The sequence below is a fragment of the Eutrigla gurnardus genome (assembly GCF_963514095.1).
Source record: "Eutrigla gurnardus genome assembly, chromosome: 1".
NCBI lineage: Eukaryota > Metazoa > Chordata > Actinopteri > Perciformes > Triglidae > Eutrigla > Eutrigla gurnardus.
This window is the reverse complement of record NC_139915.1, coordinates 7,609,365-7,753,543: the sequence shown is the minus strand read 5'-3', so window position 1 is coordinate 7,753,543 and position 144,179 is coordinate 7,609,365. Positions and strand designations below refer to the sequence as shown.

General features: G+C 42.5%; 5 protein-coding genes across 7 annotated transcripts; 3 read left to right on the top strand and 2 right to left on the bottom strand.

Moving 5' to 3' along the window:
• Nucleotides 1–1,184: 1,184 nt before the first annotated feature.
• On the bottom strand, nt 1,185–15,052 carry ipo7 (importin 7). Its single transcript, XM_084014399.1, has 25 exons — nt 14,860–15,052; nt 12,806–12,887; nt 9,743–9,896; nt 9,440–9,598; nt 9,182–9,338; nt 8,925–9,014; nt 8,707–8,801; nt 8,529–8,613; nt 8,286–8,420; nt 8,030–8,129; nt 7,860–7,936; nt 7,622–7,738; nt 6,609–6,698; nt 6,304–6,469; nt 6,010–6,170; nt 5,660–5,788; nt 4,728–4,794; nt 4,463–4,588; nt 4,235–4,332; nt 3,940–4,035; nt 3,549–3,769; nt 3,033–3,241; nt 2,711–2,917; nt 2,491–2,607; nt 1,185–1,502 (listed from the first exon to the last, which is right to left on the bottom strand). Exons 1-25 carry the CDS (start codon nt 14,941–14,943, stop codon nt 1,405–1,407), a joined length of 3,120 nt encoding a protein of 1,039 aa, XP_083870525.1. The 5' UTR covers nt 14,944–15,052; the 3' UTR covers nt 1,185–1,404.
• Nucleotides 15,053–22,388: 7,336 nt separating this feature from the next.
• Nucleotides 22,389–31,096, top strand: LOC311016504 (switch-associated protein 70-like). The gene is made up of 12 exons (XM_084014228.1): nt 22,389–22,574; nt 23,939–24,079; nt 25,218–25,391; nt 25,483–25,710; nt 25,826–25,972; nt 26,185–26,293; nt 26,421–26,599; nt 27,247–27,354; nt 27,872–28,038; nt 28,836–29,034; nt 29,232–29,328; nt 29,482–31,096. The coding sequence occupies exons 1-12, from the start codon at nt 22,470–22,472 to the stop codon at nt 29,598–29,600; spliced, it is 1,773 nt and encodes a 590-aa protein (XP_083870354.1). The 5' UTR covers nt 22,389–22,469; the 3' UTR covers nt 29,601–31,096.
• A 3,900-nt stretch (nt 31,097–34,996) lies between these two features.
• sbf2 (SET binding factor 2) lies at nt 34,997–115,348 on the bottom strand. 2 transcript variants are annotated; one of them, XM_084015702.1, is made up of 42 exons: nt 115,202–115,348; nt 100,318–100,403; nt 84,162–84,299; nt 80,379–80,513; nt 79,895–80,005; nt 78,662–78,767; nt 75,283–75,415; nt 73,298–73,406; nt 72,761–72,874; nt 72,406–72,483; nt 72,070–72,183; nt 71,092–71,220; nt 70,742–70,840; nt 70,372–70,576; nt 70,051–70,160; nt 69,176–69,325; nt 63,469–63,537; nt 56,358–56,528; nt 55,991–56,262; nt 54,827–54,999; nt 54,477–54,550; nt 51,978–52,173; nt 51,477–51,604; nt 50,918–51,093; nt 50,591–50,724; nt 50,306–50,507; nt 49,794–49,990; nt 49,459–49,599; nt 47,938–48,021; nt 46,382–46,456; nt 45,158–45,336; nt 44,309–44,485; nt 43,103–43,204; nt 40,867–41,052; nt 39,715–39,841; nt 39,068–39,195; nt 38,207–38,431; nt 37,994–38,101; nt 37,689–37,882; nt 36,554–36,641; nt 36,333–36,464; nt 34,997–35,510 (listed from the first exon to the last, which is right to left on the bottom strand). In XM_084015702.1, the coding sequence occupies exons 1-42, from the start codon at nt 115,254–115,256 to the stop codon at nt 35,412–35,414; spliced, it is 5,709 nt and encodes a 1,902-aa protein (XP_083871828.1). In that variant the 5' UTR covers nt 115,257–115,348; the 3' UTR covers nt 34,997–35,411. The 2 variants fall into 2 exon arrangements, with proteins under 2 accessions (XP_083871828.1, XP_083871829.1); XM_084015703.1 differs by lacking the exon at nt 46,382–46,456.
• A 3,156-nt stretch (nt 115,349–118,504) lies between these two features.
• Nucleotides 118,505–120,903, top strand: adma (adrenomedullin a). Its single transcript, XM_084012096.1, has 4 exons — nt 118,505–118,608; nt 119,181–119,283; nt 119,405–119,530; nt 119,648–120,903. Exons 2-4 carry the CDS (start codon nt 119,189–119,191, stop codon nt 119,949–119,951), a joined length of 525 nt encoding a protein of 174 aa, XP_083868222.1. The 5' UTR covers nt 118,505–118,608; nt 119,181–119,188; the 3' UTR covers nt 119,952–120,903.
• Nucleotides 120,904–127,422: 6,519 nt separating this feature from the next.
• Nucleotides 127,423–130,759, top strand: LOC311014175 (uncharacterized protein). Of its 2 annotated transcripts, XR_014597233.1 has the most exons (3): nt 127,423–127,633; nt 128,913–128,963; nt 130,568–130,759. XR_014597233.1 is itself a non-coding variant. In XM_084010598.1 (2 exons), the coding sequence occupies exons 1-2, from the start codon at nt 127,567–127,569 to the stop codon at nt 129,620–129,622; spliced, it is 777 nt and encodes a 258-aa protein (XP_083866724.1). In that variant the 5' UTR covers nt 127,423–127,566; the 3' UTR covers nt 129,623–129,984. The 2 variants fall into 2 exon arrangements, 1 of the variants encoding a protein (XP_083866724.1); XM_084010598.1 differs by lacking the exon at nt 130,568–130,759 and having other exon boundaries at nt 128,913–129,984.
• The last annotated feature ends 13,420 nt before the right edge of the window (nt 130,760–144,179 follow it).

Sequence of the window (144,179 nt, the reverse complement as noted above, 5' to 3'; positions counted from 1 at the left end):
ATTATATTATACATTTCCTTTTCCTACTTAAACATGTTAAAAATCCTTCTCTGAAACCTGTCTATTGAGCATGGATTATGGGTTTTTCCAAACGCCTTTCATTTGCAGTGCGTTTGCATCATCCGTGTCCAGTACCCATCATATCCTTCTACATGTTACTGGATAATTGCTCATCTCTGACACAAGGTAAGTTATGATCAAGTTGTCCAAGAGATTCTTTGATGTATTTGCTTCAGCGCTGCTCTGTGGTGGTCCAAAACCTCTAACCAGGCATGTTTGTGTACAAATGCATTGTATGACGCTGTCAAAAATCATAAATGACTGCAATTCTGACAGTCCTGAAGCCTACATTCAAGAACCAATTACTTATAATAGGAAATCATAAAGTAGGAAAATGCATAAGCCGCAGGAATCACTCAGGGTCATGGAATCCCTTAGCTTTTTTGTTTTTTTTAATATGTTGTTGTATATATAGATGGTTCATCCATACACCAACCAAAAGCTTGAGACCTTCACGATAAGTCCAATTGTACATGCTTCAATGATGTATTCAATTGTACTTTCAGTGCTCACAAATACGTCCTGTAGCCATACTGAACACCAAGAGCATTCTCTTTTTTTCCTGAAATCAATAGTTTCCGAGTTGCTCACTGATCCCCTCTGTAACCAGATGCGTGACAACCAGCCATTTCAGAAGTCGCTTGCAAAGTAACAAAGTTACAGCTGATTTCATTTTAAATAGTCTTCAATTTAAAAAATTTGCAGTCTGATACAGAAGGCTAGGAGACCTGAACAATATGAAAGTGCTAGTTATTAATTTACAGAGATCAGGCATCACATAGTGCTATGAAGTATCCAATATGCTACATATGAATACAACTGTTAACACCTTACAAATGCCTCTGGTTGTTTTTCAAGGCTACTTGAAAAATCAATAACCTTGGCTTGTATGTACATAAACATGAGTGTTTGTTTATGCAGAAAATAACGCAGATATCACCACTACCAGAGGTATAATCTTATTACAGCCATTTGGCCACAACAGTGATAATGAAATATTAAGTCCCATCATCAATTTCTAACTGTTAATCCCCCAAATTTATTTAAGTGGGGAAAAAAAACAAAAGAGTTGCCATCATGGTATCCTCTCCACACTGGGCTCCAGAAGACAACGTTGTTCAGAGCTTCTTCTCTTGCATCGTGCTCAAGTTCTTGGTTTGTTTTCCCCAGCCATTGGTTGCATTTTAGGCGCTTTCCCACATCTTCTGGTGCTATTTCCCATTTGATAGATTGAAGAATGACTGAGAAGAACCAGTTCTGGAACCACTACTTAAGGGAACAACACAAGCTTTTTTTCACTTCACTACAATCAGTCACAGAGTAATAAAAAGTAGAACAGATGACTCAATTCATTCCTGGAGCAGTGCCTCCAAAGTTGAAAGTAGATGGGACCACTGGCGCTGTGAACTTGTACCCGCCGTGTTTCTCGATCATCTTGGATTCTGTAATAAGATAATAAGCAACAATACTTAAAAACCACAAATTCCTGAAGGAAGTGTTGTACACTTGATATAATAGATTGCCCCCTAAAAGTTGTCTCATCAGGAAGTCCAAGACAAATATGTTGTCATTTGAAGAATAAGGAAGAACACAGGAACATTCTGCACGTTTCAATACCCATATCATCATAATATCTAGTATGCTTGAAGGTTTGTAGGTCCCTATACAAAGTATGCCAAAAATTCCAGGATGTCCTACATTTAGCTGTTCTGACCTACAATCCTTTGCACAGCAGATATGTGAGCAAGAGGGACACAGATTAAGGTGCCATGTCATGAGGAAGTAGTACGTCACAATTGAATGCATACTTCATGCAACAGTACGTACTTTGTAAGGGCAGCTGCAGTATGTACTAAAAGTAAAATGAAAAAGTATGCGATTGGGAACACAGTCAGCGTTTGAAGACAAGACTAGATGCCACACAGTGTGATCCAACTTGTTTTGGGGCATTTTATGATTTTATTATTAGTAAAACAGACATTAACAGGATTGAGAAGACAGATGGACACTGCAGTTCATTGTCAGCAACTAAACTCCTAGGCCACACCCATTGATAAAAGCCATGCAGGCAGGACTCTCCACAGTGCACTGGCATTTTACAACTGGACTTCGATTACAACACACATTGATAACTTTCCGTTATGGAGGTGAAAAATGTTAAATCATCCAAGACATCCCAGTGTTTTAGTGCCCATAAAAAGGCACAGGTGGCTTGTTGCAACATGCTTAACTTGAGTGTAATTTGATAGAGGCTATGAATACTATACTTTTTATTCCAGGTAAATGTAAAGATGAAATGACATTTACAAAATCAATAACAAAAAAGCAGGAAATGGTAGCATGTAAAACAAAAGTTGCTTTATTGTCAGACTGAAGTGCCGTATCAGAGTTTAATTGGAAAATTGGATTGCAGTCTCAGCAGGCGCTCACCATGTGCTGCCCGTCTCTGGTCTGCAAGTGTGCCAATGTCCTGAAGGTGTTTGCCCTGATCCTCGTCAAGGGTCTGTGTTAGTGCCTGGTACCATGCTGGGTCACGGCTCTGGATATCTGCAACAGTAAAGTGAGATTAGTGATTTTTGTTTTACTCAACAGTTTCGTTCTCATTTGCAAGAGATTGTTTTACATAAGTTTTAACAGGTTTTCAACTTACTCTGTAGTATGGCTTTGAAGATCTGATACTCGTCCACTAAGTTGTCTTCATCGTCTACAGCTGTAGTGTAGCCCTCAAGTGCCGTCTCCTCAGCATCGTCCTCCTCCCAGTCTTCATCATCTCCGTCCTCTCCAGCCTGTTTCGCCAGCATCTCCAGGTACTCCTGGCCTTCCTCATCAATGTCATCCTCGTCACTGCCCAGCTCCGCTGCATTCAGTTAAAGGAACACCTTAATACACGTAACTCGCCTTGCAGAGTGATACTGGATTTGGTTCACACGTGGCAACATTGAATCAACACTAAAGCCACACCATATCCTTACCGTTGTCTTCGTCGTCTTCCCCATCTTCGTCGTCATCGTCCTCGTCATTCTCATGCTCTGCTCGACAGGCGTACGCCCTCTTGAGGCCGTTGAACAGTAGGATGGCTGCAGGGAGAAGCTGGACGGCCACTTGGTTGACAGCCTGAGGCCTATGCTCGAGGTCGATGAGAGCACAAATGCCAAGAATGCACATCTTCCTGTCGTGGAGGCTGTGAAGGGAGCGAGAGGAACAAACACCTTCATTTTTTATTCTTGATTACAGTTCTGAAATTACTGTTACGACCATGTAAAACTAGCAATGAAATATTGTTAAATGTTTAATTAAGTGAATAACTTAGACATAATTTGGGGCTCTAGAGATCAGCATGTGTCATCAAAATGCATTGCATTAATAGTAGCAGCCATAGCTCATACATTTGACAGGTATGACATTTAATATGCCTTGTGTTTAGTTAACAGTCAGGACCAGGTCTACCGAAGCTCTTTGCACAGTTGAGATACTGGTGAACTTCTTACCCAAGGAAGCAGTCGACATCTTTGAGCCACTGGGTTATGAAGTGGTTAGTGATAGGCTCAGTGTTGTTTGGAAAGCGTAGGTTCTCCAGAGTGTTGAGAAGAAGAGGAGGGCTGTAGTAAAGTGCGGCGATAGCCACCTGCAGGCACATGGTCCTCAGCTCACTTGTCTTCACCTCCCGCGTCAAACGCTCCAACGCAGCAGCCACAAACAACGGCACAACCTGCAACACCACACCGGTTTTCTCAATTGAAGATGAACTCCCCATTACAAATATTATCGCAAATATCAGAATGAACCGATTTAATGTCAGGAGTGGCTGCATCCTGTGCCGTTTGAAGTCTATGGTAGCATCTCTTCAACAGTTTCAGTTGTACATGTGTTGATACTGACCTGGTCAATGCCACGACCTTTGCACTGTAGAATGATGACCTCCAGCAGCTTGGCTGCATGGCACTCTGGGTCCTCGCCTGGATCACCTGTCAGAACCTGTGTGAAGTGACAGTCTCAGGTTGGCTGTCATTGTGTTCTGTTGCTATTGTGCTGTTGTATGTATTGTGGTCTGACATGTACAGTGCGCCGTGGAGATCCATTTCCCCTTGGGGACGAAAAAGTCTAGTGTCTTAGATCAATCACCTCAAGCATGAAAGAACCGTTACATCATGCATTATCAACTGCACCTTCGTACCTTCTTGCACATGCTATAGATGATTTCCAGGTATTTGGTGTCGGATAGGAGAGTATCTGTGTCAACTGTGACATAGTTGTGAAGAAGAGGCATCATATCTGGAACAGAAACACACTATTTACACCACTGAGTTTACAGCAGAACAATATGATGGATATGTGTTAAGAGTATAGATCAATTGGTGGTGCTCTTTTTCTATTTATCATATTATCTTAGCCAACACCATACCTGTGAAGTAGTCAAATCCATCTTGCTGGAAGACTTCATACACCAGTGGAAGGAGCTGCCACATCTGTGGCGACACCTGCTGGCAGGTCAGGCTGTGAGCCAGGGACAGGATCTCCTCGTAAAACTCTGGGAAAAGAAAAAGACACAAGTGAGTTATTGGAGGTAAATATAGTCCATTTATGAAAAGATCCTCTCTTTGGCAGGCAGACATAGTTTAAATGCAACACGCAGGTGGAATGTGGAAGAACAGGAAAGACGCGCTTACCCAATACATGTTGTTGCAGCACAGTGCCGATCACCTGCAGACAGATGCCCTCCAGCTGCTGTACGATCTGAAACGGCACAAGGGTTGAAAGCAATGAGGATTTAATCAATACAGAGACGAAAGCCCTCATACTGCACACATTGGGATGCATCATGAACACACATGGCATCCCGCTGCAGCCATCGGGCTGGAGCTGCAGTAAGACTACACGGTAAAATGGCGGTGGGAGGGGAGACGACAACGACACAAAAGATTTCCTCAAACTTGCTGTCATTCTTTACTTGTGGTTTACTTTGCTATTATCGTCTGCTGAGAGATGACGACAATTAAGCGGACTTCAGGGATTTTCCTTTTTTTATTTTTAAATATAAAACAGCTAGACTGCAAAATGTACAACAATCAAATTAAAAAAATTACTGATAGCTCATAAAAAAACTAATGTTGCCAAAAAACGTATATATATTGAAGCCTATTCAAACAAAATCAAAATACCTGGCTTTGTTGATACTGCCTGTACAGCAATCACCTTCACTGAGTTTCAGCACTCCCACCAAACACTGCTATACGTCTGAGAATAACTTATATAAATGTGCTATTTGGGATGTTTTGGTAATGTAATGCGTGTGTATATGGTCAGCCAATGCTAGGTCAAATCTAATGGCTTCTTGGCTCGGAGCTCTATGCTTCAGCAGACATGGTGGCAGCGGGCCCGGGCACTATTTCTAGCGTCTGCCTCAGCCTCTGAGTCATTTTGAACACGGTGAGAACAGAGCGTGTTCCCGGGAGTTGGTGGGTGGCTGAAGTGTGTTGGCAAGAATGCTGCAGTAGACCAGAGCTGCTTCTGAAGAGGAAGTGGCACCGAGATGAGTGATCAGCCTGCAGCGTTTGTGTCCATGCGGGTAGGTAGCACGCTTAGTCGATATGCTGCGTACCTCTTTGTGGTCCTCCACCACACTTAGCAATGTGTCAATGGTGTTGAGGATGCCCATGGCTGTCACGGCCTTGTCATCGCCTCCCTCCTCATCCGGGCCCGTCTGAATCACCTGGTTGAACGTCATAGCCTGACAAAAAGCAAACAGACTATTATCAGTGTGTCCGTGAAATATAAGCATCCATACAGTTCACCTGTTTTTGTCCGTTTCTCTTGCAAGTTGTATAGAGAATTTTCAATATTTGTTTTTCTTCAAGGATCGCAGCAACACTCATGCATAGACAGAGTTTAGTAAACCACTCACGTGAAATGACAACATCAACATGTCGCCTCTTTACTGATTGCTCTTACCAAGTGCTGCGTCATCTCCACTGCAATTGGAGTCACCTCCTCACTGTATTCACAGATCATCTTCTGTATGACATTGGTGAGGTCATCGTTCTCCGTCTCCCTGACAATGTGCAGGAGTGCCTGCATCACTGGCCGGATGAAGGGGGTGATGTATTCTTTGGCTAAAGAATACAATACACAAGTTAATTTAGACAATCAAAAGAAAACTTCAAATTCCATATTCTTCAAAAGAAAATCCTTGTAGCAAGTGCAGCCAGTCGGTAAAGCAACATCTGCATGACTTTACTTATTCACCTTTCTCTTGGTTGCTGATGAGAACCTGCAGGGCAATGGCAGCCTCCACCTTAACTGGCATCTCGTTGTCATTGATTAGACAAAGGCGGGTCAGCTCAAGAGCCGTCTGCAGGTTCTGGTCACTTTTGAACTTCACCTCACAGAAGTAATGAAGTACCCAGCAGGCCTGTGTGAAAACAGAGGTGGAGGGAAAAACAAAAGTTAAGCACCGAGACAATAAAACAAGTGTGTGTTCATTCAAAGGAACCTCATTCGGTTACGTTAAAATGAGTCTCAGGGCTGCTTGTTGAGACGTGATCACTTACTCTGGCTCTCATGTAGCCAAGTTCACTGCGGAACAGGGGGAAGACGTGATTCTGCAGCATGAACTCCATCTGGTCCTTATAAATCTTTTTCTGTGGAGACGGAGAAATAAAAAGATGTCACGTTTCACAAAGCAGACAACCAACACTTATCCTGCACTTTCAACAATTTCAACTTGGAAAAAAAAAAAGGAAACAATTGATTGAAATAGGGTGTTGAGACTAGGGATGGGAAATCAAGACTCTGCTTCCCAGGTGTCAGAGCTACTGGAATCACATGCTTCCATGACCATTCTTCTCATCAATGCATTCAGACAGTTGCACACGAACAATGATGTAACACCAAACAAATGCTGTACATATTTCAGTTTTTTTGGAACTGGAGCATGGATGTGTGGACCCGTGTCATGGTGTAGAAAAAAACCCAAACAAACTTAAAAAAAAAAAAAAGAATGAACCTGAGACAATTCATCATATTTTCTCCCTGATAACACTACTTTGTGAACACATTTGTGTTGAAACTGTGGAGAGCCAGGTATCATTATATAGATAGCAACCACAATCCTGCTTGGCTAAATAACAGGCTGCAAACGTTAACCCGGGACACTGACTTGTTGTAATCATTTTTTAGTAAGGCTGTGAAATAGTAGTGTTGAATCTTTTCCCGTCCAACAATTTATATAGCAATCAATAGATGCAATTGTATTAATTCTCATCCTTAGTTCGGACTGGATTTGGACAAATTGGTTGATACAACTCCATGGTTATGAAATATTCTTTTTTTTTTCAGATTTCAATAGCTTTCGCCATCTGTACAAGCCACTAGCTAATCTTACTTCCTCAAAATCATCTCTTGCCCCAGTTAAGAGACCATAACATCCACCGGAATGTACAGGTGTGGTAGGAAACCGGTTTGCTGAACCATGTTGCAAATGTTCAACACCCGTTTTGCTCATGGACTCAAAAGTGGAATTATCAAAGAGGAAGTGCTAACAAGGCAGTTGAGAGGTGTTTACCTTCAGCAGGATTTCAGCCAAAGAGCCAATCATGTGCAGGGCACCATCCTTTTTCCTGGGGTCAGAGGCGAGATCAGTGAGAATCTGGTAGCAGAAGCCCATGGTCTTTTGCAGCACCTTAAGAAAGCAAGAGCATATCGGATTAGGCCTAATTAAATATTAATATGTTGAATTCTTCCATTCTGGGAACGAAAACCAAAGCTTACGCGGACTTAACCACAAAATAAATTCAACCCACCTCTTTCCTCTTGTTGCAGGCAGTGAAAAGAAGTGTCTGGGCCGCTGTTGTTGGAGAGATGAAGTCCTCAAATACGTCTAAGGGGGACAGCGGAGAGCGGATAAATGGTTAGTCATCACCGGCGCACAGGGATGCTTCCGATACTGCAGGCACAGACTTTCTCTGCTTACCAAACTTCATGCGGATGTACTCGTATGGATCCTCCTGCCACAGTTCCTCATCACTGTCTGTGTAACACATCAGAGGGAAGACCACATCCTGAATGATGCCCTGCAAAACAAAAATAAAGAGTCACAATCAGGGAATGGTCTTGAAGCCAGACTAGCTTTACTTCCTTCATCAGTAACTGGTAGGGCTTTAGCCTAATATTTCTGCCAGTCACAACCAGTACATCAAAAAAAATGTTCAGACATGTTTAATTTGTACCTGGATGTGTGGTTTGAGGTTTCTCCACGTCAGAGCATGTGCTATGCCCTGGTTGATGTAGTTGAGTGTCTGTTGGAGTACTCTGGGAGCCACATATTGCTTTTCCTTGTACTGATATAAGACTTTCAGCAGTACCTAGTAGGCAAAGAAATGTAAACGTATACATTTACTTCACTTCAAAAGGACACACTGTTCAGTGTGACCGACTAGCTGCTGCTCTATTGGCTCTTCTGAAGCTCTCACCTGTTGAGCAGGAACTGCGTATTCCTTGAGGAAAAGATCAGCAAACTCTGCATACTCTTTTGTCGTGTTGCCAGGGCTTCCATATCTGCAAATGTGGTTTAACACAGTGAGTGTTTTTGCTAAACATGTTTGCACAATTTACTTACGGCCGGCAAGTAAACAATACTAGTTTCTTTACCTCTCAAACAACCGAGCCAAGATGTGAAGGGCCCACTTCTTACACTTCCACCACGGCAGCTCAGGCCGCTCATCCTCATCTATCTGCATCGTCTCCTGCACACACCAAAGACAACATTTGCACAGGCAGCTTGTGGAAACATTGGCATCTCAGAAACAACAATTTGTAAGGAGTGACTGGTGATATTAGTGCGGTATGAATTAATTTAGTCTCCTTACCGGAGGCACATCTCTATCCACTACGGTCTTCAGGATCTCCATCCACTCTGTCAAGTTCTGTCTGTTGATGAGTTCCAGTGGGAGGTTGTACTGTGGAGATGCACAACAATCTTTCTTAAAATTCCAATGATTCCAGTTGTCCTTTTTAAAAACACTGGTTGACCTGTTTTTAAGACAATTTTTCTTGAGAAAAACAGAAAACAAGTTATTCTTCATTAACCTAGCTAAAGAGAAGATGCCACGGGCTGTGACGTTACCTGAAAGAGGGCATAGAGGATTTTGAAGATCTGTTTTTGTATGAGGACAGAGTCGCTGGAGTGGTCCGGGAGCAGCTGGATAAAGCGTTCTTTGAGCATGGGCATGAAGATATGCATGGCGGCCACCAGAGGTTGACGCTCTTCTGGTTTCTTGTATCTGTTTCACGCACAGGTTACACCAGCCACACAAGCATATCGTTAACCCCATGTCATGTCTTGGAATACAATATAAAATTGAGATTCACAACACCGACTTACTCATAGTTTTTGACAAGCTGGTAAAGGCAGAGCAAGATGCCCAGCCACCCCGCACTGTTGTCTGACTGCAGGTAGAAACCAATCTTGTCCACGATAGTCGTCCACTTGCCGGGGTAGTCATGCTTGATCATGTGGTGGATACATGTCGTCAACTGGACCCTGACAAGTTCATAAGTAAAGGTTTCGATTGGGTTATTCAGAAAAGCAAGAATGCTGTATGCAAAATGGAAAAGAGGGACTGGTAGGGGAAATGTATGGATGACAATCCTCTCACTGCTCTCCCAGCAGGCTGTGTGTAGTTACCTGATGCGCTCGGGGGAGTGGATGATGGCCTCCACTATGTTGTCTCGAATGAACTGCCTGTCCTCATCGGGGATGTTATTGACAGGAGTCTCTGTGCCTGAACCGTCACCATCACTCCAGTGCTGGGTTATCATGTTCTTAAGGTAAATCACACCTAGGCAGAGAGAAGACCAGGGTGAGGCCTTTAACAGCAAGACAGAAACATTCATCTTTCCATTTGATGTACTAAGGTAAACCACACATACACCAGCGGTCGAGTTAGCTTTTACTGTTGTCCATCATTTTGACACACTGGGTTGTAAATATTCCATTATGAGCCATTTTTCCTAGTCAAATTAATGTACATGTTTAAACTAAATATAAACGGGTGTATTTAAAAGGAGATCCTGTTAACCTTATGCAATACACGTTTGGTCAAATCCTGCGATCATCGTGTCGGGTTTTTTTTTTAACACTCAATGCTTCGATCGAGGTTTTTGAATGAAGCATCTAATGCCTGTTAATACAGTTGCAAGCCTCCCTTTGTGTGTATGTGTGCGTGTGTGGCAGCGAGTGGAAGAACCACCAACCAGTTTGTGACTGCAATGAATATAGCGTTTAACATTTAAAAAAACAACCAATACGGATTGAATAAGAATATTTTGTTAGATTAAAACATGTGAATTTTGGAATTTACTATATCTGTTTTTTTTCCTAAATATTTTGAGTTTTGGACTGAGAACCGAGACAAGGCACACAATGCTTGCTATACTGTATGTTTGTAGATTTTTAATAGTTAGTATACAGAACAAGCTTATAGATTCTGCATTTACAAGGACATGGAGATAAAGGTGGATAGAGATGCTGACCGTGCGGTCACTTTTCTTGTCAGCACACAAAGGATTTTTTTTTCTTCCCGCATTTGCTTCCGACAGACTTCTCATGGCCGTTTTAATTTTGTTCTGAAGGCTGAATCTGCACTCTGCTGCCACACAGGAGACTGGACTTAACAGACCATCTGAACGTGGGATTTTCCAATCCTTCAAGTACTCGCTTCACCGAGAGGAAATCCCACAGCAAGAGCTCCTTCAGCACCAGTGGTGGAGCTGCACTGGCACCGATGTGACCCGCAGCGGTTGCAGATTTTTCCAATATTGTTAAAAACGTTTTTTTCGTCAATGACCGAAAAATCCAGTTAAGAGGACCTCTGACAAGCAGACACACTAAGGGATTGAAGCTCCTCTCACTACAAAGTAAATTACCCAGCATGTACAGTTTTAAAATTCAGTTTTGTGTACAACCTCATGCAACTCCCAAATGTGCACCCATCATAACGACTGCATTTACATCATCGTGACTGTGTCCAACACAGTAGTGTAAATAATTCAGAACCACCATAAGCCTCAAATGCAGAGAAATAAATTCTTCCAGCTGTAGTTCAGTAGTTTTGAATGTGGCACAAGGGTGTGAGCTGGTTTCACATCGACAATGTGGGGCCCCACTCTGAGTTCTGTGGCTCGCAGGGGAGAGGCATATGAGGGAGTGGGAGAGTGAGGGCTGGGAGGCAGACGTCAGACTGCTGACACAAATGTCTACACCACCAGCCAGGCAATCATAATCCAAACTATCAATGCTGACAGAGCATAAACCCCCTTCCCCCTTTAAACTACATTATCGCCCAACACTGCAAAGTCACTAAGAATTGGTCATATAAGTTAGATTCATGGAGAAAAGTAAATATATATATATATCTTAATTAAAGAAAACCAGTAACAGGCACTTCAGTTATAACGGCGGTGTCTTATCAAAAACGCAATTATTGACGGCAGGTTGACTTTTCAGTGCTTTAGGCACTGTATAATTTTTAATTTACCTTCTTTGTATTCAGTTAGCAGCAGAAATCTCACAAGCAGAGATCTAAAAAGACTCAGTGTTCACGCTGCCAATGCCGATTCAAAAAATCAACTCAAACCCACATTCAGTTGTGCGGTTATGAAACTATGATTAATGCATTTGACCAATCTATTTGCAGATAATTATGTAATATGTGTCAATCAACTAAATGATCCCCAAAAAAAAGAGTGAGTGGTGTTGGCTACAAATCACAGCATTTTCTCATGTCAGCCTGCCTACCAACATTAACCCAGACAGGAGATTAAATGAAGAAACACAATTAAAACAATGTATGTATTCAGCTTCGCTTGTGTTATTCAAAACAGCTCCTGTGCAGTTTGGAGGAGCTGCTCCTCCTCTATTCTGCTTTTAAACACTCAGACATTTTTACTACAGCTGGAAAAGTAATTCATCGCACCGAGCAGAGCTCCATAACAGTTCACTTTGCTTGTACAGCTATGAATACTTAGGAGCTGGACACACAATAATTCAGATACTTTGTACCGTCGCCACAATTTTGGTCAAGATTTCAAACTTTGGACATTTAATCTTCCCTGTATTGACACCTTTCCTACAGAGCAGAATTTGACTGAAGTAAAATAAGCTATATTTAACCACCTCCACGTGTCCACTGCTCTTCAGCATGGCACGTTAGCCTAAAAACACAAGTGTCTGAATCATGTAACATTACTAAATGATCTCTTTATATAAGTGATCTGCTTAACTTGGAATCTGGGAGAATATCTAGTCTCTCATATAAAATGAAAGTGGATTTTCAACGTAAATAACACTACCTATCTCAGGACACGTTAATGCCCAAAGGAAGTCTTATATTGGATGTTATCTTGGTATGCCTGATAGTTTAGAACCAAATAAATAGTAAATAAGACACGGTTAAGTATTCATCCAGCAATTATTTACAAATGTTTACATCTAAAAATCCATCTGAATCAAAATCCAGGTCTAGATTTTATATTCAGGGATCTAATCTCAGCTTCCTAGCATGTGAAAATTCAGACAGGGATTGTAAAAAGGCAGAAAATACCTTTAATTATTTAACATCCAACCTGATAAACAATAAATGTGATAGAATGTAATTAACATACGCAGACACAGGTTCCATCTAGTTTTAAATGAGATCATCTTCTGCCAACTGCAGAACTATTTTTACATGCCAAAGTTTAGACTCACCTGCTTGCCTGACAGGCAAATCCAGCTGATCAGACATGGTGACACGCAGCAGAGTGGACACAAAGTTTACCTGGCTGTGACCCTGAAAATCAGAATTGAGAACAGCTGAATGTAAACACCCAAACAACATTTACAATTTCCTTTTTCAAGCTACTTTGTACTCGTGGATTTTACTACGTCATTCCGTCAAATTACCCATTCTGATGAGAATTGATGCTCTCATTTACCAGCTGTGACTCACGGAGCAGTGTGGGTATCTATGTCACAAACCTAACTAAATTTTCTAATCTAAAAACATGACTAGCTAGTAAGGTAACTTAAGGTCAGATTTACAGCCAATATACCTCCAGAACTAAAACTGGAATTGACCGGTCCCTGTGAAGTAAAGGTGATACATTATGCTGATTTAAACCAAAATGCACATTTTAAAAATCATGCAGTGTAAATCAGCATTTTGTCAATGCTTACTTAATATTTATCTGGCCAAAGTCAGAGTTTATGACTAAGCAAAGCACTATATTTAGAAACTACAAGCTCCAACAGGTTTACTCCCTCCTCCTCCAGAAGACATGACTTTTTGTTCTGTACACAACTCGAATACCTCCAGCCAGCTGTTCAACAACAATTTCCAAGCTATGCCATTCAAGAGAGCCATCAATGTATATGTGGGTGTAAGAAAACAATCCAAACCATTGGGCTGCCAAAAATAAACACAGGGAGAGGGCAAAACACATTGAACACATGTGGTATGATTGGATTATTATCACTTGAGTATAAAAAAAATTAAATAGGCCTTCTGAACCGTCATCCATTTTAATTTAACAGAAGTAGAAGAATGTGGAGCCTGATCTCTGTATTGGGATTCGACTGTCCAGCTACAGACTCACAAAATAGGGACAATGTAAGGCCTCTGCATTCATTTCATCTCCACAACCAAGACAGGTGATCAAAAAATATAATATAAATGGGCTCCAAACATTAAATCATGATGTGGAGGCTTGAGAGGTGCTTGTGTAGGACTCTGGCAACACTAACTCTCACACATTATTTCGGGAAATCAGGCAAACTATTAATTTCACCCAAACTACATTGACCGTTATGTCAAATAATACGTTACCCGTTTCAGTTAGAATCTTAGCTACTAAAACGTAACAACAGTGTCTTTCGACGGCTTATATAATTTTGCTCACGATAACAAAATGTAAATAGTTGGCAATTTAAAGGGGGAAAAGGAAGACAACTTTTAAAAAGTCCCGACTGCTGCTTGAACCAAGACGGGAGCCGTTAACTCGGTTAACGTTAGCTCACGTGGAACTCGGCTAACAAACTCTTGGTAGGTTTTCCCAAGGTAGTCATCAAGTCACCGATGGCAGATTAAGTGTGGCTAACCCAGACTACAACGACGCGTGGCTACATTAACATCTCACTGCGTTGTTGAATAATGTCATCACTTCAGGGCTTGTCACAGTGACACGTGAGCAGCAGCTATGTAGCGGAGCGATGGCAGCTCCTCCAACAAGTCGGCTAAGTTAGCTAGCCGATGTTAGCCACACGGCTAGGATTCAGTATGTTGCTGTTAAATACGCCAACTAGCATATGCCCAACGTTTCGCCACGCTCCACTTGTTGTTTATCTCGCCGGCAGTCTTATTCGTGTGTCCTGTCAGCTCTGAAAATAGTCGAAACCACATCGAAACTGTGTGTGACGAGCTAATAATTACCTCCTCGGCGGAGCAAGAGGGGCTAGCTTGTTTAGCATTAGCGACACAGCTGGCTTGTGATGAAGCTAACCGTTGGTAACTGGCACACGCCTGTGTCATCGAAATCAAATAAACTACTCAATTCTTGCCATTGGCTCTACGGTGCTGATAGGGAAGGGGCATGGGAAGGGGTATACTTGTCGAGTAGCGGGAATTAGCTCTTGATTTGCCCCGGTAAAGGTAGCAGAGCTCAGTCTGCGTGATCGCACCATCTTGATGTTGTGAAGGGTCGAGGCCCAATCCGAGACCGCGCCACAACCTCCATCACCATTAACGGCTAACCTCAAATTTTTACCTCGTTCAGCTGTCTTTCCGCGGCTTCCCGCAGATTGGGGTCCATCGTGCCCCGAAGGGCCTCGACCAAAGACTCAGGATCCATCACGAAAACTCTGTTTGCGGCTCGGATTTTAGTATTTCAGACGTCTATCGATTCCCAGTCACTGCGCACATGGACGCACGGCTCTCCGGTTACCCGGCGCGAAAGGAAGCAGTGAATAAAGTACCCGGATAGATCAGCGCCAGATTTGTGCAACACGAACATCCGGTGGCGGCCGAACAGCCGTGGGAGTTGTAGTTTTCAGCACTTTAGTACAATCTGCCCAATGTGACGAACAGTACTTCACAGATTTAGGGAAATTGACCCCCCTACTGGCGGCCCTCTTCACGGAACAAACGCGTATTAGTTGTATGTAGACAAACCTTAACTGGTTTCACTTTAGGCTGATACACACACACATCAATGGAAACGTGTGTGTGTGTGTGTGTGTGTGTGTGTGTGTGTGTGTGTGTGTGTGTGTGTGTGTGTGTGTGTGTGTGTGTGTGTGTGTGTGTGTGTGCGTTATCTGATCATAATCCAAAATACAGAACTTGAAAGAAACATAACTGATGTCAGTTGACCTAACTACATAAGAAAATATAATAAGGTGAGAGGTCTAACGCTCTTTATCACCAGCAAGAATACATCCATTCCAGACACAGAAGACGCTCTGAATTTATGTGCTGTTAATTTGAATTAACAGCATATTATTTTAACAACCAAATATGTTATTACATGACCAGCATTTTCGCGTCTCGTCTAGTTTTCCTCATATAAAGGATAACGGTTCATTGACGACGATATTTAGTCATAATTTTCATTAACGAAAGCAACACTACCCAGATACACATTTAATACAGTATAACTGTCAAAAAAATGGCAATAAATATTACTAATATTTATTTTTATACTTATTTGACTCTTTTTCATTCTCTTATAAATGCAACTGTATAACTTCCCGAGGGATTATTTAAAGGTACAATATGTAAGAAATCTAAAGCAACTGGCTGTAAAATAATCCTAATATGTCATAGAGACTCAGGAATAATTATCATATAACATACTGAACTCACCAACAACAAAAGTACAGCCAAAATATTCGCATTTAAAAAAATCTTTTGCGGACCGCAAATCATGTTTATGTTTTGAAAACATGTTTTGGCACGTGGCGTCTACAAATCATTGCAGTCAGTAGAGTCTCAGCTGCCGAGCAACCACGGGTTGCCAGTTTCGTCTGAGCTACAATGGCGGAAGCAACGAAACCCAAAAGAGCTCGTTACGATTCACAAAAACGCCAAGATAAAAACCGAGGCAAAGCAAGGGTCTATATAGGGGATGCATTTGACTAATAATAACGCGACTAAACGAGACGAAACAACGTTATAACATTTCGTCTCGTCTCGATTAGGTCAACGAAAATGAAGACACATTTTAGTATACCGGTAGTTTTTATTTTGTAAACCACATTTAGTCTCGTTTTTATTCGTCTACAATATTGCATTATACATTTAATTATCGTTATCGTCACATGACCAGCATTTTCGTTGCATCTCGTCTCGTTTTTCTCACGTGATAAAGGTTAATTGACGACGATATTTTGTCATAATTTTCGTTACGTTTACGAAAGCAACACTACCCTGCAGGTTCCTCCCCCGGTGGTGAGCCCACAGGATGGCTGAGAAGCCGTTGCCATGTCCCTTCTTCGGGCTGTGCCCGAGCGGGCTCCATGGCAAGCCCGGCCACCAGGCGCTCGCTGACAGGCCCTCCCTCCCCAGACAGGGGCCCCGGGGTTCCTCCGGGCTGGGTCACTCCTCTTCCTCCTCGTTTAGACATGGGGTCTTTTGAACCATTCTTAGTCTGGCCCCCTCACCTGAGACCAATTTGCCATGGGAAACCCTAGCAGGAGCACAAAGCTCCAGACAACACAGCCCTCAGGGTCATAAGGACACACAAACCTCTCCACCACGGTAAGGTGATGGTTCCCGGAGAGGGTTTTTTTTTTTTATACACTCAACAAAAATATAAACGCAACACTTTTGTTTTTGCTCCCATTTTTCATGAGATGGACTTAAAGATCTAAAATTCATTCCAGATACACAATATTACCATTTCTCTCAAACATTGTTCACAAATCAGTCTAAATGTGTGATAGTGAGCACTTCTGCTTTGCTGAGATAATCCATCCCACCTCACAGGTGTGCCACATCAAGATGCTGATCTGACATCATGATTAGTGCACAGGTGTGCCTTAGACTGTCCACAATAAAAGGCCACCCTGAAATGTGCATTTTTTTTGCTTTATTGGGGGTCTGGGGACTCAGAACCAGTCAGTATCTGGTGTGACCACCATTTGCCTCATGCAGTGCAACACATCTTCTTCGCATAGAGTTTATCAGATTGTCAATTGTGGCCTGTGGAATGTTGGTCCACCTCTCTTCAATGGCTGTGCGAAGTTGCTGGATATTAGTGGGAACTGGTACACGCTGTCGTATACGCCGGTCAAGCACATCCCAAACATGCTCAATGGGTGACATGTCCGGTGAGTATGCTGGCCATGCAAGAACTGGGACATTTTCAGCTTCCAAGAATTGTGTACAGATCCTTGCAACATGGGGCCGTGCATTATCTTGCTGAAACATGAGGTGATGTTCATGGATGTATGGCACAACAATGGGCCTCAGGATCTCATCACGGTATCTCTGTGCATTCAAAATGCCATCAATAAAATGCACCTGTGTTCTTCGTCCATAACAGATGCCTGCCCATACCATAACCCCACCACCACCATGGGCCACTCGATCCACAACATTGACATCAGCAAAGCGCTCACCCACACGACGCCACACACGCTGTCTGCCATCTGCCCTGAACAATGTAAACCGAGATTCATCCGTGAAGAGAACACCTCTCCAACGTGCCAGACGCCATCAAATGTGAGCATTTGCCCACTCAAGTCTGTTACGGTGACGAGCTGGAGTCAGGTCAAGACCCCGATGAGGACGACGAGCATGCAGTTGAGCTTCCCTGAGACGGTTTCTGACAGTTTGTGCAGAAATTGTTTGGTTATGCAAACCAATTGTTTCAGCAGCTGTCTGAGTGGCTGGTCTCAGACGATCTTGGAGGTGAACCTGCTGGATGTGGAGGTCCTGGGCTGGTGTGGTTACACGTGGTCTGCGGTTGTGAGGCCGGTTGGATGTACTGCCATATTCTCTGAAACGCCTTTGGAGACGGCTTATGGTGGAGAAATGAACATTCAATGCAACAGATCTGGTTGACATTCCTGCTGTCAGCATGCCAATTGCACGCTCCCTCAATGCTTGTGGCATCTGTGGCATTTTGCTGTGAGACAAAACTGCACATTTCAGAGTGGCCTTTTATTGTGGGCAGTATAAGGTACACCTGTGCACTAATCATGATGTCAGATCAGCATCTTGATGTGGCACTCCTGTGAGGTGGGATGGATTATCTCAGCAAAGCAGAAGTGCTCACTATCACACATTTAGACAGATTTGTGAACAATGTTTGAGAGAAATGGTAATATTGTGTATCTGGAATGAATTTTAGATCTTTAAGTCCATCTCATGAAAAATGGGAGCAAAAACAAAAGTGTTGCGTTTATATTTTTGTTGAGTGTACATTTGGGGCCAAATTGGTTTGTTTGAATAGTTGTGGGAAACCGGAGCACCCGGTGGAAAACCCACATGGACAAGGGAAGAATATATCATATATACATTTGGGGCCAAATTGGTTTGTTTGAGTAGTGGGGGGAAACCGGAGCACCCGGTGAAAACCCACACGACACAGTGCAATTCACTGTGCCACCCTTTTTTTTAAAAATATTAATATATATCTGTATTATAATTCCTAAAAAATAGGAATTATAAAACAGCATACATTATTTTCCAAATTATAAATTTTGGGCCAATTTGGTGTGTGTGTGTGTGTGTGTGCTTTCATCAGTGTCTATGTCCCGTGAAGAGCCTTTTAAACCATGGCTTCTTCTTCTTCTGGATCTGGCTCTGAGCGTCGTCCAGCTGGGACCTCAAGGAGCTTTCTGTGTTCTTCAACTCCTCTTCTTTTTCTTGGAGAGCCTGTCTGAGGCTCTCAGTGGCCTGAAGGAGAGATAACTTCTCCTCCTGGTCACTCTTGAGCTGAGCCTCATAGGAAGCTTTGTCTTTCAGGCCCTCCTTTACCAGGGAGTCTCTCTCCTGCCACCATACCAGGTGGTCACTCGCCAACTGTTCTTCAAACTTTTTCTGAAGAGCAGCCACGAGGTTGTTGTGATCTTCGTCCTGCATCTTAAGCTGGGCCAGATGGTTGTTCTGGGATTGTTCCAGCTGTTGGAGGAGCAATGACTTCTCCTGAAAGCGGAGACTCTGAGTTTCAAGCAGATCTTTGGATTCTTTCAGATCTGCTGCGATCCTGCTGGTCTCCACTTTCTGCTGCTCCAGCTGGGCTTGATGGATCTTTGTAGCCTCCTTATGTTGTGTTTGAAGAGAGGCTACGCACGTCAGCTGGGCAAGGTACTTGACCCGGACTTCTTTCAGCGTTGCAGTGAGGCATGATCTCTCCTCCTCCACCTGGAAGCGTTCGGTCTCAAGATCCTGCTGAGATTTCTTTTTCTCCATCTCAGAGTGGAGACGTTCAGTCTCCAGCAGCTCTTCTGACTTTTTCACGGCTGCTGCAATCCTGCTGGTCTCCACTTTCTGCTGCTCCATCTGGGCTTGATGGATCTTTGTAGCCTCCTCCTGTTGTGTTTGGAGAGAGGCTCCGATCTTCAGCTGGGCATGGTATTTGTCCTGTGCTTCTTTCAGCATTGCAGTGAGGGATGACTTTTCTTCCTGATCACTCTTGTGCTGCTGCTCGGCCTTTGCTATAGAAGCCACAAGGAGTTTCTTCCTCTGCTCCTGCTTGTGGAGCTGAGCCTGATAGGAAGTTTTGTCTTTCAGGTTCTGCTTCACCAGGGAGTCTCTCTCCTGCCACCACACCAGGCGGTCACTCGCCAACTTCTTAGTCTCCTCAACCTGATGTTGGAGAGCTCCCTCCACCTTGCTCAACTCTTGTTGTAACTTCTCCACGTTGGTTTTAGCAACTGTAAGGAGCTGCCGTTCAGCACTGAGCTGCAGACTGCTGGCCTCCCTTTCACATAGAAGGGCCTCTTTCTCTGCCTTCATATTCTGCATCTCAGCATGCTGGTCCTTGTTGATGGAGATCTGCTTCTGCAGATCACTCTCAGCTTTTTCCAACCATGCAGATGGAGGGGGGCCCTTTTGAGCCAAAGGGAGACTGCTAGCCTCCCTTTCACAGATGAGGGCCTCTTTCTCTGCCTTCATCTTCTGCATCTCAGCATGCTGGTCCTTGTTGATCGAGATCTGCTTCTGCAGCTCTCTCTGAGCTTTTGCCAAACAAGCCTTGGGTTTCTCCAGGGCCTTCTTATTCTCCTCAACCTGAAAGGAGAGAGCTCCCTTTACCTCCCTCAACTCTTTTTGTACCTTGCCCATGTTGGTTTTAGCAACTGCAAGGAGCTGCCTTTCAGCACTGAGCTGCAGACTGCTGGCCTCCCTTTCACGTAGAAGGTCCCTTTTCTCTGCCTTCATCTTCTGCATCTCAGCATGCTGGTCCTTGTTGATGAAGATCTCCTTCTGCAGATCTCTCTGAGCTTTTTCCAACCATGCAGATGGAGTGGGGCACTTTTGAGCCAAAGAGAGACTGCTAGCCTCCCTTTCAGGGATTAGGGCCTCTTTCTCTGCCTTCATCTTCTGCATCTCAGCATGCTGGTCCTTGTTGATGGAGATCTGCTTCTGCACCTACAATGTTAGCCTAGCCTAGCACCCAGCTACAATGTTAGCCTAGCCTAGCACCCAGCTACAATGTTAGCCTAGCCTTACACCCAGCTACAATGTTAGCCTAGCCTAGCACCCAGCTACAATGTTAGCCTAGCCTTACACCCAGCTGCAATTTTGGCCTAGCCTAGCACCCAGCTACAATGTTAGCCTAGCCTTACACCCAGCTACAATGTTGGCCAAGCTAGGCCAGCTTGTTTGGATTCACAGTTGAGTTGATTTCAAGCTGAAGTCAACCAACATCACTGGTACTTTACAACCAGTGAAGTCAACCAACATTCAGTCTCCGTTGTGTCAAAGCGCAGACGACAGTGAAAGTTATGTCTACAAATAACCAAATATTTTCATGAATGACTCTTGAAGGTGCAAGTCCAGTCAGTGCTGAAGGCAAATAGGTTCCACTGATCAATTAGTGTATTATACAGTCTGAGGAAGCTGACTCCTCTGAAAGCTGTGCTGGCTGTGCCTACATGTACCAGGATGCATTGCACACAAATGGTGAGTTCTTCACCTTACACACAATATCTTTTAGTCTGATAAAACAAACAAAATAAGATCACAAAATGAAAATAAAAGAATATTTCTTACACTAAATCATTAAAATACAACCGTAAATTTAACTCTTGTGAATGTTTTCTCTTACACTGAATAAAGACAGGCTTGAGGCCTTGTTACCTCAAAACACACTTTATTCAAACTGGACAACAAGAAAGTAAACTCACCCCGTCTTGGTTAGTCTTCTCATTGTTCAAACAATCAGCAACTCTTGCTTGGTCGATATCAATCCTTAATTTACCTAGTAAAGTAGTAGAGGTAGTAAGTAAAGTTAAGGTGAAAATATGCTGCATTTCTCTCGGCCACGTCGCCCCAAAATTGCCTTGTATGGTCATGACTGTCTCTTCCAGTTCACATCCTGAAGGTCTCCAGAAGGTTATCTTATTATTATATTATTGTTACCTTATACACTCAACAGCAACAAAATGTTAAATACCCATTGTTAAATGTTATACTTTTTGTTGGACCAATTCTTGATATATTACATAATAATATATACATGAAATAAAAGAAAGTGTACATCTATATTCGTTTTTCATGTGTTAAACAGGAACATTCGCACACAAATTATCATCACACTGGAAACTTGGGTCATTGGGAGTTTTTATTTGGCTTGAATTTAACAATCTGCAAGGACTGGATTTGAATTTCAGGATTATTTAAGAGGTTCTTTACTGATCTTTACTGAATAACATGTTATATATATTGATTTACTCCCTCCCTCTAGATGTATGATAATGAACACAATGGGATTAAGACAAACAAGTGCCTAAAGCAATAACCTCTAAAATGGTGTTAACAATAATGATCACTCTCCATTTGTTATTGTATTTCTCTGGTTATATGAAAGTAATAAACAGCTTGTGATTGAAATGTCCAATTTCCAGTCACATTTTCTTGAAACAATAAACACAAGCTTCACTTTAGGAAAGTCCCCTACCTAAAAAAATACAATGTGTCAATGTATTGCTCAACATGTCAGAGGTCAGGCTCAGTGGACGGGGAGGAGCAGACTGTGATGAGAAACCGCTCAGTATGACTGGATGAGAGGAAATGGAAGTAAACGTCACGTGGCGCTGTCATCGCACTTCTCCACCACCGCGCTGTTTGAGAGGCGACAGGGAGACACATCAGACAGGCAGACAGGCAGGCAGGCAGACAGGCAGAGCTCCTCTGGTGCTGCGGCGGACGATGGACAAAATGTGGCCCCGAGACGAGCTCCTGAAGTCCATATGGCACGCCTTCACAGCCCTGGACGTGGACCAGCGTGGGAAAGTGTCCAAATCTCAGTTAAAGGTGCGTTTCAGTTCTAGTTTCCTCTATTTGTTTGTTTGTTTGTTTGTTTGTTCCCCGGATGATGAACACATACTCACACTAGCCGTGTAGCTTCTTCATCAACCCATGTCACGTTACGTTTGATCCCCTACCGTTATTGTTGTTGATGTAACGGTCGGCGCGTTACGTTACGTAACGTTACTTTTGCAGCTCGACGTTCCCCGCGGGATAAATAAATAAATATTGGTACTTATATTGGGATGTACACCATCATAATATACACACAGTATACTTTATATAAAGGCGACTGCAGAGATGCTGTATTGGCCTTGTCAGATTCTCTTATTCATCCACTATTTATTCACTTATGTTGCTGCTGTCCGGACCAGATTTGTTTGTTTGTCGGATGGGTCTGAGGTAGAGGTGTAAGGATTCATTCGATTAATCCATGAATTGATTGTCAGTCCTATAGATTCAACTAAATCAATCTGCTAAAATAAGTAAATAGAATGAATCGTTTTGGCTTCACCAATAATCAATATAAATGCATTTAATCGAATGAATCGTGATTCTTACTTATGATTAATGTTTTAATACGTTTAAGACACATTCTCCCCTGCCAGCATGTAGTCTATTGAATAATGTTCAAAATAACTGAGCAATGTTTAATTACATTTTTGTATTCAGCATAAAATATTATGCAGGACTACTTTTTTCGAGAATAAATATGTTATTTTTTCACCTTTCAGAAGAATACAGATAGTCTCACTCGCATTATTGCATGTTTATTTCATGGATATAGAATTTTGGTTACGAGTTACTGAATCGAATCATGGTTTACAGAATCGAATCGAATCGTTACAACAACAAAAAAAATCGTCCTTGAATCGAATCGCCATCTACTGTATCGTTAATCGAATCGAATCGCTGTGAAGCCAAAGATTCACACCCCTAGACTGAGGTCAGTGTGCCCAGCCTGACAAAGAAACAGCCTGACTTAGAGACGGGTTTTCCAACTCTCAACACTGCAGAGTGGCCAGGACAACTCTTAAAGTCCTTGTTCTTCATGGTCTTTACATCATATTCAGTTCAAAGCTAATTATCCACCACAATTCAGAATCTTATCTTGGTCCTGGTTGATATGAAGCTACAGTGCATCACAGTTAAAATAACACTTCTGGGTGTAACCCTTCATTATCGCAGCTGAACTAACAAGTAAAAATAAAACATTTGGTCTAAAGAGCAGGATGTCACCTTCAAATAGTAACGCTTGGCTAGTGATGCATGTAAATGTCAGAGAAAGGTATTTGCATGTCGAATCTGGTAAATAAGAGAGCTTCACCGACATATTCATTTCCAAGAATGTGTCTTTTCTTTTTCTTTAGGTGCTGTCTCACAGCCTGTGCACAGTGATGAACATCCCTCACGACCCTGTGGCCCTCGAACAGCATTTCAAAGACGACGATGAAGGCCCTCTGTCCAACCAGGGCTACATGCCTTACCTCAACAGGTTTATTCTCGACAAGGTAGAGACAAAGATGCTGAAATAGATGTCGGACAATGGGAGAGTCGGGTGTTTCTAACACTTCATTTGCAAAAATTGAAAAATTCAAGTTGGCCTTCGAGAGCTTCACTGGAAGCAATTGTGAAACTTTTGAAAACCGATTTGGACAACAAATTCAATGATAGTGATTATAAATCAGAAAAAAAGACGAGATTCCCTAAGAAAGAATCCAACTCCAGAAATTGTTGTTCCAGCTCATGCCATGCTGTAACAGAGTGAAAAGAGTAAAACCCATAACAGTGAATTAAGTAGCTGGGAATGTTGTGTGAGCAAGTCGTAGCTTGATTAGCAGTAAAACGACTGTAGGAAAAAAACAAATCGACAGTCATAATCAAACAAAAGTAGCCAAATATCTCTAACAAGGACATTTGAGGACTAGAATTAAAAAAATAAGCAAACATAAGTACACATCTTGACAGTACTAGACATTTTCTACATATATATTGCTACTGACACATTTAAATCAGTAATAAGGCATAATGTAGTCGTGATAGCACTTATTTATAGTGAATGTTGCACAGCTCTCAAAGGGTTTCAACTTAAACTTAAAACACTAAAATATAAAATATAATCTATAGAAATGAAATAAATACATAGAAAAAAACAACACCAACACATTTGCTGTCTGTTGAAGAGTGTATGATGTCAATCAGAACCGGTTCAGCTCTGTGGGAGAGGAAATGGTTACAACCACATCTCTGCTCCAGGGAAACATATTTATTGTTATAGTATAATAAACATGTAGGTAAAATGGGCTACATCCTCATACACTCGTTGCTAACAAGAAGCATTGTTGTGCCTAATTTTGCCCTGTAGTGTAATAAACCACAAACACATCTGTTGAAGTCTCATGTCAGTGAGCAAACTGCTTAAGTTTCCCTCTTTGTACTTGGAGGCTGTTTTCTTGCCTTTCTCTCGTCGTCTCTGACTTGAATAAAAATGAGGCTTTTAATAACATTGGGTTTGTACCTCACATCCTGCAGACTGGAGGTTTTGAAAGAGGACAAGCTCCTGCTCTCCTGCTTAGCATTTGTAAACACGCTGCCCCCACTGGTGCTGACCACTTTGACTGTGACTGAATGGTGCACTTCTATCCCCAGATACAGGAGGAATTTGACGTGCTGAAGTTTAACAAGATGTGCTGGACACTGTGCTGCAAGAAGAATATCTGCAGTAACCCTATGCTCATCTCAGACAAGGATGCTTTCAAAGTCTGGTGCATTTTCAACTTTCTGTCGGAAGACAAATACCCACTCGTCATTGTTGCTGAAGAGGTGAGGAAGATCCTCACGGGTGTCTTCTGTGCGAGTTTTAACTGCAAGTAAACAGTATGTTTAAAGCTCTTTTGTCCGTCCACCTCTTTAGATTGAGTACTTCCTGCAGAAGCTGATGGAGGCTATGGGGAGCGGATGGAGCGAGGAGAAGTTTGCAGAGAACAAGCTGCAGCTGAGCACACAGAAGAACTGCCTGACTGCCTGGGAGTTGATTGAACTTGTGGGGATGAGCTACTTCAGGAAGGACAAGAACCGCCAGACCCTGTCTATGGGCATCGACGAGGTCTTCAAGGAACTCATCCTGGATGAGCTCAAGGAGGTTAGACAGGACATTGATCTCACGTGTGCACAGGCATCTCATCACAAGTAGCACTGTTTTAGTTCTAATTGGGCAGCTCAGGTGTCCTCGTTTACGTCCACATTGTGCTTTGAAGGGATACATGATGAAAAAGGGCCACAAAAGGAAGAACTGGACCGAGCGCTGGTTCATCCTTCGGCCCAACTCTCTGTCATACTACAGCTGTGAGGACCTTGTTGAGAAGAAGGGCGTCATCCTTCTGGACCGAACCTGCTGTGTGGAGGTGTGTTGTTATCCATCTACAAGATATAATATGCAAGTAATTCTGTTAGGGTGACTAAATCACTCAAAGTGAAATTAGAAACGACTTTTCTGAAGGATTTAATTTGGTTCAGAAATAGCATTAGCATTGTCTAAAGAGCAGCGACTGTTAAAATTGCTATAAACTCACATTTAGTGTGCGACTGAAGTGCTGTAACTTCTTCTCTCCTGCAGTCTCTGCCGGATAAAGAAGGGAGGAAATGCCTATTCATTATCAAGTGCACTGATAAAAGCTTTGAGATTAGTGCATCTGATAAAAAGAAGAAGCAGGAATGGTTTCAAGGTACGTCGTCATATTCCACTTCTCTGTAACTGCCTTGTCTAAGAATCGCCGTTATCATCATCTCTTTGAATTTTTTGAATGTCTCAGCAGTAGCTCGTTAATCAATCAGTGCTTCCCTCTTGCTCAGCTATTCAAACGTGCATCCAGATGCTGAGGTTGGGGCTGCTGTCTCCTCACCGCGAGGCCCGGCTGAGGCGCAGGGAGCTCCGGCAGAGGCAGGCGGAGGAAGGCACGCTGGCAGAGAGGATGAAGCAGCTCCAGGTGGAAAATGAGACCAAACAGAGACAGCTGGAGGGCATGAAGAAGGTACCGGTTCATGCTCAACTCTTCAAACTTAACTTTGAGAAGGAGGCTATCGCATCTGGTTGGCGCCTGTAACCATGTGCACAACTCAAATGTTACATACAGGAGTCTATTTCTGTTCATTTCAGCGTTGAGTGAAGCCCAAAGACTCTAATCTAAAGCAAATTACGGGCATATGTAAAAAAACAAGAGTTTTTGTCCACTTCCCTATATATTCAGATAAACTGTCTTAAAATAACCTAAAACCTGCAACACACACACACACACACACACGCACACTGAAGCAGAGCATTCACTGTGAAAAGGGAAGTGAAATCTGCTATGCAAACAAAGTATGAGTCAGGGACATCTGCATCTACTGAAGGGTCAGTTTGGTTCAGAGCTGCAGCAGATTATTGATGGATTCTCACTTATTTGTGTACTCCACCAGATGTTTGATTGTCAAACACTCATTTATAATTATAAGCTCAAATACTGATTAAATGGAAAGTCACATTAAGTTTCCGGATCTTTTGGCGAATGGAGCCTGGTGTTACCGAGTAAAATGTTATAAAAAACAAGGATTTATTAATACGATTTCTCCTTGTAGCCCGGTGCGGCTTCCAGGAAAGCAGATAAGTAACGTCTCTTTCCTCTTTTGTGCTTCACAGAAAATAGAAGAGGCTGCAGCTAAAGCAGCGATAGAGGAGCACAGGAGGAAGCAGACTCAGTTAGACCTGCAGGATCGCTACAGACTGGACCTGGAAAGAGAGAAAATGGTAACCACCGTGCCAAAGTCTGCGTCCCACAACTCTGCCCTTTTGTCCCAATGATGCAGGCTATTGGCACTGCATATGGGGTGACATGCAGCCTTTAGAAAAGTCTCTAAAGTCAGACTGTCTTGTCTATTTTCGGATTCAGCCACCTGTCTGTACCTCCGCCCTTCCAGGAAACACAAGCTAGAAGAGTTCAAATGTTATATCCCATGATGTTGAGTCATCTCTTGGAGTGTCACATGCACAGACGTATTAATCATCGTCTAGTGAACGAACAGACAGCCTTTATTGTTTACTTAGATGAGATTGCATCGTTGCAGCAACACATAAGCAGATGCAGACGAAGCTAAAATACAGCAATTTACAGTATATTTATAGATTGATGCTTGGTTCAAGAGTGTAGTATGTAAGAACGAGCAGCTCTGTGTCTGTGTGTGTGTGTGTGTGTGTGTGTGTGTGTGTGTGTGTGTGTGTGTGTGTGTGTGGGTGGGTGTGTGTGTGCGTGTGTTGACTCATACAGGTGCGTCAGCAGATGGAGAAGCAAGTGGCTCAGAAAACCTGTGAACTGGAGCAGCACCTGCAGCGAGTCCGGGAGCTGGAGGACATGTACCACCGTCTGGAGGAGGCCTTAGAGGACGAGAGGCAGGCCAAGCAGGATGAGGAGGCCATGCACAAGCTGCAGGCCAGGTCTCAGATAAACACACACACACACACACACACACACACTGGACAGTGGATAAACACAGTAATACAAACTCCTGTATGAAATACGTTTAAGCTATTCATATTTACTGAAGATAAGCTAATTACCAGAGCAGTTACATTGTCCTTCATGCATGTAAGAAACTAATAATGAATAAGTAAATGAAAAGTTACCTAGAATTTTGTGTTAGCAGCACATTAGCCACAGACAGATAGTATAATTAGCTTGGTTAGCAGTATACCAATACATAAATAAAACAAACTAAGTGAACAAATCAATAATCAGACAGCGCTGATTAAAAGTTAGACGACAGAGTTTTTCCTGACATTTTTTTAAAGGACTAGATCATTATGAACAAAAAAGTTTGCAAAAACAAAGAAAGTCTCTTGTGGCAGCTCAGATAATGTATGCAGGAATATGAAGTGACAGAAAAACAAGTAATAAAACCGTAAATAGTCAAACTACTGTGTTTGTTAATTTTAATATTATTATTTTTTTTTATTATCGGATCTTCACAATCTTAATTAAAATATTTAAGATATTTTGGGTAAAAAACAAAAAAAGAGAACCCTAAACAATAGAAAATCACAAATAAACAACCTAAAAAATAATAATCTCTTCATACATATAAACAGGGTTTCCCAGAGCTGTTTAACTCAGCTGCAGGTGTACTAATGAGTAAAATATCCCCATAGTCTAATCTGTTCTGAACTGACCAGACTGACGTGGATAAAAGAGATGACGGATTTAAGCAGCATTGCTGTTTTTCCCCCCATCCCAGGCTGCTGGAGGAGGAGGCAGCGAAGAGGGCGGAGCTGGAGCAGCTGCACCTGCAGCAGCAGAGGATGCTGTCTCAGTCCCAGGCTGAGAAGCTGGAGCTGGTGGCCGAGCAGCATGGGAAGGAGAGAGAGCTGCAGGCAGCCATGCTGCAGCTGGAGAAGCTGGAGAGGGAGCGGCACGGAGCACTGGAGCAGTACGAGGTCAGCTCACACATGTGGAGGGAATGCAGCTTCTGATATCCAGATACTGGGGCTCAATACTTTACACATCATGACTCAGCAGCACTCCCTGCTTGCTGGACTGTTTCAACTGTCTCAAGATGTCCTTCATCCCACTTAAGTGACTCAACGTTTATATGATCTCATTCCATGCATCGTGTTTCCTTTATCCCATACAGAAGGTGTCAAGGAAGCTTGAACGAGCAGCAAACAAGACCAAGAACTGGAAGGACAAGGTGGCCAAGCATGAGGGGCTGCTGCGTCTCGTCCAACCAGGTAGGGACAATCATTATTTTCATAAATCAACATTACACAGATATATATATACCAGCATGTAAGAGCTATCGTTGTGATTCTGTAAGATTTCAACATTCTAGTGTTCCACATTTGGAATTCAGGCCAAAACCACCTTTATTCTATTTTTTTTAGGTCATAAAGGACCTCAGAAGATCAGTAACTGGGGTCCGGCCTCATTCACCGACGCTGAGCTGGAGATAAGGAAGAAGTCGTGGCAGGAGAGTAAGAACCAGGGGGCTCCGGCTCAGTGAACACGGGTCACACACCGGCGAGGAAGACTCCCAGCTGTCACATCGGAGGTCTGAAGAGGTTTGATGACGTGAGCCGACATGACAGCGGCCAAGAAAACAGTTTTACTAATTTGGGTTAGTTTTAAAACAAGAGCTGGGATTAACTGCATCACGTTCTTCTGTAACAATTATTCACATTCAAGCAACTAAAAGTCGTTTGACACAATAATATTTAAAAATGCTCAGCTGTCATAGAGCAGGTGATGATCGGTCGTTAGTGAGATTCCGTTTTTAGTTTAGCTCAGTTGAGTTTTTGATTATGTAATTATGTTAAGCCCGTTCTTTCTGACTTCCTGTGTTAATATAACTGCTTTGTAGCGTTGTTCCTGTTTTGATGTAAACTTGATTCCAGTAGAGTGTAACAGTAGGTTCATTTCCACTCTAGCTCAGATTATTAGCTAAAGTTGAGTGTGTTACAGTCACGACTAAGATGATAAGAAATTAAATAAAAACAACACCTATTTTATTTTTTTATGAAAGTGGATAGCTATTTGAATTCCTGACACCTAACCGTGTCAGATTGCAGTATTCTTGCCTCGCTCTCATCATTCCTGGTCTCCGTTTTGGTCATGATGATGAGTGTCCACCAGGTGTCACTGTAGGAACGGGATCTCCAGCAAGTTAAACCCCCCAAAACCCAGGCATTTTTAAGATGCACTGGGTCACGATGATGGCTTCAGCCATGTTGTCCAGATGTTGCGAGGATAAGTCTGGTGTTATTCTGAGCAACCGACGGGAACAGTGTGTTGGTTCACCTCAAAGCACCTTCTGACCTCCGTACCATGGATGTTTACTGACATCCAGTAGACTATAAGACACACATCTTAGAAAACAGCTCACCATAGACATAATTTAACTTTATAAAAAAGGCGACATGACAATATGACTTCATTGTTCTCACAAGACGAGTCAGGTTCGACTCACATGACTGGCAGCAGCCACGGCTCCGTTTTGCACCTTCTGTGTCAAAACACATCAGGTTGTGAAACAAAGGAGCACTGTTTTCACAGGTACACCTCACCTTTGTCTTCGTCTCCGCCCGTACGCTTCAGCGAACTTTACAGGAACATTGTAACCGGGGGAAACTATCAGCTGGAGGTCCTCGTTTGACTCGTGTCTGGCAGCCTGCACAATGAGCGTCTTTGCTTTTTGTGTGTAAAAAACCTCTGGATCTTAATTTGTTGGAAGGACAGAGACAGTTCATGTTGAGTTCAGAGTTGTCAGAGCAGGAGACGAGATAAGAACCTGCAGCACTAAGCACATCTTAATACCGATGAGTCACCGATAAGATGGAGATTGATTGCACGAATCTCTAAACAAATACTGTAACTAAGAATGTTTTTTTTAATTATATATCTGCACCTTTTATTGTCGTCTATGTTTGCATGATTGTCAGTTCTTTGCCATTTAACACATTAAAAAAAGATTTCAATAAAAAAACCTGGACTCTCAGTTCAGTGTCTGTCTTAAATTGTAAATCTGATAAGATGAATAGATCTGCTGTTCACATTTCTTCTATAAGAGATATTTATATCCCGGAATCTGAGAAAAATGTGGCACCCGTTTTTTTTTGCAGGACATTCTCAGAATTGAGAGTTTTCTAATCTCCGTCCCTAAACTGCACAAGCCCCTCGACATTCCAAAAATAAGGATGTCTCACCCTCGCCCCATGTGTTCGAAAAGCACCCTAATGCCCAGAACCAATTCATCCGATTCCCGTCCAGAATATCCTCATCGAAACTGATTTGAAACAGGAACATTTTTTTTGGGGGGGGGGGGGGATTGTCTGGGGGTGAAAAAATGCCTGACAGATTCCTGTATTCTGTGTTAGATGACTTCCGTCAGTGACCTCACAGCCCCGAGCATTTCACATGGTCGGATGGAATCTGGGTTTTGCTGCACAGAGAAACTGTGGGTGACTTACTCCGGCAAGTGAAAAACATCAGGGCTTCAGAAAAACCCCCTCTAAACGGGCCAGGAGAACAGAACGCAAACTTTAGAAACCAAAAGTTGGATGTGTCAAATGTGCAATTGTGCTTTTCTGCTCACGGATGAGCGGGCGGCGTCCGGATAAGATCATCTGGAGCTCAGTTCATTCCTGCATGCTATCATCTCCCAACTAGACCCCCATGTGCTGCAGGCGGTTGACATCATCCTGATTTCTAGGGTGGGACCCAATGATGTGTGTCGAGCCAGTGAGATCAGCGTTTGGAGTCGGAGCGATGGATTTTGGAGCAGGTATTCGCTGAGGGGCCACGGGGCTGTGAGGCGGACGGGGGGGGGCTCCCAGCAGCAGTGAATCGGCTCACACATTGCAAAGGCACCCAGGAAATGGACACAGGGCTGTGTGGATTTGGAGGACCAATAGAATAAATCAGTTTCATCTGTCACTTGAGTATTTTTGGGGACCGTGGAACTGCCAGTCAGCTTATTTGTCAAGCTGTTTTCTTGGACGAAAGGCATTTACTGCAGCTGTGGTCGTACATGAAGTGTACAGGATCCAAAAAAACCCCAACAGAGAGCAGCGTGCCTCTTACCACACATAACTCAGAAAGCATTTAGCCAAGATACACAAGATCACAATTAACACTGCATTTTAAAACTGCTGTTCTTAGGGATAATAGAAGGTTTCATCAGTAATTTGTCTTAAACTTCAGAGAACACCAGGATCTTTCATCTCCTGGTGTTTCACGTTTGCATGAATCTAGTCTGATCCGGTCAGAGGAATGTCGCTATGTGGAATCAATGATTGAGTAAAATGTCTGACGAGTGTTTCAGGCATTCGGAGAAAACGATTCCTATCGTGCCACTGCACACAATCCTGCTGAATAACTTCCGCTGCTCCCTCTGTTCGTAGACAGAGGTCCTAATCTCCGTGCCCAAAGCAGTAGGCTAAATATGGAGAGGACTGCCAGAGGCTCTGCCCAGATGTTGGCCCCGCCGCAGCTGTGCACCTGCTGCCAGTACAAGCCAGCTGAGAGATCGTACAGAGGGACAAACACCCACGAAGTCCCTCCCACCCAAAAAGCCTTCTTCTGCTTCTTCTGGCCTTCAGCTTCCGCTCAGAGACAAACCCTCTTTGGACCACAGGAGTCCCGTTCAGAGCCGCCAACCAGGCGCCACAGTGCCTGAGCCAGGTCTCTCGCCCAGTCCCATATTAATTACTGGCAAGTGAGTCAGCCATCATCATTGTCTCCAGGCCCTGTTGTTGGCTCTGAGCAAAATAACATGAGTCGCTGTGGTGTGTGATTACCTTTCATTGAAAGGAGATCTTAAATAAAGACGAGGTGTTCACAAGCGGCCGGAAAAACACAGCAATAATAAAAGTTGTCTTCCTGTATCATATGACCCATTGTGATGCTACACATTGGACATCAATAAAGTTTTCACCCTGAACGAACAGGGAAGTCTGAACCAAACCATAGAGAATGAATCCATCATCCATCTTATAGACACGTCACTGTCCAGCAAACATGAGGGCAGTGTGGGCCAACCCATAATCCCATGTGGTTTAGCCCAGATCAGGACCACACCAGTTTCGCCCTTTGGGACCCTCATGTGGGTTTCTGGGGTTGCCCACAGCAGCAGTTTAAACATTATATATGCTCTTTTTCCCCCCAAGTCCCCTCAAGAAGTGGAATATATTAAAATATATAAAGTGAAAACATTCATGAAAAACGTCCGGTGGCAAGTGAAGGTCCAGAAACAGCTGCTTGTTAATAAACCTTTTTCCTTCAGGAGATAATCAGGAACACCTGAATGCAACGTTAGTTATTGGATATCTGAAGGCTCGGCTGTGTCTCGTAGGGAGGCTCAGGTTCAGGCCCCTCATTGTGAAGATGTCATATAAATCAGTGTTAAAATAATGATGCAGCATTTTAGATCAAACTAGCCAACAGTAAATCAAGTTGTTTACACCACCAAGTATCCTTGGCGCGTTTAAAGGCATTCTAGGCATGTTTAGATGTATTTGTCCCACAATTCAAGATTCAGTGAGGTTATTTAAGTCAATAAGATCATTTAAAGTCAATAAGCAGACTCTTGAATCGTACTCTTTTTTAAGGTTGGTTGCTTAATAATGCACTTGATGCACATGTCTGATGTCTGCTACTATTTCCTGCTATTGTGTGACTAAATTGTAACTTTGTAACTTTTGCTGCCTCTTGGCCAGGACTCCCTCGATAAAGAGGTTTTTAATCTCAATGGGACTTTCCTGGTAAAATTAAGGTTAAATTAATTAATTAATTAATGGTCGAAACATGCGAACCCACTAGTCCTTAAAAAAATACATAAAACCCTATTAAAGGAGCCACTGTTTTATTGAGTAGTTACTTTTTGCACAACAAATTTCAATAAAACTTTAAACGTAGGACACACGTCTGCTTATTGACTTTATATAATGCTACCGACTTAAGCACCATTTTGTATTGACGCACTTAAACAAGAACACACCAATGGATAGTTTCAAGTACGTTTGGTTTATTTAAAAAAAAAATTAGTGTCACCACAAAACATGGGTCGAAGATACAGTATCAAACAAAAAAGCCTCTGACGTATTTGAGTAGTTTCATTTGCGTTTTGTGTTCTTTTTTTCTTTTTTTTTAAATGAAACTATATCGGTCGCACAAACAGAACAGACAAGCTGAGGATCGCTGAAAACCACAATGATATATTCATTTACGTCTTTAAAAGCCCTTAAAAGACACAGAGCCTGCCTGGACAATCTCAACAACACCAGGGAAAAAAAAAAGGAGTCTCCATTTCATTTTCAGACGTTTCATCACAAACGGGGAAACAGGCCACTCAGGTTTTTGCACCAGTAAGGACACATTAAAAAGGACTTGTTGGTCACATTAGAATTAAGGTTAGAAAAGTATATGTTCAGTACATCATACAGTATATAAAATGAAATGTCACACATGTATTTACAGAAAAACATGAAGCCACCGCACTTGCACAGTTACACTTTTAATAAAAAATAATAACTTACATTACATGAGACGCATGTTATCCGGAAGTCAATAAAACATTCGACAAAATAGAACAAACAACACGTATTTAAATAGAAAAATGTCAGGTAACTCTTTTTGAACTCACTGTGCAAATTCTTATCATTTGATCCGTCTGGAGGAAACGTATGTACATTGTAAAGTAATGCCTTTAGCCTCGCTGTCTGCATCTGTTAGAAAATGTATATTTGATAAGGAGTGCATACTTAAGAGCTAAGTGCAAACAAATTGCTTTTTTTTATGTTGTGCATTAAAATCTCTGAGTTTTTGGCGGTTCATATGGTTCTTTAAGCAGCAATAACCTTTTCCTCATAGTAAAATATCCGATAGAAATTATTTTATAGGCTATTTCTTTTAACTTTTTTTTCTGAAATTGAACCCACAGTTTGATTGGCCAGTGATATTGCTTTCTATATATCTATTTACAGATTAAGTAGGATAAAATGTATCCTGGTAGTGCAGAACCCTTAACCATCAGCTCGTCTTCATCCCTGTCTGAGACGAGGAGTAGGCAGCGGATGGCAGAGACGAAGGCTTTTGATCTGAAGCGGAGAGACGACAGCCCAACCAGCTGCCAAGCAACAACGGGCAGAGAGACGGACGATCCGGATTTATTCTCCACTGCCAGGCACTTTGTTCACTGTGGTCCCCGAATGAAATCATCGGAAGCTGAGCGGAGTGGTCGTCACGTCTCTGCTCTCAGCCGCCTGGTGGCGCCTCTACTCTTCGTGATGTTGGCGTTCGGGTTCTGAGGTTTCGCTGCTCAGGCATCAGAGATGCAGTTCTGGATCTTGTCCATCCACAGCTGAGCGCTGGGCGCGTCGGAGGCGCAGAAGTTGTAGACTCGCTTGCTGGTTTTCAGCTACGGAGGTGTCAGACAACGAGGGTTAAACGCGGACCGGGAGGACAGAATGTGAAACTAAATATAAAACAAGACACCAAGTCAACACTACACATGGCATTCTATTGGTTGAGGACTTTCCACAGATTAACTGCACAGAAAAGATCCAAGAGCAGAGGAGGAGATGATGAAGAAGCAGCTTCGGGCTATTCTAGTGTGAAGACGGGGGTTTGATATTGAAGAACCATGCTCTTAAATAAAAGGTATAAAAAAAAGCTCCATAACGACATCAAAAACACTAATTGCGTGTAAGGTCTCGTAAAAAAACACTATTTAATCTCAAAAACAAGCGACAACGTACAGTTAATCGGCTTAAAGTTGCCTTATAAACCGCGTCATAAACCCACCAAGCTCTCTGCCCTGCGTAGCAGCAGCCTGAGTTATAGAAATGTGGGAACTGGTAGTAGCATTAGCTGTTAACGGTTAGCCAAGCACGCCATCCCAAACCATAAAAAGTGATGGCCGAGAGGTACGCAGCAGCGTGAGCTACCGCAAACGGTTGCCCCCCCCCCTGTGTCTCTGGACGCAGAGTCGTGTTTGGGGGTTTGAGATGAACTTAGCCGTGTTATCACGAGTGGAGTAAGTAAAAATAATCAGTACAAGGTGTTTCGAGAGGTCCTGGAGCGGGCTGCCATAACTGACCACCCAAAATATTATAGCATGTCCTGCAGCAGAATGCAAGATTAAAGGCCTTAACTGTAGACCGAGCATGAATACAAGCATCACAATACTGTGAATGTGGCGCCTGAGGAATAGATGCTCAAATGGGACACATGTACTCACGTCAAAGAAAGCTTTTTCACTGATGTGTTTGGGGGCTCCTAAAGTGGGCGTGGCGATCATTACGGACTCCACCTCCGCCAGATCGATGTGGCCTCTGCAGTTGGTGTCCTCCCCGGTGTCGTAGTACCTCATCTGTGGAGAGCTGAACGTTAGGCTTCGGCCCATCGCTGCGGCGAGGCTTCGGCGTTTCTCAAACATGAATGTGGTGCAGCTCGGCTCACCTGGTGTTTCGTTATGTCCAATACAAACCAGCGAGGTTTCCAGCCTTTCAGCAGCGCTCCGCGTTTATACAGGATCCCCTCGTAAGACCTGAAGAAGAGCACACAGTGAGGTTTAAGTGCATTCAGACTGGATGTTATGTCGCCGTACCTTTTGCGACAAATGCAAATTATGAGATCGTTAAAGGGTTAATTCAGATATGTAATAATGTAGTGTTGATGAGGGCAGCGAAATGTATTTAAACCACCTTTAAAACATCAATATGAGTTTAAGTGTAGAAAAAATTCAAACTGCATCTTTAAGTACAGTCAGCTTAAAAACAATATTCCAAATTATTTTTATTCATGATCAAAGTTCGATGAATAGAAAGCAGAGGGAAACACTGAAAAACACAAAACCTGGTGTTGACCTGTCATGTCTCTCCATACGTACAAGAACAACTCCAGCATTATTTGTACATCATGTTCCCGTTGTGTAAAGAGGCCAGAAGTGGGTAGTTATGCTACACAGTAGGACCAGAATCTACTCTACTCTTTCAAGCGTCTCTTTTAGAGATTTAGTTCAACTTTCTCAAAGCTGTGGAATCCATTAATATCTAAAATATCATATTTAAATGATCAACAACCTGATCCGAAGCTTCAACACAGAAGTGACACGTTTTTTTTTTTACTTATCTCCACAAAGATAAAAATACAAGTTATCACTAATATAGATGTATTGCAGGAGAGTAAACAAGTGTAAGTATTTTTAGGGAAACTATACAAATTTAGATGATTATTATGGTCGTTCTAAGCTTCAAAATACAGACTGTGAACTATTTGTGAAACTTTGGTCTTTCAAAGAATTATTTGAAACATAAAAAACACAAAAATGAATTTTTTTTTTGTCCAACTTGGACAAGAAACTGTACTTTAATCTCATTGTAATTGTAAAATTACACACCCGAGTTTCACAGAGTACAGAATATCCTCACAAACATGACACACACGCACACACACACACACACACACACACACACACACACACACACACACATACCAGAGCACTGACTCATCTCAAGAACTGGACTGGCCCCTCGGCAGCAGTTTTACGGAAATCAAATTGTTTGTTCTGGGACTGGGGAAGTTCAGGACCCACCTGTTCTCCTCGCTCTTGGGGGTAAACTGGTTATAAAGTGTTGCGGCGCGGCGGTTGATCCCATTGGCCGTGGCGGTGGTGTGGTCTTCGCCCAGCCCGCTGTCTGGCAGGTGCAGCATGGAGCGCCGCTGGAAGGCCTGCAGGCTGGACGTGGGAATGAGGCCGGAGATGGACACCACGGATTGTTTACGGAGCTGCAAACACATGAGAGAAGGATTAAGCAAGAGCGGGAAAAGGACGGTCTTACTCCATTTTACAACCGTGCCTTGTGGTTCCTGTAATGAGCAATAGAACAGAACACGCACGTTTCCTTCCTGCGCAAAGTCTTCCTGAATGCTGATCCGGACTCTCTCCAGAGTCGTCTGCCATTTTTCGGAGGTCTGGTTCAGCTCAGCCTCCAGGTTCCCGATGTCCTGATGCACCAAAAACAGCCGAGAAGAAGGATGACAAACGTTGACGTATGATACGAGAACAGACGGGATAAAACCTGAGAACAAAAGTTTGGTCAAATCCCTTACAGTGAGGAGTTTAGTGATGGCATCGGGCTGTGCTCGGCCCACACTGCTGTAACACGGCCACACGATCCTCCTCTTGCTGTTGGAGAGGGTGTGCACCTCCTCTGAGCTGTCCGACCTCACTGCCATCATTCTCCAGTCGTAACATGGCCCCGTGGACAGAGTCTCATCCGTGAAGTAGTCCCATTTATGCAGGCTGGGGACGCTGATGGAGGGCTTCAGGATCACCTACGCAGCAGAACAGTCAGATGGAATCATATGTTGTTTTTTTTTACCCCGGTATCATTTCAGTATTGGTATTGACATATTTCGGCAGGTATAGAATTGAAGTCATCATTTTGGTGTCGTGACAACACTAGTCTGTAGTGTGGCCGACTGCCCATAATGAACCAAAGCACCGAAACAGGCTTTTCTATTGATTTACACGTCACAGTGATTGAAATCAGGAACAGAGGAAGGCACAGAGGCATTACCGAAACATCAGAAAACAAAATGACTCCATATATATATCATATATCATATCATATATATCATATATATCATATATGATAAAGAAACAACTCCAGAGACTGAACTTGATCTCATACGTTTTTTTTTTTTACTCTAAAAGAGCCAATTTCCGTTCTTTACTTATCAATTAAAATAAAGCTAGCAGCTACCTAATGACTGTTTTAGAATCACAATATACTTAAACCTCTCAAAGCTAAAAGTAATGATGCAGAACGGTCTATTTCACAATAATTTATACTCTATTATTGGATTATAAATGATAATAAATGAAATAATAAGAGACCGGCCCCTCCGTGTCGGAGCTGCATGAATCAGCTGTAGCTGTCAGACGCGCGTGGAGACACAAAGACTCACGTCGCTCTCTGAAGGGCTGTACAGATAGTTGAAGAAGATAGGACTCCTCCTGTGCATCCTATTCATGCACTCCCAGATACAGATGCCTCTCCGGGCCTGTTTGTCACCTTTATCCTCAAACAACGTGCCTGTAAAACACACAAGAGGAGAAGCTGCTCAGCACACGGGGAACAATTCATCTCACAGATTGCTTGTGTGATACGACACTCTGGTCATAAAAGTTGTAATCTAACAAATGGGTTTATGTGTTACGGGAATATGTTACCGGATATGAGAGGAGGTTTTCTTTCTGGCTTCAAGCACACACATAACTCACAACATCTCAGCTCAAAATTAAGTTAACTTAAATATCAGTAAGACAATAAATGGTGAGTATTTTCATATCAAGTTCAATGTAAATTAGTCATTGGTCATGGTGGAACTAGCAGGAACATTGCTGCTTTATATGTTGCATTTAGTTGTGGGGACTCTGCTTATGTTGTTCCTTACATTTAAATGTTATGATAAGTATTAGTTGCAGTACAGAAATCCTTGTAAAAACATGCTGTATGGAAGTATCTTAGGGCCAGTTGTAATGCAGCATTTCCTCCGTATAAAGACAGACTAAAAGGGTTAAAAGGTTGGTTTCCCTTGTAAAGGACACTGACCATGTTCCAAGCGCTCATAGTCTGAATCCAACAGGAAGTTCTTGAAGCGGTTAGAGATGTGATGATAGGCCAGGAACTTCAGATAGTACTGATTAAACTCAAACTCCAGAGGATGCTGCTCCAAAATCTGCAAAGACATGAAAAAGATGGACAAAGATTAGACTCCAGACACGGGAAAGGGAAGGTCAGCGTGTTTGATTGCTGGACTGTGTCCTCGTGTCGTGGCTTCATATCCTTCCAATCCATAAAAGACCAATTAGAAACCGGGGAGAGCGTCTCCTGTCCTCGTGGGGGGCAAAGGTCAGTGATATCACTACCGCCAGACACAATCCAGACTGAGCTCCATTGTTCCCATCCAGCGGCGTGAGGTGGCCAATGAGCGAGAAGTGTTGAATATTTGAGGCCACCTGGGTCTATTGGCAAAAACAACAGCTGTTTTGGAGATGAGGCACGTCTATTTTCAGCCCTTGTCCGAATCCCCTCTCCACCCCTTGTTTACGGCCCTCCAGACCCCAGGACCCGAGCCAGACTGTCTTAGCGGTCAGGCTTACAGTTTCAAAAGACAAATGCAGAAACTATGTGTTGATGTAAGTGTATGGGAGTGAGTCTGCATGAAAAAAAATGATGACATTCTCTAAAGTTAGCATTTCAGAGTGGACACAGCTCCCTGGACCTCAGCCGGATGAGCCTCATTCTTACCCCCCCCCCCCCCCCCCCCCCCCCGCCAGCCCTCGAAATCCAACAACACACCCAAACCTTCTCAGAGACTCTCAATCCCCAAAACTGCAATTCTCCACGTGCAGCTCTAAACACGCACTGAAACGTGAAGAGATGCTGAAACACGCGAGTGCAGGCTGATCACCGGGTTCACGGACCATCTGGGCAGCAGCCTCGCCGCTCACTCGCTGGTGCAACGCCATGTTGAAATCACACATCCAGTGTTGGGAAAGCGAGGTGCAAAACCAAACCAAATGTATAGATAATGACATCTGAATCTGGAGGCCTTTCTTTGCCCTCTCGCCTGCGTGCTTTTGAGGAATGCGATGAGCTCAGGAAGACTATAAATGGGCGGTGTGAGGGTGGGGGGTGACACAGCAGGGGGGGCGGGAGATGCTTGACCGTGCTGGTGGCGGAGGGAGGGGGAAACGTCACCTGGTGCACGCAGTCCAGGAACTGCAGGAAGATGGGCGTGAAGCCGCCGCCCTGGCTGCTGGGACTCAGGTTGCTCCGCTGGCTGAACTTGTGGCCGAAGGACAGCCACTCTTTCTCCAGCAGCACCTGAAAGCCCTCCAGGGTCCGGTAGAAAGGGTCGCTCAGCAGCTGCACCAAAGACACCACCTGCAGTGAGGAAGAGCAACAGTGAGAGTGGTATACGAGGAAGTTTAATTCTGTTCGGCATGAGTCTCCTGGATCGTGGCGTGTTTGGTCCTCTTGGCCGACTTTAAAAAAACAAAACGGTCCTTTTCAAGGTAGACTAACGACGTTTGGTTGATATTGAAATACAACATACTGTTCCTGCAGCAAAAAAGCATCGGCTTCATCCAAATCTGGCAGTAAAGATGACCTATTGTATGTTCTGAGATCATTTTGACAGATATTTTCAAAAACAATTATCATAGAACACAACTTTGAACAACTAACCTGTTAAAATCTGGAATAACTGGAATGTGTGACGGCTTGGAAGTTCTCTGATGATGATGCAAGCAATACATTTATAATATGAATCCTCAATACTGGATCCAAAACATCAATATATGGATATTAGAGGTGATTTTACAGTTAAAAATAAAACTGATCACAAACTAATAGTGACACCTTTCTAAATGCGTTACTTCCGTATTCCACAACCTGCCGTCTCTGAGACATATGAAGCTCCTCATTATGTTTAATACACAGGGTTGGAAATCCCTGATACTTGGGCAAGTGAGCGGTTTAAACGTTTACCACTTAAGAAGCGCGGCAGCTGTTTCACCACCAGCACGGTGCGCATTTTATCTTAGCGTCATGTTTGATTAAGACTCGGCACACTTTCTTTTTTTTCCCCCTGGGTGGTACGACTTTGCTTTGCATTCCTTCAAGGCACTCAGAACAAAATCTCCTGACAATCCAATGTGAAACTGATCATCTGCTATCAATTACATTTATATAACGTTGCAGCGAAGTCTTCCGGCGCACTTGAGCTCCACAAAACACCAGTGGAGAAGCTCTCTCCTACACATGCAGCATGCTTGGCCTGCTTCCCTGCCCGTGTCTTCTCCGACACAACTAATGAGCCCTGACACATGGAATGAACGAGAAAAACAGTTAATGGCTTCCCCGTGAGGTTTTAAAGAACTCTACCCCGAGTGGTAGAAAAAAAACAAAACGAAACGCCCCCCATGAACCCCGGCACAGAAATAAATCCCCGGGATTATCTGCGGGACTACAGCGGACTGATGCGTCGCTTTATGTAAGGAGGAAGGCATTAGAAAAGAGAATGGCTACGAGAGAGGCAGAGGGTTCAACGGGAAACGCAGCTTCAGAAAGAAAGCAAAGACGGTTCTGCATCCTGTCTGCTGGGTGTCTATGGTCTGTGGACGGACGCATGAGAGCCAGAGCATATGGACTCCATTTGCCTGTGCGGGCTGATCAGGACCCGGAGTGATGGAGCCGGTGGCCCGTGGAGAGAGGGGTGCTCCGGGGCGAACACGTGCCTGGCATAAGGGCTCCACCAAAGTGTGCTTTTTAAACGGCAGCCCAGGGCTTTGCAGAGCCAATAAACACATTTCGAAGGACACACGCTTGCATCACAAACATGTGCACTTTTACAGGTCAACATGGAAAATATGAGCTCAGCAAGCAAACATGCGATGGAATGGTGACTCGGGCAGGAAATGGACACAGGAAATCGATAGAAATGAAAAAAGACTTTCTGTCTTTACGCCTTGAAATCAGAACCAAGCTTTTTTTGCTTTATTGGCACAATCAAGACCTTTTCATGATCTACTGTATCTGTGCAGACCCGGGTCTTCAGTGACAGCTGATCATAAGAGGAGCAGGGAAAGCTGGTTTTTGATTCATGTGTATGTCTTTGTTTTACATTAGAACCAACAGGAAACTGGATTAAAAGCTACTCATAATGTAAACAATAATAATGCAAGGAGAGTCACATAAACTATTCCGTTTTTAATTTATAATTTAATGACTGCTAAAAAAACTCTAAACTCATTATCCCCCCTTCTATTAAACACTACCAATATTTGAGTTTTGTAATATTTCTTCTTCTCAAAATTCGTAGAACAGGTTGTTGACAACGTGCCGCATGACAAACTGCATCACGTTAATTAAATAATTAAATATTGTTTTACTTTTGCGACTATTCAAACAGGTATTGGTGCGTTCTGCTCACTTGTGTAGTAATGTCCCAGCCGTCCTCCAGACTGAGGAGAACAGATGAGCCGCTGTCCAGAAGCTCCACCAGAATCAGTGCCAGCTGCAGGATCTTGTGAATCTGTGGGAAATCAACACACGTGCACGTGAACACGCACGTAAGGCACACACAGTTAATCCCCCTTGTGCATAGGTTGCTGCTGGTGAACTGCTCGCTGAGCGGTGCTCGTTGCCTATGAAGGTATTACACAGATATTATTATGTTGTGTTCAACGTAAGGACGAAGGCTGCAGGGGTCCATCAGATAAACCAGCACGCTAAGAACTCTGTTCTTGTGAATCCGTTTCCCTTGGGAAAAGGACTTCAGAGTGGATTTATGAATTATGGGAATCTGATCCACGGGATGAGCAGTAAGTGGGTTGATGGGTCGTTCTCACATCATTTTTACAGTCGAACTTGAAGTCAATGTATTACTGTACATGTGAACATGAGGTCGCGTTAACCGAATATTTTCAGTCATTGACCCTTTAAAATAAAAAAGCACAAAAGGAAGACTGACGAACTGGAGAACTCGGATCGCATCTGTGACAATCAGGGATCATAAAGCGGTGCAGGTGCAGCTTTGCCTCTGGTCCAAATGGAGCGCTTGCTGTGGGATTTCCTCCCCAGTGAAGTGAGTGCTCGCAGGAGCAGGAAATCCCACATTCAGGGTCTAGTAAATCCAATCTCTTCAGCCTCCATCACAAAATCAAAACAGCCACGAGAATTCATGTGTTGACATGAAAAGTGACCACACGGTCGCTGTTATGTCGCTGTCCATCTTTTCTCTCCATGCCTTTATAGATGCATAATCTATAAGCTGATTCTGGAGGCTTCATCAATTGTTTAAATAACAGATAATCCATACTTTTTTGGCATATAACCTTTTCAAAACATTTTTTTTTATTGCTCTCCGAGCTCACCTTTAAAAACAAAGGAAAAAGTGACATTTGCCCGAGTGGCTTTACAGAGTTATGGTTACATGGGCTGTGTATGAACACAGGATTGTTTTCAGTGAGCACAAAGAATGGACAGCGAAATCTTTGAACTCTTCTGGTAAAAAATGCAAAATGAAAGGTAGTAATAGATTCTGACCAGCCTGCTCTAACGGGAAAGTCTAACACAACCGCTGCATGGGAATCCTTATAAAGAAACAAAATATAGCTTTTGTGTGTTGTGTGTCTACCTGCAGGATCCATTCGGAGTCCTCCAAGGCTTTGAGGAAGGAGTCCTCGGAGTCGGACGAGGTGGCGCTGGGAGCGCAGGCTCTCAGCAGCTTTTTAAAGGAGGCTTTCACCTGCCGCGTGTCTGCAAAGTCCACCGGCACCAGTTCACAGTTCAGAGCAGAGTCCACTCTGAGGCCCTGTCGAGAGACACAAGAACATGCAACTTTATTTCACTACAATAACAATAAACTAAGAATGAAACTACGCACACAAATACATGTAGAAAGGAAGGCGATACACATTCCTGCAATGAATACTGCAGTACTCAAAATGTTCACTTGTTTCTTGCGTGTTGACTAATTTATTTGGGGACATCTTTATGTGTAAGTGACAGCGGACATGTCTTAACACCTACAGCATGCCGTGGGGTGCCCCAAATCCATAGGCTGTTTGGAGGCTGCACTTGGTGGTGGTTTTGTGTTTCACTGTAAAATCTTATGCTTTTCACATAAGCAGGATATCATGTAAAATACATCACAATCTCCAGCATCATTAGTTATTTTCCTCTGGTGTTGTCTCTGTTTTGATCACTGATCCTGTGCAGAACATATTTCCATACTTTGGTGACATTGTCTGAAATGATGGGGTCAGAATATGACAAAGCACCTCTGAATATTATGCATCCAGAACACCACCATGAAGGTTGACCTTGATGCAAAAACATATATTTTAATTTGACAGCATATGATGGTATACACCCTCCCTGTAGACTTAATGTTGGACTGGACTGCATTAAACTGTACAGATGAACCTAGATTTACAAAAATGCACCCTCAGCCTCCAGAGAGCAGCTCTCTTTTCAATCTCACCCTTAAATGGGACTTTTCTCCAAAGACGTAGAGGGCAGCTTGCTGTTTCAGGAGCTGCGCCTGCAGGCTGCTGCTACCTGCAGGGGGCGCCAGATCCTTCCCTGCTAGTCTGGAGCCCACGTCTGGAGTCAGTGGGTGATTTCCGAGTCTGCTGCTGGAGCGCAGGCTCGCCCACATGCCTGCAAACACACAGGTGTCCAACAGAAGTCACACAAACACACAGCAGGAGCTGGCCGGAGTGAATTAATCCACAAAGTAAAAGACTGCGTGATGAACAACAACAACATGCGGGCCACATTCACATGCACAGCACTACAACGGGGATCGTAACCTGCATTCGTTCAGTCCACCAACAAAGCAGTTGCTCTGCGCGTCGGGGGTGTTTAGATATAAGAAGCAGAAGTTGTTGGAATTTCAAGTCAACAAGCCTAGAAGCACATTTCTCTGAAATCTAGCATGCAAAAACCTTCCAAACATCATGAATCACTATCAGGAAGGACACGATCTTTCACAGCAATCACTTTCTGTCCTGATGAGTTTGCGTTTGCACGGCTAACTGTCGCTAAAGTCGGCTGCTGTAATCAGGGCGGTATCAAAGAGCCTTCCAACGAATCATTCTCATTCGATTCAGAAAGATAGTCTAAAATCTCCTCGTTTTTGATTGCAAGATTAACGTGATTGCTGTTTAGAACCGACGTGACTCAGAGATAAACATGCAATAAAAACACAGAACATCAGAGCTATTTAATGATGGTTTCCCCCTTTATAATATGAACTGAATCCTGTTGTGTCACATGGACAGAATAGTCAAGTCTTCATTACACTTCAGGATCAGAGTTGCCTCATTTCCGTGTGATTCATGACTTTTCTGCTGTGACAAGCAGCTTTCCTTCCTCCCCACTCTGGACCCGGGTCCTACGTGACCACAGTTAGATGATGCAACACAGGAAGAACAACGGAAAAGGGCCACATAAGATCAGCTACTCTCTGGTGTGTGAAAAACCACAGCTCCCAGAAGAGCGCCCACAGAGTCAGCCATGATTAGTGCTACGCCTCACAGGGTCTTTGTGAGGGGGTTTGAAAGCGGTTAAAAAGCAGGATGAAGCGACCTACGTTAGTGAGCTCTTGTGAAGGTTAGAGAGAGGAAAGAGGATGATGCTCGGAGGACACATTAGAGAGATAGGGAGCGCTTTGGCAGGGGGGAAAGACACAGTTTGACTCTACCTTGTTGTTGGATTCTCTCCTTACTGGCAGGTTTTTGGTGTGAATGAGTGAATAGTTTATCTCTGTACTCAAGCACTGGGTGATTGTTTGTACAGGAGGCCGAGGGAGAAGATGAGGGACAGGGAGAGGGGCGTGGAAAAAATAAATCACGTCAACATCATACGGACATCACCAGCCTGCTCCACTTAACCATATTAGACCACAGAAACATGCAGAGGAAGAGTGGAGACTGGCACACTTATTATTTTTTAAATGATCCAAGAGAGGGCTCGTCAAAGCATGCATGAATGTGTTTGTCCGTGTGTTATGATTGATGGGGTGAAAACAAGTATTTTGTGCCAGTTTACAAGGAACAGATGTGGAAGATGCTGCACCAGGATCTGGAACAGGTGCACGAGACTGGAGTCATTGTTTTTTTCTTAGGCAGAGAGGTGTAAACAGAGGTTGAGTATGTATCCCACAGGATTTACTAACGCTTCCAATATCTGCAGGTGAAAATGTTCTGCAACTTAACATAAAAATATCAGTATCGATGTAAATGATGTTTCACTTTCGTCAACATTGCGAGGTCTGTGCTTTTCTTCTGACTGGTTATCTTACATGAATCACTTTCATTCTTAGGAAATCTGTCCGTAAATGTAATTCCTGCTTGTAAGGAGGGACAGAATAAATCGGTGATAATCCTGCATGTTTTCAGTAATCAGAAGGGGCGCGTCATCCTTTTTAGTGCAGAGTCGGTTAAAGAAATCCATTCCCCCTCGGACATTTGTCTGACTAACCCCTCACCAAGCACCGCTACCAAGCACAACACTCCCACCGCAAAACACACAATGTGCTCCATGTCTCCTCTGAAGGGTTCACAGCCGGGTCAACGCAGCCATGATGGTGTCAATTCGACGGCACACTGAGTTTTAAACTGTAATCTTACATTAACAGTTATGCCTACTTGCCAGAAACACTACAGGTCACACAAACAGTGTGTTCCTGTTATGAGATAGGAATCCTGTAACCGATTTCCAGATATCTAACTGAATGTAAACTTTACACATGGACAGCAATAAGCCCCAGATCCTCTCACAGTCAAACAGATGCAAATACAACATTAATTTCAGCATCTGATTAAAGTTTTTGACTTGTCATTTGTCCCGTGGTTGTATTTAGTTTATCTAGAGAACATTATTTCGCCTCCCTTTTACTCTCCAAAACTTAAACAAGCCTTATACTGCATGATTCTAGTATTTTCTCAAATATTCAGTTGAGTTACATTTCTCAAATCTAAGATGAAATTGTTTTCATCAAGAGAAAAAGAGAGAAAGACAGAACATCTGCGGAAAACCAGGAGCGCTGGCAAAACAACCTCCATAAACTATTCCGATTATCCAACTCCTGAGCAACATGAAAGAAAAAAAACCCTTCTCCTAACATTTCCCTAACGAGACTAGACGATAATAAAACATGCATAACTACAGATGACTTATTCTGGTGTTTCACATTTCACCTGGCAGCAGGCGGAGACACGTGGACGCGCCGAGCAGGAAACAGAACACGACACTCACCTCCTCGGGTAAAGCTGCTTGAGAATGGGAGCTCTAAATGGACCGGAGCCATCTTTGGCATCCTGGATGTCCTCCTGTCACTGCCTGGAGACAAAAACATTCGTACAATACGTTACACCGAGTGTCAGCATTCAGGAAGGTTTTTTTTGTTACAGCGTTAGCACCAAATCATAAACGACGGGATGACAAATGTCCACTTCCACTCCCTTCATCTACAAGAGAAAACAAAAATGCTTGCTATGATTAGTTGTGCATTTTTAACTCATTGTGAAACTGCTACATTTAGTTTCGGAGCACTTTAAACACAAGATGTGTGTGTGTGTGTGCGTGTGAGCATCCAGCTTCAGCCCGCTGCCGGCTGCTGTACCGTCTCCGTTATGTTCAGGATACAGACAGGAGGGGGTCAGAGGAGATGGATGGACGGGGCACTGACCCCAGGCTGTCCTGTAATTCTTACATAACCTTTTATTGTACAGATTTCCTTCCAAATGTTAGCGAATATGAGTATTTCTCCCACACAGTCTCGCTCTCTCTCTCTCTCTCTCTCTGCCTGATAAACACACACACATAATGATAAGTAGGTGAAAAAACAACTGCAGACCAGAGCAAACACAAAAGAAGGGAAGAGGGCGATTAGAGAGAGAAAACAGAGCAGGAGTGAACAAAAATAGAGTGCAACGCTGCAGTTTTTTTCCTTTTTATCAGAAGAAGTGAACTCGTGGCCTCTTGTCCCTCGCAAACAAACTATTCATTTTCCCACGGCAGAGCTGAGGTCATCGCACAGCAAATTCAGGTCAGGTAGGAGCCAGGTGACATGGCTTTGTTTTCGAGGGGAACTAAGGATCTAATAATGATCTGTTCCCTTAAAATGATATAGTAGTATAATTACAGTTATGTTTGTGCCAACATCCAAATCATAGATATTAAGGAAGTGATTGCCAGGAACACTGACACTCTTCTTCTTAATGGTAAGAACACTGGCAGTCTGTAAACTTTACAATACATCCTTTGTCCCACATACTGTGAAGGAAACGTATGCTAGGTAATCCAATTAGCATTAAATAATATGTAGTTATCCGACATGAGCTGATGTGACGTATCCACTTTGTTTTTAACAAGCAAGTTGTATTTATCAGATGTCTGAACACAGCACGAGGTCATGGTGAAATACTACTTTAAACAATAGGAGTAATTGATAGTATTGATGGCTGCATTCCATCTCGGTTCCAGTCTCAGAGTCCTGCTGCTGTGCTTTCAGACTCAATGTTACAGCTTATTGGGACACTTCAAGTTAAAGGAGGCATCATTCATTTTCTTTTATGTTTCCAGGAGTAAATCTTAGCTGCTACCTGCATTATCAGAGATCTAAAAACTCAAAAATCATAACATTGTTTTAGATTTGAGTGGCCCAAAAGTCCAGAAACATCCAAAGTGTCCCTGAAGCAGATCAAAGCAGAGAGAATTGTCGTATTCAGCAACCAAATACATCAACATGTGATCTGGACATTCTCATCAATGTACCTGGCGAGAGGCCTACGAGGGAGCGGTTGGACAGCGTGTTGTTTCCGTTCATTCTGAAGTGAATCGGGATAGAGTTGAGGATGGCTTGCAGGTACTTCTCTTGCTCAAGACTACTGGAGGAGTCCGAGGATGAGGCAGGAGCTAAAGAAGAAAACAACACTTTTGATTTAGACAGAAAATAATGATCATAATGAGTGTTTTACAGAAAAAAAAAAGAAGAAAAAAAAAGAGCAAGCTAGTTCGGTTTCATTAGCTCTTCCTCCTGGCGGTCAGTTTGTTATAATAGCGTGTTAAAAGTACAGAAAGATAAAACGGCTGAATGTGTAAATACACACCTGTCGAGGAGGGGTTCTGCGACTTAAACAGCCCCACCACACTCTTGCCGTGGAAACCTCCTGAGCGGAGCAGCACGGCTTTGGTGCGAGGATGTTTCCAGCACACAACAGGCAGACGGTTGTGTCTGTAGCAGCGGGCCACCTTGTGTAAACTGCTGTCCTGGACTGCCTGAGGAACCACCAACAGCCCCGGGTAGCTGGCAGAGGCAGAGAGAGAGAGGTTGACGTCTCGCACAAGTATTTGGAAAACCGCAAAATAATTCACCGCAAAGCAAATTCGTTCACAGACAGAGATGAATAAATGTTCTCTCACTGAAGTTACAGCCAAGATCTGGGTGGATTGTGAGTGTATTAGTCACAGCATGTGTGCTTTTTGTAGAACTGGCTGGATTTGAATCCATAAAGGAGGACTCCCCGCCGGCTTCTGAGATATGGAGGCTTACAAAGCTTCCGGCAGGTCTACAAATCCTGGAAAATAAACGTGTTCACCCCCCGTTTCCTGAAGCTCGTACCTGCGGCAGAGGGAGTAGAGTCTGTTCACGGCTGTGATCCTGAACTGCTCGCCCGACTTGGAGCGGGACGAGCTGGCGGTGATGGTGCCGAGGCCCAGGCGCTGGTAGTCACGGAAACAGGACTGCTCCACCAGCTGCTCCATGGTGGACTTCTCCAACGCTCGCAATGTGCTGCTGGGCGGCGGCTCGCCGTCATCCGATACTGAAACGCAAACATGCACAGGCGAGTTACGTTTTTCCAACTCCCTTTTGCACCGTCGCATGCAAAAGTGTCGTCGCTCTCACTTGAAACATCGTCGTCTTCGTGCCAGGTCATCCTGCTGCCTCTCTCGTTCTTCTTCAGCGTCGTCTGGCTGCCGCGGCCCATCGTGATCTTTCCGGCCCTCTTGGCTCCCTTGACAATCGTTTTGGAGAGCGTCCTGTGAGGAATGCAGAGCACGCAGCAACATCATTCACTGTGTGCACATTCAAAGCATTTCTCCACATTTCCAGAGGAGAAACAGACGGCTGAGGAATTTATTCATGTGCAGATGATACCTGGAATCATAATTCCGTGACGTTTACAATAAGCAGTCCGTATCTTTGCCGTTGCTGTAAAGCTGCACCACAAACCTGAAGCCAGTGTTCCTCTCTTTTTGTTTGGGCAGGATCAGCTGAGGTGCCGTTTGTCCCGCCGCGAAAGCAAAGGCGCTGAAGATGGACTGTGGGTAGCGGATCCTCTGGAGGTGCTTTCGGAAGATCTCCACCATCTCTGAGCTGACCTCCTCATCGAAAGCCACCTTTATCAGCTGGAAGAGACGCGACGGATTAAGTACAGACACGAGCAACATTTCATATTCATGCTGGATTCTGATTAGATTCTTAAGAGATGTCCAAACGGGCCAAGTGACCTACAATCCAGGAACATGGCCACTTTCAGCATCCATGTTAGTAAAAATTTAGGAATGGACAGTTGAAAAGCAGCAACAGTGGCTGTTATTTTTTATTCTAAGAATCAAGTTTGTGCAACACAAGGGATTTCTAAAAGATGTGCATTAAATCATAATAGTAATGTGAATATATCATCTAAGAAACAGAAACCCCGATGACGCACTGCACCGCGTCCATCACTTTAAGATCTTAGATAACGCTGTTCACGCCGGACTAACACGGGTGGAGTGTGTCTGTTTACCTGGAACGATGCCGAGCGGAGCTGCAGGCCTTCCTGCATGTTCTGCTGCAGCTGGTTCTGGATGCTGATCTTCTTCTCTTTGGTCAGCGTGGACACTGGGAAGGCTCTGATGACCGCCTGCTCCCCGACTGGACACACACAGGATTCAAGAGCAGCATCATGTTACTGAGATCATCAGTGCAGCATCTGACTGACACAACACGCTGGACCACCTGCTAATACCTGAGCTTTTATTAGATTTTTTCTGTTTGAAACAGGGACGCAACCTGCTAATAACTAATGGTTAAGAAAGATCATGACAGTGATATTAATTATGGTGTACCAGGGTAAGGTCTGCTGCTATTTGAGCAGAGAAAAACTGTATCAATTCACTATATGGGACCCATATATTGAAAATAATTATATTATACAATAGCGTAACAAAAAAATATTAGATATAGAACAGAAACATTTCATTTAATTGCGATTGAGAAGCTGGTGTTGCTATGCTTGAGTATTTACCCAGTGTATCATGGGGGGTGCCTTTGAAAATGATGCGGTATGTGGTGAGAAAAAGGGCTCCCTCTGCTGGCAGGATGTGAGGGCCCCCCAGGAGGCCCCCAGTGGCCTCCTCCCTGCCGTCGGGGTCCAAAAGCACCCGCACACCCTCCGACACAAACTCCTCTCCAGGCAGCAGCGCTGGACGCAGAATCTTAGGCTGAGGAATAAAACATAATGCATTCCAAGTCAGGACAGAAGAAAAGCCACAAATCACACCGTCGTTGAAGTACGTCTCAGATTAAATTAGTCAGGATTGTAAAGTGCTCCAAATTCAGGGCTCAGCAAGAGTATTTGCGTCAGAGATTGTGATTCCAAAAGGTTAAGATATCAATACATGATTATGATGCCAAATCAGAGCACCACATGACAGCCGTGAGCGTATTTAAGCATCGCGTGTACGTCAGCATCAAAAACACACACACAATGAGCATAAGAGAGCAATCTGAAAAACAAAAACCAATTCATACTCTCTGTAGAGACCCTGTTACCGTTTCAACCCTCAAAGCAAAACTAAGGATCTATTAACCAAAAAAACTGTTCTCTTCATCCAATTCACTGATTTAAAAAAATAATGATTTGTTTTTACTTGCAGAATAAGGCTTATTAATCTGAACAGCTCAGGTTTTTTTTCCTCCAGTGGGGCGTACGTGACAGTTACACACAATGTGACAGAAACCACAACAGAACACTGTCAGCTGACTATAATGCATCACATGTTCGGTTCAAAAGCACCTAAAACACATACTACCATTATTCTACTTAGTGGGTTTAATCATTTCTTCAGAAAGAAGAATAGGAAACGTGTAATGTGACACATGTGCCTCATATGATATGCACTACTAGATTATGACTGCATTAACAATTGTGATTATTAGTCAGACGAATCCATCGGTACAACTTTTTCTACTGTATAAAGTGTAACAAGTGTTCACCCCGTATTGCCTCCGCTCCTTCTGGCCTTCAAATGCAGCCGAGCAACACTCAGTTGTTCCACTGTCACAAATATGAACGAGGAGGGACATTAGATCATTCACAGCATTTCCCATTAAGGCCACAGTCGGCCCGGGGGGAGTTGAGCTCTAGCCAGGAGATAAAAAGAGCTTCTTGAATCCGTCCTTGAATGGACAGCCGAGTCCCTCTGCACCCTGTTACTGCTGCAACTTCTTATTATAGCGGCACCTAAAATACATTCATTGTTTGGTTTTTTTTCCTCCGTGTTAAGCCGACCACTACTACCACTATGCCGACTTGTCATGAATCCAGAGTCAGTGTTGTTTACACACTTTTTCAGTATTTTTGGCATGCTGCTAGCAGCTAGCAGGCCAGCATGGAAGCTGTGCCCAACACATAAACGTGTGATGGGTTAGCCACAAAGTACCACAGACGATCTGCCCAGACTGCTCGCTACGGTCTCCAGCTCGCTCCCAAAGCAGCACTGACACGGTGTTTGTCTGTGTGTATTAGTGTGTGTGTGTGTGTATTAGTGTGTGTGTGTGTGAGATGAATTACCAAGAGCTGGCAGAAACAGAGCACAGCAAGGTCCAAAAAAACTAACTGGTGAAATCTGAAAGTATTATGATGACTGGAAAACATTGGATGTGAACGGCACTCTTAAGCAGATGACATTTAACTTTAACCAATACCAGAATACGAAACGCCTCTGCCTAAAATGCTGTATGGAGTACACCGGCGAGTACAGGATTGGTACTGCAAGTGTGCACACAAGTAATCTCTTATATTTGCTACATTGTGAACAACAACTCATGCTGCATGGTGGTGTAGTGGGTAGCACTGTCGCCTCACAGCGAGAGGGTCCCGGGTTCGATTCCTTCTGTGTGGAGTTTGCATGTTCTCCCCGTTTAAGCGTGGGTTCTCTCCGAGTTCTCCGGCTTCCTCCCACAGTCCAAAGACATGCAGGATGGGGATAGGTTCATTGGTGACTCTAAATGTCCCGTAGGTGTGAATGTGAGCGTGAATGGTTGTCTGTCTCCACCCTGCGATGGACTGGCGTCCTGTCCAGGGTGAACCCTGCCTTCACCCAATGACAGCTGGGATCGACTCCAGCCCCCCACGACCCAGACTACAGGATAAGAGGAAGACAATGGATGGATGGACAACTCTGTGTTGAAATTGGCGGGAGGAGAACTGCGTAATGTAAGCTGTTGGCAGTCGGTGTGCCGCACAATTCTGCTTGATAACAGCGCTAACGTACGGATGTTGCATTGAGTTACATTATAATGTGTTCAGTAATAACGAGTATTGCGCAAATTATTACATTAGAGTGATGCGGTCAAATGTAAAATAAATTTTTTTGCAGAGAAACTTGAATAAATAACGTTGTTTTTAACACACTAGTATCTGCTCAGTACTCGGTACCGGGCCGATTCACATGTTCAGGTATCAGACTTGACTCTCACACACAGAGGAAATCCCAGCAGTCAAGAATAGAGCGACGCTCACCTTCTGAATGGGAGGTAACCTCCTGCTCTCTCTGTGAACTGCCTCCAGAGCCTCCATCTGCATAGCAACAATGCCTGCGGGTCACAAGCTGGGGTCAGCTACCATATGTACGTACACAAGGGAACACACAGAGCTGGTACAGGGAACCACATGCATGTCCACGCGGTCTTACAACCACGGTGTGTATTTACAGATTTTAAGGCCATTTAACATGTCAGGAGTTAATCAGCTCAGAGGTCTCCCAGGGTGCTGGTCTTGGCTGAGAATACACACACGCAAGGGTTGCCCTGCTTAACGCTGAGGGAATTAGGACAGTGGCGGCATGTGAATGAACATTGTGTGCGCTCTACCTGGGATCATGCTGTGCAGGCTCTTGATGTGGTCTTGGGTGACTCCGCTCTCCGTGCACACCTTGTCAATGAAGCGGGCGACGAACCTGACCACAGAGTTGGCCACGTCGCTGTTCTCCGAGTCCTCGAAGCCACTCTCCGTGTCGAAGCTCTCCGCGACGCTGCCGGCGATGCTGTAAAACACACGCGCGATGACTCGGTGAAAATGAAGACATGTCATGCTACCGCATCCCGGGAGGAAATCCGATCCGAGAACTGCGCGTTGACATGAATGGATGCGAGGATGCACTGCGATAAAGAGCTGTGGAAGCGAGAGTGATTTGCAGCCTGGCATGAGCCGCGTGTTGACGCCCGGATCAATCGCTCTATTAGCCAAGAAAGACTGTTTCACACGAGGCCATGATGCAACCTTCCCTCTAGACTCATAGTCGACGAGATGAGATCCAAATGTCCTCGGTGAAGACAAACAAGTCTGGGGCAAAAAATAGAGAAAAGTTCCACACAAACAAATCCTTGGCTGCAGCACACGCAACAAATAAAATAGTGACAGTTCTTGCAGGAATTTTATGTGAAATTTAGAACAAATGTTGAATAAAGCTCAAATGCTGTACATACGAAAACATTTAAAAAAATAACACTGTTCTTGACTATTTGGTAAAAAAAAAAAGCCATAAATGTTGTTGGCTGCATGCCTTTTGATTCTAAGAAAAGACATTCATGGGGGATCTTCTCAGGTTTTCTCCACTCTCTGGGTTACTGCGCAGCACGAGAAATCACTTCCACTGTTATTTTGTTTGGTTGGGGCGAGTACAGTGGAGTCGCATTTAAGACGCCCTGAGGGCTTTGAGCTTCCCAACAGAAGTAAATGAGCCTTGCTCTGTTTTGTGCAGTAGCGATGGAAGCCCACAGGACGGATGTGGGCCGGAAACAGGAGAGGCACCGCGTTCCATCTGGCTCGATGGGAAGGTATCATGTAGACCAAGAGTCAGGCCACATTCGCCCACATGCTTATCATCACCTTATTAAGAGAGGTACACATACTCCCAAATCATGAAACCTTACCTCCAGGTTTCCTGCAGACGACTCTGAGCATTCTGCCTGACAAACATGTTGTAATCTAGTCTTGGTTCGAGCTTAGTGGACAGTAAACCGCGCCGCGCTGACCTGTTCGTGACGATGCTGTTGCTGCCGCTCTCCCAGTCGGCGACGGGGACGTTGCGGAGCAGCTTCATCTTGCTGGTGTCCAAAGGGACCAGCAGGTAAACCATGAGGCTGGCGTAGTGGATGGCCTGGCTGAACACCGTGCTCTCCTCATTCTTCACCAGCTCATGCTGCTTCTCCTTGCTGAGGCCCGGCCACATACGCAGCTGCTCTGCTGCCAGGTCCATGGCGGTGTGCTCCTCCTCTCTGCCCGCTGCAGGCTTGGGCCCCGCTTCCTGGAGGGGTCAGGGTTTGTTGTTCAACGAGGGTTAGAAATAGTAAATAATTATCAGAAAATATATATCTCACACTGGGTCATTTTCCGTCTCACCTTTAGCCTCGCTGCGATGCTTTCTTTCCCCTCTGGGGTGTTAAGATAAAGGGCTCGGATCTGACTCTGGACCTCGCTGTAGAAAGTGGTTTCCCAGAACTGCTGGTTGGTCCAGATGGGATGATCCTGAATGCAGGTGTACGCAAACTGGTTCACTCCAGCAGCCAATTTCTGCAACACACAACATAGTTGGTCGAGTCAAAGCGAGATTAAACAGCTGACTGTGGCTTCGAGTGGACGTTTGTGTGTTGAAGGTTACCAAACCACTGCATGCTTGTTCCAATATGCAAGCCCACCCACGTCCGCACCAGTGATACATGGTAAAACATGTTATTGAGGGAAACTAATTGTTTTATGAGCTAACTTTAAAGAATGTGATGAGGCTAATTAAATGCCCAAAAAAGTTACAAAAACAAAAAGCAGGGATCAAAAGAAAAAGAAAAAAAGAGTGATTCGCATCCCTGTTTCTATGACACTTTGTGTTGTCTTTAATAGCAACTGATGCACACCAGATGTCGCATTGCCAGGCAGGTTTGTTATTGTTGACCATTTAAACGGATGTTAGGGACATAAAAGTGACTTTATGTATTGACTACACAAGCAGATGAACTGAATTACAACCTAACATGCATGACATTCCTCAAACTCGGCACAAAATTAGAACAAAATTCCAGTTTCTTGGAAAATCCAAAATGTCGAGGAAAATGTGTGTAAATCACACATAAAAACATCGATATTTCCATTTGATACAAGTGTACTATGTTGATAGCCTCTCTTATATTCAAATATTTAATTTAACAGCTGCTCCTGTCTAAAGTAAATACATCCTCTGCCTGTATTATGTGTGTTCAGTCCTGTCTTACCCGCTGGATTGTAATGGTTGTAGCCCTCACTCTATTTGTGGGTTAGCGCAACTTTATCCCTCATTGGCTATTTGCATGCAATGGGTTTTCAGTAAGTGTCTCTTGAAAAGGAGTTGATTTGAAAACAGAGAGAGAAGTGGAAAAACAAAACAAAAAAAAGTCAGCTGTGGGCTTTAAAGCGAAATCAATCATTCCTTGAAAGCCGTACATTTTTAACAGACAACAACCCTATTGGAGCAACAGACCACCACTCTTTCCTTCTGTGTCTCGATGTATTTGGAAGCTGTGCTGTTTTTTTGTTGTTTTTTTTTTTCCATCAGTGCTGGCTGAAAAGCAAAGCACTTGCTGCTCGCAAAAACTTGCGCTGCTAAAGGCATTAACGCTGGCCCATACCGTCCTGTATAAAACATATGGGCAAACAACGCAGAGCACAAACAGCTCAAAAGAAGCACGCTGCGCCCCCCAACGTTCACTAACTATCCATCCCAATTCCAAGCGGAAGCTCAAACCTCTTATTTGATTCGCTTCTGATTTCCCTCCCCTGAGCCTGACACAATACAGTGGTTTCCATTATCACTTCACAGTTTGCCGTTGAAGGATGACAATTAGAGGGGTCACTGTAAGTACAAGACACAAAGAAAACAGACAGATCTCCCAGTGTAACGGGCCAGAAACCAAGAGAGGAGAGCTGGGAGGACGTGTGGGGTGCCGGAGCTTGTGCCCATACAGCGGTCATCATGCAGGAGTAACGCTTTCTTCATCATGATTTAGACATATTTTTAATTGATTCATAAAAATGTACAATATGTGGAAACACACTCTAACTTGTTAATACACGCTGTTCTTCTACTAATATTAGATAACAAAATGTACCCTTTTACTGGTTTTTGACCTGCAGATTTGCCCTCTACAACATCCGCAGGATTCGGACCCTCCTCACAAAGGATGCAACGCAACTCTTGGTCCAAGCACTGGTCATCTCCCGCCTTGACTACTGCAACTCTCTCCTGGCCGGACTCCCGGCCTCTGCGATTAAACCATTGCAGCGTATCCAGAACGCTGCAGCACGCCTTATCTTCAATCTACCCAAATTCTCCCATGTGACCCCCCTCCTCCGTGACCTCCCTGTTGCCGCACGCATCCAATTCAAGACGATGACACTGGCCTTCAGGGCCATCAATGGAACGGCACCCATCTACCTTCAAACACTGGTCAAACCTCATGCCCCGAAGCGAGCACTTCGCTCCTCTACTTCAGCTGGCCGGCTGGTACCACCATCGCTGAAATCAAACAAATGTCGCTCAGCAAAGTCCAGACTCTTCTCTGTTCTGGCGCCTCAGTGGTGGAACGAACTCCCGACCAATGTCAGGACAGCTGAGTCATTTGCCATCTTCCGAAAAAGGCTCAAGACTCACCTGTTCAGACTTCACCTCGACTAGCATGACCCCCCCCCCCCCCCCCCCCAAAAAAAAAAAATACCCTTACCTATAGCACTCTGATCGTAGCACTGTTGCTCTTGAACTACTAGTTTACTCAGATGAGGATCTAACACTTGTTCTATTTTTAGCTCTTACTTTATCGGCAATGATTCGTTGTGGTTTCCTTGTTTCCTTCTTTTGACAAATGTACTTATTGTAAGTCGCTTTGGACAAAAGCGTCTGCTAAATGACCTAAATGTAAATGTAAATGTACTGGAAACTGAGTTTTTAGGGTGTAAAAAAAGAGACTCGGATACTCAGTTGGCTAATAAGAAACAGATACAAAAAGGATCTCAATTAAGGAAAAGAACGGGAGTACTAGTCTGAGGGATTTGTAAACACAGAACACAAAAAATGGTTACTTTTTTTTTTTTGCAAAATTCATCAGGCTAATTAAAAGCCTATGACACTTAAATATCGACGGCTTAAACCTGATCAATACTTTATTTTCAGGTCATTACTGACCGTTTGAGAATTACTTGCAAGTTGCAAACCTGTGGTCCAGTTCCGAGACCCTGGTGTTGTGCAGCCTTGCACCAGATCGTGCAACATAAGGATGGGAGTTTGTTGAGATGAACCGTTTTCTCTCCAGAAATAGAGATGATTACTCTTACTTTGCTATCGTCAGACGAACGAAAGCACGCTGCCATAAATTGAGCGTGGGAATAAGGCCAGAGCAACGCTGGATGAAATGACATATGTGCTGTGGCTAGAAAGGCTTTGAAGAGAGGCTATGATGTGACCAACCATGACACGGGACTACGGAGAACGTGGTCACTGGACTGGCTGCGACGAGGCCAGACGGACACTGGCTAGTAAATGCATGGTGACAAATACAATGCAATGAAGTGAAGCCCTTCTGGCAGTATCATAATACCTTTCCATCACAGGAATGTGTTACGTGTCTCGCTGCAGATGTTGTGTGGGCGTGGGTGTTTGTTTGTGTAGGGGGGGGGTCTGTGTGGATTGGCCTATGCTGTCTATTCTCAACCCGGCTGTTCTCTTTTGACTTGTCAGATATGTGCAGGTCATTTTGACCGAGGTCATCTCTTCCCAATATGATAATACGCAGGGCTGGAAGAAGACATTCACAAGACGGATGGGCAAGGAGGAGGACGGGGAAGCAAAGGATAAAGGAGAGGAAAAGGAGGAGGAAAGGAAAGTAAGAAGTGAAGAGGAAGGGGAAGGAGGGAGTACAGCACTATCGGACCCATCTGGTCGTGTGACTAGTCAAGAGGAGGAATGCAGGGCTGAGGGAGAAAGGGTGAAAAACAAGTTGGAAACACGAAGGCAGATAGAAAGAAGAAAAGGCTGTGTACAGGTCAGAGGAATGAGGCTATCAGGATTTGGGATCTTGTTTTGAACTCTGGGACATCATCCCAAGGTTCACAGCATGATTTACTGCAGCCAAACACTAGTTGGACGGCCACACAGCATCGCGCGTGTCCCCGGTGTCTTCCCAGAGACCGAGGGACAGCGCATGTCACCGAAGGGAGTGCTGGTTTGTTTGTAGACGCCGAGTGCTGACTGCTGTGTCTGATATGTCACCAGCCTTGGGGGCAACAACATTATTTACAAGTGCTTTGGAAGAATGCATAGCATCCCCGAATTGTAGATACAAAAACAGTCATTATTTGTCTTCGAGTCCTCTGTGGCGACGCATGCCTGACCTGTACACAATCCATCTCAGTTCAAACAATGTATTGAGTCATGTAAAACAAAGAGGAAAACCTGTTGACTCATAAACAAAACCCGCTATGGCATCCATAGGCCACAACTGTGTGGAAACATGATATACAAGTGACATAAATGTTCCCAACACAAAGTAAACACAGATTCAGGAAGAACAGAGCTGGACATTTCTGAGATATACAAGGGTCACCGTTACGTAACTTTCCTCACGAAAACACGACGGGGAGCAGTCTGACGGAGCACGCCGCCAAATCCCTCCACGGATAAACTGTGGCTGAAAGAATGCTAACAGTCAAGTGTTCTCGGTGTTTGGGATTTTTTTTTTTTTTCACTTGCTGCCTTGTCCAATACGTGTTTTCACCCCGGATGGAGGCTTTATCTCAGTGGACACATTCAAATGGAAGAAGAAGTATGTGGGACTGCAAAGGGCAGGATAACAACAGACCCAGACGTCAATGACACCTGTTCATCTCCTGATAAACCCGCCCCCCTCGCTAGATAATGAATACCAGAGGAGCCGTCTGTGCAGATTAGAGGATCACAACAGAATGTAAAAGCTCAACTCTAACAAAGGGCTTCTGTACAAAGGTTGTGTGGCATTTAGATGAACTTTACCTACGCAGGCCAAATGACACCATCCGTGCGTGATCTAGGCCAAAAGATATTTTTGCAAATCAGTTCCACCTTCCTTCTATCGGAAAAATGAACAAACCTCAATCGAATACTGTTCCATAAGTTCCATTTAGTTTGGGCAAAACACAGAAGAAGGGTCTAGTTGAGGGGAAACCAAAGAAACGGGAAAATAAAAAACAACTGAACGTAAAACGTGGGCCAATTGCATAAACTGTGTCATCATGTTACTACAAATAATGGTTGCAGTGCGAGGGGATCTTCCCACATTCCCCGACCTGGAGACTTGGAGGCCGTGGGGAACGAACCACTGTAAGCAGGACCACGGAGTTAGCTGGCCAAGTCTGGCCAAGAAAACCAAACAGGGACTTGACCCAAGTCTGACCCCTGAACTTGAACAGTCTTTAGCGAGGTGCAATAGCAGTACAGACATTTTTGAACAGACAGAAGGAAGTACAACCTGAAATCCTATTATAGTCAAAGCTGTCGCGCAGGAATACAAAAAAAACACACATACTTCTTAATAAATACTGGGCGTGGCAGTTTTTCTTAAGTCATTGGGCAAAATTCCCATAATAACCATTCAGCATTAATTCAAGTAGTAGTAAGAAAACTAGTCTTCTGCATCTCCTTTTGACCCATTATTCAGGCTTTAGTAAATCTAGCATGTGACGGAAGACTTTGACCAATTAAAGGTCAAAGGATAGATATAGTTATAGTATTCATCCTGAGGGAAATTCAAGAATGTTTATAGGCAGCATGTTCAATATCGTAATGATTTCTTCTTAAAAAAAAACTGAGCTCAAATATATGCTGCAATGTTCCAATTGCTCTCACATTTTTTCCCCAATGACTTTGTCTTCTCGTCAGATTCAAGGTTAAAGGACAGGTTAATCATTTATTGTATGATGTATTCACAACTGCTTGTCGAACACATGCCTACTGTAATGTGTGAGCAATGATTGAGAGGTCCTTATGTAAGTTTCATGGATGGAGACGGACGTCTGGTGAGGGGCCTCTGACAGATGAGATGCTTGTGTTTGCTGAGGTGTCGGGGTACATATTGTTCTTTGCAAAAATCAATGCACCTCACCCATGTCACCAAACTTGTAAGGCTACGTGTTTTAATACTCTTATTAGGACCGTGTATGCCTTCCCACCCATGATGACAGCTGCTTGGATTCTCCATTACCAAACTATGTGTTTCTCACATTTTTCCCTGCATGATCTTTGGGCCACTAAACCAGAGCTTACAGAATACTTTTGGCAGATTCCCTCCTGACCTCACATTACTTTTCACCCTTTGGGTGAGGCAGAGCTCAAACATGTCACCAGTTCCAATCTGTTCATAACAAGGGGTGGGGGGGAGAGAAATCGGTTGCATTCTCCAAATATTCTTCCCTCTAATTAGCCGTCATTGCCAGAAAAGGAAATTATTTATAATCATCTTACTAAAATAGCTGGAAATCGTTCCATTGCATCAGAATGGAAATTCTTCTGAAACAGAAGCTTTGTAGATGTATATCCTTGTTACATTATTGAACATGCATGCACTCAGAAACAGAGACATCATTTATAAATCCTTAATACCGGAGGCCCTGAAGAGAAACAAGAAAATAAACAACACACCAGGTCCCATCTAAGAGAGTTACATCAGCCTGGCATGTGAACTGCATGAGTCATGTGTTGGAAGAGAGCAGGCAAGGTCGCAATCCAGCCCATCAGGGTATGGGCACTGGTACCCAACAAAAAGCCAGTGCGGAGAGTTGTGTCTGTCCCCATGGCAACAAGCAAGCTGTGGGGACACAGCTGCGGTGAACTGTGCAGCGACCCTGGGTTGATAATGTAGTCGGAAAACAAGGAGCACGGCCCGTCATCTATATTTTCCTGTGCAGGGTTTAACATGCTGTTCTTTGCGTGTACATGCTCTGGGATCAGCAAGGATCCCAACTCGCAACTTCTTCTATAGTGCAGTGTTAATTAGACGCCGACGCATATTATGCTAATATGCAGTAATGGTCTAGATTTTGTGACATCAGAAATACTCAGATTAGATTAAAATCGTTTTACTTTGGATACGGGATTGAAGGCGGACATGTTTTAAGGTGGAATGATTAGGATTTTCCTACAAGAACAATGTATAGACCGATAAAAACAAGAAAAAAGAAGATCATTCTGACCCACTAGGAGTGCTCTCTGGCTGTGCATTCTTATATTTTTGTGTTAGGGATGTTTCTGGACATCAACCTCGGAAAAAAAACAACTTGAAGTTAAAAGAGCAGACACAGCGAAAAATAAGTGAAGGGAAAAAAAAGCAAAGCTGGTTCTAAATCGAGAGTTGCTAAATTTATAATCTACGCTTGCCGAGCAGTGGTTTCTATGCACACTGATGAAACTATAACAGCAACATACATCCTTGTTTTTTTTCGTTTCATTTCATTTCCTTACCCTGTAGAAGGCTGTCGACAGGGGCAGCAGTGCAGCAGCCACCGTGTACTCCTCGGAGCTGGAGCAGTCCTGTGGGCCGAACAAGAGGGGAGACGTGAGAGCAGAGCAGTACCCAGCAGAGAAATGCTACACAGCAGGAGACATGCTACACAGCAGGAGACATGCTGCACAGCTTGCCGAACAACTGGAGACAAGGTCTGCACAGGTGTCCAACAGGGAGGTCACACACTCCGGGGCCAGAGGGGAAACCATTTTGCTACACTATCTATCTGTTTAGAAGTGGTTTTCTAAGAAAACGTTGTGTCTTTCATCACATGAATGGTGCTCTGCAGGGGCCATCTACAGCAAATGTAAGTTCCTTTTACATAAAGATACTCCTGCCCTGTAAAATGTCAGGGCAATGCTTTACAAAAAAAAAAAAAAAAGTCTGCCAAAACCTCCAACTCTGCTCTGCTCCAATATTAGGACATGTGCTTTCAATAGTCTTATATAATCCCTGCCTTGACACAATTTTCAGAGCGCTCCAGCCTTCAATTTATTGGTAATTTAATGTTTTACATTCTTGAACCAGATCGCCATACAAGACTCATTGAAGAAAATCGCAAGGCGTTGCATGAAATCCAGTCGTTTCTTTTTGCCATAACAAGCTGTGTCCATTTATGAAGACACCACAGCTCGCCAGAAATCAAATTGAAATCAATTTTTATTTTGTTCAGGGAATCGGGGAAAAGTTGAAAAATATCCCCTCCTTGACATTTACAACACCACGTCAAAGTGCAAGTATTTGGGATTGCTTCAGGTCAAAGAGGCGGCGCTTAGTGGTGCTTTCAAGAGAAGGGGCATTAAGTTGAAGAGTACATTAAGAGGCTTAGAGCGGCAGACTTAGGGGCCCAAACAAAACCTTTTTTTGTAGAGACTGCAAGGAAAGATGAGAGCAGGGGAATAAGAGAAAAAGGACATGAGTTTGACTCAAAAGTACTTAATTCACAGGAAATTGGTGCTTATCTCTGGTAAGCTCTGCTGGGATTTAATTGTTGAACTCTGTAGATGAGAATGGCCGGAGGAAACTCGATGTAAGACCGCGCAAACAAACGGCATTGATTCTGACCTGGAGCAGCACCTCGTGACCCTAAGTGGGACCCCCATCCCAGGAAATGTGGAAATACCACTCATCGTTTTCTCTCTTTTTTAGGAAAATGCAAACACAGACGTATGCGTCGTAATATCAGGGTCTTGTCAGAGTGGTCATTTTGGCGGGAGAGATTGGGAGAAGAATGCTACACACACACACACACACACACACACACACACACACACACACACACACACACACACACACACACACACACACACACACACACACACACACACACACACACACACACACACACACACACACACACACACACACAAGAATGTAAAGTGGGGGGAAAATGCAAAACACAGTTCCACAGCAACACATGAAAGCCTGGCCCCCCTCGTCGACGAAGCAACAACATTTTTGTTTTCTTATTCCTGTAGCTGGAGTTTCTCTCTGCAGTCTTTGGGCTGCGGTGAAATGTTCCAGCTTGGAGCGGCACCAACGCATTGTTTACCAGCATATTTGACAATGCAGCAGGTCAAAGGAGTTCGTGAACCCCAGTCAAAATAGGAACAAGCGCAACCTTAATAAATTAACAAACCAACACTATTCCAGCAACAGAAAAGGCAGTGATGTTCACCGATGCGCGTCATCGGTAATTTGGATCACACACTTGTGACGAGTCATACTGCAGATGGAGAAAAAGAAAAGCTTTGTGCGGAGGCTGCATCCACACGTCATATCTCACATAAAGTAGGCATTATCAGGTTTTCTTAAGCCACGTCATTATCACCTACAAAGCTCCTGTTAGCCGACGGAGAGGCCGAGTGACTGTTCAAAAGATTTCAAAAGGTCAACTTACAAAGCGAGCAGACAAGCATGGAAACCCACGGCAGGTCTGACATTAGACTGAATTAAAAGTGAAACCCGAGAGGTCGAGTGGAGCCGTTACTTCTCCGTCAGCATCACGAGGAACTTGATATGCCGATGCATTGTTGTATTTGGGACTCCATCGTTGTCATAGAGCTGAATAGAGCCACATGGTGTGGAGAATGTGTTAAAGGCCTCAGGTGGGCTGGGGAGGGTGTTGAGTAACCCCCCACATGTCTGTATGCGAGAACACCCCGCCGTCTTCCTTTCCTCCTATTATTTACTGCAAGTCTCACTATTTTTTCCGCCATTCTCGGCGCTATGATGGCGATGATGACTAACACAGCTATTCTGTCTCCGACACGTATGCAGGGGGGGCGAAAACAAGAAGCACGAGCATGTGACTGAAACGCTGGAGGATGTGAACGAAAAAAAAGCAGCTTCCTGTGATTCTCACAGAAGTTTGCACTTTCCAGGAAAGCTGATAAATTAACGGACACTTGCGGCACACTTTCATGAGAATTACGTAGCTACGGACGGAGAAAAACGTCTCAACTCGGAGGCCATTAATGTTGATTGCGGTGTGAAACACAATTAGGAAGCTGAATGCGCCACATAGCTGAGCTCTGTGCTGTCCACATGAGCAACGGACAAAGATTCCACAGCGAATGCGTAAAAATGTGACGGATGCAAGTGTTTACCTGGTCATACTGGTGGATGTCCTAGAGGACGGCGGTCTGAACATGGGAATGGCACCCAGTTCAGATTCCCAGTGACCGTGTGACATAAAGCAGTCCACCAAGGCCACTAAGGCAGACAGAGGCCATGTTCTCACAGTAAGAGACTCATTTATTATCCGCATAATGTAAAAATGTAATGAAGTCATGTATTGGCCATTAAAGGAGATGTTCAAAGTGATTGAAGTGCAGCAGGCAGCCTTTAGAGGGGACAGAGGGCACAGACTCTGTTGCTAGGCGCTCCGGTCCTGCGATTCAGACGCGTCGGTCAGATGAAGTGCCTCGATCCGTCCAACAACATCTGTGTGTAGCCCGTGTTCCTGCACATCAGACAGTCCAGCTCACGCGGAACTCATGGACTCCACGCGGTTGCGGGTGCTTCCCATGGACCTCCCCTCGCCCTAATCCCCCCCCTCTCACAGTAAACTGCCATTCAGAGTGTGTTTTTGAGTATCATGAGGCCCTCGGCCATGAGAGAGCGCGGCGCAGAGGGCTCATAATCCTATCTGACAGGAAATGGTTGGAATGCCAGGATGCATCCACAGCGGGACTCATTCCCCCCACAAGGTTTTCGCAACGTCTACTTCTGGAGGCTGGAGCACTGACCGATGCACACGTACACACACACGCGCACAAAAGGGCAATTAACTCAAATACCTTAATGAGGGTCGTTACTGTGCGTGATTCATGGCCGAGAAACAGCACAGATAAGAATTACAACAGATGTCCAAATGCGTCACGTATCAACTCACTCCAGAGAATGTTTATGCGTTAGAAAGCGGCGTGAAGAAAGACTTGGCGAGTACTGACAAGCTACAGTACCACCTAATTCTAATATCCTAACCTTTGACCTATTGAACATTTTTGCATTACATTGCACTTCCTGCTGCTGCGCTCCCCTGCGGACGCTGATTGGAACCAGACAACATGACTGTCACTTAGCCGCGAAGTTGACAGTTAAACGATAAATGGCCTCATAACGATGATGTCATTGAAAATCAATGTGTCGCATCAACGTGGACGCCAGAAATCCTAATGAGGCATCATGCTGTCATTGTCCAAAGAGCCAGCAACATTTTTTACAGAATAGGTCACTTTGGCTTATGTTTTGGCACACACACACGCACACACACACGCACACACACACACACGCACTCACATTTATATCATTTTGGGGTTCTTACGTGGCTGGGCGTTGAAAGGAAGGGAAACACACAGAATATGAAAGTAATTACTGGCCCAGTAATTTACTATTTATATTCCTTCCACAGCTCATCTGAGACAAATCCCTCACAACCGAGCTGAGACTAAGAACGCCTGGCTTCGATCTTTAAGTACAGAAGAAATGACCGTCCATAACCATCTATCCAAAAAAACAAACAAAAACCCCATCAGAAAAAAAAGCTGACTACGTCTTATCCCATGTGGCCGTTAACGAAAGTGCACGCAACATCAAATCTCTTCTCCATGTGTATAATTATTTTTTCCCCCTGATGTGCGGCTGTGGATCATGTCAGCAGCATGGAATCCAACTTTTAAACTCACTCTTATTCTTTTATTCGTAGATATTACTATCGTATGATGACATGTAGATCTGACTTGAGACTGTATTGAAGGTTAGGTTATTTTGTTTTCTAGAAATATTTGATTGCCAGATTATGTTCTTGAACAAAATAAAGACTTTGCCGCATTGATGTTTCGGGTTGAAGCTCATTTCATGTTCAGCTTTGGAGAAAAAAAAAATGAATCCGTTCCAATAAACGCCAACACATCAGGACTTCATTTTAACACACAAAAAGATGCACTGGCTGACTAAAGAGACAGCGGTTCTATCCAGATATCTTTTCAACAAATGCACATCATGCTACCAGAGCAGCATAGAGCTCCTCTCTGCACCTGGAAACAAATACAGTCAGACGTCACGCGGCATTAAAGGGATGACGAAACAAGCTTTCTTTAGACAAATATAATGAAATGTTTCAGTAGCCTTCCCAGGTAAACTTTATAGTTGCGGAGCAAATTACACGTCAAATGACTTTGCATGTCTTTGGCCCGGTGAGATGGTGGGATTCATTAGCGTTCTATTATTCTTTTTTTTTGTTTTGGTGGTGGGAGGGTGGAACGACTGGAATCTAAAGTCACTCTATAAAAGCTGCACTCTGTGAGGACTGCTTAACATTTATTAAAATCCTTGGAAAGGGCTGATTCAAGGCAGTAAAACATGAGGAACTACCAATAAAGCCCGACTGCTCTGCTTGAGTGAAGCCTCGCTGACGCTTTATGAGCTGCACAAAAACACATGACCGACTTTTGACAAGACGCCGAGGCATGAGGGCACCAGAGAGAGACAAACACACTATCCGGTAAACAACAAGCAGCAGCGCGGGGGCTTTGGTGGAACGACACGCTGTCAGCGTGTTCAAATAAAGAAAGAAGAAAGAAGGGAAGAGGATGGATCGCTTGTTCTATGTGCATGGGTACTACCGCCACGCTCACACGTTGCTTATGTTAAACTACAACCAGTTACAACTCATAAAATAGTGCATCTGCTGAGGATTTGGAGTACACTGCTAAAACATTCAACCACATACGAACCAGATAAGTATGTACTACTGTAAAGCAACCTTTGGCTTTGGTTGGAGATAATGCTTTGGTTGATATCTGGTTTGGATGGTTTTAACCATCACTTTTTTATTTTGGGTCAGATCTGTTGAGCAATCCTAAGAGTAAGACATCTGCTTAACATTTACTGTGGTCTGCTAGCTAAATGATTCAACAATATTCATATTCACAGTCGGATTTGTTTTCTAAATATATTATGTTGGGTAAGCACACTGGACAACAAGTTTTTAAAGTATATGTTTATATATATTTCTAGAGCCCTAGGCAACATCTTAAAATGTATTGTTATTTGAAACCTTGTTTGTTGACGTTCTAAAATAATAGCAATACACCGCCATGGCTGCACTCAGTATGGATACAGAAGGAAGGGTCTGTGACTTTCCGCCGCCTGACTTACCTGGAGGGCACAGTTCATCATGCGGATGATGTAATCGAACTGTTGGTGGTCCAGTATGGCGCGGTTCTGCTGGACGTGAAGACTCAGTTCCTCAGTCAGACACAGGCGAGCTGCTTTGCCTTTCAGTGCTCGCAGCGCAGCCGGCAGCGCCTGTCCAGAGGAAGGTGGACAAGGAGGGGTTTAGAAAAGAACAAATAACCTCTGAATAAAGTGGCTGACCTGACAAGAGAAGTTAATTAGAGATAGTCTTTATGTTTTTCAATATACTTATTAAAGAAGAGTACTCTGCTTGTATCCATCCAGCCACTGCTTAGAGCAACAGTACTAATAGTACTTACAACTACTTCGGGCTGCTGATGGTAAGTGGTATTTTGGCAGCGAAGGATTTACAGGCTCATGGGGGCTTCAGAGGATACATGCTATGCATTCTTACATTTGCACAGAGGTGCAAGCCTGTGTTATATAACCCCTATATGATACCAGTGAGATGAAAATAAAGGAACTGGAATCATTCCATTTTCAACACATTGGAGGCATATTGGGTAGAATACCAAACATGGGGGGGGGGACCTCTTTGGGATGCTTTTGGAGTCGAAACACAAGTGACAGGAACTCATTAACCTCTGTGTTAAAACAACAAGTCTTGGCCTGGCAAACTTAGCGAGATATCGTCGGGGATTCAGAGTGTCTGATGACAGGCCCTATCTATTTCTGTGTCTGCATGGCAGCAGGGAAATATGAGGATGAGGGAGGCGAGGAGAGATCCGCAGCTCCATAATGGCCGGCTGGGGCGGGTGTGACACGGAAGATGCCTTCAAATAACGAGCTCGTGTAAAGGTTGATGAGCTCCCCCGCTGAAAGACGCTGTGCATCACCTTCTCGGTCTCCAGGGTCTTGTTGTCGAAGACGAAGGAAATGCAGCCGCGCACCACCTCCAGCCTGCGGGCGCTGTTGAACACGGAGACGATCTTGCCCATTATGGACACTGGAACACAGAAGGAGGGAACAGGTTAACGCTACAGCTGCTCCAAACATCAGAGGTTTGTCACAAGTCAGAGATGTATTTGGCAGAAACCTTGTTATGGTAAAGCCATCGCTGCGAGAGAGATTTAACGCAAAGAAAACACTGCAGGTACGTAAAGCCTTATCACAACAGTGTGCATTGTACATTACTGCGGCTCAAAAGGTGGACGTACAGACGGGCGGTCCGGCAGGTACGACACACTTCCTCTCAGTTCGTGTTGAAGGAGGTGTGTTGCTGTGTTTGGCCACGCCCTCCTGCAGCATCTTTTCCACCTTTTCATCATTCAGCAGGGGGAAGGGCACCTGGTGCACCCGCAGGTGGGACCCCTCCGACGGCCGAGGCACTTTCTGGAACGCCATGTGGGGGTTCGGGTTCTCCTATAGGTCACCCGCCAGAGAAGCACATGTATTAATAGCATATACAGCTGTATGTCCAGTGGATACACAGCAAAACACGCAGAGCATGCTAAAATTCAGACATCCGCATACACGGTGCGACACAAATACAGCAGAAGAGATGTCATTATTTGCATGAAGTCTTACATTTCGGTATAGCTGCTCAGAGAACACCCTGATATGCTTCTGCAGCTTGGCAGGGCTGAGCTCCTCTTCCTTGAAGCCGTCAGTATCTAAGGCCACCAGCTACAAAACACACAACAAAACAGTAATACAAACTATTAATGACTCGATCGTCTAGCGGAACATAGTGCTGCTGCAGCGTAACTAGGTCGCTATCATAACTAACATAGTTTCATCCGTACGTCACCGGTCCACATTAGAAATGCTTGTATAATCACTTTAATGTAAAAAATGCTTGTGTATGGACTTCTCCGCTTACAGCTAAAAAGGGAAGGCTAAAGTTCAGCTGTAAGTGGAGCATCATGGTACAGTACCTCATCAAAGAGATCGCAGGCGCGGTAAGGCGGACCTCTCTCTGAGACGAAGCCAGCGAAGGCCATGCCATCCAAAACCTTGGTCAGAAAATCATTCTCAATGAGGCCTCGCTGGCCCAGGAAGGCAGTCTGGATAATGTCAGAATTAGATCGTTAGTTACAATCCCCACACAGATGGTAGCAATGTAAACTTGTTCATATGGATATGCTGCGGAATGAAAAAAAAAAAAACAAGTGATCGCAGCCATTTTTAGAATAAGATTGCTAAATGTTCAAAAATATCTCTTCAAGGGGGCCTGAGAGCAGCATCTTATATTGTTCAAATCAGGGATAACTTCTTCAGCATGTACAAAAAGGGAAGTAAATCGAGTGATAAATTATTACGCGCAAATACATTTTATTTGCTTTCTACATAATTATTTGTGTTTGTGGGTAGGAAAGATGAAACACTGTTCACCCGAGCCTTCCACCCCCACTCAGCAATTCCAGGCGAATAAGCTTAGCGTTTGTTTATAATGTGATCCATGTGGGGTACTTTGAGGATGATGTGCTGAGCCGTTACCACGGAGACACCAGGGACACGAACAAACAAAAAAAACCCAGCACAAAACAAAAATGTAAACCTAATATGTTTCATATGGCTCATTGCCGGGCTTTGCCCAAGGTTACGGGACTCTGTCCGGCGCTTGCATAAACAAAAGGAGAGCATCACGGAACACATTTAAAACAACAAGGACACTCACAAATCCACACACACATTATACACCCCTGACAGGTTTATCTTGTCGGGTCCTTACACGTAATCCTAGCCTCATTCCGGCTAAAACATTCTTGCCAGATAGAAAAAAGAACAATATGTTTGCCGCAATCGCCAAAGGAGTTTAATCAAAGTTCACGGATTGGAACATAAGGTTTTTTTTTTTTTTTTGCAAACATTTTAATTTCAGCATTGGGAATTCCATGATGCTGTTATCTTACCTTGTGAAAGTGAATAACGGGCTCAGAGTGGATGCGTATGAGCTGCAGGCAAGACCTATAGCCCTGGAAGAGTTGTGCAAACAACCTGAGGAAGACAGCCCTCACCTCCTTGTCCTGGAACACACACACACACACACACAATCACGACTCATCAAACAACTATGCAGTCTGATAAGTTAATTATGCAACAGACGTGTTATTCATCTAGAGGATAATGGGCTGCCCTCACTCCGACGCTAACCTTTTGGATGATAAGAGACTGTTTCTTAACCGGGGGGGGGGGGGGGGGGGGGATCACGAATGAAAGGAGGCCGAGTGATAGCGATGCTGACTTACCAACAACTTGAGGTTGGAGGCCGCCGTGCGAGGAGGAGGGAACGCGTTGTCTGCGATCTCCAGATCAGGGTGCAAAACCTACGCAGAATAATTAGACCTCCAGATGATGGACTTTTCTTCATTAAAAAATGCTTTCATGAATAAATACTTTTTTGCTTTCTCACTTCAAAGGTCATCATATTGTGATGTGTATGTGTATGTGTATGTGTATGTACGTGTGTGTGTGTGTGTGTGTGTGTGTGTGTGTGTGTGTGTGTGTGTATGTATGTGTGTGTGTGTGTGTGTGTGTGTGTGTGTGTGTGTGTGTGTGTGTGTGTGTGTGTGTATGTATGTGTGTGTGTGTGTGTGTGTTTACCAGGGACAGGGAGGTCTGTGTTTGGTGTAGCAGAGGTTCAGGGAGCAGGGACAGGTGGATGCACTCGGGAATCTTTATTGTGCCTCCATCCAGGTCAGCAATAATCACATCCAACTGGTAATACACACATAAAGCAGACACGGGTCAGGTGGTTTTATAGCAACTGGAGGGGAGTACTGGGAGTAATGACACATATGCCTAACGAGGTTCAGCCGAAACCAGTTAAATAAACATCTCGTTGAAGGGCGGATTACTTAATCCATGTGTATTAACGCTTCCTGAAACCAAAGGGCGTTTTTTTGTTGTTATTAAAACAATCCTGCTCAGTGGAAAGTCCTAAAATATCACAACGCATCTTCAAAATGGTTGTTTTTTAATTATTATCATTACGATTGAATTATTACTGACTCAGGGAGAGAGAGCTGGGGGGGCTGAAAGATAGAGAGTACACCCAGGTGCACTTCTTCATTTATAAATAAAACATATTTTCATCGGCAACAATCCCCAAGGAGGTTGCCGTGACACATCTGCACTCACCAGATCTTGGATTTCAGTCTGAAACATGGAGTGCACTCCGATGATGAAGGGAGTGGGTGAGCTCAACACCTCCAGCAGGCGCGAAGGCAGAATGGGGATGTACGGGTAACTGCACACAGGGAGGACAGAAGAGTGAATATACCGGAACTACACTGAGACTCGGAGGACAGATGGGGAAGTACTGAGAAGTGAGTGGGCAGCGGAGAGCCTAAAATACACGTATCTGTATTTGAGTGAAAGTGAAACTCAGGTGGCTAAAATTACTTTAAAAGATAAGACGGTAGTAAAGATAAAAGTCGTCCATGGAACTCACATGATGTTCATACGTGTTGCAATGATGCCCTAAACAACCTATGCCTTACATTGTCATCTACCAGAAATAGGGCCATCACATATGGACATGGATGACCGAAATACTGACAGTTTTCATAGGAAAACAAAATGCTGACAAAGAGAGTAATAATGACTAAATGCCAAACAGCTAGGGGGTTTCTAGTTTATTTCACCACAACAGTCAGGTGACCTCATACATTTGTGCTACTAATGTAAAACAGCCTTTAAGAACACAATTTAAACCATTCCTCTATATGATGGCAAATCAAATTGCAGATGATATCTGGTGTTACAGGATGAATGAATGATCAAGACTAAGATTTGCATATTACTACTGAATGGTACAATCTGTTTTGTGATTTTTTGTTATACTGTGGCAAAGCAAGTTTGCTTGTGCTGTCACTGCACAGCAGACGAAGACAACGATGTACACCGTGGACAAATACTGAGATACTGGGGCTTTATCTGTCATATGTGTCACCGCTGCATATAAAGCTGATTTAGACGATGTGGAGTCAACGTGAGACATCAGAACGAGACTTTCTCCAAAGGATAAACACACAACAATAAACAGATCGTACCAAGCTGAAGGCAAAGGAAAAAAACGTCTCATTTCTCTGTTTCCATAATGTTGTCGGACACTCGGGGCCGGTGTCAGCGGAAAAAACAAGCCACTTTTAGTGAAGGTACATTGATGTATAGATACATAGAGATTACATTACAGCCATCTGCATTATCCCTCTATACTGGACCGATTTCAAATTTGGTTTTCCCCACTAGTCACTCAGACACAAAACATGGGAAAATAGGATTCAGGGTTGGAGTTATAAGTGCCGGGTTAAAGGTTCAATCCTGGACACATATTTTCTTGTCTTTGGGCAAAATACTGGACTTGACGGATGACCTTTGATGTGTGTGAATTGCTTTGTCCAGCAAAAAAGTAGTCCACTGGCACCACATTTCATCTAATTGGTCTGCTTTATTTTCTTATCTTATCATATAACACGTGGGTCGTTAACATTGTAATCGGCGCCTTCAAGGAAGAGATTTTGACAGAAAAACAGAGCCATAATTAACGTTACTGGTTATGCCTGTTGTTTTACTACAATGACAGGTCAAAATGTCTGCTATAAAAACAGACCTATTGTCTCGGTGCATGTATGCGACGCCACCGCCGCTGTTTATTCACCTGTTCTGTTGCGTTTGTTATGTCTCACTAGATGAATCAAGGGAATCAAAGGGATTAATGCTGCAATGCTGTGGTTGCGCATTAATTTGTAAAGAATAAATATAGAGGAGAAAAACTTTCCCAGAAACTTTCCTTTGAGTTTCGAAACGAGTTTCACAACATAGGTGATATTGCATACTTGTATTTCTAAAAAGGGAAGGAAGTTAATCACTAGTAAGAAATATTCACTTCGAGAGAATTGTGGGAATTCTGAAAAGTGGATTGGGAAATCCCTTGAAGGAACTTATTTTACAATGTCAAATTTTGCAATCTCAAAAAGGGAAATTGTACTGTGGTACTGTAGTCGATGTACCCGTTTCCAGAACTGAATACAGTGTTAATCATCTGTCGACTAGGCGTGGACGTCCTGACACCAGCTGAGTTGTTAGTGGAAAGTCACATGAGAATCGACCCTGCTGCCTACCTGTATTTAAGGGGAAACATGAGGGCTTCCAGGGCGCGACACGCCTCCCCGAGCCTCTGGTAGCTGGTGGAGTGGAACAAAACCTTGTGTTCTGTCAGAACCGCACAAAACAGGCTGAGAACATTTTGGATTCCTGAAACGAAAAAACAAGCAACAGAGAAGGAAACTAATGAGGTACTTGTTGCAATGTGACGGCAACATCGTTGCAGATCATTCAACAAACATTTATTTGAGGAGGATTTCACAAACATTCAAACACAGATTGGATCGCACAATATTCTTCTGGGAGTCCTGTTCGTATCCGTAACAGCTTTGAGACGGACTGCTGCAACCGAAAACCTGGCGGTGTTGAGTAAAAATTGATTGTCAAATTGAAGTGCAATGTTTGAGATTGCTGTCTTTGCAGCACCAACCAGTGTTACGAGCTACGAGATGAGGATGAAGCCTGACTCAAATGGCAACTTTATTTTAGAGGAGGGCATTAAATTCCTCTACACACCGCAGCCTCATCAATCCATTAAATAAACAGCCTGCTGCAAATAAAGCCTCTGTAGTGTTTTTTGGTAGCCGAGCACCGCACAGCCTTTGAGTTTTCCACAGCTTGGGGCTAAAACATGTAGACAAGTAGGAAAATTCCAACAAAATAACTTTTGCTCCTGCTTTATTCAGATTTCTTAACTTGCATTCAACTGCTTGAGTAACAATTCAAGTTAGCATCACTGCACACAATCTGTAATCTGTAATGTAACAATCTTTTTTTTCTTTTTTTTATGAAACCTGCTCACGATGACAAAACAATTCATGTCTCCGGCCAAATGGGTCAGTTTATGTTAAACCCCTGAATATAAATCCGAAGGAAAACTCATCTGCGAAAACAAAGGAAATTACAGACTCTCATACAGTATAAATAATATTGCAAATACCGGCGTGACAATCAGGAAGAATTCTAAGTTTACAGTTCCTGTTATTGTTTCCTATCAAGCCACTGACAGAGTGATCCATCACACATTGAAGTGATAAAGAGAGAGGAACACTGGCAGACATATCAGCGCTGCTGGGGGCGCTGGCTCTGGATGTTTGCCTGCCGAGTGAAAGACTTCACTGATAAACAGGAAACCAAACACGAGCCTCAACAACAAGGTGAATCAGCTCGTCAAACTAAATAAACCGCTTCATCTTTTATAGACATAATGAGGGCAAATTAAGTAAAACGCTCCGTGACGGAGTGCCTCATCCCACGATTAGGGCTTGTCCTCCATTATCACACCTCAGATTCAGGTGTTTACGTATATCTTATGGAAACGGCGACGCACTTCCGAGCTCTAAATAAAAAGTGACAGCAACTTCCCCGGACAACAGAAGAGACAAACAAACAGCAAACAACAGGCCATGTCGATGGTCACTTTTTTTTTTTCATCTCGGCCCGGGGGACCGCACTTCCTGTGCGGTGCGATGTTTAACACACATTCCTCTCTGGTGACTCGGGTGACCTGTGCACACAGAATGATTGCTCTGTGTGGCTGCTTGCCAAATCCTTATATGGATATGAAGATGAATTAATTAGTGGACAGGACACACTCATTCCCTCCGCTTACGTGTGGCCGATCAGCAGGTATTTACCTTCCTGTCAGCACGCAGAGAAACCAGTTATAAAGGCGGAAGAATGATTAACTGCCAACGTCAGTCACTTTCACTAAATATGCCACGACTGGCTGACAACCAGACATACGTTTGACCCGCTGCAACAGTCCAAAATAAATATTATATCAATCGTTAATCAAAGTGGCATTAAGGCCAAAGCTAACAACACATTACAGCAATTTGCTACTTGTCTCTACAATACCAGGAGGACTGACAACAGATAAGTGGACACATATTTCCTGGTAAGATCAGAAGATATGCTGAGCCCTTTAATGTCTCTGGTCCAACATTAACAGTCTTTATTTACATATCTTAAACACAGCATTTCCCCTTGCCAAGAGTCGGAGGAATAGAATGACACCACTGTCATGTTTTAGGATTACCATAAGACTTAAAGCCAGGGGGTTAGCATAGCGTAACCTAGAAAGGGGGGAACACATCTCTCAACAAAATAAGAGGTTATATCTTGTTTGTTCAATCCGTGCAGAAATGTCAAAAGAATACGTTGTGGTTTTAATGTTTTCCACTGCATTATTCTCACACATTGAGGACCTTTCCAACTCACATGAATGTGAGCTGCTTCGAGGGCAAGTGGCGCTGCCTAATGTACGGAACTGATTAACGGAAACAGGCTTAGGAGGACCGACGGGCCACGGCTGGCTCTTTGTGTCAAGATGGCTTTGTTTTGTGTATCCAGATTGGCTACAAATGCATGACTTCCACGTAACCCCGATCACATGTGTATCGTGCAAGTACCCCCCATGTGCACATTCACCACCGCGTCCAAACAAACAGAGGATGGTGTTAATACACTCAGGACATAAAATCCACTCTGTTTTGAATCACATTCTTCTAATCAAATGAGGACAAATGAGGGCCAACTTTCCATTACAAATTTCAGGTGAATTATATTTCATTCCACTCTCTAACAGATGTACGCCTAGAGTTGCAAAAACGTGAAGTAAACCTTAGTCGTCTGAAATGACCTGGAAATCCCAAAATATCACGCGCAATAGCTCAGTTCATGATTTATGGCCAACCATCATTTTTCAAAGGCTGAGGAAAGTGATAGGTGCACTCTCCGAACACCATAAGTCATAAGTCATGGTCAATAGGGCATGTATTCCCTGTGCAAATCATTTACAGTTTCAAGCACTAACACATTGAGTAAACATGGCAACGTGAAAGCAGCAAACTGAATCAAATCTTGATCATGTGATCGCTCTGGCCCCTCGAGAAAAATCAAAGAAACCCTGATGGGACAAAGCAGAAAGCACGTAAGCTTGCCTCAGACACATTTAGTTCAGAATTAATCCACGTTCTTAATGGCTCATTGCTAAAGACTTCTGATTGAAAAAGTCCTACAGCGCAACAGTATAGCAGCATGTGACTGGCAAAGTAGAACGGAGCCTCTACACAATGTGAAAGGATCAAGACTGTGAACTATTTCACACACGCATTAAACCGCTTAATTTAAGACGATGATGCCAGTAGGTTAGGTGTGAGAACTGTCAAATTACAACAGCCAACGACACAAAAAGGCTTTCATGCAGACGTGACGACCCGCAGCAGGAAACGACTGTTTATTCACGCGCTTTAGCGGGATCCAAGCTCATAACAACGAAATGACGCGGCAGAGAGGCAGTTTTACAGTCACCGACCAGTCATGTCGTGACTAATTAAGTCTCTTCCTGTCCCATGAAAGCTAGTAAGTAGTTATCAGAGTGCCTGCACCCACCCAGCTGCTGGAAGAGCAGGGCGACACTTTTGCACGTGACGGGCAACGTGTCGTTCAGAGGCGTCTGGATGAGCTGCCGGTCTCCCGCTCCCAGGCTAAACAGCTTCTGTACAGGGAAGAAAAAATAACAGCAGAGGTCAGAAAACAGTCATGGTAAATGTTTACGGCCACCACTTCTTCAAGGCCGAGCAGCAACACAGCTGACAGTCATCCATTAAGATTTATAGTTGAGTGTACTGTGGCCGTATCAAATAAAGGAGAGAGACACTGCAGCCGCAGGACCGAATTAGCCATTTCATTGCTTGTCATTGAGCAAAAAAAAACAAAAAAACCCTCAATTACATGTTCACCAAAATACAAGTGGTGCAGCACACAGCTGGAAGGAATATCAAAGATTCTTATATTAAATAAATGTATATATAAAGATATTCCAGTGTGTACACTGGGGTTGACCTTTAAGACGTAGTAGATAATAAAAGTGAAGTGTAACAGTCAAGTGAAGAATGAAAGGTATGGTAGGGTGTCCTCTCAGATGATTCTTGACATACCTAGATGTTTAACTAGGTGCTGTAATGAGTCTGTTTCACTGCTGAGGTTCTGCCTCGGGAACCAGCCAAAATCTTCCCTCTTACAGCACAGTAGCCATCGATCAAAAGGGGAGTCTGATTTTTACCTGAGTGATGAGGATCTTCCCCCAGTGGCAGTTGGAAAACTACATTTCATTTGTTTTTTTCCCCAATGGTGTATGCCTGGTTCACTGTATGTATAGCCTCACCTTCTGATCATTAACCACCAAAATGGAGCAACATTTATTTTGTTTTTAAAGCTATGTAATAAATCTTGAATATATATTCCTCTAAACTGTTCAAAACACAATTTCAGAGCCGTGCTTTCTGTTGTCCCAGTCTAGACTGAGGCATTTTGCTCCGCGTAACATGATGGAAAATATGTATCAGAAATACTGCCTGCGGCTGGACAGCAATCGCTGGCACCATCTGAACATAGCATTCTTGATTGGCTGCACAGCAAACGTAAATCACTTTAGAAGCTGCACCACTGGGCCTCGGCCATTAGCTCCACAAACAATCCCTGCTTCGCAGTCGAAAGTGGCTGACATTAAACCTTTCAAGTGCTCTGGATCTGTGGCCCCCTGTAGGGAAACGGGGGGCCACCAGCAGTGAGATAGATGTCTCGCAGACTCCAGTAGCCCGCCTCGCTTCAGTGAAGGCTTACCTGGGATCCACCAGCAACAGGGACCTGGAATGTGAAGAGGTTGGCCACCAGACCCTCTAAAGGGAAATTCAGGTTATCGATGTGCACCGTGTAGATCAGACCCAAGCAACCCTGGAAGGACAACACATGGACACACACAGAGGACATCAATATGACCGCTTTCATGACATATTTGATGGCATTTCATTCTGATAGCACCTCAAGGCATGTAGGAACTGAAGAAGCTATTAACATGAATATCAAGGCTGCCCGTGTGTCTGGAGAGCCGGTGATTTACTCCGTCTGTGATAAAGAGATCAGAGGTGCTTATGTCTCATTCACTTTACTGAATTCCATGCTCAGGCCTACTTTACAGACAGCACGGAGCAGATCAGTGTCATCTCCAAATTGCAAGATGAAAGCGTTGAATTGACAAAAAAAATCCTTCTGAACAACGCAGAAAAATATTTTTTCATCAAGATTTAATCATATGGTTTCTCATTACCCGGAATATTTCGGGATAATCCAGCCTGGACACGAGAATGAGACTTTTTGGTGCAAACACTTGAGCCGGCTGGATCAGGCCATCCTCCTCTGCCTCTTCATCTTCGTCTCCATCAGCCTCAATATTCTTTGATCCCTGAAACATTAAAAAAAACAAAAAAAGCTATTCCAGTTGAAGAGTTCAACACAGTGCCATGGACATCAGACCATGAAATGTACTGTGGAGCACGCCAGCACTGCCGAGCTCCTAGTTGAACTTGTGAATACATCACGCGCTGCAAACTCACGTCTGGCAGTTGTTTGCTCATTCGCCAGCGAGAAGTGATGGTGGATGAAACAACTTGTGTACAAGTTTTACGAATGGACGCCCAACTTCGCCCAACATTTTCCATTTTCACTTAAGGGGTGAGTCATGAAATCGGCTTGAAAGTAGAAATGGAAGAAGGTGATTGTACTCAAAGAGCATCAAACCCCCCAAAAATCTTAAGAAACACTCCTTTTATCTTCAGATAGGATGCACACATTCAAAGTTTGGACTTTCCATTATCTCCTTTCCCCGATCCAGCACAGCTGCTCATCCCACTGGAGCCATCAATGAACAACACAGATCTTCTGAAATGACGACAGGGTTGATAAAGGATCTCACCGACAAAGAGACAGGATGATGGCTGCTCTCCATCCGAGAGTCACAACTCACACAGCGAACATCAGAGACGTAAGAGACAGCAGAAATGCTGACAAATGCACACTGTTTATTAATTACGATGATCAGCAAGACATATCATTTACAGCCAAAACAATATTCTTTATCGTAGATAAATAATGCTCATGTACGGTTTGCGTTATTGTGGGTAAATATATCACCAGAAATATCTACCTTCTGCCCATAATCACGACAAACTCCTCGTAGGAGCAACAGAACAATCTGGTTCTAATTGTCTCTACGGCGGATTCATATGCCCCATCAGAGCTCTAATACTCCAAAGCTCTCTGTGCTCATTCCTAACTAAAGCCCTTATCACAATCTGGTATATTTCTCCAGGCAGTGAAAACATGCCATAAGTGCTTCAGTATCTCGGGACCAAGGAGTATGGGATCAAAATATCTTGTTCAGAAGGGGGTCACATTTCACCATTATTCTTAGGATTTGGTTCAATTATTAGACATAATACATTCCTCCGCCGCCTGTCTGAAATCTCCCTGGACTCTGATTGAGTAGATAAAGCTGAGAGTAAAGACTGTTAATACTCCCTTACGTTTCCAGTAGATCCTCAGCGCCATACACCGAAATCGGAGAAGGTTTTTTGCAGGAACGTGATGTCGTACGAGGCCAAATATAGCATAGTGTGATACTTAACACAAGGCTGACAAAATAAGTGGTTTATCAAATTCAAAAGTCTTCATAATATTGTATTTATAAACATAAGGCGTACACGTGTCTTGGACAAGTGTGTTTTTGGCACGCGCCAAAACCTCAATAACTGCAAGCTGTAAAGTGCTAAAAGGTTTTAAAAAAGAGACTAAAACAAGTGTCTAATTTAAAACCAGAATTCATATTCTCTCCATGTATTCATGTTTTTAATACTTAAGCAGTGTAAAAGTGGCTTATCACAGCAGTACAACTGCGATGCATGAACACTTGACAAAGGGAAAACACCTGGAGAGCCTGTTAAGACGGCAGCAAGACAGCATCATGTCCTGTTTACTTCGAGTATTTCCCACAGCGATGCAAAAATACGTTTGATTATGCAGTGATTAAATAAATCCCTGTTGTTTATTCATTTTTAAGTTTGAAGTCAAGTACTAAACTAAAAACACTGATGCTCCAGTTCAGGGAAAGGGTTCCTATTGAAATCAGTTATTAAATGAATCAAAATTGAATTGGATTTCCAGTGTTTCTAATAATGCCTCCAACAAATATTATTATCTTGTTACATTTGATTGAGAGAGCAAACACAGCAAAAACACTCAAAATGAGTGAGATGAAATACGATAAATGTTTGCATATAAATAAATACTTCATAAATATCCGATACATTCTCTGGAACAATTTGTAATAAAACACTCATAGCCCTCTATTTTACATTAAATAATTCCACGAACATCATGCTGGGACCATAAACTCATGTTTACAGTGTTTACTGAGCTAATAGGTTAAGTAGGAAGTAGGGTCATCTTCTACTCTATACCATCAGACTTCTTTCTGCAGAGTCGCCCCCTGCTGGCCATTAGAAGGAAGGTAGGTTGACGGCTGCTGGTCTGCTTACTTTGTCCTGCAGACTGAATACAAACTTTATGCATGGAGTGTGTGAAACACAAAGCGTGTAGCCCTTTCTAACAGCTAGCCAGTCCCCAGATGACTTACAAGGACACCATTACCAAAAGAGTTCTTCAATGCAGCCAAGGGACCAGCTGGTGTTGGGCAATGAGAAGTCTGTTAGTAGGCCCTTAAGAAACCTCATAACATTTAACAACTGGGCTATTTTTGGTCATGTTCTGTCTTTGATGTGACAATTTGCCCTAAATCCTTCCGCCTGTGATGCTTTTTGGAAAAATGTGCCTCGTTGTGCAAACGGTGGAATGTTTGTGTAATTATGGTCCGATTCAAACAAACAAGCTGAGGAGGGAAGCTGATTGGGAACAGCATAAACTACTACAGTATTGATTCTCCGAAGTGACTTTTTGAACGCTGACACACATTTCTCGAACATGGTTGCATTTTCTTTTTTTTTTTGAGCTCCAAAGAAAGCTGACTGAACTGGAATGTGATTGGCGACTGCCTTCCACATGTGAAAGGATGTGAAGTCACAGCGGGCAGAGTGACACGAGTCATCTGAGGCCTCCAGCGAAGGGAAACACAGGGAAACAATTAGCCTGGTATTCTGAGAGGATTTGGCAGGGAGAGAAATTAACGAGATCATTCAGAAATTTAACGGTGATGCCGACGCCAAACAAATCTGTTCTAATCAATAATTGATGGGCTTTTTGAACATTTGCGCCGCATCAAAACTTATGTGCAATCAAAACCAATCTCGTGTGCATGAGTAAATCAAATGAACAATGCTGGAGGGGAGCGAAGGCCCATCTCCTCCTTTATAAGAGCATCCCTCAGCCAGCTCACTATTTATTAGCCGCCTTTTTGTCCTCTTCTAAATGCCTCAAATTCTGGAAGACATCACGCACACGACAGACATTCCTACGAGTTCAAAAACGTGCCAAAATCTGGGGGGGAAAAAAAGAAAACAATAAACCTTAAATGGAAAACAGACAACATTGCCCAACCGAGATATCCTGATGGCTTCTGAGAGTCACGAGAGACACACACAAAGATAAACCTCAGGCTCATCATAAGACCTGAGACCACTAAACTCGGGATTATCATTGCGATGATCTCACGAGGAGCCTCACAAGGAGGGCGAGACGCCTGCTGATCACAGCGATGTGTGCTTACTGATTTCACTACATCGTTAATGAGTCTACCACGGTGGCTCAGTCATTAGCGGTGTCATGTGTATAGCTGACATGGTGTTAGTATGTTTTCTAATGCTGCTCCTGTTTACTCCAACAGCTGTACAACAGGGGGCCTGGATGACTGAGATTGTCTGAGTTTGACCCCCCCGGATGGACTGAAAACATTCGTCCCAATGAATTCTGGGATGAGCTGCAGCATCCCGTGACTTTGACAAGGTTCAAGCAATTAAGAGAGAATCAACAAATGCATGAAAGAAAACAGGAAACGGACAGTTTAGTCTGCAAAAGGCCCTCCCGCTTTGTGCAGTCTTACCTGCAGGTTGACCTCGGCCTCGTAAAAAGTGAGACAGGAGCAGTAGTGTCGGTCTGAATCGATATCCGTCAGCACGACGGTGAAGAAAGTGGGTGATTTTCTCTCCCTGGACAGCCTCCAACCGCCTGGCTGGCAGAACTGAAACGATATCAAACAAAATACCCTTACATGAGAAAATTATGAGCGATTCACAAAACGTACATGAGATTAACACTGTGATAAAACTGTGTTAAGCTCTAATCATACAACAACGTTTTCATGAAGGTTGTCCAAGATTGTTCAAAACTCAGTGGTTATTATGTCCCCTGATGCCTTTGTGCTGCCAGTAACCCGTTTGAACCTTAAATGGGCATCATCATCATCATCCTACTGTAGCTAGTCTAATCCTAATGCCCCCACAGAGAGCGTGGACAGGACGTCCTGTTCCACTGCACCAATGGCATCTGCTCATCAGAGCGGGAAGTGGCGTGTTCACTATTTATTTTTCTTGAAAGTCATCAGCGAAGGTGCCGGGCCAAACTGCCTGAGCTCATCAACCATCACCGTTAGAGGAAACATCTTCAATACGATGGAAAGGACGGAAAAAAATACCCAGGAATCCAGCAAAATACCACCGTGATTACACTTTACAGCAGATTAAATGAAGGTTCCAACAATAACAATAAACATTTACTTACAATGTGTACAGGCTTTGAACAAAACTTTAACGGACAAATGGAAGAAACTTTGGGAAGAGCAAGTGAGGAGGGACAGACGGCCATGCAGGAGATGTGTACAGAATAACCAACAGTACAAAATTACAGTACAAGCAATGCAAATTAAAAAATATATACATAGAATGTACATATTTCATCACCACCAATTAACTTATGGTTGTCTGGATAGAATATGTGATAAGTATAATTGGCTGAGCTTTAGATACAAGTAAGTATAGCAGACTTTTACTCTAAAGTTTTATGATTCTCCGCCAGTAAGTTCTTGGAAAAACCTACCAGTTATTATTCTCCAAACACCGTTTCTTGAGAATTTAAGAAGCACACAAATCAACAATTATCGATGCATGACCAAACACAGCCAGCAAATTATGGGCACTTTGACTCAAAACACTGTTGTCATAATAAAAAGCCTAGCAAACTCCGAGGGCCAGTGGAGGTCTGAACCAATCCTGACAAAACATCTGCACAATGTGGAAAAAGATTATCCTTATCCTGTGTTCTCTAAGACTGTTAATCAGTGAACTGAATATCTGTAAAATCTCATAGTAACGTCCTCATGCAATAACTGAACTGACAAATTGTTGCTTTCACAAAAACATTTGACTTTATAAGCCAATAATAAAAAAAACATCCAATGTATGGTGGGTTCATGAAGCAGAATGAAAAATCATCTCAAAACAGGAAGGATTATAAGTTAATGACGGATATGGAGAAATGGATACATTATTATTTGAGAGACACATAAGAGAGCAGAACACCAGAATATTGGAGGGTGGGCATTTGGTCAGAGAGACGAATGTTTGTGTCTCGTCTCTGTTTTTGCTGGAGGCCAGACTGGCCTTGGCTCTGAAAACGCTGTTTAGTCTGCTCCTCAGAGGTTACACAGGGGATCAGTGGATACACGGAGGAAGAGGAGAGCCTGGGTGAAGGAGGGGCGGCTGAGGGCACAAACTGATGGATTGATGGATGGATCTGTGTACAGCCAAAGACAAGTATATACTGGCGAGGTAACGTCTCTTTGACAGAAAAACAGAGGAACGAGTAGGGATGGCGATGATAGAAATGTAAACCTCTTTCACACATAGCTCCCAGTAAATTACTGGGATGACCTTTCAGGTACCGCTACTGATTCTCAGTTTTTACGCATACGCTGCATTAAGGAATATTTCCATCTTCCTTGCTCCATTTGAAAGCACTTCCCAAGGCTGGCTCCAAACCGCTCCAAGGGAGGCTCAATGAAAATGGAAGTAAAAAATAATCCAATGGTAAATTGCTACATGACATATCTTACAGGGATGACGTAAACAGAAAAAAGGAAAACAAATGAGGGATCAGCTAATGTGTTAAAATGTGAAAAAATGCATCCCATCAACTTAACAGCGAGCATACAGACTGTAGGAGCGAGTCGGGGTTCAATGCCAGTGTTTGGAACTATACGTTGCTCCACGACGTCCGTTACGTCCCCTCTTTCTGATTACTTCAGAGGTCTATGAAAGTATCACAACTCCCTTTTTCAACGGCACTGGAGAGGAAGAGGGGGGGGTGGGGGGGGGGGGGGGGGGGGGGATTTGGCATGTTCAACCTGGAGGTTGCGACCAGGATGCCACCATCATACAGCAGATACAATAGCTTGCGGAAGTCTGTTAAACCTGCTTTGTGGTGTAATTGTGCGTGTGTCGGTACAAACTCAGGCCAGACAGGACTCAAGGACAAGTGCAGATAACTGTGATCCTGTCCCAAACTATTCCAACTATGCCATTCATTGTTGTCAGAGAAAGAGATAAACAGCTTCGGGACCGCAGCGCCCCGAAGATCACAGGTATAACATCCTGTGTGTGTGTGTGTGTGTTGTACTGCTGTATGCATGTGTGAGAGAGGGACTGACTGTAAGGGAAAGCGACATGCAGAGAGCACGAGGAGGCGCGATTAATTGACTTCCTCCGATATTAAATCACTGTTTCCTTTACGTCGTTATCTCGCCTGTAGGTCCGCAGAAAAACACTTGAGTGCTGGCGCAGGTTCAAAGACACTTCGGGGAGTTCAGTGTTTAGTAAACTTCACTTTATCCAGGGACCCCTGCATCCAGACAGACTACAGACACCATTTCACATCCAACTTATGGCTGTCTCACTAAAAGATGAAGGATCGTCTTGCTTACACATTTTAGCTGGATGCTAAGGACTTTATTTTTCACGCAACATCATGTGTTTATGGCCCTCATTTTCAGTTTGTGTCTACAACACGCGAGTATGTGTCTGACCCCGAGGTGTTCACATACGCTGTTTGCTTTGGGAACAAACTATTTGAAACAAGCTGAGTGCCCTGATGCTTTCGGATTCGGCCCTGCTTTTCTGCAACATTCGCAAAAGCAGGAAAACACAAGCACTTTGTTTTAAGATCCCACTTGAAAACATTGATATTAACACATGCTTTAGTCCGAGGGGGCAGAATGGATCAAAGATAAGATATTTAAGATGTTAAAAAACAATCAAGAGGGGAAGCAAAAGAAATTCCTTCCAAAAATGGACCAAAGTCTTCAAAAGAGTGATAACTACAGGGGGTAAGATACAAGCCTTTAAGTGAATTTATGTCCTGCTGTGCTATATTCTGCAACCACAGTTAATGGCAACGAAACACATTACCAGGACGCAGCCGAGCTGAGGGAAGAACAAGTGAAACCAACACAAACTGTACCGTACATTCAGCTATTAGTTGGCAGAAACCCACTGCAGTGTGACAGGTGCAACGGTCAACAAGTAGGAAACATAGCCTTTTTACAACACACACACACACACACACGCACACACACACACACACACACACACACACACACACACACACACACACACACACACACACACACACACACACACACACACACACACACACACACACACACACACACACACACACACACACACACACACACACACAGCACAAGGAAAGGACACCTCCTATAACCGAATTAGACCGCAGTCAAGTGACAAAGGAACTCCGAGACACACTTGCTGTATTAATGTCAAAGCCGGGGAAACTGCCGCCCACCAGCTAAACCTCCTGCATCACATCATGTGCTGCCGCCTGGTATGAACCCAGCTGCACTATGATTCACCTACACAGCCAGTGACACCGGAGCTGCAGTCTGACCTGCTAAGCATCGCCGCAGCTAAGCGGAGAGCTCGCAAAGGCCGCACCAATGAAAATGAAAACAAAATGAACACACGGAGGCTTTGCCGTACAGGACAGAGCCGCGTTCTTATACTGAGACAAGACATTAAAAGGGCGGTCAGGCCGGATATAACTGGGGCATCAGCCATTACTAAATATGACTCAGGACAAAGAGACAGTTAGCTTTGCCTTTCTCTGGTATGATACAGCTGACACGCGACTGGAGGATAAATTGTTTTGTTATTACACCAACATCTGAGAGACCCATATTTAGGGATAATACAAACAGACTTCGAGGGGTCATAATACTGTTTAAGAGTTCCTGTTACCACAAATGAGCTCAATCCCACAAATCCTTTCAAAAAGGGGACTTATTTCATAATTTGGGCGTTACACAAATGAAATCATACATCAAAGTTGTTTAAAAAAAGTCACATGTGCGTAGACAGAGTTGTCTCCTCGGATATGATCATTTACAACAATGACCTAGACTTTCCACATTACACGATGTTGCATGGAACGAAGAAGCATTATAGAAAATGTGGGACAGTCATGAAATAAATAACATAAAACATTCAACATACAAACCAATCAAACATGATAAAAGTGGTGTCCATTTATGAAGATTATCTTGCTGGAAAAAAAACATATAAACTTTGTTTGCCATAGAGCTTATTTTCTTTTTGCAGCAATCCAAACTCGAGAGAACTAGTGCAACGATAAATTCCAGACTTAGCCTACGAGCAGCACTCTATTACCAAAAAATCCACCTATAACCTTCATCAGTACTAGTGAACTGTAGACGGAGCCTGAACCTGAAGTCACCGTCAAGACAATGTGGCAACAGATGTGCACAACACTTCAACAGCCCTCTTCCTTCTTCTTCCCCCATTCATGTAGAAGAGTCGCATGCCAGGAAGACAACAGAATGTCGGGACAGTGAAGAGTGAGGTGTCAGGGAACAGAGAGGGACCGGCCGGGGGTGAGGAGGTCAATGGCGTGCTGCCTGCTTTATCAGGTCAGCGGACAAAACAAGCAGAGACGGCTGCTCCAGTAGGGTGGGTTTGACGCACAAACACCCCCCTCTTTAGCTCGAGGTCAGCATGGTGACTGTCAAGAAAATGACCATAATAACACTGATATCCGAATTGTATTCAGCAGTTGCAGTGTTAATTTGCTGCGCCAACGCGTAGCTCCATCACTGAGCGCAGCGCTGAGATGGCATCCACACTCCGCTATCATTCCTCAACTCTGCTTCCCCACTGTCACCAAAACTTCTGGTTTCCCTTTGCTGATCTGTTATGCAATACCCAGCACATATGGTTAATTTTAGAGGTAGATATTTTTAGATGACTGTGATGGACCACAGTAATTCCAAAAAAATGTCTAGTCAAGCAGGACAGGAAGAGTCATCTCGCAAATATGGCCAACTATACTATACACAACATTACAAGCTTCATAAATGCCATATGTGTCGGAAACATAATACCTGAGAGAGAACCTACAACAAGATGTATTTTTAGTTTTTTTTTGTCATGCAAAGTCCAGCAACAAGCAACTCTGTTGACCCCCCCCCAACATCAGATTTTTTCACTTCAGGGCGAATACTTTAGTAAATTTCAAAACATAGCATAAATTAAAAACATACGCCCAGATCACCACATGCAATTTGAAAACAGAAATTCATGAAGAGCAAATAAGAACAGGACCCTTTAGGGAATCAGTTGTTCCTTTTTCTTAAATCAAATCCCCCTGTCAACCTCAAACTAAAACAAAAACTGGAGCATGTGATGGTGACAGCTGTCATGAAGGTCCCAAACAATGAGCTTTATTATGTCTCACTTTTGGATAAAAGTAAGTGAACAAACACCAAATCTTCCAAGCATGCTCAAGTTGAATAACAGTTCAGGCTCAAATATGTTGGGGAAATATAGTTAGGACTCTAAAAGTTCCCTTTGAGAATCCAAGAGAAAGTCCATGAATTTTCCCGGTACTGTTTAATAACAGGTTTTCATTGTTAAACTTCCAATAAATTCCCTCATCGCTATGACGAAATCTGTCAAAGTGATCTGAGCAGAGCAGTAAGTTCAACAGTGTATAGCTCACGGCGTTCATTTAAAAACAATCGAAGGCTTCTGCTCAAGAAGGAACCTGTCTGTCATGTGTGAGCATGCCTTCTTATTAACTGCATTAATCCTAGCCAGAGATTTTTGTCACAAAAATGTGATGTCAAAGCCATGTACAGAGTTTCACAATTCATTGATATTAAACAGAAATCTGGCAAGAGAGCGCGGATGGCTTTGCACGGTTAGCCATTACCAATTTAGTTAAAGTGTTAGTAGATAAGTGACAATGACAAGCAAGTACAACACATGTTATGTTGCAAGTGGATAACCAGACTCTTGGTAAGATCCAAAATAACAGTCAAGCCAGTAGCCAGCAAGCTGTAAAAGAATTACAGACCGTGTACAATTTCTCTCCCAAATCACAACAGACACCAACAGACCATAACAACCTCTTCTGATTCTGGCATTCATGGCAGCCACGGTGGAAAAACACTTGTCCTACTTCGGGTTTTACCTGGACTTAACCTCGGACATTTAAAGTTCATGGAATAAAGGACGGAGACTTTTGGAAGGAATATTTACTACAGCAGTTTATAAGTTTGCTTCTAATTAGTGATGTTAAAAAGGAGAACTGAGCCATATCTTACTAGAAAATCCACCTAAGTGACTATTATTGCATCAGTGCAACTTGAAAAGTCAAACTGCAGAATTCTCCTCCCATATGTCATCTTACTCTGCACGTGAGCCTCCCCTGATAACTAACTTTCTGACACGGCGAAGAGCTGCGTTTGATTTAAGCTGCCCTTTCGCCCTCCAAAGTACCGCGACGCCTCTACGGGATGCAGGCTCACATCTGGCCTCCAACCCCACACGGACTGCTGCTGTGCATCTGGCCTTCGAACACTTCACCTGCTCCTGCATGTCTGAGACCGGGCCGTGGGTGTGTACGTATGGAGCACAATGTAAGGCCTCTAATGCTCCACACTGAACACAGTGTTCCCAGGTCAGATCCGAGGCATTCATTTTGACTGTATCACAGGGGAATTCAGTTAAACCATACACAGTGGCTTTATGGAAAGCTGTTAAATTTCATACATGCCATAAACATGTATATTCTTGGCACTTCAACTAATTTGGAGCAGAACTTTGGTAATTTGTCGACCATACCTTTTCTTTTATCAGTGAGGAGTTCACTACCAAGCCTCTTTGAGTTGTTGAAAAGCGCTATAAATAACATATATTATTATTATTATTACCACATTGCTACAGTTTTTTCCCCCCATCAGCTGACGGAAGGTAAACACGGTTGTTTTTTTTATTTTGTCCGTGAAAAAGGTAAACATGAACATTCAATCCCTTTTCTGAGCACATGGTGTGATGAATGAAACAGCAAGGTAAACAGCTTTGTCCTGAGGTTGTCGATCAGTACAATGGCTGTCCTGCGTCAGACAGCTGAGCCCCGGCCTTTGGAGCGCAGTTAGATAATGGCTGATAATGACCTGCCTGAGGAACAGGTGCTTCCTCCACCGCCTTGTGGGGGCCCTCGATCATACATTATTCTCACTACCGCCTTAAATAAGCTGCGTTCAGACCACAACACCCTCTGTTCCTCTCCTGGATGTTACACTAATGCAGTGTGAGGAGTCAATGTGAGTCAGCCCTTTCTCACAAAGCTTTGCACACAAATGTTTTGTGTCCGGACACGTATTCATTCAATGATTAATATGTTAATACAATATTTTCTGCTCAGAAAGACACACAATAAGCTCGTGGATGGGGATGCGTCTACACTTGCATTTTAAACATGGCAACCGTTTCTTTGAAGCTTCACAGATGACATTTGAAAACTGTCAAAGTGAGTCAGAAGTATCTGAAGACTGGACTGAAGTGGACTCCTTGGTGGGTTTCATGCAGGTTCTTAGTTTTAGGGGGCTGAATGTTAAAGTCCCAGTTCATAAAAAAAGGAGAAGTGATTACTGACACTGTAAATGCTTCCAATACAACAGTTATTTCTCAGAAATAAAAACGGGTACAAGACGTTGCATTACTTCTGTAGTTGGTTGGTTAACTACGTTTTAACACTTTTTTTTACTGTCAAATCAGAGCTGGGTAGTCACAGACTGGGACAATATAGCCATACGTTTGGTTCAATAGTGACTCTGAAATGCCTGCAGTCAGCCTCCAGAGTCCACACTGCTCCACACACACCACAAACATTCTTAGAGCCTCACACATGACAAAAAAAAGTAAATGGATAATAGCGATGTAATGTATTGGCTAAGACTTAGAAATCCAAATATCCAGCCCATGTTAATAAGATAACCTGTTGTCAGGAGGCGACACTCAGCAGTCTCAGCGGACTGAAGTCAGGACCACAAGGAACCGGTACAACTGAAAAGTTGTTGGCGAGGCCTGTTGAAGAAGCTCCTGAACATCTGCATGCATCAGGTGCTGGACGTTTTGAGGGAAATTCCTACAAACTCCAACAGACATTTAATATATGAAGACAACGATTATGTGGATTCCACAGTTACAGTATGTGAGGAGCCACCGGCCCCGGGGTCAGCAGCAGTCTGTATATTTTAACTAGCAACATTCTCCAGGAGCCACTTAGTGGAGAGCGCTTTAGACGGGAGGGAGGAAATATACCACACAGCTGAGGCATCCCAAAACTATGCTCTTGGACATGTTCACCTGACTCCTGGCACCATGTTTCTTGCCCAGTTTCTGTGAGTGAGTGACCTGTCATGCAGTTCTTCGTTTGGACTCTTTGGATTTGTCTAAGCGGATATGACAAAATAACACATGAAGTTGTCCCCAAACGGTGACATATATAAACAATAACGCATTAAGACAGAAAGCTTCTACTGTATTTAACCTATACGTTTGAGTCGGTTCGCTCTCCGGCGTTCTGTGGCTTTATTTCATCCTGTGTATTCCCATTTCCTGGTGAGCTCACAGTGCTTTTCAGCATGGAAAGTCCTGCTTGCCTGACAGCTCCAGCTTTGTTTCCTGATGTGTTTAGCTTCACTGGCACACGAAGCATTGATTACTCATGTGTGGATCTTCCTGACAAACACATGATCCCATCCCCCCCCCCCCCCCCGCCCCCCCATGGCTGGAACGGCATCCTGCTATCTGGAATGCACTGTTTAGTTCTTCTCCCATAGTTTTTACAAACATCACAGGAACGACGTGCAGCGCGACATGTCAAGTTATGGTCACTTGAGTCAATCCGTCAAGTGGTGCAATTAGGCTGCATTCTTTCACCTCACTGCGGTTTGGCACCGAGCCTCCGACTGACTAACCGAGGCTGCTGGTTATGAACAGTGCAGTTGAGCTTTGTCACGATTTGCTCGTTCAGCCCCGCAGAACGAGGCCAGATGAATAATCCTCGTAGCAATAAGGAAGATTTCTTCATAACGGCACCCTGAGGTATCCTTTGTCTGAGACGACACATATTTAAAAATGTTTCTGTTTGAACTTCCAGCAGACATACCAACTGCCCACGTCGTTTACACATTTTCTGAATAACTCGACCATCCTTCCCGGAAACAATGGGCCACCTTCCTCATTATAGCAGGGATTTAGGGGGGAAAATGAAGCGGTTCAAGAGGTCAACGTTCTAGACGGTTCTAGAGAAATGACACATGTTTACAGACTGGTCAAGTCAAATTCCTTCATCAGAGGAAGTTGGGCTCCAAGGACATTTCACGTCAACAATTTTTTGGTCTGAGGAAAACACGTACGCCTGTAAGCTGGCATCACGTATACATTACTGTATCTGTGTTTGTTGTCGTGCAGCAAGCCTTTGCAATTGCAGTGTACGCATTTCCAACTAGCCTTCAATTAGCTTACTGTACTCGTGATATATTTCTAATTGACCACTTTTGTGTTGGGGTGGAGGGTTGAGGGATAATTTGAAGAAGCAATTAACAAAGAAATGAACGGATTACATAGGAAGGGATAAATAGAAAGGGATAATGTGTTTGGAAAACATATAAAAAGGCACTAACAGCAAACTGATCCATGAAAAGCAGCCGGTTGGGGATTTAACATTCTGAATATATTTTTGACAGTAGCAAGACATGGAGAACAATGACATTCTCCTCCTCAAAATGATAGATTGTCGAGGAGCACAGACGTAGTGCCTGTGTCGTCACCCGCGGTTTGGAGGATTGTTTGGAGGACTGGATTTGGGTTTACCACTGACCGCCATCTTGGCAGTTATCGTGGTCAGACAATTCAAATCTTGGTTAAGTGCGGAGAAGTCTCAGTGGAGCTGTGAAGGGACGAGAGGGCAAAAACCACCGTGTCTCAGACAGTGCAACAAACCGACTCACCATGTCTACCACCAAGACAGACATGGAAAATTGAATTAGCTTTTGAAACCGTTTTTCTTGGAAAGCATATTGACTTTTTAATTAAAGAGACCTTAAGACTGAAGAATGGCCATTAGTGGAGCTGCATCTTAAAACACTTCCTTATTGGCTCCAGGTTTCTGGCCGCTTATATAAATGTCTTTTCTCTCAGTAACAATTACGGCCACCAGCATATACATTATCCGAGCAAGCAGAGGGACAAGAAAGCAAATGACCGGCGTGGTATGCGGTCAGAGAAACAACTCTGCTTGCCCTAGCCGACCGAGTGGAACAGAAAACCCACACCGCGTCCTGTGTTGGACTGGACAGGGACAGCATTACTATTGTTGAAGGCTGCAGCGTCTCGCCCACGGCCACAGCATGTGAGACTAAAGATAAAGCACTCTTGAATATTACGACAGGGAGATCCACTGTTTTCCTTGTCAACACCTGATGGTAAACTCTGAGGTGAGGTCAGGTCGTCTTCAGACTTAGAAAACAAACAAGAGAGATACATACAGCAGGGACAACATGCGGCCAATGAAAGGTCAACCTCAAACTGCTGACCGAGTTCTTGTTCTTTTTTTAAATGTCTGACCTATATAATTGGTTTACTTGGTTGATAAATAGAAATGTAACAATTGCACTAATAAAAACAAATTATAGCCGTAGAAAAACACAACACAATGACACACAATTAAATCAAATGGTTATTTTCATCATTGATAGTCTGGCGATTATTGTTCAATTAATCACTTAATCATTTAGTTTATGAGATGTCAGACAAAAGAGGAAATTGCCCTTTAAAAGTGATCAAATTGCTTGTTCTGTTGGACCAACAGTCGAGGTGAAGTGTTATCACTTGGCTCTAAGTGATTCGTGGCATTCAAGCAGTTTTCCATTTGACTCCCTGTGCCGCTGTCTTTAACACATTAGAAGAGCAGCACCTCAAACCAAGTTTTCCAGAAATGTGAAGATTTGTAGATCGATAGTCTGAGGAGACGTTTTGGTTTAGCTGCTGGGGAACATGACTGTAGCGGAGACAGAGGGAAGGAGTCTGCTGACCTAGTGTTGACCGCAGGCTTCACGCTGAACTTTGTGGTTCTTTAGAAAGAGTTTGACCTCTCGGGCAAGGACGTCAAGACATGTCTCTTCACTCAACACACACAGACAAACAGTCTCTCTGTGTGTGTGTTTGTATACACATATACAGTACATACAGTAAAGATATACATTTTTCACAAACACATTTTCTTTGATTTTAAATGTAAATGTATCGAAGACTGTACACATGAATCTGAAATGTAACTTTGTTTTTAATTAACAATCGTATTAATATTGTTTTTGCGAACTCTTTTGGCCATGACCGTGACAGCCCTCACACACAACTTTACTATTTTTTTTATTACTTTTAACTGGGTGTTTTACAAAGTTTCCGATGAAGGCAGTTTAAAAAGGATCTGTTTTTAAACCCAAACTCAATTTGTTTTATGTAGCATATTGCCTCTACTGTGTTAAACAACAAAGTATGCAGGTTTTATAGAGGCGAAGTTAGCAATAACATTTATAACTCGGTTTGTAAATATAGTTGCTAAATACTTGCAATGAATAGCCCATTAAACATGACAGAAACCGGCGTCTAAAAGAAATAAGAGCACATGAGGGAGAAAGGAATAACAAAGGAAGAGTCACCTACAAATCTACATTTGACACAAATACAAACAGCGGATGTCGGAGACATTCATGTAATCCACAGACATCATGCTCGTAATTAAACAAGCCAACTCGGGAATTAAACAATTCCAGGCATTCCTTTGGCATTCGTGTGGCACATTTGTTAACAAAAAATAGGATATGACTGGCTAACTTAGAAAAAACTAAATGTTTTCCTCAAATAAGAGGAGCATGACGAGCATGTCGCAGTGAGGCTGCCGTGCTAGATGCTCAAACAGTAGAAAATCAGTAAAACTCTCTTTACCACAAGGAGGGAGGCAACCATATCCCCCTCAAGTATAGGAAGCTAAATCTAATAATAACATACAAACAGCCCCAATTTGTTGTCCGTGTAATCATTAGATTAAAGTTCAGGTCAACCTTATTGTCATTGTTATTCTTTTTAGCAGAGCTCAGCTACTTGTGTCGTCACGTGACCCACGTCCTGCTCGTCGTAGTAGCTCCAGAGGAAAAAGAGGAATGAGAACAATACGAGTCAGAATCAAGGAAACCCTGCAAATGATTGTGGAATAAATACTTTTCTTCGACCATTGTTCTGAAAAAACTATTTTTTTTACACTACCTACGCTTTTTTTCTGAGACTGCCTCTTCCACACACTCAAAAAGTTTAAATAGCCTTCATTTAAATTAGATTGTTTTATTATTGTTTTACGTTTAATTTAATTCTGCATTTAAATGTGTGAGAATCGCTGTTTTGTTTTATCTATTACTTTTACTTGATTTAAACTGTCCCAGTTTACATTAAATATGATTTTTTTACATTGTAACTTTTACCTCTACTGTATTTTTTTGAGGTAGGCATAATTAAAAACCTCCTACGTGACGACTACCTGAAGTAAAGTCAGGAGTGTTTACAGTACAGTGCGATTTCTGTGGGAGAGGTGATGGAAATGTACTAGGTGCGCAACTTACTGAACTCCTACAGACCTGGTTCATTCACAACAGATGAGGATCTGAGCTGGTTCCTATCATCATCACTTGCTTGAAAAGATTAGAAACACATTTTTCCTAGCACAAGTTGTAAACGCTGTTTTTTTCTTGGTGCATTCCTCATCTGTGGTTATTTAGTTTGCTGGGGGCCTGTTGTGACCACAAAATGCTTTTCGTGCTCAGCTTCATCCACTGTTTTTTACAGATGTGTTCCTTAGTGTTTGTAAATGAGTCATTTTCTTTTTCTTTTTTCATGGAGTAGAGAGAAAATCTGCAAATAATAATGGTTTACATACCAGCTCAAAACGGAGCCAAAATGCAAATTGCTTCGTGGGGTCTGTTAAACACTATGGTGTATCTTCATTAAAGCTTCAAAGCTGGAATTTCACTCATTTGGCTCTCAACCAACATTTGTCACACACCACATAGTAGGGAAGCAAATTTCTGGAACAACCCCCTCTTTCCCGTCCTTGGTCATCCTCTGGGCGCTTTTTTTTTAAGAGGAAATAAAGCTCAATCTTGTTCAGCATGTTATCCAATATCCTACACTACATATAGTTGCATCTCAGAAGAACAGTTTAAGCAAATATGTGGGGTATTAGCCAAAAAAAAAAAAAAAAAAGATTGAGCATTGAATACATCCTCTTGTTTCAGCTCGGGCGTATCGCCATCGATGAGAAACATCATTCCTGCTATCTTTGCTCTCTTGGGATTGCAGTGTGTCTCAATTTCAGTCCAGGCTGACACATAATGAAGAAGCATTGGGGGGGATCACTTCAGCGAGATGGAATACAAAAAATGCACCCACACCCACACAGGCACAAAAGAAGATGGTATGCAGGTCCTCAATGACATCTGGAACCACTGAGCCAATATATTTAGCTGAACTTGCGGGAGTGTTTCTATATTTAAACTCTATGAAATGAGGATACTTGAGGGATGATGCAGAGTCAACCAAAGGTTAAAAACCAGTGCTAGGGTTTCCGCCTCATATTTATTAAAAATAAATTCAGTCTCCAAAATTCTACTTGACACTTTGTCTGGACAGGATGTACTCTAATATTTCATAATTTCACCAGTACTGTTTGTTGGTGTAAACGAGCCCTGTGCTCCGCTCTATGACACACCACTGCTCATCTCTAAGCAATAACTCACAACAAGACACTCTTGATGGCCACCAACAGACTCCGTGAGCAACACAGGAAGATGCCTGCATGCCACTCAAACCGCCCACTCACAATTTGTCTATTTGTGCTGGAAAGACAGCCTGACGACTCCTAAACATCTCACATGTTGCCTGTAGTTTAGATAAGTGATCTCCATTTATCTTGGCTTAGATATCTTACCAATATTATGCAACTTGCTGGCCTCAACACCTTCATCACTCCATATATATATATATATATATATATATATATATATATATATATATATATATGTGTGCTTTCTAGTACTTTCCAAGTACTTGTATTAGAAGTCATTTTGCTGTTCTTTGGTCGACTGCCAAAACCATTGTGCTTAGTCATTAAAAGCTTATCTTCGGTAGCCAATATAAATGAACACAAACAGATATAACCCAGGCGCTCATGTCCTGTGCAGTATGAGACTGTTAACTGGTAATGTTGCGCTCCAGATTGACAGTTTTCCAAGAGTCCTGATAAGCAAATATTTGTCCATCCATAGCATTGTCCATATAAGGATAACAGACCCCCTGTGACGCCGTCAAGGCAGGGACAGAAGCAGCTAGTCCCTTAATTTTCCTGATAGCAGGCTGGACATTATGTAAAAAAGGATTCTGTTTCCAATTAGGGAGCGTGTAAAGTGTTTAAAACAAACAATGATTATGAATTTATCTAAAACAGGAAATGCCAATATCTGCTGCACAAGCTCCAAAGGGTCAATATGTTGTACAAACATGAAAATTCCCTGGGGTATAATCTGGCATTTTTATGAGACAAATATTTCCTATTTTATGCAGAAAACATTCTCAACAAACAAATCAGGAAGCTGGTAATCCGTTTGTACACTCTGCTCGTGTCCTTGTCACTATTTGCAGCACGAGGTGGTACCTGCAGCCAAATCAGGTTCACAGGTAGTCCAGCTCCTCCAGGGTTCACATCCATATGTCAGGTCACAAGAAGGTTTGGGGTCCTGAGGGTGGAACGTCCTCACAGCCCAGCACTGCGCAGCTCCTTTGGCTTTCGCCAGAGAATACCAGAATTGGCAGGTCCACCAGATCCTCCTGGTGCAGTGGGTCCTAGGTTCCTCCTGGTGCAGTGGGTCCTAGGTTACTCCTGGTGCAGTGGGTCCTAGGTTACTCCTGGTGCAGTGGGTCCTAGGTAACTCCTGGTGCAGTGGGTCCTAGGTTCCTCCTGATGTAGTGGGTCCTGGGTTCCTCCTGGTGCAGTGGGTCCTAGGTTCCTCCTGATGTAGTGGGTCCTGGGTTCCTCCTGGTGCAGTGGGTCCTGGGTTCCTCCTGGTGTAGTGGGTCCTGGGTTCCTCCTGGTGCAGTGGCTCCTGGGTTCCTCCTGGTGCAGGACAATGCTTGGCCACATGAGGCTGAGTATGTAGGCAGGTCCTGGATGACTTATGACATTGATACCACTGACTGGCTCTCACATTTCCCCGACCGAAATCAAATGGAATACCAATGTATGTATCGGTGCATTCGGCGCTATACGAAGTAACACCACAGACTGACGCCCTGATCTAGGTCTGGGATGAGATCCCCCAGGAAACCATCAACTCATCAGGAGCAGCCCAGACATTGTCAGGTATCCATATAGGCAGGCGAGGACCAAACACACTACTGAGTTGCTGTAATGAGATTTGTGCAAGTTGGATTAGCCTGTGATTTAAATGGTTACTTCCATGTTCAGTGTGATTTTGAATCCAACCCTCAGTGGGTTGATGAATTTGGTTTCCATTGACCATTGTCAATGGTAAATTATGCAATGAAAATCAGTAAAGACTTTCAACTTCAATCAATTGTTCATCAATAAAAGCGTGATTTCAGTGTTCCCTTAAATACCTTTGAGTACCTTTTAATGTTAAATCTCTCTATCTCTTCTGGAACTTTTATAAATCTATTTCCATCTTTGGATTCTTGAGTTTCACTTTCAAGAGTGTACATGTGTTCAGATATTTAGAGTTTATACTGTAGGAGGCAGCTATCACTCACCATCTCCACCCCCTGAGGAAACGCCGTTCCCTCCCAGTCCTTCTTGGGGAATCGCTGAATGATCTTTCCACATCCTTCCCCTGAATCTGCAGATAAAAAGACACGAGGAGTTGTTAGTCAGAAGATCATGGCATGTCGGACTGCATGTTTTTTTAGGGAGAAACATATCACCAATCATAAATTAGCCAATTAATATTACTAGTAACATAATATATAGAACTGATTAAGTTTTCTCAGAGGATTGCATCTCGGAGTCAATATTTCTGATATATATTTAGTTTTCTCTTTCAGATTAATCCTGACTAATCCTGATTAATCCTTATAGTAAAGTAATGGCAAAAGATGATTAAAAAAAAACAAAGCACAAGATGGTCTGAACAGATTGTCTTGCTCTCAACTGTAAATTTCACTTACTGTCCAATCTATTTATTAGGTTTGAGTCAATATGACAACATCAGAAAACAGCAGAACAAAAATAGTATAATTAAATAGAGTATATAAAAAATTTCAGACCATAGAAGGCCTCTGGAAGAAAATAAATGGGCATGGAGTATGAAACAGCCTGTGGTTTCACAACTGCATATAGGTTTCCTGTTTGTCCCTCCCTTTGAGAAAGTCATCCATATACTTCCACAAACTCGCTACTAGGAAGTGAGAAATTCACAAGAAAATAGTTTCTCTTGTATTTTAAGTTGTAAAGACAAATTGTGAAAAGCTTAAATTGAAACAAAACAACCTAAATGTGCTGACGGAGCAAAATCAAATGCACCGCTGGAAGGAACAGTCAAAGAGATCAAAAGAACAAAGCAGAAAACATCAGTTACTGCCAATCAATGGATGAATTACATGGGTTGGATTAATGAAGACCCTCCAGGAATTTGCACAGTTATTGTTGAAATATCTAATGTAAATGCATCCAATCAATGTGTTTTTTGCACAAGCTTGCAATTCTGTCTATATCCCATATATAATTTCTGCAAAAAAATTAACAATGTTTTCAAATGCTTCTAATCACCACAGTGAACTGCTGTAATAAGGAAATTCAGAACCACCGGGACGATGGCAGGTGAAACAATGTCAAACATCTGCCTCAACAACTTTATATTCACATGACAAATGCTGAAGAAACAGGAACTTCGTCAAAAGTCGTCCTCTCATGCACCCAGACTGCAGTAGCTTGTCCACTTTAATGTGAAGAAGTGTGTTAAAACAAGTTAATAAGTTGCTCAATAGACAATGAACATGTTGGGTGTTCTTATCTGTACATTTAGGTAAGTTAAAGTAAACAATGTTATTTCAAAACTGTTTTTTTTGTTTTACGTAAATTACAGTTAATGAACACCAGATACCATAAATCATTTTTTGTGTGCATTGCGGACAATCTTAAACATTAATGCTGTTTAACAAATAATACGCTCCAAAACAATGTCAGCACACATTCTGTACATTTTTTTTCCCTCAGTCATCATAAAACGACTCATAGTAACATCCTACTGGCACAGATTGGCTCAAGATGTGTCAGGAGGATTGCAGTCAAAAGTGTGAGAAATGGAAATTACAACACCGGCACAAAGAAAGGCCTTGTATTTTTTATTTTGTGATAATGAGGCAGAGTGGAAGTTAAACCAAAAGGCACAAAGAGCAACCTTAATACAAAGTGTTGTTCGTTCATGTACAGTATATATAATGTTACATGAAGGTACACACTTACAGTATGTAGTTGAGACACAGCTGGATACTGATCTATAGCAGGTGGAGCGAACACACATTTGTCAGTTTGACCATCGAAAGCTTTACCAGGGAAATAAACGCTCTCATAGATTCCCCTCAGGAATCCATATGGCTGAGTATTGCAAAACACTTGGATGCAATAATTCATGTCAACATGAGTGCAAACATAAAATAATATGTATTTAGGATTTGAAATATGACTGCAGTGTTATTTAGCAATCTGGAGAAACGACTTAATGGGAATTTTATCTAATTTAGGAAAAACAAATCCTCATTTAACAAGCCAAAAACAGCATTTTAAGATCTGTTTCACAATATGCTCTTTGTCACACTGTGCTGTCTGACCTGATGACTTCATCTCAACGTTATTTTAAACTTTCCGTCACTCTTTGACAGCTAGGACACACTTTCTATTTATCAGCCAAGGGGAAAACGTTCTCTTATCAACAGAGTAATAGACATAAATTGAACACATGTGGTCCGTTTCTTGGAATTCATTTAAGTAACGTGGATAAAAGAGATATATATTGGGATTGTGTTTATGCCAAGCACAGAATTCTAATTCAAAGCATTTTGGCTAAATATGACCTTAGTTGAAGAGTCACATATGCTGCAGATTGCGTCAGCTTTTTAGACTCTCATCTGTTTATATCAAACAGGGGAATTCCAAACATAAATATTTGAAATTCCCCCAGATTTTACTATCTGCAAAAAAAAAAGCGAACTGGTTATTGCCGAACCAGACACAGTATTTTGGATTTACTCCCACTCCAATAGTAAAAACCGAGAATGACACGTGTTGATGTAAGCTCGGGACTAAAAACATGTCAAATTGCTATGTGGGTCAGAGAAATCTAAACCAACAAACCCTTTAAACATAATTTGTAACTTACAACTTTGTCTCAAAACTGTAAAAATGTATCCCATAAAAACAAAATGCATAGAGAGACACAACTGGACTTGTTAAAAATATTCTATATTGGGGCAGAGTGAGGACACAGGGGACCACACATTGTAGCACGAATAGCGATGTGCATCCAGCGACTGCTGGTAGTCAAAGCTAACAAAGCATGACCAGCTTACTTCAAGACAAGGAGGCCAGTGGTCTTTTGGCAGTCGTTAGAAGCTCATTAAGACTCTTTGGGGGAGTTTACTTGTGGGTACCTGCAGCTGGGCTGGTGGATCTAGTATGAGATGCCATCCAGCCCTTAATATCTCGAGGTATAAATCTCTCATTCACATACATTGTCTATCACACTGCTTGTGAAGACTTGTTAATGTTAGCAGCAGATGTTATTTGGGGAAGTTACTTATGTCCATTTACAATTCAAATCAGTTCTTATGGCATTTGCTATACTGACTGAATCCAGACTGAACCGTCATATTCTCTGTGGGGGGACTCAGAAAACTACTTAGACTGCTCATGAAGCCCCCGTGTCACAGTTTGGCTAAGAGGTCAGGTACCATACAAATGGTCGACAAATTACTAAAAAGTCCCCCTTGACACCAAGTGCCTGAAGCCTGCTGTCAACAACTCCTTGAAACATGGAGCTCCGTCAAAGAGAGAGAGAAATGAATCACGATGAGGCTCTTGGGCTTAAGTAGAGATTGGTCCTGGTTTGGGGGAGTGTAGGCTTCTTTAAACACAAGGGACCTGGATGACGGTTACGCTGTTGCCTTTGTTCACCTGTAGAGGCAAGCGGAGCGTGTCCAGACAGACTGGTGGTCGTAGAACCACCAGTCCGTCTGACCGTTATATGTCTTCGGGTCTTTTCAGCTCCCCTAATTGAAATCACATGCGCCGAGTGCTCCAAGTTCAAATTTTTTCGACCACGGATGAAAATAAATGACAGAATTCCTCACATTCCACGGGGCTGCACTCGTGTATTAAAACAAGCCGTGCCTTCAAATACTACCCCCCTGATAACTATAAAAGATCCCCGTCAGTGAGGATAATAGAAGCCAGACCTGAAAAGAAACACGCTAATTTGAACATCCGCTAGCAAAAACGGGAGGGAGATGAAGTCCAAAATCAAGTTTATTTAGTTCTTTCTTTTTTTGGCAGGAGCTATTTGAGAAACACGAGCCTGTCCAAGCACACGGCACGCGTGTGATTGTTTAAGAGCGTGGCTCATTTCCAGCTCGATCCAGCACAACCTGTGTGTGCTACAGGTACACAATGTCTTTTTCAACTTTTTGATTAAATACTATACGCGTTTTATTTTTCCTGAAATGCCTTGAGAGACATATTAATTAGGACCCCTAACTAAAGCAGAAAAGTAAGGGATGGACAGTGTTTCATAAATGCCTTTACAGGACGGGTGTAAAACATGGAGCCAGAGGGCCAGAACCGGCCCGCTAATGGGTCCAATATGGCCCATTGGATGACTTTGCAAAGTGTGAAAAATGCTGAGTAGTCATTACAGTAATTCCAATTTCTCAATAAATGCACTGCTATTCCCATTAGTCCACTGGAGGTCTAGCTGTCCTAAGAACAGTAGCAGGAGGGGCTATGTGACACGCCGCCGCCAAGTGTAGGCTCGACATGGGCCGGTTTAAACATTTTAAAACCGGATTGGTATTAAGCCAAACACTGGATCAGTATACCGACTTTAACCATTAGCTGTCGCATTTGCCACTAAGCAGCCCCTCCCATGTGAAACATGTGGCCTTTTTACATAGGAGATTGCACCGTAATCACAGAAAGGAGAATAAAAAATATGCCACGATTGCACCGTTTATCAATAACTTAACAATGCTAGCGTATCGTTCATGTAGAAGCCCCAAGTGGAAAATGTCTTGGTTAAAAAGGAGACAAGTGGACACAAAATTCAACAGTTCCTCTTTCTTCACAGAGGTATATGAGAAGCTGGAGTTCTTGGTGTGTTCACAGCACCTTTCAGTGCTCAGGGAATATAATATTTGGTGCCACTCCTGGGCACAATGGTTTTACTTGTCCAGCCCACTTGAGATCAAATCAGGGCATATGTGGCCCATTAACTAAAATGAATGCAAATCCCTGCCGCTTTAATGAAACACTTGTATGCAGGTTTCCTCTCACTTAATGCATACGCAATTGTTTTCTGTACTGTTGTAGGATATATAGATGATTTCTTAACAAAATGTACCAGTAACTGATACCATGACACCCACAAATTCTTACTGAGGTTTGAGTACAGCTCAAGGTCACGAGTCAGCTAATGAATCACAAACTGTTGGGTCATTCCGTGCCAACTCAGCCACCCATGTACATGACACCTCTCAGATTTTGCTGAAAAGCATGGAAAATATGCCTTATGTTACCAAACAAAGGAATCTGAAGTTTCAGGTCAATATCTCAAACGGTTTGCATTTCATTTGTTGGCATTTTTGGAGGCCCATAACTTCTGTTCTAATAGGGATAGAAGGCTGAGAATTGCTCTGCATAATACTGAGTTATTTCCACTATTTTCATGCTTTATCATCACTAAATTCTCACTGATCTACATTCCAGACTTCTGGAAAAAAAAGTCCAAAATGGTGCATTTTGACGAATAAAATTCATATCAAGGAGCTTCATAGTCAAAGGTTTTATTTAATTAAAAGAAAGAACAAATATGTATCTTTATCTGGTATAAATCCCATTAGGATCATCAAGTGCCCACGTGGTCATTTGGGGGTCCAAATATGGGGTTCCAAAAGAGTCACCTCTGCCCGGGAGGGTTTTTGGACCCCCATAAAACCCCCACCAGTGGTACCATACCCTTCAAATTCATTTTGGCAAGAGCAAAGGTCCCAAATATAACAAATAATCCTGTTTAGAATAAATGTGATCATTCATCGTGGTGCTAGGAGCACCCAAAAAGTGAAAAATAATTTTGGCCGTCAAAACAAAAATTGGACTTTGGTGACCCACCTCTCACCCAAACAGTAAGGAATGTTGATTCTGCCTGTAGAATTGTGAAGTACACATTAGTTATGGGCCTCCAAAAATGCCAACAAATGAAATGCGAAATTCCAATGTGTCAAAAAGGGGTGTGGCACTTGAAATTCAAATGGACGCCACGGGCAAACCGTTTGAGATATTGACCTGAAACATCAGATTCCCTCGTTTGGTAACATAAGGCATATTTTCACCGCTTTTCAGCAAAATCTGAGAGGTGTCATGTACATGATACCCCGATTTTGGCTGTTTTCACATGGAATGACCCTGTTGTTAATATATAAAATATTCAATCTGTATTAGTTTCAAACAATGTTTAATACAAATTCGAATTAGCTTGCTATGGTAATTCAGAAAGTTTATGCAAAACATATTTTACATTTAGAAGATAAATATAATAATAACAACAGGCATCAACCTCAGGGCTGTCATGTATGTTATTATTGATTTATAGTTTAGATTCCACATCCGTTTACACAATACACAATTACACAATATGCACAATACAACACAGGCAAGACTCTCCCTCATATCAAGTATTTGTCATTTGGAGTCTAAATTTAAAATACCAACTCAACACATTTTATTTTTTCAAGCTGGCACTGGCTGATACCAACACAACACTGACTTCAGATCAGTGTCTCTGCAAAAGCAAGTTAAGGTCAATGAAATAATAATAAATGTGTTGATATTTGATTACAGTTTTTGAGTTTCCGTTCTGTTTCAGCAACACTACTGGGACCTGAGCCACTAGTCAGTAAACACCCACACACACAAATATCTGACTTCAGCTGCTTCCAAAGATTGAATGGACCTAATATTTTATGACTGTGTAATTTAGCATAGCCTCAATAAAAAGGGAAAAAACGCAGAGAAAAAGTTGTTAGTCTTTTTTTATTAGAGCAGATGTTTCTCTCTTGAAGAAAAGAAAAGCTCCATTCATCTTCTGATTTATCTTTCTGCCGTTTCTGTTGATTAAATCAGCCAAATACTTATTTTACCATGTATGGAAGGACCACCAATGGAGTTGACGCAACATTTACGTCAGTCTCTGACCTGATTTTGGTCCAGTTGTGCACAAAGGTGGACTGTTCTGAAAAGATATTCACGGATAAAGCATATTCGGCATATGACCTCTTCATCAAAACAAACTCAATGTTGGTGTACTGGAATAAACCAGCAAACTGGAAGTGCCTTTGGTCTACAATATTAATATATTCATATATTACAGAAGGTGTTTCTCTCTTCTGTGTCTGATTGTAATTGGCTGCCAACAGACCACACTCCTGAATCTACTGAGGATTTATACATGGAAGTTATTGCTTTATAAAGTAAATAAGGACAGCCCTTATATATTAAGTTTAGGCATATTGGAAACATGTAAATCATTGTCTGCAATATGAACACACGATTTGTTCTCTTGGACCTATAATAATCCAAATTCAATCAGAATCTTAGGGTTTTGATCATCATTACAGAATGGCACAGTTACTCCTTACTTTGAATAAAAAAAACATTTTAGTGTATTGCTTCAAAAATACAAGGATTATAATAAAAATAGGCCTTTTCCCCTGTAGTTTCCATTTACTGCAAGTTTGAACCCAGGTAAGCTGCCATATGGTTGTATCCTGTACTGACGAGTCATTAGATCGCATCACATCTGCTGTTTTATATCTCTGCATGCAGCCCTTTCCTTTATTTCAGCATGTGGAACATATTCATAGTATGGAGCAGCTGATTGTTATGATCATTTTGGTTCCTCCCTCTGACCTGTTTCAGCCTTTTCCGTTTAAGATTGTCGTTGAAGCATCTGACAATCTTGGTATGTCTCAAGGATGACCATCAATAGGAAATAAACCCATTGTGGATGTCCTTCCAAAATGATATTAGAGATTAGTGAAATAATGATGTCATAAATACCAACTTCAGGGAAGCTTTTCAGCCTCCAAAGTCAGCTGCATCACAGACACCTTAAGGTCATGCCCAGGTCAAAATGTTCATCTTATCATCACTTGCTCTTACCATCATTACTGACTGACTGACTGCCATCAGTCTGTGGGTTCAAACCTTCTGTTTTCTCCTTGTGAAGCCCACTTGCAACTGTGAATAGGGCGGCTAACATTCTGGCCAAAGATGACTCCCTTTTCCAGCTTTCAGTCAACAAATCAGATTAAAGTCCTGAAACAGCCCCTGGTTACATCTGTTGATATAATTATATTAATTATATTTAGATTAGTCTGGGGTTCAACTCCTTATCAGCTTTAAAGACCTAGATATTGCATTCATTTAACTGAAGGAAATCATTTCAGAGCAAGGCATGACCTCATGGATCACAGTGTTTTGTTTTTTTCCTGATAGTTCCACCAATCTACTCCGCCCATCACATTTTATTTCCTCTAAATATGTTATTACTAAAATGTTTCCTGACATGAACTTTGGCATATTTGAATAACCACAGAACGTACAGAGGTCTGTTAGTATAACACCTCGTACGCCAGAGTGGTGTAATGGTAGCCAGCAGAGTTTCCCTACATATCAGTGTTAAACTGTACAACAGAGAGGAAGGAACTCCTCCATTGTGGTCAGGATGCCTCTCACCACAGTCTGGATCCGAGCAAGAATCTGCCTAATGTGGAGCTCAAAAGAAAACAATCACTGGAGGCAGAAAATGTAATCTGTATAGAAGCAAAACAATTCCACAATGACCATCTTACCCTCAGTAACAACCTCAATGTGACACCTTTGCTAACCGCACTCAGCCTGCTGGTGCTGAAATAATACGAGGACTGACATTCGACATAAACAATGGGCTTGGGCAATGAAATGATCCTTCAATGCAATATTGGATAAACGTTAGTGTAAATTTCCCAATAGGCATTATTTGAATAAACAGATCACATATTTGGAAGAAGTTATTTAAACTCAAACTTAAAAAAATAAATAAAAAAAAGCTTAAAGACAGTTTCTTTGGCAAATAAAGGATGATGAAACTGGCGAGGCTGCAAAGTAATCTTCACTGCCTCCCAAAACAGAACTGAGTACACGAAACAACGCGATGCCGAAGCGTCCTCGTTCAGGCCAAAGAAGGCAAAGAAATGAAAGTTTACATACAGAACAGATAATAAAACATATACACTGCTGCGTGAATAATAGATTAAAAGTAAAGCCATTAATCTTATCGCATGAGCACTGAGCAAACTGCCACTTCAGCGTGTGTTGATGTTCCCGCTGATAAAAACAGACTACACAACTTGAATAACTAATGATTTAGAAAACCAACCACAACACATGGCAGCACTTTGAGATCTGGCATCAACAATGAAATCAACATATCCAGCTGTTGAAGGGTCACTAACGACAGTATATGCAAAAAAATATGTACTCTATAGCATTATTTAGCAACATTTTGTATTTACCAAGTCACCAACTAAGCATAAATGAACAGCTGTCGACTAAATCTTGGACGGATAATCAGGAGTTAATAATTTGTTGAACCTTGTTTATGCAACACAACTTGAGACAAAGTGTCAGAAAAACAAAAACAGCCTCTTGGTACAGGCAACTTCCTAAACAACATTCTCATCCTGGGGAAATTGTTTGCCTCGTGAATCATATTCTATTGGTGAGAAATGGGTAATTCTATTCAAACTTAACAAATTAGGAAGCATATATTGGAATTTCCGGTAAATCAGGAACTCAAGCACCCCAGATTTCATCTAATGTTGCAATATGGAAATGGCAATGCTGCGAGACATGCCATGCCATGCAGCCGTTCCCCCGGAACCAGGAGACCATTGTTAAGCTTAAAAGCCCAAAGCCCACAAATGTGTGATGTTGAGTCAAACGGAAATGAAGCCAATCAAAAGGATCACAGTGAAACTACGAACAGAGACTGTTGTAGACCAACACGAGCTTGTAAAAGACTTCACAGCCAAGAATGAAAGACATTGTCTAATGGTGGACTTTATGTCAGCAGTGCATCCAAGTCGAGGGAAACAACCATAGAGACAAACCACAGAAACATCAACATGCGGACATTTCCGGAGCCATTCTAACAATATGCAATACGTGCATAAAAGTAGAAGACAAAAACATGAAACTTCAAATGCTGGACTTGTTACAAGAAATTGCCAAAGCACTTTGATTGTGGGTGTGCCAAGAGAGCCAGCACAGACAAACACTCTTTGAGAAGTAACAGAAAGTCAATTCATGGGGGGGGGGGGAGTGTTTTCGCTGAGCTACCGCTGCCACATGACTAACTATATTATTTATAATTTATTCAGCCCCTTTCAGTTTATTATACTAACACAGTGTTGTACAAACTGATGGCAAAAAGAAAAGTGTCCATTTGGATGACAAGCCATGTCAAAACTACCAAAAATGGAAACTGTCTGTTCCGGCTGCTCATGTTCAACAAACGACAAAATTTACATTGAAAGGTGATGAGCATCCGCCAGCTACAAACACCACAGCTTGAATATGTGAGGTCACACAAATGTTAGCAACATAATTGAAGCAAAGCATAGTGCGTTTTCAGGGAACCTGAAAAGAATATTAACAACTTTAAAAAGCCAGTCTAAACTCACTGCCGACGTGGAACAGCACATAGCTGATGTGGAGGACATTAGGGCTGGGAATCTCTGTGCACCTCACGATCCGATTACGATTCAGATTATAAACCGATTCTCGATGCAACAATTTTTTTGTGTACATTCCCTTGCATGATTAAAAAAAAACATGAAATATGAGTTTGCTACTCAGTTTGCTAGTCACTTCCTACTTTTGTGATGATCATAAAATAAAACCAACAGGTTAATTACCTTCTCTAATATTTAATTAAAGAAAATGCTTTTCTTTGTCACAAGTAGATATGACTTCCTATGAACACAAAATCCTCCTGTTACAGGCGATGAGCATATCCCTGAGAGAAAAACAGTATACTGTAGCCATATACAAATAGTTCAATGCAATAATCAATGCACCGAACAAACTAGGAGTAAAACCAGAGACTGTCGGGGTACAAACAACAAGGTCGCTGCCGTATTTACGCCGAGATGTTATGTTCAGTGTTTACGTAGCTGCTACGGTGTTAGCCTAGCTTAGCTCTGAGCGAACCGAACGCCAAAACAAGCCTTTTTAAAGTTATTTTTGTATCGTCTAAACGGACAGACTTAACAAACCATGACTTAGGACTTTTTACTAAGTCAATGCCAAGGCTGAACACTGCACATAGAGCAGCATACACACTGCACATAGAGCAGCATACACACTTCACTTTCAAACAGAACGATTCCCAAGATCTCTGCCCTCTGTGTGAAGAGTAAAAAAGAAGTATGATCTTATCACATTGATACATAAATGTCCCTTGGGTGCTGAAAATATATTGCAGAGGAGGTTAGCTCAATTTTTCCACAAAACAGTTATAACAGAACCAAGCTTGGCTGAATATACCGACGACGGTTCTCTTAATCTGCTAGACAACTGAGCTTAATGGGAACATTTTAGCTTCTAGTGATGAAATGCATGGAACAGGGAGAAACCTCCAGTTACACAGTGGTACAGAGAAATATTGTGTTTTTTCCTATGGAACACATCAGTGCTGCATTAAAGTGTAGAGACTGCTCTTTTAGAAAAGTTTGGCAATCCTTCCGTGATTATCTTCTTGGTGATTTTGTTGGCATACCACAGAAAGGGCACCCGCTCTTTGTTTCCACAAATATGTCATAGAAACAGTTTTCCTTCCCTTTGACATGCTACTAATGTATTAAAAAAATGCTAATATTGTAATTTATATGTATGTCAATGCAACCCATGTAGGTTAACTAATTTATTTATTCTTGTTCTGTAGATTGACAATATTTGTGCCGCCTGGTTCTTTGGCTTTGTAAAAAAAAAAAAATTAAAGTAGAAGTCAATTCATGACGCTTTCGAAGGATAAAACCTAGAAAGATACTATTCTTGGTACCTATTACAATAATGACTCAAAGGCATTTCTGATTTCTGACTCCACATCGAATGCTTGTATACTGCATCGCTATAGACACTCACAGCCAGAAGTTACCTGCAGACGGAAATATTTTGCTCTCGATCATTTGGAAGTGTTATTTTGGTTATTTTGCAGGGTTGTGCTATGTTACATAAGACTACCCTGAAGTCCTGACCAGAAAATCATGGCCACAAATTTATACGAAGTAGAGATCGAGCATTCCAAAAGCAGTTCTGTTCAATAAAGAGTGACAATTTCCATCGTATTAACTGTTAGAGAAAAGAAGTTGGGCACATGACACTTTTTCCCTTGGCAAACGTGTAATGTGGCAAACGGCACGACAGACACCATTGCCAATAAAGAGAAACAGGGTCCTACTGCAAAAGGAAAATACAGTGCAGGTTTAATTCAGACTGCATCCATCTTAACCAGCGAGTGTATTTTAACATTATTCATGAAAATGATTGCAAGGTTTGTAACCCATAACATTGCCCCCCAGGGAAGCACACACTGGTCAAATTTATAATGGAGGAGCTGCCTCTGGTTCATATGTTACCTATTAATTTTAACATGTGACGCACTAAAATGACAAACGATATATCTTAAGGTAAACAATAAAACTATAAAACTAGACATTGCCCAACTTTCACTTTTCTTCATTTGTTTTATGTCATATCAGTCTGTTGAACCAAGCACAATGATTTGAACGTTAGTTATATGCCTTTCTATACATTTTTCTAAATAGGTCACCAGTTCCACAATGAAAAAGTCTTTGGAAAGAAAAGACTAATATAAGCCAGTCAATGAAACCGGGTTGTTCAATTGCAAGCTGTACTTTATACTTTTACACATTAAGTTTTTCCAATGGAAAAGATTTTTTAATTTTGCAAGTCAAGAAGGCCACAGGTAGTCATAGGTTCGTTATAGTATCATTGAGTTTCATGTGAAACCGATCAGTGAACTACATCTCTGGTCTCATGACAACGAAAAAAACATCTTCTAAATTGACAAACACATGTGTAATTCGTGGCACAATTTAAGCAGGATTTAACAAATCCTTTTTCTCTAGCCGTTGACCACCGTACATATCATTTCCGAAATGCGGAAACTCTGGAAGAGGTTGGATTCAGCCTCTCTATTGGAACTTCAAGCCCACTATACTGTATCATATGCCTCTACAGTACCCTATGTGACCCAGAGAGAAGCATCATCACTGCTAATACTGTATTTGCTTCTACACACTTACACTTCTCTTCATGCAAATATTACTGTTTTACACTTCAACTTTTAAATGATTAAAAATGTGCAGATTCTGCATTCAGGTGTTGATTTACTTTTTGCAGTGTTTCTGATTCAGTGCAAATTGTAACCAAGCATATTAGTCAGCATGCTTAGTGTTTGCTCCATCCATAGTAATGTAACAATGAGAAGTAGGTCAGGCCAGTGGAGCAAAAGCGAGTGCCATGAAGGAGGTTTGGTGATGACCCAGGTATAGGGGCTCTGAAACAAGCAAGCTGGGCTGGGAAAATATGTTGTCTAGCCGACCTACTGCATGTTACTGTTGGAAGACTGGTGTCTATAAGCCAAATTCACTGGGCACAGACACTCGATATTAGAGAAATGAACAGTCATCATTTTTATTATTTATTCTCTATGTTTCAAATCTTAAAGTAATTTTCCACTTGGGGGAAAATCACTCCCACTTGCAAACAAGGGCCCCACCGCGGGGCTCCGACCCAAACCAACAATTGAAACGCTGCATTGCACTCAGCACAAGACAATAAGAACAGACAAGTACAATTCAGTAAGGAGTGGTGTCCCACAGAGAGGCTTACATGTGGATGAGACATAAGCCTGTTGCAGCGCCCTGATCAACCACAATCTGAGATGGCAGGCTCTTTATTGCTTGCTCTCTCTCCACAATCAGTTTCATCACTCTAATCAGCAGCCGACAGCAGAGGGAAAAGCTAGACTTGTGGTCCCGGTGTCTTCTTGTGGTGAGGCTGACTCGATGTGAATACATTCAGACCCTTCGTGTGACGCCAGGAACATTTTGTCCTTGGAGCACAAAAAAATAATAATTTGTCAGTTGGCCCACGCATGCACAGAGCTGATGAAAGACACTGTTTACCTATTGTGCATAGCGCGCTATGGCGGCTAAGAGACTTCAGCTGCTCTGGCCCCACTTTGACACACATTGTGCTGGATGGACGCCACTGAAAGAGGCTGTGAACTCTGTATGGCAGATAAAGTGAATACTTTTGACTTTCTCCAGGCTGCTCACTGAGCAACTGTTATTAACTGGATTCTCACAAGTGGATGATGGGAAATAAATTGCAGGAGGTTTGAGGACCTTGAGGCATCATTTGGGATCATGTGAGATGAAAGGTCTCTCATCTACTGGACTATGTGTGCTTGGAAACTTGTGCAAAAGCTGTTTCCCCTTGGATGAAAAGAATGTGAGGCTGGACCTGGACCTGGAGGCGCAACATGTGAGAGGAAGCATGGGGAGCTCCCAGTCCAGAGCGCCAGAGACGAGGGGAGAGGCGGGATGGGGATCAGTCTGAGCAATAGGACTGCCTTTCCTCACCAGCTGCATAACGTTACGCCCATCGTGAAGAAGAAGTTCAGTACTCTTCCGGCGAAAACAAATATAACACAACAAACCGTTGCGGCTGCGGCGGGTAAAAATAGACCCAAAACAGAGCCTGCGGGACGGGAGAAGCAGCAGCAGCAGGACCGCCGCTGGCGACACCGGGAACCAAACACACAACGCAAACACGTCGGCTACAGACTTGTGTCGGCAGGATAAACACGACACCGGAGTCATCGTGATATCTGGTCTCATACATGACCTCCTGCCAAACGCAGTCAGTCCCCACAGCTGCCAGTGAAACCAGACCCCGGACATGACCAGGGAAAGCCGTCTGCGGGGACAGGATGTGACAGATTTTGAATCCCGTGAAAAAAAGTTTCGATTGATCCAAGTCAAATATCGGGAAACAGCCACCGGGGCTCGTCTTTAGACCTTAACCCACCGGATGATACTCGCTATACTCGCTTTGCTGTGAGTTTGTGAGGAAGGGGGGGACGCCAGATTGTCCAGTGTTCGCCTGGTAGCTGTTAAGCTAACGTTAAGCTAACCGCGAAGCTATCTAGCATCAACATCCCCACACACTGGTGACGAGCTGCACGCGAAGCTCAGCCACGCGCTTCAATCCGCGAGACAAACGCCCAAAACTTACCAGCTTTCTCCTGGTCGTATCCCACGACAATAAAATAGTCAGCGAATCTAGCCATGTCTGCCGCTTTTCCCGAGATATAGCAACACAATTCAGCATTTTTCCTGCTTCCCAAGCACAGCCATGTTTGACAGAAGGAGTGTCACTGCGCCTGCGTGCAGGAGCAGGAGACATCCATGGGCGTGGGTCCCTCAGTTTACAAATACAGCACTGTAGTCCCAACAGAGGCTCTCGATCCTGTGTCCCCCACCTTTTCTACATCTGGGACACCCGCCAGACCACTATAACACTAAATATCACTGTAGCCGTGTGGAGTAGATGTTATCACAACAATGAAGAAATTAATCTAAGTGTTAAATTCATCATATTATAATAATAATACACTATATAGTAATAATAATACACTATTAATCTGCCCTCTTTCTTTCTGTATAAAATCTTGAGTGTCAGGGACACATGCAGACAATAGTTGTGCAATCAAGCACTTGTCAAGGATAAATACAAGTAATATCAAAATACACTACAAAAAGGATTGATTTTCCTTCATTGGATGACAAAGCTGCTCACATGGCAACATTTAAATGATCGGGGGTTATTCCATTCAATAACATATTTGTGTGTGTTTTATTCAGCCAATTTAATTTCATGCTTTCTTGCTTCAAAGTGCTCCTTCAGAAACATCATTATTAGCTTGTGTTCTAAAGCTGCTCTGCCAAGCTGGACATGGTTGTGTTGTGACATACAGTGTGCAGGACAGGATAAACTTGTGTGATTAGTGTCAAAATATTGAATATTTATGAAAGCAGGAAAAGCTGTCGCAGCGACTAGCACATTGAAAGCAGCACTGCAGCTAATGTGTGTGTGTGTGTGTGCGTGAGACAGGAATGCAAAAGGCACTTTCTCTGTCAACAACAGCAGGAACTGCAACCATTTTCGACAGAATTGTCTTTCACTCTTTCTGCTCTCTTCTCCAGAACTCTCTTTATTTGTTGCTGTCCTTGACTCCCTTTGTTTCTAACCTACTTGGTTGGGGTTTTTCTTTTGTTTGCTGATAAACGGAAGATGAGGTAGTAAAATAGTTGAACCAGAGCCAAAAACATGAAGAAATGCATTCCGGGCATTTGTGTTTGTAATTACACAAGAATGACGGGAAAGTCATAAGACCTGAATCAACACACATTGCAACGTTATAAACCTGGTTCATTATGGCATTATAACAATTATGAATCACCTGTCAAATGTGTGCCATTGGGGTTGACACACTTTTTCCTGACACACCTGGCATTAGTTGCTCAGGTTTCCGGAAACACATACCTGTTCATCCCAATATAATGCCATACAAAAACCTGTCAGCTATCCTATGACAGCCACTTCACGGAGGACAGGCAAAAGATTTCTATATAAGGAGCCAAAAAGCAACAGCAGAATTTTGTTTTCGTGATTGCACAATCTCCTGTTGTAAACTAAACTAAGGGGATTACTTATCTGCTGGAGCCAATTATCATTACAAAGTGCTTACAAAACATTTGCCGGTTTACGGCACATGTGTTTGACATTTATGTATTCTTTGAGTTGGGTCGCATGAGATATAAATACACCCAGGAACAATATGATATGAATTATGGCAAACTGATATGCTGGAGTGGAATGTCGAGTGTTCAGTATTTCAAAAAGTATGTTGAAAGACCCCAAGGGAGCGCTTTTCCCCTTCACTGAAACGGAAATCAAAATCAAAACTGAAAGCGTTACTTAGAGCGACACAAAGCTAATCATCACCATACCTTTTGGAAATTTCTGCGCTGGAATTTCTACACTGATAAAACCAAATGTTTTTTCCTCTGGTATTTACAACATTTCATACTCTGACAGCACGGGGGTCGGATTATTTTCTTTTTTTTGGCATCACATACTCAGTGTTTCCGGGGTGTAGATGATCTCTTCATGAAATATGATCATCTCAGTCACAGATCTCAGATATTGATCTAGATTAGCTGTAAGGGAGATGGAGACTGTAAGGGACCAAAGTGGAAAACTCCATGTGTTATTTGTGATGGTACTTTCTGTTTATGTTCCCCCCCTGGGGCTCATTATCCACATCTGCCTCGTGAACCCTCTGACAGGGGGGTTGTTTTGAGCAGATTAACATGAATACAAATCAGAGAGAGCAATATTGTTTTTCTGTTCCTGTGTAGCTTTTACTTATTTTGCTTTAACGTGTACACACATGGAGATAGTGTGGTCATGCTAAACACGCTGCATGCAGGTTTCGATTGACTCATGTGTTGACCATCCCATGGAGTCAAATCATGTGAGGGTGAGGCTTACAGGCAGACTTGTTGGCTCCCCCATTATCTCCAATAGATTCTCGTGTATGCATTCCCAAGGCAAAAAGTGATTATTTCAAATTTACAACAGCAAAAAAAAAAAAAAAAAAAATCAGATGAGCTTTTTAAAAGAATGTCTAAGCCAATATTGCTCATATGTCTTAGATTGTTGTTCAAGTTCATTTTCTGACTCGAGGTTTATTTTAAGGTAAAATGTAAAATTCCATTTCTCATTTATCCAAATAAATGGTAAGTCTGGGGGTCAAATATTTGCTTTATACAAACAAATACATTGAGTATATTGTGTTAACAGTCGGGCATACTTATATTTAATAAGTGACTCAATGCTTGTCTTTTTCCAAATCTCAAATCCATCATCCAGTGTCCTTTCAGAGCTGACATGGAACATTACTGTGTCAGGGAGTGCCCTGTAAGGTGGACAGTGGAAACATTCCTCAAATTTTAATTAGCCCGTACAATTGAAAGGAACCTAACTGCCTTTAAAGTACAAATATAACAAGATGAATGTTTCAACCTTTTCTTTTGTATTCGTCTATAGAATAAAGCATTCAGCTGAGACGAACACTTTGTACTTTTTACTGGGACAGTTTGTATTATGGAACTTACATATCCAATGACCATTCATTTGTTAACATTATGTACACAAACCTGAAATAAAACATTTTACAAGAAACTGGAAAACTTTTTTGGTGCATCATTTATACCGAGCTGTGAAGAAGTGAATGTTTTGTCTGAGTGGAATAGAGAAGACAGAATACACTGGCAGCCCAGCACTTGTTCTCAAACTATTTTATCATTTGAATGTTTGATTTTCATTCTTGTACTGTTTCACTGTTGCATTGTTCTTGAGCAGCACTGAACTGGGTGGGGGAAAGGATGAGAGACTGTGTGTGTCAGTCAATGAGCCCCTCCCACCTCCTGTATAAAGGCTCAGTCTGGTGAGTAGGAACTATTAGCACAGTGACACAGCTGCCTTACAGAACCAGCAATTTCAAGAAACCTGTGGAGTACCCTTTTACAGCTGACTAAGCTTTCGCATCTCACCGAATCATCAGAGCATTCCAGGTACGTGCACTTTCTGTTAACCAAGACGTTGCTGTGATTTGCTCTGCTGACAGCTGATGGCTCTATCCTTTGCTTTTTTTGAGGTCATGGCACAAGTGTAGAGACGAGGACAGGTTATCTGTCTGGTTATATAAGCAGTTCAGCTCTCAATCTGTGAGAGATTTGCCTTTAAGGTGGAAATAAACTGACAGAGGCAATGCATCTTGTCTATAGGTTGCAATGATTTTGTGATGTTTTTAATCAGTGAACTGTTTGACTTTTGAGCTGAGCTTATTTTGGACCCCTCGTTAGTACACTGTCCTTCACATTGTTGGCCAGGGGCCCAAAGCATGGTTGTAGGTTTACTTAACCGGACAAAATCTGACCTTAGCTTAACTTTTTAAATAAATGAATGATAAGTGCAAATAACTTGGCTTTTGGACTCTTGTGTAAGCAAGTGCCCAGGGAACTTAGGAGTACTGTATGAGGGAGTTTTACTTGCATTGAGGGACCGCAGGACATTCATGAAGTTATACATATGACTTTTTAGTAGAAATAAAATAACTAACACATGTTTTCTCCACTCTCCACAGCAGTCAAAATGCAAGTGATCTTCCAGTCCTTCCTCTCTTGCTGTCTGCTGGCGACAGTAGCACACTGTGTGGAACTTCAAGTTAATCCGGAGTTGAAAAAAAGGTGCGTTCAATTCAACAATCAAAATGTTTTCATCTGATATAAGATGTGGCAGTCCAGTCTGTGACAGCTGTCTATGTAATTATCTGCCTAAGGCTAATGTTGTTTTTTTCCCCTCTCCCAGACTAAGCATATGGCTAGGGAGCAGATTGAGACGGGATCTTGACAGTGTTTCAGTCACAAAGACAGCAGAGTCTGAGTACTTTGTCAGACCAGAAGATATGAGGGACACTCGGCTGCCACATTCCAGGTAAGAAACCAATCTGGAAAATCCAACTGGCTGCATTTGGCCAAATAATTGTGTTTGTGCTATTCAAATCAGGATCGAATAGCATGGATTAATAATCTCTTCCCCTCTCTCCTCCAGCACTGACATCCACGTCCGAGCCAAGAGGTCTAAAAAGTCAACCAACCAGTCCAGAAGACAAGGTTGTTCGCTGGGCACCTGCACGGTGCACGACCTCGCACACCGCCTGAGCCAGCTCAACAACAAGCTGAAGATCGGGAGCGCCCCCATTGAAAAGATCAGCCCGCAGGGATACGGCCGGAGGCGTCGGTCTCTCCCGGCGCACAGAGTCACACTGAGGCGGGAGCAGGGCAGGCTGAGGCCCGCGTGGACCACCAATGACTCACAAGTTCACAAGCTCGAGGCCCTCCTCAGACGGACATGAGCGGGACTTTGGGAACAAACGCGAGGGAGTTCGACTTCTCCCTCTGTTCTACAAATTCTACAAATGCCTCAGACTTCTGCCAAGTATTTCCCGGCATTTTTTTCTCAAGGCATGAGAACTGAGTCAGAGCTAGACGGGCCGCACTGAGTTCCACTCGAGGCTGAGCCTCGCAGCTCGGCGACGTCGCGCGTGCAAACAACCGCATCCGGCGCGCGGACACTGGATGGCGCGGCGCGGACTACAGGTGCTCCTCTGCTCGGCGGAGGGAAGGGACGAGTGCTAATAGGCCTATCTGGCAAAGCGGACACATTCTCTGGCTCACAGGGGGGGACTCTTCTATCATTCTGGGACTTTACACATTTCTTCCGCACGGCCAGGACTTTGATAAGTGCTATCCTCTAAGGATTGTACCACCGTGTTCCAAACTGTCAGTAACTGTCTGCACTTTTCCATTTGGACTTTAAGTCAAATGAATCATCAGGAAAAGACATCTTCCTCACAATGCCAAACAGGAAGATAGGCGCAGGAGCTCTAGAGCTCTCAGTTTATAGCAAGGTTTGGACACTGTATAAGGGAAGATGCCTTAGATTCTGTGAGATATGTGCCAGTCCACAATGGATTGAAAAATATACTTGAAATTGTTATTGTTTGTACAAAAACCATGTGCAATCTATATTTGTTTTATTGCAGGTATATGTATATATGAACTCCTTTATTTAAATATATTACATTAAAGTACTCAAGCAGATAGAACTATTTTTGTACAGGAAGAAACATATATGTATAAATATATATATATATGGGCATTGTAGCTATTTGTCAATATTCTTTTGCAAACTGTGGTAATAGGATGTTTTATATATATATATTATATATTTGTAAATGTGCTCTATTTTATTTGTGTCAAAGCAATAACATTGTTATTCAATAAACTTTTGCATATAAAAATTGAGACCTTGTCCAGACCTCCTTTTGCTCATGGCTCTTGTAAATTGAAAGTGGCATTCTATTGTCTGGAGTGCACTGCTACAGCAAGACACAGAGCACCTGGTATCTGTTAAGTGATTACAGGGTCTCATTAGAGCCCCCCCCACTACATTCCCCTAGTTATGACACCCCCCCAAACCCCCCGCCAAAAAGAAAAAGGGCAGACAGGGTGCCAGGCGCATTCCTGTTTGGTTTAGCTCATATTTGTCAGCTAGGCCCACACCACAGAGCAGCCCTAAAGCCATCAGAAGAGGCTGAGGCTTTAGCTCCATCTGTATTCAATGGTAGATGGTTGGGACACAAGAAGGCCCATGCGGGGGGTTCCGGTCTTACATTCCAGCAGGAGCATCACAAATCTGGCTCCAACAAAGCTCCGATCGTGACTTTCACATGGGGTCACAGACACAGCAAAGAGAGGTGGACCAAGAGGACCCACTGAGAATAGTCCAGATGTGCATCTTAGCCTTTTAGCTTTGCGTGTTCCCTAGTGCAGACATTTGTACTTTATCACATTTACAGATTCACTACAATGGATCAAATCTGAAATTCTGCAAATGGTATCAAGTCAAACTAACTGGGTCCTGGATATTCACTAGCACTTGTTTGGTTCCCCCTGTGCTTACTACTAGCATGACAATTGGATATTCCGGTGAGCTAGATATCCCCCCTTCTTCTATAAACAATTCTTTGTAAAAACATAGAGGAAATGAAAGATAAGTCTGTGACTGAATGAAATCAGGTGACTTTAAGTTAGCTGTAGAGCCAACAGCACGTCAAAATTGATTTATGGTGTGATCATTAGTTATTTGAAATAAGTTGGTTGCAGATGTTTTAATTCAGGTGAAAAGTAAATTGTAGCTGTTCAAAACTTTGTGGTATGATTGAAAGCAGGTTACATAGAATCAAAACGAGATTCAAATCTTAATTGTATGTTCTCTATCGCCATCTAGTGAGATTAAATGGGTAAAACCGCTCATTTGGGGTTTTTGGTTGTTCTTGGTATCATCCACTCAATTATATATATATGTATATATATATAATAACAAGTGGGAACAGCAAAAAGTGAGACATTTCTTGAATAATATTGTTGAGTTCATATTTTAAGTTCTGCCTATCAGCTCAGCAAATCATACAATCAACTATGAAATCATATACCTTTTATAAGAATTTCCCACAATGTCTTATAAATAAAGAATATGCATTTCAAAGTTTATTTGCATCTTCAATAATAGTGTAAATAAATATGGTTTACTCTTAGTGTTGCACGAACATGCTTGTGCATGTTCTTAAATCTGTTCCTGAAGTATAACTTAATCTCCAAATTAATAACTACCATACAATATCTGGCCCACAAATTACTGAATGGCACCAGTTCATTAACACATACTGCATAGAAACTAAAACAAATCAAATGTGCCCTCTAGTGGCTCATTATATTACACGTGTTTCTGCATTTTTAATGGGAATTTAGCTTCTACATGAAACCCTTATGGTAAAAAAAACCCCACTACAATAAAGACATTTTAAGAATAAACTGGATGGCCAGATCCAGCTCAGTCAGTGTGCTCTCTAACTATGTGACGGTGTCAATGCTTCAGTAAGCCAATCAGCTGGTGACGCCAGTGATGTGATTATGGCATCGAGAAACTGATAATGTAGGACAACTGGAATTTTTTTGACCTACTCTCCAGTATTTACTACTAAGTCTCCCCTTCCCCCAATGCAAACGAGTGAAAATGAACTGTCTGAAGTCCCTGGAAAATAACTGGTATTAATAAACCTCTTTACATCGTTCCTTATTGACACACTGGTGACTCGAGGAGAGGAGTCCGACAACACTGCTGTCAATCAAAATGATACTGTCCCAGGGTGAAGAGTGAGCCCTCTGCAGCCAGCTCTAAAAGTACCCTGATAACCAGAGCTGAGAGGATTAGCCTGGTAATCTCAAACACAGTGAGGCTTAATCAGGGACTGTGGGCCCCCCTGCTGCTTACGGCCACAGCAGTAAATCTGGGCCTTCTTATAAACCTGTGTGAGGAGTTCCCCGTGCTATACTGTAAACCGGCTTATTCTGCGAGTAACCAAAGAAAGTGTTTTTCATCTACGAGACTCTACCCAGATACTGATGTTTCCAGTCATACTGACCTGCTTGACCTTTGAGTGACCTACCATTATACACAGACTAATAATAGAGATGTTTACTTTTGTCACACTGATGTGTTGAGTCCAGGGGAATGTGCTGTAAACGTCTTTATTTAGATGAGTGACTGTGGTTTAAGAGACAGAGGCAAATGAACAAGAAAAATGGGAAGAAAACAGGGAAGTCCTGATATTTTTTACATTTTGAACATAATTCTTCCTACATCCATTAATACTGCCTGTAGAAGTAGCAGAGGTGGGAAGTGATGAAGTACAAACTACTTTGTTACTGTACTTCAGTAGAATTTTCAGGTATCTGTATTTATTTTTCTGACAACTTTTTACTTTTACTCCCTACATTTTAAAACCAATATCTGTACATGATACTTCTTACATTTTGAAAACAGGCTTGTTACTTTATTTGAGGGGATTACCGTATTTGTTTTCTCTTATTAATATGACTCAATACGCCAGTAGAAATGTCCATCATAGGGATACTTTTTACTTTATACTTGAGTACATTTTTGTCCTTCAAAGTGATACTTTTTACTTTATATCTGGAGTACATTTCAGAGCCTGTACTTTTTCATTTGTACTTGAGTGAAGAAGTTGAATCAGTACTTCCACACAAGTAACTGCACTTCTACTGTAGAACCTCTTGACACCTCTGAAAAGTAGCGTGCAAATGACCATGAATTCTGTATTTGTTCAGGCTGATTTCCATGCACTGAACTGATGAATGAGTTAGGAATGGAGTGATGAGCACTACAGTGGATGAGATATCATATTGTGTATTGTGAATAGCTGTAAGGGAGGCTGTGCTGCATTCATGGGTGAGTGCACTCCCTTCATTTTTTATCTTCTCCAGGCTCCGGCCTCTCAGAGAGAGGAGATGATGAGGCCTCTTTTAAAGCAGCAGTCAAGTCCTTGCTTGGGAAGCGTGAGCTTCTTCACGTCCTCTCTCTCATCCCTGTCTCTCTGTAATGTAAATGGCATTCTCTTGTGTTATTGACCTCTCTCTCAGATTTGATTTACACTCAGACCCAACTCAGGGGCCCAGCCATTAACAGCAGTAACGCATCTGAGGAAAGATTAAGAGAGCTGGGTCTGGACAGATATGTGAGTGGCAGGGTAATGGTCTCCTAGTGAACGGGAAATAATGAATAATTATCCTTATTCTCCAAAGTAACTGTTTCCAGTGCATTTAAGTAGACTCGCAAACACAAGGGTCCACATTAGCACCGTCCAGAGTGAGCACCATACTCCCCACATTAGTGTCAAATCATGCTTTTTGCAGAGCTACACTAAAACCGCCATTTAATCTGAGGTTGATCAATAAGAGAAAAGCTGCTGTGAATGCTGCATGAAATATTTGACCTCCTGTGTCATTGGGGTGCTGATTAGGGGAGTCAATATAAATACAAGAATATGTTTACCATTTAGGGATTGATCACTCTGTGGTGGTCGAGGTGTGCAAATCACCAGGCACCTGGATGTTAACAATGAATGAGTGGTTTGTCTCTTGGCCATTGAAGAATGCAGAGGTGCAGCATGTGCAGTATCTGTTAACTCTCTGCCATATTGTTGTTACACTTCCAGGAACACGACCATCTGTACATCACAAGCAGATATGAAAAAAAACACCTGGTTGTTGAGAAAAAAAATGTTGAATCTCTGCAAATGCTCTTGATTTCACTGCACAATAAAATTTCTATACTGTATACAGCACCAGAATCACACAGTATGGAGTGTTCTCACCATTGACAAAAAGGATCAGTCTGGTTACTTGTTATGTTATGAATAGCAGCTAGAACTATAAATAAAATGCGGTATGCATCCCTGCATCATATCCAAATGGGAAATGGGGTCGGTTGTCTTTGCTATCACACAAATCTGAGTCGTTTTTAGAGTGACTTTTGGTCAGAGCTCAGATAAAAACCATGCTAATAAGCAAGAGAACAGTGATATATGGGCAAGCACTTGGATTGTTCTCAGACTGCCTGGCTGCCTGCCTGCCTGGGGGCACTTAAGAAAATGATTCTTTAGCAGCTTGTGAGTTACTGACTGAAAAGGACAACTGTCATGATTGTGACGCCACAGAAGTAGTGAGGAATGTCTTTACGTCACTCCCTCTCTCTGTGTGTGCAGACTGTACTGTATGTAAGAGTGAGTGACGGTGTACTTGTGTGTTCGTGGCTCTGTCTTCTCTTAGGGAGGCCCACTCTTTTTCGCCAGCCAGTTTTGACGTGGTCTCAGGAATAGTGGCTCTTTGGACTTGAGGCCACTTGTTCCTTGAAATAGAGAGAGATGGGAACCCAGGAAAACAAAACTGGAAATGCATGCCACTAGACTCACAGATTGATGGAGTCTGACCACATTGGTGTAGACAGAACAAGTATCACTAACTTAAGAGAAGTAAATAGACAAAGGAAATATTTTTAATGCATCACTGCACATTGGGCATCTGTTATCTTTCAAGGCCAACAGAATGGAGTGTGAGGCAGATTTGGTCAGCAGCAGATCTAGACAAAATGTTTGTTTGGAGGCGAGTTGCTGCTGGGTGTTGAGCAGCTAAGAATATGACTAAACAATTAATGACAGTTGCAAAAAACTTTTTTTCGAATAAAAAAAATAAATTATTGAAGTCATTGAAGTAAATAAATTAATTAATAAAAATTACCGAAAAAATAACCACCAAGAGCTGTTGACAGAAATATTTATTGGTTTTGCTAAATACAGTCCAGTACATGGCTCAAATTGACAATTTTACACACACATAATTTAAGACCAAACAGCCGCCAGAGCTATTAAAATGAACTTACCAGTGGCAGGGCCTCAGCAGGACAAGTTAGTCCATGCTAAGCAAAGCAGTGCATTTCATGGTGCTTTCTGGCTCCTGTACATCATGTTTTTTTTTTTAAAACAAGAAGCACAAAAAATATGCATGTTCTATTTGACAGGTTCAAGCAAACTCTTGGTAAATCTTGCTGGAAAATGTGTATTAAACTTAGTTGTTAGAAAGCTAGTTAGCATATGCTAGCCCCTGTTGGCTAAGAGACTTTCCAAATACTGTTTGAACAGCTGCAACTTGTAAGATATGTGCAATCTTGATTGTAGTGGGGGGGAAAAATAACTCCCACAGGTATAAGTGGGAAAACGACCTATTTCCAATCTTTTCTAGGGGAACCAACTATTTTGTCCAGGCCAGTTGCATGATTTTTTAAATTTTTTTTAATTAATATTCTGTTGAGCCAAAATTCACAAGTAATGTCTGATGTCCTGTCACAGTTTTCTTAACAATAAATGACGAAGCAATACAAGAAAACTGAAAATACATTTGACATATATCTTATGATAAAATATGTCTCTTTCGGACTTGCTCAAGCGTACGCACGCAATATCCATTATAACATACTTTATTCTTCAGAAGAAAGAAAGCAATTAATTGCGATTAATCACGGCAAATTGTGCAATTAATTAGTTTTTTTTTTAATCGATTGACAGCACTAATATATAGGCCTATATATATAGATTGTGTGTGTGTGTGTGTGTGTGTGTGTGTGTGTGTGTGTGTGTGTAATGTGTTTGCATAAGTACTGTAATCATGCAGCCCATGTATATCTATTTAGTATAGATTTATTGGTACTATTTGATTGTTTTACAACCTACAGAACACTTGACTTGTATGTAGACAATTTATATAGACAGTTCAATTTTTTTCTTCTTATTTCAGTACCCTAGCGTTTATTTCTAGCTAAATCTTAAAAAAAAAAACATTTTACATTACATATCGTAGTCACACTGTTAAAATAATCGCCTCTGTCATTTTTTGGCAACATTTTTTTTTTTTGCCTAAATCATCTACTCATGACGCCGGCCACCTCTGGTAAAATCGCCTACATCCTCAGTTGATCAGATCATGTGATTTTACCCCTTTAAGATAATGGCCTATGTCATATATGGATTACACGTTTGGTGACGTTTTTTGTGTTTCCTGAAAAACTTGAAAAAATGAGTTAGGCGATTATTTTAACAGCGCGACGAATACGGTTTTGCTAAATTACAGCTCTCCAGAAGATGGCGGTAGTGGGCTATAACAAGAATGACACGACAGTACAATCGAAGAAGAGAACGGAGAAACAAACATTTGAAAAATATGAGATATGAGAAAAAAAATGCTTGTCTTTCGGACTTGCTCAAGCGCACGCACACACGCACGCACGCACGCGCCGTAATTGTCATGGAAACAGAACTATGACCCGTCAGAGCAGGTATAAAAGCGCTGTCCACCATTTTGAGTTCCCTTTCTGCACTTGAACTAGACACGACTTGGAAAGACTGAGAGAGTTGGACCAAACTGTGGACAGTTTCAAACGCTTGAGGACGACTAACGACGACACATCACACATCTTATTGTTAAACCAAAGTAGTAGTAGTAGATAGTCAACGAGCTACTGTTTGGAGGAAGAGACCGCTGACGACGACGACGATGGCCCACTGGGATCCGTGGATCCTGGAGGATCCCCTGGACCTAGTTTCTGACCTCGGCCGTGACGGTAAGACAACTTTTCTATTTATTTTAGTGTTATATTTGTTGATTCATAGCCTAAAAACCTTAAACATCGCCCCGAGTCCAGAAATCAGTGAAACTTTTGGAGTTTGAAGGTGAACAGTTCATTTGGTGAAACCAGACACTCACTCGACGGTTTCTCCTGTAAAATGATTATTTGTAATATTATTAATACGGCGGGAGAACCGTGTAGTGTTGTAGTTGGAAGTGTGGCGTCAAAACTTCCACATCTTACATAGAGATGTGTGAAAAAAAGATGCGCCATGTTCATATTTCATAAAATGCACCAAAAGTATTATTATTAGTCGTGGTCACCATGGAAACGATGGGAATGTTCGGGCCGGACGTCACGACGTCAGGACGCGGCGTACAGGTGCAGTGGAGCCGGGCTCGATTCGACCCTGAGTGCCTTTGTTGGGATGTTGAAGCTGCACTTCTTCTCCAAACATCTGCTCTTCTTCAACACATTCACTCCGGGTTGAACACGAGCCGCCTCCACGAGGACACCGTATCCTGCACGCGCTGCGACCTGCAAATGACAAACGGGGTGATGATGATGAGTTTTGGGCTGAAGAGGGCGCTGTGGTCATTTTGGATGAAAGAAGCTACGTTTCACTGCGTGATGACGCACAGGCGACGTCTAAAACATCCACTAACACATTGATCGGAAACCACTGATCGATTCGTCCGCACAAACTCAAGTCCTCACTATTCTTTGGTGCAGAATACATGTCTTTGAGCAAACTTATCAATATTGATGATTATAATCATATTTATGGTATTATTGAGGTTATTACATTGCTATAACAACAACATTAATGTTTCCACTACTTTTTATTATTATTATCATTAATAATTATAACGACAACACAAACTATCATTGCAGTCATGTTGTTATTGTATTATATTTAATATTATAGTTATTAATAATGGCATATTTTATATTGTGTTATTATAATAATGTATACATAATATGTTAATATAAACAGCTAAAATAATAGTAATTGTTATTAATATTGTCATTATTATTGGTTTAATTAATCTTAATGCTGTTTTCATCTCTGTTCAGTAACTGAAGAATAAACAGCCTCATATTTTCAATCATTTAGTTTCCGATCACAAAAACTCTTTTTAAGCCACATATTGAATATACTTATACTATATATGTGTGAAGTCAAAACGTTTTCTTTGTTTTTTTTTAGAATTGTATTGCTTTGTTTCAATCGATGAAAAATCCTCATATTTTGAATTTTCTTCCCCCTCAGTTGGTGCCTTCGGCGACGTCGGCTGCCCTGGACGTGGTGGACGTGGTGGACGTGAGTATGGTCTCGTGGATGAGGTAGGTCAGGCTGGGGATGGTTTTGGAGACTTCTCCGAAGATGAGGACAGCGAGCAGGAGGACTTTCAGGACCAGGGATGGACGAGCGAAGATTCTGGCTACGGCTCTGAGGATTCTGATGAAGAGGATGAAGACGAGGATGATGATTTCAGACTTCAGCAGTTCACTCCTCTTAGCGTCTGGAAGGGATTTCGTAAGGAGATGTTTCCCGATGGCCTTCGCTCTTGTCCTTCCGTCTCCCTCCCTTCTGGTGTGAGTCGAACTGAAGAAGATCCATCCTTGGTTCCTCAGAGCCCAGAAGATTCCGCTCCCTCCACCTCAGGCTGCTGCTCGTCCACGAAGAGAAGCAGAGAAGAGGACGGCCAGGTAAGTGTGAAGAGGCAGAGGATCTCCGTGGACAGCGATGAAGAGGAAGATGACTTCAGACCTCAGCAGGACCTTCCTCTCAGCCTCTTGCAGGGATTTCAGGACTTGATGTCCCAACCTCTTGGTTTGGGCGTTCCTGAAGAAGATCCATCCTTGGTTCCTCAGGGGCCAGAAGATTCCGCTCCCTCCACCTCAGGCTGCAGCTCGTCCACGAAGAGAAGCAGAGAAGAGGACGGGCAGGTAAGTGTGAAGAGGAAGAGGATCTTCTAGGCCTACCACTTCCTGACTGAGTTGCTGTGGTTCCTAATCGCTTCCACTTTGTTATCATCCCACTGACTGTTGACTGTGGAACATTTAGGAGCGAGGACATTTCTTGACTGGACTTGTTGCACATCCTATCACAGTCCCACGCTGGAATTCACTGAGCTCCCGAGAGGAAACAGAAACAGTCTGCATGCCTAGGTGTTGCTTTTACACACCTGTGGCCATGGAAGTGATTGGAACACCTGATTTCATGGCAATATAGCGTGTCTCTCTTTTTTTTTTGTCTTTTTAAAATGTACCTTCTGAGTCATAAGGAAGTTCACCATGAATGGTTATTGTTGTTATTGTGTTAAGATATATATGATAAGTTAAGATATATAAGATAAGTTAAGATATATAAGATAAGTTAAGATAGATAAGTTAAGATATATAAGATAAGTTAAGATATATAAGATAAGTTAAGATAGATAAGATAAGTTCTTCATGTTTCTTTATGTTTCTGATGAATACGGTAAAGCGCGTTGGATAAAAGCACTATATAAGTGAAGACCACTTTGGTAAATGGTCCTCATTTATATAGTGCTTTTATCCAAAGCGCTCTACAGTGTTGACTGACATTCACCCATTCATACACACACTCACACACCGACGGCAGAGTCAGCCACGCAGGGCGACAGCCAGCTCGTCAGGAGCAATTAGTGTGAGGTGTCTTGTGTTAAGTATTGTATGTGTTTAAATTGTAGATGGCGATAAGACAAAGGTAAGTTAACATTTAATTACAGCAATTACAAGTCTCCTGAAAGTCTAATTTACAAGTGATTCAAAGATTGTTTGTTTTACTCACTCTCTGTCTTTTTATTTTTTTAAGTTAGGTGTTGGTGGCTGTTCCTGACAGAGGTACGGTCATAATTACTAACGTGAAGAAAAGTCTCCAAAGTCTCTTTTACTTAGGTATTGATGGCAGCAGCAGACCTTCAGGATGATACACACTGCACCAGCCTCCCAACAAGAAGAGACCATGTGGAGGACGACCGGACCAGATGAGGAGGATGGAGGACTACAGGACCAGATGAGGAGGATGGAGGACTACAGGACCAGACGAGAAGGATGGAGGACTACAGGACCAGATGAGGAGGATGGAGTACTACAGGACCAGATGAGGAGGATGGGGGACCACAGGACCAGACGAGAAGGATGGAGGACTACAGGACCAAATGAGGAGGATGGAGGACTACAGGACCACGCAAAGGATGGAGGACTACAGGACCAGTGGGCTGAGTGAGTAATCTCCTAAAACTGCAGTACCAGTAATGACATAAAAGTTAATTTTACATGTGTGATTGTATTTATTATAGGAGCCTTCTAGAATAGTATTCCATTGTTTATAATATAATTTCAGGAGCAGACCTTCAGGATTAAACACACTGCACCAGCCTCCCTACCAGACGAGACCATGTGGAAGACCTCGGCTCAGCTTCCAGGACCAGATGAGAAGGATGGAAGACTGCAGGACCAGATGAGGAGGATGGAGGACTACAGGACCAGACGAGGAGGATGGAGGACTACAGGACCAGATGAGAAGGATGGACTACAGGACCAGATGAGAAGGACGTCAACCAAGACATCAACCAATGAAGACCCAGCACCACAGCAGACCCTGGACTACTCCCCTACCTTAGTGAGCCCGGGACCCAGTGTGTGCCATTCCAACCTCCCTGCCCCTCGCCCATCCCCCGACAACACCCGCCTCACCCACCAGCCAAAGGGTGAGGCGGCTCCCGACCAGCACAGAGGATTGTTTTTGTTTTTGTTGTTGTTTGTTTGTTTGTTTTGTTTTCTCAACAGTTGCACACACAGGAAGCTATTTATGATTATTTATAGTTTATATATTTCTTAATATATGTCTGTGTAAATCTGTATACATCATCTTTTCTTTTTTTTTCTTTTTTTCCCAACAGTTTTCGTTGTTTTTGTGAAGTTCCTCTCACTCTCACTCTCACACACACACACACACACACACACACACACACACACACCACACACACACACACACACACACACAGGAAGCTATTTATGATTATTTATCGTTTATATATTTCTTTATACATGTCTCTGTAAATCTGTATACATCATCTTTTCTTTTTGTTTTGTTTTTTTTCCCAAAAGTTTTTGTTTTTGTGAAGCTCCTCACACACACACACACACACACACACACACACACACACACACACACAGGAAGCTATTTATGATTATTTTATTATTTATTATTTATAGTTTATATATTTCTTTATATGTGTCTGTGTAAATATCTGTATACATCATCTCAATCTGTACTGCATGCTTGCTTTGTTTTGTGTCACCATTTATTATTGTTCAGCTACTGTGTGTGCCTGTTATTGACCTCTGGGACAAATAAATCTTTTTGAATTTAACTGAACAACCTCTTTGCATCTCTGCTCAGAAATTAAGGAGACCATTTGTATGCATTATTGAAAAATCTATAACAAATGCATATTCATATACATAGTATGTTAAAACAAGTTGTAGTATGTGAAATATTCATGAAATAGACATTGTGTAGTATGTGGGGAAACAAATCACAGAATAGTACATCTCAAAAAGTCAGCATATTGAAAAAAAGTAATAGTATAGTATGATGATAAAAGTAATACAAAAAATCATAGTATATTTTGTCAAGAAATGTTATAGAAGAGTCAAAGTATAATATGGCTTTAATAATCAATGGTGTAAAATGTGAAAAAATAATTATTTTACAGGACAACAAAGTCGTGATATAGTATGATGAAACAAGTCTTATTAGAGTCATTACATAGTATTCCATTAAAAAGTGATATTAATATATGTCAAATAAATTCATAAAGTCATTGTATTGTGTCTAAAAAAAGTTTAGTTATTAAGTATAGAATTTTGAAATAATTCATGAAGAGTATTATATTCAAAGTATATGTCAAAAAAAGGTCATACAAGTTCTATGTCAAAGAATTAAGTAGGTTAAAAAGTCAAAGTAGAGTTGGTCAAAAACAGTCAAATTGCATCGTATCAACACTGTGATGCACGCAGATCGGATTCTGGTCATGGACAACGGAGAGGTAACAAATATACACAAACACACAAGATAAAGTTTGTGTGGTCATAAACCTAGACTTACAGTAAGTGTTCTGTCCAACAGGGGGCAGAATTAGACTCTCCAGATGTGCTGAAGCAAAGACCAGACTCTCTGTTCGCCTCACTGCTTGCTGCTGCCAACACCGTGAACACCTGAACCACAGAAACCATTACTTTCTTCATCAGCCCTCTCATATTGTCAGAACAAGACCATCTTTATCTTGCAACTGTGTATAAGTATTTATCTTTCTGAACCAATGGACAATGTTATTTCATAATATTGTGATACGAGTGGATGTGAATGTGTATTTAAAACATTATTTTTTATTTACATGCGGTGGCCACAGACTATTGCTCTCTCCTCATCTTTCCTGACTGATTTGCTGTAGTTTTGTGTTCTGCTAGTGTCCTTGACACTATACTTGAAGCATGAGGTGGGCCCTGCAGCCCAATCAGGTTGCACAGGTGGTCCAGCTCCTCCAGGAAGGCCCATCAATGCATGTGTTTGCAAGAAGGTTCGTGTCCCAGCACAGTCTCAAGAGCATGCATGAGATACCAGGAGACTGGCCAGCACACGAGGAGAGCTGGACAGGACCGTGGAAGGGCATCAAGCCAGCAGCAGGACCGGTGTCTGCTCCTTTGTGGAGGAGGAACAGGAGGAGCACTGCCAGAGCCCTACAAAATGACCTCCAGCAGAATACTGGTGTTCATGTTTCTGACCAGACTGTAAATGAGACACTTGACCAGTGGACAGAGATGTTGCCTACCAGCAGCGTTGTGGTCAAGCCGCTGTGTTTCCGACATTATGTTCCCATAAATGTACCATGAGAAAGGTCTTGAGAAAATAATCAAAAGGAATTGTAGGGGTGAATTGTATTTATTTGATTTTAATTTCCTCAGGGAAACACTTATAACCAGAATGAACTTAAAGGTTGTGTTGGTGATTCTATTCAGAAAGACTTTCTGTTGGACTTGACCTGCTCTGGCTATAAAACTCCTTAACACTCCTTCTCCATACATGCTTCCTTTCTAAGTGCCAAGAAGAGTTAGAGGTGATCCCAGCCGTCCTAGTCAGTGTTCATTGCAGAATTTACCTATTACCGTGGTGTTAGGTAGCCAAATGTTGTTTTCAAAGATTTGGCTGTGTGTGTGTGTGTGTGTGTGCATAAATATATATATATATATATATATATAGTGCTGTCAACATTAACGCGTTAATCTTTGCGTTAATTATGAAATATTTGCGTGTGCTGCTTTGTCCTCTGACAATGTAAACAGACTGGTCTGTCTCAGTAACGGCCTGAATGTAAAGGAGGACTAAGCTGACTTGTTGTTCTATGGAGTGAAAAGGATTTAGCATTCTGACTTCACAGCAGAATATTTCCTTGTTCTTTTTTTCCATATTTGCATGTTCTATTGTGGACCTTTTTGAAATGTTCTGTTAGTGCATATAAGAAATATGCCTTTTTCAAGCTGACAGTTAATTTTGATGGCCTTGATGGTTTCTTTGGAAATCTGTAGTTCACATGAGAGAATCTGTGCTTAAAGTTAAAAAAGCTGCTATTTAACAATAGTATTTGAATTTAAATACTTTGTGTTGATTCTACATAAATTCCATCATTTTACATTTAAATATCCATTATAACATACTTTATTCTTAAGAAGAAAGAAAGCGATTAATTGCAATTAATTGTTATTAATCACGGCAAATTGTGCAATGAATTAGTTAATTTTTTCGATTGACAGCACTAATATATATGTATATATATGTATATATATGTATATATATATATATATATATATATATATATATATATATATGTATATATATATATATATATATGTGAGTGTGTGTGTGTGTTATGTGTTTGCATAAGTGCTGTAATCATGCAGCCCGTGTATATCTATTTAGTATAGATTTATTGGTACTATTTGATTGTTTTACAACCTACAGAACACTTGACTTGTATGTAGACAATTTATATAGACAGTTACATTTTTTTCTTCTTATTTGAGTACCCTAGCGTTTATTTCTAGCTAAATCTTAAAAAAAAAAAACATTTTACATTACATATCGTAGTCACACTGTTAAAATAATCGCCTATGTCATTGTTTTTTTTGTTGTTGTTGTTTTTTTGCCTAAATCATCTACTCATGACGCCGGCCACCTATGGTAAAATCGCCTACATCCTCAGTTGATCAGATCACGTGATTTTACCCCTTTAAGATAATGGCCTATGTCATATATGGATTACACTTTTGGTGACGTTTTTTGTGTTTCCGGAAAAACTTGAAAAAATGAGTTAGGCGATTATTTTAACAGCGTGACGAATACGGTTTTGCTAAATCACAGCTCTCCAGAAGATGGCAGTAGTGGGCTATAACAAGAATGACACGACAGTACAATCGAAGAAGAGAACGGAGAATTGACAAATATGAGATATGAGAAAAAAAAATACTTCGGACTTGCTCAAGCGCACGCACACACGCACGCACGCGCTCAGTGATTGTCATGGAAACAGAACTATGACCCGTCAGAGCAGGTATAAAAGCGCTGTCCACCATTTTGATTTCCCTTTCTGCACTTGAACTAGACACGAATTGGAAAGACTTGAGAGAGTTGGACCAAACTGTGGACAGTTTCAAACGCTTGAGGACGACTAACGACGACACATCACACATCTTATTGTTAAACCAAAGTAGTAGTAGTAGATAGTCAACGAGCTACTGTTTGGAGGAAGAGACCGCTGACGACGACGACGACGACGACGACGATGGCCCACTGGGATCCGTGGATCCTGGAGGATCCCCTGGACCTAGTTTCTGACCTCGGCAGTGACGGTAAGACAACTTTTCTATTTATTTTAGTGTTATACTTGTTGATTCATAGCCTAAAAACCTTAAACATCGCCCCGAGTCCAGAAATCAGTGAAACTTTTGGAGTTTGAAGGTGAACAGTTCATTTGGTGAAACCAGACACTCACTCGACGGTTTCTCCGTGTAAAATGATTATTTGTAATATTATTAATATGGCGGGAGAACCGTGTAGTGTTGTAGTTGGAAGTGTGGCGTCAAAACTTCCACATCTTACATAGAGATTTGTGAAAAAAGATGCGCCAGGTTCATATTTCATAAAATGCCCAAAGTATTATTATTAGTCGTGGTCACCATGGAAACGATGGGAATGTTCGGCCGAACGTCACGACGTCAGGACGCGGCGTACAGGTGCAGTGGAGCCGGGCTCGATTCGACCCTGAGTGCCTTTGTTGGGATGTTGAAGCTGCACTTCTTCTCCAAACATCTGCTCTTCTTCAACACATTCACTCCGGGTTGAACACGAGCCGCCTCCACGAGGACACCGTATCCTGCACGCGCTGCGACCTGCAAATGACAAACGGGGTGGTGATGATGAGTTTTGGGCTGAAGAGGGCGCTGTGGTCATTTTGGATGAAAGAAGCTACGTTTCACTGCGTGATGACGCACAGGCGACATCTAAAACATCCACTAACACATTGATCGGAAACCACTGATCGATTCGTCCGCACAAACTCAAGTCCTCACTATTCTTTGGTGCAGAATACATGTCTTTGCACAAACGTATCACTATTGATGAATATAATAATATTTATGGTATTATTGAGGTTATTACATTGCTATAACAACAACATTAATGTTTCCACTACTTTTTATTATTATTATCATTAATAATAATAATAATAATAATAATAATAATAATAATAATAATAATAATAGCAACACACATCATTGCAGTCATGTTGTTATTGTATTATATTTAATATTACAGTTATTAATAATGGTATATTTTATATTGGGTTATTATAATAATGTATACATAATATGTTAATATAAACGGCTAAAATAATAGTAATTGTTATTACTATCATTATTATTGGTTCAATTAATCTTAATGCTGTTTTCATCTCTGTTCAGTAACTGAGGAATAAACAGCCTCATATTTTCATTTAGTTTCCGATCACAAAAATGTATTGATTTTTAAACTCTTTTTAAGCCACATATTGAATATACTTATATATATATATACATACTATATATGTATGAAGTCAAAACGTTTTTCTTTGTTTTTTTTTAGAATTTTATTGCTTTGTTTAAATCGATGAAAAATCCTCATATTTTGAATTTTCTTCTCCCTCAGTTGGTGCCTTTGGCGACGTCGGCTGCCCTGGACGTGGTGGACGTGGTGGACGTGAGTATGGTCTCTTGGATGAGGTAAGTCAGGCTGGGGATGGTTTTGGAGACTTCTCCGAAGATGAGGACAGCGAGCAGGAGGACTTTCAGGACCAGGGATGGACGAGCGAAGATTCTGGCTACGGCTCTGAGGATTCCGATGAAGAGGATGAAGACGAGGACGATGATTTCAGACTTCAGCAGTTCACTCCTCTTAGCGTCTGGAAGGGATTTCGTAAGGAGATGTTTCCCGATGGCCTTCGCTCTTGTCCTTCTGTCTCCCTCCCTTCTGGTGTGAGTCGAACTGAAGAAGATCCATCCTTGGTTCCTCAGAGACCGGAAGATTCCGCTCCCTCCACCTCAGGCTGCTGCTCGTCCACGAAGAGAAGCAGAGAAGAGGACGGCCAGGTAAGTGTGAAGAGGCAGAGGATCTCCGAGGACAGCGATGAAGAGGAAGATGACTTCAGACCTCAGCAGGACCTTCCTCTCAGCCTCTTGCAGGGATTTCAGGACTTGATGTCCCAACCTCTTGGTTTGGGCGTTCCTGAAGAAGATCCATCCTTGGTTCCTCAGGGGCCAGAAGATTCCGCTCCCTTCACCTCAGGCTGCAGCTCGTCCACGAAGAGAAGCAGAGAAGAGGACGGGCAGGTAAGTGTGAAGAGGAAGAAGATCTTCTAGGCCTACCACTTCCTGGCTGAGTTGCTGTGGTTCCTAATCACTTCCACTTTATTATCCCACTGACAGTTGACTGTGGAACATTCAGGAGCGAGGACATTTCTTGACTGGACTTGTTGCACATCCTATCACAGTCCCACGCTGGAATTCACTGAGCTCCCGAGAGGAAACAGAAACAGTCTGCTTGCCTAGGTGTTGCTCTTACACACCTGTGGCCATGGAAGTGATTGGAACACCTGATTTCATGGCAATATAGCGTGTCTCTCTTTTTTTTTGTCTTTTTAAAATTTACCTTCCGAGTCATAAGGAAGTTCACAGTGAATGGTTATTGTTGTTATTGTGTTAAGATATATATGATAAGTTAAGATATATAAGATAAGTTAAGATATATAAGTTAAGATATATAAGATAAGTTAAGATAGATAAGTTAAGATATATAAGATAAGTTAAGATAGATAAGTTAAGATATATAAGATAAGTTAAGATAGATAAGTTAAGATAGATAAGTTAAGATAGATAAGTTAAGATGTATAAGATAAGTTAAGATAGATAAGATAAGTTAAGATAGATAAGATAAGTTAAGATATATAAGATAAGTTAAGATAGATAAGTTAAGATATATAAGATAAGTTAAGATAGATAAGATAAGTTAAGATAGATAAGTTAAGATATATAAGATAAGTTAAGATAGATAAGATAAGTTAAGATAGATAAGATAAGTTAAGATATATAAGATAAGTTAAGATAGATAAGATAAGTTCTTCATGTCTCTTTATGTTGATTGTGATGAATACGGTAAAGCACGTTGGATAAAAGCACTATATAAGTGAGGACCACTTTGGTAAATGGTCCTCATTTATATAGTGCTTTTATCCAAAGTGCTCTACAGTGTTGACTGACATTCACCCATTCATACACACACTCACACACCGACGGCAGAGTCAGCCACGCAGGGCGACAGCCAGCTCGTCAGGAGCAATTAGTGTGAGGTGTGTTGTGTTAAGTATTGACTGTGTTTAAATTGTAGATGGCGATAAGACAAAGGTAAGTTAACATTTAATTACAGCAGTAACACAAGTCTCCTGAAAGTCTAATTTACAAGTGATTCAAAGATTGATTGTTTTACTCACTCTCTGTCTTTTTATTATTTTAAGTTAGGTGTTGGTGGCTGTTCCTGACAGAGGTACGGTCATAATTACTAACATGAAGAAAAGTCTCCAAGTCTCTTTTACTTAGGTATTGATGGCAGCAGCAGACCTTCAGCATGATACACACTGCACCAGCCTCCCAACAAGAAGAGACCATGTGGAGGACGACCGGACCAGATGAGGAGGATGGAGGACTACAGGACCAGACGAGAAGGATGGAGGACTACAGGACCAGTGGGCTGAGTGAGTAATCTCCTACAGAGACTAATCTATGTAATCTCCTAAAACTACAGTACCAGTAATGACATAAAAGTTAACTTTACATGTGTGATTGTATTTATTATAGGAGCCTTCTAGAAAAAGTATCCCATTGTTTATAATATAATTTCAGGAGCAGACCTTCAGGATTAAACACACTGCACCAGCCTCCCGACAAGAAGAGACCATGTGGAAGACCTCGGCTCAGCTTCCAGGACCAGCCGAGAAGGATGGAGGACTGCAGGACCAGACGAGGAGGATGGAGGACTACAGGACCAGATGAGAAGGATGGAGGACTACAGGACCAGACGAGGAGGATGGAGGACTACCGGACCAGATGAGAAGGATGGAGGACTGCTCATCGCTGGTGGTTCTGGTTAATAGGTCAGGACTCCTCTATGGTTTTGGCTCTCCTGGGCAGCTGAGAATGGACGTCAACCAAGACAACCAACCAATGAAGACCCAGCACCACAGCAGACCCTGAACTGCTCCCCTACCTTAGTGAGCTCGAGACCCAGTGTGTGCCATTCCAACCTCCCTGCCCCTCGCCCATCCCCCGACACCACCCGCCTCCGACACCACCCGCCTCACCCACCAGCCAAAGGGTGAGGCGACTCCCGACCAGCACAGAGGATTGTTTTTTTTTTTTTTTCTCAACGGTTTTTGTTGTTTTTGAGAAGCTCCTGACACACACACACACACACTCACACACACACACACACACACACACACACACACACACACACACACACACACACACACACATGAAGCTATTATTTATAGTAGTATTTTATACTTTATATATTTCTTAATATATGTCTGTGTAAATCTGTATACATCATCTTTTCTTTTTGTTTGTTTTTTTTTCCCAACAGTTTTTGTTGTTTTTGTGAAGCTCCTCACACACTCACACACACACACACACACACACACACACACACACACACACACACACACACACACACACACACACACACACACACACAGGAAGCTATTTATGATTATTTTATTATTTATTATTTATAGTTTATATATTTCTTTATATCTGTCTGATGTAAATCTGTATACATCATCTCAATCTGTACAGCATGCTTTGCTTATTTTTGTGTCACCATTTATTATTGTTCAGCTACTGTGTGTGCCTGTTATTGACCTCTGGGACAAATAAATCTTTTTGAATTTAATTGAACAACCTCTTTGCATCTCTGCTCAGAAATTAAGGAGACCATTTGTATGCATTATTGAAAAATCTATAACAAATGCATATTCATATACATAGTATGTTAAAACAAGTTGTAGTATGTGAAATATTCATGAAATAGACATTGTGTAGTATGTGGGGAAACAAATCACAGAATAGTACATCTCAAAAAGTCAGCATATTGAAAAAAAGTAATAGTATAGTATGATGATAAAAGTAATACAAAAAATCATAGTATATTTTGTAAAGAAATGTTATAGAAGAGTCAAAGTATAATATGGCTTTAATAATCAATGGTGTAAAATGTGAAAAAATAATTATTTTACAGGACAACAAAGTTGTGATATAGTATGATGAAACAAGTCTTATTAGAGTCATTACATAGTATTCCATTAAAAAGTGATATTAAAGTATGTCAAATAAATTCATGAAGTCATTGTATTGTGTCTAAAAAAAGTTTAGTTATTAAGTATAGAATTTTGAAATAATTCATGAAGAGAATTATATTCAAAGTATATGTCAAAAAAGGTCATACAAGTTCTATGTCAAAGAATTAAGTAGGTTAAAAAGTCAAAGTAGAGTTGGTCAAAAACAGTCAAATAGAATTGCATCGTATCAACACTGTGATGCACGCAGATCGGATTCTGGTCATGGACAACGGAGAGGTAACAAATATACACAAATACACAAGATGAAGTTTGTGTGGTCGTAAACCTGGACTTACAGTAAGTGTTCTGTCCAACAGGGGGCAGAATTAGACTCTCCAGATGTGCTGAAGCAAAGACCAGACTCTCTGTTCGCCTCACTGCTTGCTGCTGCCAACACCGTGAACACCTGAACCACAGAAACCATTACTTTCTTCATCAGCCCTCTCATATTGTCAGAACAAGACCATCTTTATCTTGCAACTGTGTATAAGTATTTATCTTTCTGAACCAATGGACAATGTTATTTCATAATATTGTGATACGAGTGGATGTGAATGTGTATTTAAAACATTATTTTTTATAATAATTCTTTATTTATATAGCACTTTTCACAGCACAAAGTCACAAAGTGCTTCACAAAACATGATAAAACCACACAGCAAAGTGCTTTCACAAAACATAATAAGACAACAGTATATACAAAGATGAAGAGCAGCCAAGAATAAAACAACGACAGTAATTAACTGCCCTGCAGTTCAAAGGCCTGTCGAAACAGGTGGGTTTTTAACTGCGCCCTGAAAGCTTCAGACGACGCAGAGGCTCTCAAGTCTGCGGGAAGAGCGTTCCAGAGTCTGGGGGCCACCGAACGAAAGGCTCGGTCGCCTTTAGTTTTGAGGTTGGTTCAGGGAAGAGTGAGGAGCCCCTGGTCGGAGGACCTTAGGGACCGGCTAGTGGAGTAGGGCTGGAGGAGGTCGGAGATGTAGGCCGGGGCAGACCCATGCAGGGCATTGAAGGTGGTTACCAGAATTTTAAATTGGAATCTGAAAGCTATGGGGAGCCAATGTAGGGCGCGGAGGATAGGAGTGATATGGCAGGACTTCTGTGAGCGAGTTAGCAGCCTAGCGGCAGCGTTTTGTATTAGTTGTAGACGGTCCAGAGATGATTTATTGAGGCAGGTAAACAGTGAGTTACAATAATCAAGTCTGGATGAGATGAAAGCGTGGACGGCCAGTTCGAGTTCTGAGTGGGATACCATGGTTCTGAGTTTAGCAATATTTCTGAGATGGAAGAAGCAGGTGCGGGATAGGGTTTTGATGTGTTTATCTAGGAGCATGTTTTGATCAAATAAAACGCCGAGGTTTCTCAGGCTGGAGCGGATGTTACAGGTTAAGGCCCCCATGTGGGCAGTCACCTTGGCTACGATGGGATCAGCAGCAACAATGAGAACCTCAGTTTTTTCTGGGTTTAGCTGGAGGGAGTTGCCTGCCATCCAGTTCTTAATGGTGGCTATGCATTCGAGGAGAACATTTTTTTTTTCTAAGTTATCTGGTTTAAAAGATAGATATAGCTGGATATCATCCGCATAGCAATGGTAGGAAATGCATTTGAAGCTATTGATTAGGGGGCCTAAGGGGAGCAGGTAGAAAGCCCAAAGGATTGGAGCCAACACTGAGCCTTGGGGCAAGCCGCAATGTAAGGCTGCGGGCACAGATGTGTGAGGGCCGGCAGCCACAGTAAAGCTTCTCTCAGATAGGTATGAGGTAAACCATTTCAGGGCGTTCCCAGAGACACCTACCCAGTCTTTAAGCCTGTCTAGCATGATATGGTGGTCCACAGTGTCAAAAGCTGGGCTCAGATCCAGCAGTACCAGAATGGAGCATTCCCCAGCATCAGATGCCATCATGATGTCGTTAGAGACTCTGAGGAGGGCTGTCTCAGTGGAGTGCTTCTGACGGAAACCAGATTGAAATTTATCTAGGATGTCATGATTGACCAGGAAGGAGGATAGTTGGTTGGTAACAACTTTTTCAAGAATTTTGGAGATGAATGGCAATTTGGAAATGGGCCTATAGTTTTTAGGCAGTGATGGGTCTAGATTGGGTTTTTTGAGAAGTGGGTTGACGACGGCTTGTTTGAAGGAGGAGGGAACACAACCTGATTGCAGTGAGGTGTTGATGATAGAGACCAGGCTGGGGCCAACAGAACCAATAACCTCCTTCAGCAGGGAGGTGGGGATAGAGTCTAGGGGGCTGGAGGAGGATTTCATTGAGCCGACTAACTTGATGAGGTTTTGCAGGGTAATACAGGCAAAGTTGTTGAGAGGAACCTGACTCTCAACCAGACAGCACTAATATATATATATATATATATATATATATATATATATATATATATATATATATATATATATATATATATATATATATTGTGTGTATGTGTGTGTGTGTGTGTGTGTGTTATGTGTTTGCATAAGTACAGTAATCATGCAGCCCATGTATATCTATTTAGTATAGATTTATTGGTACTATTTGATTGTTTTACAACCCAAAGAACACTTGACTTGTATGTAGACAATTTATATAGACAGTTCAATTTTTTTTCTTATTTCAGAACCAGTGTTTATTTCTAGCTAAATCTTAAAAAAAAAAAAAACATTTTACATTACATATCGTCGTCACACTGTTAAAATAATCGCCTATGTAATTTTTTTTTTTTTTTTTTGCCTAAATCATCTACTCATGACGGGCTGCACGGTGGTGTAGTGGGTAGCACTCTCGCCTCACAGCAAGAGGGTCCTGGGTTCGATTCCCGGGTCGGCCCGGGTTCCTTCTGTGTGGAGTTTGCATGTTCTCCCCGTGTAAGCGTGGGTTCTCTCCGGGTTCTCCGGCTTCCTCCCAGAGTCCAAAGACATGCAGGATGGGGATAGGTTAATTGGTGACTCTAAATTGCCCGTAGGTGTGAATGTGAGTGTGAATGGTTGTTTGTCTCTACATGTCGGCCCTGTGATAGACTGGCGTCCTGTCCAGGGTGTACCCTACCTTCGCCCAATGACAGCTGGGATCGGCTCCAGCCCCCCCGTGACCCTAAATACAGGATAAGCGGTAGAAAATGGATGGATGGATCTACTCATGACGCCGGCCACCTCTGGTAAAATCGCCTACATCCTCAGTTGATCAGATCATGTGATTTTACCCCTTTAAGATAATGGCCTACGTCATATATGGATTACACTTTTGGTGACGTTTTTTGTGTTTCCTGAAAAACTTGAAAAAATGAGTTAGGCGATTATTTTAACAGCGTGACGAATACGGTTTTGCTAAATCACAACTCTCCAGAAGATGGCAGTAGTGGGCTATAACAAGAATGACACGACAGTACAATCGAAGAAGAGAACGGAGAAACAAACATTTGACAAATATGAGATATGAGAAAAAAAAATGCTTTCGGACTTGCTCAAGCGCATGCACACACGCACGCACGCACGCGCTCAGTGATTGTCATGGAAACAGAACTATGACCCG

What these genes read in the sequence shown, in the direction of transcription:
- LOC311014175 (XM_084010598.1), top strand. Translation starts at nt 127,567, where the DNA reads ATGGCCCACTGGGATCCGTGGATCCTGGAGGATCCCCTGGACCTAGTT. An exon ending in TTCTGACCTCGGCCGTGACG is followed by an intron (nt 127,634 to 128,912) that starts GTAAGACAACTT and finishes CTTCCCCCTCAG; the next exon opens with TTGGTGCCTTCGGCGACGTC.
- LOC311016504 (XM_084014228.1), top strand. Translation starts at nt 22,470, where the DNA reads ATGGACAAAATGTGGCCCCGAGACGAGCTCCTGAAGTCCATATGGCAC. An exon ending in ACCTGGAAAGAGAGAAAATG is followed by an intron (nt 27,355 to 27,871) that starts GTAACCACCGTG and finishes TGACTCATACAG; the next exon opens with GTGCGTCAGCAGATGGAGAA. An exon ending in GCTGCGTCTCGTCCAACCAG is followed by an intron (nt 29,329 to 29,481) that starts GTAGGGACAATC and finishes TATTTTTTTTAG; the next exon opens with GTCATAAAGGACCTCAGAAG.
- adma (XM_084012096.1), top strand. Translation starts at nt 119,189, where the DNA reads ATGCAAGTGATCTTCCAGTCCTTCCTCTCTTGCTGTCTGCTGGCGACA. An exon ending in AATCCGGAGTTGAAAAAAAG is followed by an intron (nt 119,284 to 119,404) that starts GTGCGTTCAATT and finishes CCCCTCTCCCAG; the next exon opens with ACTAAGCATATGGCTAGGGA. An exon ending in ACTCGGCTGCCACATTCCAG is followed by an intron (nt 119,531 to 119,647) that starts GTAAGAAACCAA and finishes TCTCTCCTCCAG; the next exon opens with CACTGACATCCACGTCCGAG.
- sbf2 (XM_084015702.1), bottom strand. Translation starts at nt 115,256, where the DNA reads ATGGCTAGATTCGCTGACTATTTTATTGTCGTGGGATACGACCAGGAG. An exon ending in CTGAGCAGCTATACCGAAAT is followed by an intron (nt 70,577 to 70,741) that starts GTAAGACTTCAT and finishes GGTGACCTATAG; the next exon opens with GAGAACCCGAACCCCCACAT. An exon ending in GAGAGGAACACTGGCTTCAG is followed by an intron (nt 50,725 to 50,917) that starts GTTTGTGGTGCA and finishes CATTCCTCACAG; the next exon opens with GACGCTCTCCAAAACGATTG.
- ipo7 (XM_084014399.1), bottom strand. Translation starts at nt 14,943, where the DNA reads ATGGATCCTGAGTCTTTGGTCGAGGCCCTTCGGGGCACGATGGACCCC. An exon ending in TCCTCTATGCCCTCTTTCAG is followed by an intron (nt 9,015 to 9,181) that starts GTAACGTCACAG and finishes GCATCTCCACAG; the next exon opens with TACAACCTCCCACTGGAACT. An exon ending in TTGGCTACATGAGAGCCAGA is followed by an intron (nt 6,470 to 6,608) that starts GTAAGTGATCAC and finishes GTTTTCACACAG; the next exon opens with GCCTGCTGGGTACTTCATTA.